The sequence below is a fragment of the Crinia signifera genome, chromosome 1, assembly GCF_055691185.1.
Source record: "Crinia signifera chromosome 1, ASM5569118v1, whole genome shotgun sequence".
Lineage (NCBI taxonomy): Eukaryota > Metazoa > Chordata > Amphibia > Anura > Myobatrachidae > Crinia > Crinia signifera.
Genome location: NC_139217.1, coordinates 400,807,596 through 400,921,301, shown reverse-complemented (window position 1 = coordinate 400,921,301; position 113,706 = coordinate 400,807,596). Strand labels below are relative to the sequence as shown.

The 113,706-nt window shown below is 43.2% G+C and overlaps 1 protein-coding gene and 1 long non-coding RNA gene across 2 annotated transcripts; one reads left to right on the top strand and one right to left on the bottom strand.

The window, feature by feature from the left end:
* Nucleotides 1-1,841: 1,841 nt before the first annotated feature.
* On the bottom strand, nt 1,842-70,924 carry LOC146015709 (uncharacterized). The gene is made up of 4 exons (XR_014448626.1): nt 70,740-70,924; nt 60,872-60,942; nt 11,235-11,340; nt 1,842-2,069 (listed from the first exon to the last, which is right to left on the bottom strand). It is a non-coding gene; the product is annotated as an uncharacterized LOC146015709 (long non-coding RNA).
* On the top strand, nt 70,889-110,554 carry WDR36 (WD repeat domain 36). Its single transcript, XM_083151675.1, has 23 exons — nt 70,889-71,199; nt 75,754-75,781; nt 78,001-78,101; nt 78,184-78,301; nt 78,534-78,666; nt 79,559-79,613; nt 80,444-80,576; nt 96,013-96,188; nt 96,603-96,723; nt 96,824-96,889; nt 97,147-97,230; nt 98,508-98,662; nt 100,046-100,160; nt 100,386-100,551; nt 102,375-102,483; nt 102,593-102,672; nt 103,918-104,025; nt 105,062-105,162; nt 106,533-106,675; nt 107,904-108,020; nt 108,634-108,715; nt 109,441-109,628; nt 110,211-110,554. The coding sequence occupies exons 1-23, from the start codon at nt 71,041-71,043 to the stop codon at nt 110,358-110,360; spliced, it is 2,688 nt and encodes an 895-aa protein (XP_083007801.1). The 5' UTR covers nt 70,889-71,040; the 3' UTR covers nt 110,361-110,554.
* The last annotated feature ends 3,152 nt before the right edge of the window (nt 110,555-113,706 follow it).

The window sequence follows — 113,706 nt, the reverse complement described above, 5'->3', positions numbered from 1 at the left end:
CAGGCTCTGGTGTGATGCATACAAGACCACATATCACCAGTGGTGTAGCGTCAAAATGTTGGCTCCCCCTCTCCCCCCTGTCTTACCTGTCCGCGTTCGTGGCCGGGAGTCGGGACAGCAGATCTACTTTGCACTCCTAGCCTTCTCCGGTCTCCGAGTCCTTATGACAAATTGTCCCTTAAAAAATGGCCGCCCCCTTACAGCAGACCGTTTTGAAGGATGCTAGAGGAGGCCGCTGCATTTTTTGAGGGACATTTTGTCATAAGGAGCTAGGAGGAGGCTAGGAGCGCCGGCATGCAGACAAAGTAGGTCCCGGCTCCTGGCCAAGAACGCGGCATAGCTCCCGCAGACCCCGGCACCCACATTACTCAGCGCCTCCCCGCCACCGCGGGGTTTGCCGTACGGTGGCTACGCCACTGCATATCACATCAGACCTGTTGTAATTCATCTGCAAATTGGGTTCTTTTCCTGTGCTAGATTGCTGCAATCACAGGAAAAGAGCCCAAATTGCAGATAAATTGCATAGTATTTGGGGGCCTTTCAGCATATGTACACTGCTGTGAGTTATCTGAGCCTCAAGTCGAATCCGATTTCCCTTGAAATCAATCAGATTTTGTACTTGATGTGCTATTTTTACATGTGATTTATCGCATGAAATTTATCTGATGGGCTGTACTACGGGGGCTGGCAAATAGAGCATGTGATATATCACAGGTGTTAAAAACAGCCATAACGTGCACCTGACGCCTGCGATTCTGATTAATATTATGCACAGCAGGTCCAATCTCCAACTCCGACCTGATGCGCACGGGACCGCACATCGGATTCAATGGGATGTCAAACACATGCAATTTTGCCACTTTTCATCTGAATTCTCAGACTGATCTGTCGGAATCGGGTGAAAAGTGGTCAAATTGCATTAGTGTATGGCCAGCTCTAATCTAATCATCCTCCTAATGTCAGGGGAAAGGAATAAATAATAATATCCCTATGCCCTGTTTTAGTTCAAAGTACTATGGGGTATTTTTACTAAGCCTTGGGGAATGATAAAATGAACAAGCATAAAGTACCAACCAATCAGCACCAAACGGCCATGTTAAAGGATGTGTTTAAAAATGACAGTTATGAGCTGTCTGTTGCTACTTTATCTCAGTCTACTTTATCTCTCTCCAGCACTTGGTATACAGACCCTGTACATTTTTGCACACATCATAACTGTCAGGATAAATGGTGTTCAGTATAATGAATCTGTATTGCTTATCAAGCCATTTATGATTGCAGATTTTGCAAAAAAATAGTGATGTTATCATTATGAAACGATGGCAGCTAGCAATACTGCATGCTATTTACTAACATGTAATTGTGCCAGAATTCAGTGATATTCTGTATACTGTATGGGTGTTTGTGTATCTGATCCCTGACTAGAGTCTGGGACATCCAGGCATTGGAGAAGATGAAAGCGGATTTATAAGCGAGCACACTGTGATAGTGCGTCTCTCCCCACAATCATTACGCATCACCATCACATTTCGGGATGCACCTTTTCCAGAATACACAATAAATAGTCATATTTAATTTATTTTAATGAAAGTTTCGACTACAGCAGGCATGTCCAAATGATGGCCCTCCAGCTGTTATGAAACTACAAGTCCCATCATGGCTTGCCACAGTTTTGCTATTAGGGAATGCGAAAACGATGGCAAGGCATGCTGGGATATGTAGTGTCCCAACAGCTGGAGGGACACAGTTTGGACATGCCTGTCCGTAGTCATTTAATATCAATATAACTTAGATTGATGACACACTCGCATTACTCATACAGTTTTACACTGGAACACTGTAGGCGTCAAAGCCTTGTATATATACATCTAACATTGGTAATGGCAGATCCAGTCTAGAGGACTTTTAGCCATGGGTGAGAATGGCTCTTATGCTGGCTTACAGGTGAAATGATGAACAGACATCACCATGACAGATAACTGACTTGCCTCTTTGTGCAGCTTCTTTCAGATTCTTCCTCATCCTGGTTCTAGAGCTTGGAGTAGCACGGATGGCACCACACATCATACCTGAAAGACCAAGAAATAGAATTAGAAATGTTACATATGACTATTTAAATGTAATTGACAATGATCTAAATCATGTAAGTATGCAGCAATAGTGTCCTAAAACCATGTCAGTATCATAGCTTTAATTATGAAAAGCACTCACATAGGCGGATAATAAATAATAATAATTTACATTTTGCATGTAGTACTACATAAAGGCTACATGGGCTGTTATATATATATATATATATATATATATATATACACATATTGGGGTTAATATATATATTTTATTTTTTTTGTTATGTTATACATTGGTAACAGTGTTGATTGTTTAGAGTAAAACATCACTATCTTGTGCTCATTATGCAACACATGTGTAAAACATTTCTTTTATCATATGAAAGTAATTAATGCATTTCTTTTTTGTAAAGTTTGTGAACAAATCCTGTGTCAAATATAAGGATATCTACTTTAGTATCACCGTTGGCAATGTGGTATGTAAAACAGATTTATTGCAATCTATTTAAAAATCATCTGTGTTTAATTCTAACTCTATATTTATAAACTTTATTTTGCAACATATGCTTAGTAATGTAATGATGTATGGAACAATCAGCTTATGCTGCTTTCACACTGCCAAACCTGCTCTGACCCGTTTTATTTAAACTTTTCTTTAACCGGGTCAGAGCAAGTTTAACCCCATTCACACTGCATGTTGTAAACGGTATATTACTGGTTAATTACCATTTTTGTACCTTTCACATTGAACCCATTGTGAAAGGTACACGGTAATTAACCAGTAATATACCATGCAGTACGCAGAGCAGGTTCAGGGGGGTGACCCGGGGGGCGGCAGCCACAGGTGTTGGTAAAGCAGCAGGCCCCCCCCCCCCCCCACACACACACACACACAGCCAGCACCTAGCAACATTTCCTCCCTCCCCTGGTACCTGGCAGCGAGGTAAGCTGCGGGCGTGCACGGGTCACTAGGAGGGAGCGGATCTGCTCATTACATATGTGCATATGAATAAGCCTCGCATTACATATGTGCATATGAATGAGCTGCTCAGTACATATGCACATATGAATGAGACGCTCATTACATATGCACATATGTAATGAGCGGGTTCCATTCATTAAATATTCACTGCACTGATAACCAGCTCAGTGCTTACTGCTGCCTGAGTGCTATATACCGATTCAGAGCCGTTCACACTGCATAAAAAACGGCTCTAAACCATGTAGGACTCTGCTTTTTACCAGGGACGTGCGGTGACGTTTGTGGTTGGTGAGGCACTGGCTTGGTGGAGCCAGCGCCGACAGGCTCTGTGGGGAGCTCTGGGTCCAGGTTGCTTCTGCGCTGACAGGCAGGTGCGGTAGCTGCCCCCTGCATAAGCAGCAGTGGCCATAAAGAACAGCTCCTGCCTGTCAGCGCTGAAAGAAGCAACCTGTACCCAGCCACCATGGCGCCTGCCCACATACATTTTTCAATAAAAAAAAAATGCGGCCAAATGTAATACCTTATTAAGGGGCAGACTTGTCTGTGTATGTGTTGTGACAGTGTTGTGTATCTGTGTATTTGTGTAAAGTGACAGAGGTGTGTACTGTTTCTGTATGATTGTGTAAAATAAGTGTGATTTTAAATTAAGTATATTGGCCCAATACTCTTTAAAAAATCCTGAGGCTAGTACGTTGGGCAAATATACTTCATTTAAAAACACTTATTTTACACAAACACACAGAAACAGTACACACCTCCACCTCTGTCACTTTACACAAACACACACCTCTGTCACTTTACACAAATAAAAAGATACACACCTCTGTCACAACACAAAAACACACAAACACCTGTGCCACTTAAAAAAAAAACAGCCCCCAGACACACATTACCACAAATAATCGCAGCATCAGCACCTTGACACAGCGGGATCAGGGGCGTAACTAGACCTTTCTGGGCCCCATAGCAAAATCTAGAAAGGGCCCCCCTCCCCCCCCTGCTATTGTCACTACAATGCAAAAGAGAGGGAGGGGTATGAGCGGGAGTTAGTGTCAGAGAGGGAGGGAGAAAGAAAGAGGGGCACAAGAGAGTGTTAAGGTGCGTACACACAGGGGCGATTTTGTGCAAAATCGCAGGAAATATGGTCGCTGAGCGACCATATTGCCCGCAATGGGAGTGTGCACCGGCGATATATCGCCGGGTGCGCGCTCCCGTTTTTGCCCCTGTGGTGATCGCTGGTCGCAGGAACATGCTCCTGCGACCAGCTGATTACCCCCGGCAGTTTCTTTTTCATCAGCGACCATCTCTGGTCGCTGATGTAAAGTAGAAACTGAGCAATATATTGCTCAGCCATATCATGCTCAGCCATATATGGCTGAGCAATATATCTCCCCCGTGTGTACACAGCATTAGGGAGAGAAAGAGGAAAATACAGATTGAAAGTGAGGGTGTCAAGGGGATATAGTGTGTACCAGGGAGATAGAGGTAGACAATCAGTGTCAGAGGGTGCGAGCAGGAGAGGTGCTACTGGCTACATTACATGATGGGGTGGCAACTCACTGCTTATGGCCACCATTCACCCCCTACTGAAGTCTTCCTCTCTAACCCTAAGTCCTGTGGGGGTTTTTTCACCCACTGCTGACTGCAGCCCTTTCTCTTGAATTGAGGTGCAGTGCCAGGACAGACACACACTGCGCTATAAAATGTACAAACACCCAGTGTCAGACACACAGCATGCACCCACTGTTAGGCGCACACACACACACACACACACACACACACTGTCACACACAGAATGCATCCACTGTCACATACACAGCCCTATCTCTTGAATTGAGGTGCAGTGCCAGGACAGACACACACTGCGCTATAAAATGTACAAACACCCAGTGTCAGACACACAGCATGCACCCACTGTTAGGCGCACACACACACACACACACACACACACACACTGTCACACACACACACACTGTCACACACAGAATGCATCCACTGTCACATACACACACATCGCACACTGCGGGTCCAGGTGTCGGACATCTACTGCTACACCCCATTCCCAGTCTAACCTGCTGCAGCTGTCAAGCGCGGGGCGGAGGGGGTCTCCGAGTGCGGCTCCTGCGTGAGGAAGGGTGAGTAGCGCGGCCGGGTCCCAGTGCTGCTGCTGTGCTTGAATGTGAAGAGCGGGCGGAAGTGTCATGCCCAGCCACATTTCTAGCGCGGCTTCCGTCTGAGACCGGGTCAGAGGTCTGTCTTTGCAGTGCACAGGAGCCCGTCTCTGGGACCCCGTGCTGCGGCAATTAAAAAATGTGTTTAAAAAAAAAAAAAAAACGAACAGTCACTTCACCAATAGCAGTGCCACGGTGACGGTCAGGGACGTGCTTTCTGCCTATATGAAAGCACGCCCTTGTCACTGTGACAGCACCAATGTGCCCAATCACTTCTGCCTCAGTGACAGGGGTGTGCTTTCATATAGGCAGAAAGCACGTCCCTGTCACTGAGGCACTGCCACAGGTGCCGTATCTACAGCTTTTTTTAATGGGCTTTTACAGCCCGGAGCTCAGCCCTGCCCACTGCCCGCCCCTGTGTCTGCTGCTTTAGTATAGACAGCGGGAGGCATCGCTCTTGATGCCTCCTTAGCTAATTAAAAAAAAGAAAGAGTAAAAATGATTATAATAATACAAAGCATATACTTATGACACATAATATGTGTCATAAGTATTTTCTTTGACTTGTATTATTATATTAATCATTAATGACAGGGGAGGCTCTGCCTCCCCTGCCTCCCCTGACTGCACGTCCCTGCTTTTTACCCGTTTGCAAGTACTGGCTATTTGTAACCGGTAAATGCAGACTGGCGCTTTCACACTGCAGCTCTAAAATGTTTAAAAGGCTAAAAAAACAGCAATATACCGATTAAGAGCTGCAGTGTGAAAGGGGTATTATATTATGTTGTTTTAGTTTTATCTTTTGATGTATGTAAATGTGTTGATGCACATTTTCTATTGCTATGTAAAAGTGTTTTTTAACATACATTACCTTTTGGGAATTGTTGCTTAAGTGCTACTTTTGTTTTATTACTATTATGCTACTTGATGATTCTAAATGATTGTCTCTATTTTCTTTACCTTCCTATAGACTGTAAACAATACCGCACTTGGTTTTAGTGGAATTGGACTTACACAGTATGATGTAAGTCCCATTTGAAGTTCCCTTTTTTTACCCCATATCTGTCTGTGGCCAAGCAGAACATTTCTGTTTCTTAAGGGGGTCATTTTTCAAAGCATGGAGAGAGCTAAAGTGGGTAGATATAAAGCACTGCCTTGTCTGCTTCTGATTGTCACTTTACAGAATGTGTTTGACAAAAATTACAATAAGAAACTGATTAGTGCTTTATCTCTCTCCAGTTTATCTCTCTCCATGCTTTGATACCCCCCCCTCTCTTAATGTGGAAAAACTTGTTGAGATGAACAGCTCTAGATGCAACACAGACATATATATATATATATATATATATATATATATATATATATATATATATATATATATATATATATATATATATATAGCATTTATTGGTTATTTTGGAATTGTGCAATCTTCCAGATTTAAAATATGAGATCTAGACTCACAACATTGCCAGCGGGGCATAACCAGCTGCGGAAATGGCTGCTGTGTGTATACAGTACGGCTGACCACCCAGCAGCACAATGCAGGGATGCTCTCCTTTCTAAGCCTCTGTGTCTGCAGGTGTGTAATAATACACCCTGCCAATAGGATCACACATTGCAATGCAATCCTTGGCGGCAACATCCTGCGATCTGTGATAAATGAGCCCCATAATCTTCATGCGCTCCCTGAAATCTTACCTCTTTAGGCAAGCTTGTCAAATTCCAGAACCACCCAGATAACCTCTGTAAGCTGCCCTACCCAATAACACCCCTGCTATAAAGTCCACACATCACGACATATGTTCTGTTATATCAATGCCCATTTCCCTTGTGAGCAGGACCTGTTTTGTTCCAAAATGTGAATTGCAATGCAGAAGATAGTTAGGCTGTGTACACATATAAAGATGTATCTGTCCGATCTATCTGGTGGGAACAAAAATCTGGAAATGTATTGGAGCAAAAAAGAAAACTATCAAAAATGTGCTCCCAAAGACTGGAAAACAGGCAATGGTCAGTCAGACAAATCTGATTTAACAAATGTATCCAATCAATAGTTTTGACTGTTTTCCAGCATTTGAGAGCAAATTTTTGATAGTCATTTGCTCCCATACATTTCCAGGTTTTTGTTCTCACCAGATTGGACAGATAAATCTTTAGGTGTATACCCAGCCTAGATAGATAAATGAATCCGATCAATCGATCAAAACATTTACTCAATATGTTCCTGTAACAACTAGAATGTATGAAATATATACTGCACAAAATTCTCAGCTAACAATGAGCCCCTTCTGTCTTCATAGCCATCACACCTTGTGTCCAGCATCTATTCTCATGTAATGACCATGCCAGAAGAGACACCAGGAAGCCAGAAAACAAAAGAGACATTAGAGAGAGAGTGCAACAATACACTACAGGTGAGTTTTCATTTTGAACATTTGTACATCATTTGCATGCAATTCAGTGGTGGTAGATACACTTACGCAATGGAATTGAATTGTAATGCACTAATGTATGATTATGTAGCGTGTTATACCACTTTAAAGCAGTTGTTACACATTACAACAGTGATAAGCATTCTGATACACTTAGAGGGTGTATGAGCTACCCTCTAATCCGGGATGGGGAACCTTCAGCCCTCCAGCTGTTGTTGAACTACACATCCCAGCATGCCCTGCAACAGTTTTAGCATGGCGAAATAGCAAAACTGTTGCAGGGCATGCTGGGATGTGTAGTTCAACAACAGCTGGAGGGCCGAAGGTTCCCCGTCCCTGCTCTAATCTATAAAAAGGCTGCACTTTACCCTTAATCATAGTAATAAGCAGGGACAGCTCCTATCTGTTTAGTTTGGGAGGTCTGCAATGTGTACATGGACACAAAACCAAACCACCATTTTGGGACTCAGGGCCAATGCAAGGTTTTCCAGCACCCTAGGCAACGCTTCAGCTTACTGCTCCCACCACAACCCACACACCAATACTGACTTTCCAGGATGTGAAAGTGTGGAGGTGGCATCTTAGAAGTTCAACACCTGTCATTTGTATTAAGTTCTATACGGATACCTCTCTGAGTCACCCATAATGTTGTGATAGACTCAGGGGTGCCCTCCAGATTCTGGTGAATTAGCAGAAGAGTGACTTCCTGTTACAGGCTGTAGCCACAGCTTGTCTTGTGTTTGTTGCTGTTTATACCTGAAATTCAGGTTTTCTTATGTATTCTTTGTTTTGAAAAACCTGGATATTGGACCCCTCATCAAGACGGGTGTATTGTTACGAGCCACCTCTGGCAGATCAGTGTAACTACAGCCTGATTCCTTTATGCGTTCTGTGTGCCATTTCAGCTGCTTCAAAATTAGCCCATTACCGCTATATGTCAGCCTGCAGTGTCTGTCAGGTGTTTAGCTGCACTCACCTGTCACATAATTATACCATCAGCACTCTGCCTGTGTGTCTGGCTGTCCACCTGCGGTGATTAGGAGGCTTGTTCTTTTTGGTGGTTCTCATTGGGAGTTGCTCTTTATATTTTCCAGCCTGTCCTAAACATTATGCTGGTAAAATGCAGTCTATCCTGACAAAGTCTGATGACTTTTGTTTCCCTGTCTGTATAGAACTGTTTTTAACAGTTTTTGTTTTCCTGTCCTTATAGAACTGATCCTGTATTTGCTCAATTAAGAGCTTCAATTTGTGTACGGTCTGCTACTGGATATGCTTGATCAGCCCAGACTCTTTTTTTTTCATTTAGTTATTTGTGTAGCTATTAGTGGCTACTTCTGTCTGTTTGCCCGGTCCTGTTATTGTCCCGTCTGTGTCATTTTAGCATCTGTTCTGCTTTTCTGGATTCCATAGTAAGTCTGTTTGTCTGCCAATGTGTTACTGGTACTAATCCACATTTGCGGTTATTCCTGCATTCTGAGTGTGTGTCTGTCTGTATATTTGTACCAGCTTAGCTCCACAGTCCGGTACAGCAGTCTGCCTGCCAGTAAACAGTAATGTCCCTCAGTACTGTATGCAGATACTCATATGCTATTAACGGCCGTGTACACTACACCTTGGCCATTGTGGTCCACTACCCTGTACATATACGCTACATCTACTGTACAGTGATGCTTGTGTCCACCATCCGTCACAGTGGCCCGTGCCAGGCACAACTGGTAGTGTGCTTAAGTGTACTGTTTGTCTTGTGTATCTGGTCCTTCCTCCTGTGTCCCTGCCTGACTCCAGTCCTGCTTTCCCTGCCTTGCCCAGCCTCCGATAGCAGCCTTGTCCTTGTTTAGGCATGGGGGGTATCCAAGTACTGGGGGGGACCTAATTCTCCTGGTTAAGGCAGCTGCTATAGGTGAAGTCTTCGGCTGCAGGAGGCTAAAAAAACCGATGGGCAAAGTGCAACAGTGTCACCAATAATACCTTGGTGGCAATCCTAACCCTTCACATAGACCAGCAGTCTGTGTATCGGTCTATGAATTTGTGTGCTCTTCCCTTTGGCAAAATCTATACGTTTGCTAGTACCACAGTATAATGCTGGCAGGGTTACTGTTAATAGGTCAATAGGTGTAATAGGTCGAGCATTAGACTTGTGCAAAAGGTCACCATGGTCAAAATGTAAAAGGTGGACAGTGCTTAAGTTCAGAAGGTTCAAAAGTCGACAGGTTCATATGGTTGACATGGCAATAGTCAACATACATATGAAACACAAAAGGTTTTTTTTTTTCCAAAATTTACCATCCATCATTTTCCATGTTGACCTACTGACCGTGTTGATTTTTTGACCTACTTCATGTTGACACACAATCACACGTGAAGACATTCAAGAAACTATTTTTCAAGAACCAATCCCTGTCATAAGCAGCAATTAAGTACTCAAGACTTTCAGAATGTAGATTAATACAGGTGGACCTCGGTACCCTCTGTTTCTAACCCTCGTCCTTGTTGTAGATTACATTATATAACAGTCTCCTTTTTTTTTTCTTTTAGAATGGACCACAAGTGATAAAACATGGGCATAATAGGGTATGCATCTATAAATTTATTATATTTTAAATGTAAATATATTCTGTTCTCTGTGTTTTAAGAATTGTTTGGTGATCCAATTTTTTTTTCTCAGAAATGGCTATTAAGACTGGAGATAAAATTAGGATAGATTCTGATACTTACAGGGTATATGAGCTATCCTGTAACCAATAAAAAGGCTGCACATTGCACTTTATCATAGTATAAGCAGGGAAAGTTCCTACAGTGTCTGTTTAGCTTGGGAGTCTGCAATTGTGCACATGTAAACCAAAACCAAACCACCATCTAGGGACTGAACACCCAGCCACACCTCTGGAAGCTGTGCAAGGCTGGTGAATTAGCAGAGGAGTGTCTTCCCATAGACTACTATTCTGTGTATCTGTCTATGAGGGAAATTTACGAAGATGGGAAGTCTTCTTCTCATGGGATGTTGCTTTGGGAAAGCAATCAGAATCTACTTATTTATTTAGCACTTTCTAGAAGATGATAATAGATAGTATCTGATTGTTTGTCCATAGCAACATCCCATCTTATATAGAACTCCCATCTTAGTAAATTTCGCCTATGTATTTGTGTGCTTTTCCCTTTGGCAAAATCTACGCAAGTTTACTGGTATCACAGTATAACATCTTGATGATGGACTACTATCTAAATGTACTATCTAATGTAATTATATCTCACCAGTAGTTTGTGTTGTTATTATTTCTAGACCGGATGCTATTGTCATTACTGGTGTTAAAGCAGGACACCATGTTACCAATGTTAATGCATTTGAACATTGTTCTGTAACACCTAAATGTCTGGCATGATCCCCTTGAGTTCACTATTATGACAATGATTGTTATGGCGAGTGCAGCGGTAGCAAATCCAGGCACCTTGCTTGAAGTGTTGCAAGTAAAGCGAGCCGATAAGGAAACACCATCCATTAGTTTGGTTTACATATGTTTGACTACACAAAATGCCACAAAAAACTTGTGTTGACCATTCCCATGTCAACCTTTTGTACCTGTTGAACTTTTGTGGTGTCTACCATTTTTCATCTCAACCTGTTGACGATATAAGGTTGAGCTATTTTTAGCCGCCCCAATGATCTACACCTGTTCTGCATTGAGCTGGAAAAGACATATTCAAAAAAACAATTCTTCATGAACCAATCACTGTCATAAGCAGCCATCCGCTATTACTTACACAAGGTTTTCATATTTAACAATGCATTAATGGAGATGGACCTCTGTACCACTGTCTCTAACCCTTATACTTATTACTTTTTCTTTTAGAATGGATCACAAGTGATACAACATAGTCATAAAAAGGTATGCATCTATACATGTCTTATATTTTAGGTGTAAATATATGTTCTCAATATTTTCAAAATTGTTAATCAATCAGATTTTCTTTCTCAGAAATATCTATTTAGTCTTTTTTTCTATGGTCTTGGTCTCAATAAAAAGGTTGAACTTAGCCAGGGGCTTGTGTAACATAAACTAACAAAGAGGGTGAGCTTCTATGTATGTACAGTATGTATGTACTGTATGTCAGAAATTATCAGTTTATAGCTAATATACTATGGGCCACATCCCCTCTTCTGTTCTTTAGAAAGTTTAAAACAGGCATGTCCAACGTTGGCCCTCCAGATGTTGTGAAACTACACATCCCAGCATGCTTTGCAATAATTTTAGCATGCTCTAATAGCAAAACTGTGGCAAAGCATGCTGGGATGTGTAGTTTCAAAACATCTGGAGGGCCAATGTTGGACATGCCTGGTTTAAAATGTCTCACCCTAAATGTGTTCTCCTGGTAGTAGTCACTTTAATAAAAAGTCTTTTAGTAGAATGAAATATAGAAATAAAGAAAAGAAAATCAAAAGTAGGGCCATTAAGTACTAAAGAAAATGATTAAAAAAGGGAAGCCATCATTGGGATGCTGGCAGAAAAAATACAGCCACTAGAATCTCGTCCGGCAGCAACAACGGCGCCAGAATCCCAACATCAGTGGAGATGCTTATGCCAGAATCCTGACAGCCGGCTTTCCTATCAAGTATTCAGGGTGTTGTAGTGCTAAGCAGGGGGTGGGGGTTGGCGGTGGCAGGTTAGGTTTAGGAACTAGGGTGGACATAGGGTTAGGTAGTTGGAGGAGGGAAGATTTGGGTTAGACTGTGGGGTCAAAGGAGGGTTAGGCTGCAGGTAGGGAGGGACAGTATTAGGGGGGTTGTGGGAGAGGAAAAGTATCCTTACCCAGCCCCTGTCGGGACACTGTTAAGTGGAATGCAGATGTTGGTCTATTGACCACCAATATCTAATCCACTGGTCACGCGGATTCCCTATAAACATGCCTAAAAAATGCAGCCCATTTTCTAGAACTATTCATGTAAGCAAAGGTTTTATTTTCATTTACATCTTAGATTTACTTTTGCTGCAATAAAATATAACCTATAAATGTATGTTTCTTTTCTTTTTTTTACAGAACAAGAAACATACTAAAGAACTGTGTATGCAAATATTTGCTCTTAAAGAGCTATGGAGAATTTTTGTAGCGCATCCTAAAAAGCATAACAACCATTGTGCTTAGAATCTGAAGACATACAGAATTAAATACACTTTGTATTTTTGCCTTTATGTTAAAATATTGTACTAGAAATTCTAGATATTTAAACCTGGTTTAAGCAGAAAGTAGCTTCATAATGGTTAGTACTTTTTATCATTTATTTGTATCTATGATCTAGTGTAAGCTTTGGAAGTTACTGCCAGAGGCAGCAGCAAAGTAGATTTATTTTTATAAAGATTTTTATTTGGTATTCCAAATTTACACAATTGTATTGACTACATTGGTTAAGATTATATTACTATATATTGTATGTGCATACAGATAGAATCTATCAAATGCATTACTCTCTCTGCTGCTGGAGCAAATGTTGATTGTACTGTAGATTGCCTGTTCAGTCTTCTGGTTTAGAATGTACATCTGGTAATGTATGGGTGCAAATGACCATTTACTCCCAAAAGCTGGAATATGGGCAAAAATGGAATTAAACAATTTGCCTGAACATCCATTTTTGTCTGTTTTCCATTGTTTGTGGTGGCAGAAATTCTCAATTGTCATTTGCTCTCATACGCTACCAGGTTTTCATTCCAACAAGCAAGATTGGACAGATAATCTTATCATGTGTATCCAGATTTAGCTATTGTTTGGTAAATTTGGAATCACAAATTGCACTATTTTGCTATTATTCTTTCATCAGTTGACCAGTACAGCCATGATGGCTTCCATTTATTTGAACCATGCAAACCAGTGCAAAGTTAAACACTAAAATTATAATGTATATACAAATGTATTACCAAATTCTTTATAAACTCTAGGACAGGACTGGCCAAACCTTTCATTCATTGATAACCAACACATTCTACAGATCCATAGGTGGCCTCGAAAACCTGAACTGTTGGTACATCTTGAGGTCCGGTTTGGCCAACCCTGCTCTAGACCATTCTGTAGTCCTTAAATTTGGTGTTCTGTCTCCAGACTGTGCTGACAGCTATACATATTCCTAATTCATGTACTGTATTGTTATATTACTAATTATTTCAGAAGCATATCTGAATATGTTCTCAGGAAACAAGGTTCTCAGTATTGACTCTTTTATAGTAATTGAAATCTCTTATTTTATAAGTTTATAACATTGCTACAATGCTTTACTTCTGTATGACAATAGCCCGACTCACAGATCTATGTGCGTGTGCACTGAACATTTGATTTCCTTATTACTAATAACTGCCAATTTATGCTGCCAAAACTATGGCGCAATCTTGTTGGGCTAGGTAGTTTCAGTTTGTAAACTGTACATATTATGAGCTAGATCTTATTTATCCACTAAGTTTTAGGGCAGCAATTCTAAAAACACAACACTACATAGAATAAAACTATATTTTAGTCCCAGTGGTTTATTAATGTTTCTTATTTGCACTGTTGAAGTCTCACCATGAATGGAGACGGAAGATTTTGTTTTGTATTACCAGTGACTCGAGAAATTAGTAATGATAGCCCACTGCAGTAATGTATTTACTATTCAGTTCACTATTTTAAAGTGAACTTCATTGCCAATGTGGGGTATTACAGTATGTCTTTGTTGCGAAGCTTTTGTCTGCATATTAGATGCCCATGTGATGACTACTGTTTTTTACTACCGTGTTTTATAACTAGAGTACTGTATGTACAGTGTACTGAAACATTGGGATCTACCCAAAGATCTGATTGCAGTACAAATTTGTTCTCAAAAAGGGCAAAACCATGTGTACTGCAGGTGGGGCAGATGTAACATGCATAGAGAGAGTTAGATTTGTGTGAGTTATTTTGTTTCTGTGCAGGGTAAATACTGGCTGCATTATTTTTACACTGCAATTTAGATTTCAGTTTCAACACACCCCAACCAAATTTAAATCTCTGCACATGTTACATCTGCCCCACCTGTAGTGCACATGGTTTTGCCCATTTTGAGAACAAATTTGTACTGCAATCAGATCTGAATAAGGGCCCAAGTCTCATTCCTATTGTTTGTTTTAATTTTTTTATGTCAATAGAGATGTATGTAATTGTGTGTACACACGGCAGATATGCCGTGCTATGCGAGTCCCGATGCGATCAGATCGTATCGGGACTCGCATAGCACGGCATGCTGCAGAGGCACAATTTTGACTATATAATGCAGATCTGCACTATATAGTCTTGCCTGCCCTAACTATTTGGCTGCCGATTTGCGCTCACACGGAAGCATGCATTGGGCTCGCAAGCCCTAAAAAAACCACACAATCAGCATACGATTTTTTTTAACACCAAATTTAACAACATTGTTTTAAAAGTTCACATTCCACTTCACCATGAAAAGATGGCGACACACGGCGAAAATCACTTAGAAAGCAATTCGCCATCTTCTCATTGAATACACTCAAGGCGAATCACATTGAAAAACCACAGCGAGTTGCGAAGAGTATCAGACAGTGAATTGTCCATCATTCACTGTTCACCGTCTGCGAAAAGTGCACGTTGAATTCACTTTGACACAAAAAATCACCTCCCAAAGTGAAAATAGCACAATTGGCCTAATTGAATACTGCCCAAAGCCTCATTCCCATGCCACTAGCATTAAATGCCGGTTGTATACAACTTTGTTACATGCACATGGACAGTATGAATAGAGAGTGTTTAACACCATTACAAGGGGAGCTACATGTGTATTAGCCAAGTGAACCTGGAACCTTTAATCAGGCCCTGTTTGCTCAGTAAAGGATGGTATTACCCAGTCTGTATACCCGAAGATGTATTTAACTTTATTATGTTAAAACAAATGGAATGACTATTAATTAAAATTTTAGATGCCCAGTTGGGGTTGCTGAGAACATTTGATGTTATTTAAAATGTGCATTTTACAGCCATAAAGATTGCATCGAAAATAAATGTCATGTGATTTTTGAGGACACTGTTAAAATCATGCACTATAAGCTATACATATGTACAATGTTTAAATTGAAATACTTTCCATTTTACTGTATTTTCCTGTTTTTATAATAAAATCATTTTACATTTCTAGACCTGGTTGATCTTTGTTTATTTAATATTGATGATAATACATTCTTTGAAAAAAAACATCACAACGCAGCCTGTTTGTGGGGTATAGAGTGACTCTAGTAAACTAAGACGTGGCACTTGGATGAAAAAAACCAATCAATGGTACTTGTTTCCTAGCACGGCGCCTACGATTTAAATCTTATGCCATCGTTTTGATCGCATGCGATGTGATCAAAACGATTTTTTAATTGTACAGGCACCCTGATGGGTGATTACTATGTTATATGCACCCCCATTGTTAACACCACCCCCACCATGAACGCCAACCCGAAGTGTGGCGAGCGCAGCGAGCCCGCGTCCTCCGACCTTTTCATACCCCCACTATCCACGTCCGCGTGGAGTTGATTTTATATAGTGTGGCGAGCACAGCGAGCATGAGTTCACATGTATTCCGCGTCCCCGCACGGGGCTCGCTGCGCTCGCCACACTATTTATAATCAACTCCACGCCGACGTGGATAGTGGGGGTATGAAAAGGTCGGAGGACGCGTACCGCTGCGCTCACCACGCTTCGGGTTGGCGTTGATAGTGGGGGTGCATTTACATTGTACAGGCACCCTGATGGGTGATTACTATTACAAATCGCATCGCATGCCATTGTAATGGCATGCGATGCGACGCGATATTAAAATTGTACAGTTCGCCTCTCAGAACCCGAAAATCGGGTCCCATCGCATACCTTAATTAGTGGTATGCAATCGCATAAGATGGGTGTCGTGCTACGAAACAAGTACCCAATCAATTTATTAACACAATTAGAATGCTCATAAGAATAAAAATATAAACATAAGATCAAATAAAACAATTGTGACTCAGACCATAAAAGAACAATAAATGTTGTAATCAGTATACGGTTCCTAGTATGCCACCAATAATAATTCAATGAACGTCAAAGAGAAAAGCAAATGAAATTTGTATAATATATGCCCACAGTGGGTCAATAGTTACCCAATACTGCTAGAGGTTTAGGATCCAGTAGGATAGCATTGCAGCATCGTCATCCTCAGTATGTGCAGTACAGTGTCTACCTGGTCACAATTGTAATCCTGGGGTAAATGACAAGCTGTGGTGTTCACCATATAGCTTGTGGGCTGATGAAAATAAGCAGCAATGTGAAACCAGATGATGGAAGGCTGGCTGGTCCGGGTAGATTGCAATCACTGATAATTGTAATAAAGGTCTGGTCCTGTGGCCTCTGATGCATTTCGCTGTTTAGGGGTACAGCTTTATCAAAGGTGTTGGTAAGACTGTCCACGATGGGGTTTATAGACCAATATGCAGATGATAAAATCTCAGCACCTGTGCATGGTGATCATACAATTTACAAATACACACATACATCAAAAAGCAGAAAAATAAAGCTAATTTATGGTTCACAAATATCTATGTATTTCTGAAAAACGAGGTTCAGAAAGGTCTTATTTTTAGCTTAAAAGAAAAATACTAATCCCATAGGAACCAATCAGATTGGAGGTGCAGGGCTATGAGTTGACAAATTCCCTATACATAGTTTAGGATTCCATGGAAACGGGCTAGTGGCCAATCAGTGTGAATAAAACTCTGATCACGTGATAGTCACATGGTCCTATGCGGGCCTTGTAGTTTGTGCCTCGATGTTAAACACCAAAGCATGTAGCTGGCGTGCGGGCCACACCTCGCTCTGGTACTTAGCCAAGATCCGTCATTGCTCCGGGGACCAGACTGTCGCTCTCTGGTGCACGTCTGATGTCATCTTGTAGCGCACATCGGAGCAATAGTTTGTATGTGTGGTCTCCCGGGTAAAGAAACCCACGTCACTGCAACCAAAGCCCATATAAACATATAAGGGGACATGTTACACTTTTCTAGGGGAACTGCAGATATATGAAAATATCAGTGGGGTTTAATAAGGTAGATATTATTAATGGAAACATAGTTTATAAACAACCTTAACATAGTGAGCATAAAGTTAATTAAGACAATAATTACAGCTACCAATAAGAAAGAGGCATAGGAACCTAAACGGCTATACAACTAACTATCTAATAACGGGGCACAGATTTAATGTAAATTTAGATAAAAAAAAAAAAAGAAAATAATAAAAAATAATAGTGCCTGCTAACGCTACTAAGGTAGCAACTTTTTCCTTTAGAGTGACTCTGTTTATTAATTCACATTTTAAACTAGAGTGTGAGTGGGTAAAGCGTTCTTCCAACCCGCAGGCTTGGGGCTGTTAGATGCATTAGCCAAATATAATACAAGGGCTATATGGAGATTCAAAGTTCTGCTGACAATGACATATTCCCACATCTATTATGTGAACAATGGGGATTATTCAGATTTAATCATTGTAGTACGAATTTGCAATCCTAAAGATTGTCAGCTGACTGCGCATGCGTATGGGTTGTAGCGCAAGACCAAGTAGCAACAAAAAACAGCTATGGATATATTTGCAATCTCCTGCAGTTTGACTGCCAGGAAGTCGTGGTTTAGGGGAGTACCAGAAAAAATGTAGGCAAGCCCAATCATTTTCATGGAGGGTCTGACGTCAGCTCCATCCTCGACCAGTCTCCGTCGCTGTCGCACAGTTGTCGAAGGGTCAGTTACGCACTCTTGCACAGACTGGAAAAAAAATAATTTGATTCTGAATGATTTTTCCAGTCTGTGCAAGTGTACGTAACTGACACCCCCACCCCCACAAACGTAACCAGCACTGGGCTCTTTGAGCTGGTCCTGGATCCAGAAATATGCGGAGGAAAAATAACTGAGGTTCCTCTGTATTTTCAAAACCAGCACTGGGCTCTTGGACCAGTATTGGTTCCAAAAATGCAAGGGACAAAAGAGGTTCACTGAATTTTTAAACCAGCACCGGGCCCCACCAGTCAGCAGTGTAATGCCACAGCTGGCGAACACTTTTAATGTAACATCCTACGGCCATGGCAGTATCTCTTTGACTGGTCAGCCATAGACAGGGTCCCTGGGGGAGTGGGGACCCCCAATAAAGGCACCCCCAGGCCATCCAAGGCAATGGCTGAAGGCCAGGGCTATCCCCGGCACCCCATGGCAGTGAATGCCAAGTTGATAGCTTTTGGTGTTAAAAAAGAAAACTGGATTCTGCTGTCTCCCCTGCATGCAGGCACTTGGAAATTACAAGTACCTGCATTCAGGGCCATCTGGGACTTGTAGTTCCACAGCAGAAACAATAGTAAAATAAAAACAAATACACACAGTAGAAAGTATCATTTTACTTACATACATAAATAAATAAATGGTTCGATCGGGTCTGAAAAATCGGTCGCATCGCATGATTCGACCCGATTTTTACATTGGATCCAATGTTAAATGGTCCCTGAGACCCGATTTTACATTGGAACCAATGTTAAATGCCCCCCAGACCCGATTTTTCATTGTATACCCACCCTGATGGTTAATTATTAGGTCAAATGCCCCCCCATTGTTAACGCCACCCCACGATCAACATCAACCCGTGGAGTTGATTTTATTTAGTTTGGCGAGCGCAGAGAGCCACCGAGCCCGAAGCGCGGTGAGCGGACGCGGAATACGAGCCCCACGATGTCAGAGCGTGGGGAAGGTTGGAAGGTCATGTGCACAAAGCGCGGCATGTGACAGGGGAGGCTGGAGCCAGAGGAGCTCCTGAATATACTGTCTGACTCGAGTCCTGCCCTGTAAGTGCAATTTTTTTCTGCCCTGCTTGTCTTAATACTAAATTGTTCTCCATATATATGTATATATGTGCCTTCATCATTGGATTATCAATATATAGATATATATCTATAGATATATTGATATATATATATCTCAAATTATATATATATATATATATATATATCTATATCTATAGATATATATATATATCTATAGATATATATCTATATATTGATAATCCAATGAAAAAAAACACACTAGCAATTATGCAGAAATGACTGTATTAGCACCTAGCACTTGCAGGGTCTCCCCCGTCCTCAGGGCGATACAGCATAAATACTGTATACACTCAAAAAGACATTCAATTTCCCATATAAATACCCCCACTGTAGTCTCCGCTGGGCACCTGGGTCCATCCTACTAAAAGTGCTTGGCACCATACTTCCCGTATGGCGCACAGTAGGAAGTCAGGGCACACTCGCATTCATTCCACTGCTCCCCCTCTGCGTTCCACTGGCTGGCAGTACCCAGCTCATGACAGGCGGATCCATGGCACAAAGCTGTAACAGAAGAGGCGATTTTAGACCCCAGTGAATGAGTGCCGTGGATCCGCTTTTATGATGTAGCTTGGTACTGCCGGCATGTGGAACGTGGAGGGTGATCAGTGGAACACAGGTGAGTGTGTCCTTACTTCCTATTGGAAGTACGGTGCAAAGCACTTCCGGTAGGTCGGACCCGGGAGCCCGGCGGGGATGGAGAGATGGGACTACAGTGGGGGTATTTATAGGGGTAAGTGAATATCTTTTTGTGTGTATATTTATGCTGTATCGCCCTGAGGACAAGGGAGACCCTGAAAGGCGCTAGGCGCTAATACAGTAATTTCTGCATAATTCCTTGTGTGCCTCCTTCATTGGATTATCTGTACAGACTTCTGGAGTACACCAGTTCCACTACCTTGGAAAGGTGGAGTGCCGACATAATAGTGGACTCACTCAGGACAAAATATGCGCTGACACTTGGAGACTAGGTTATACGTCTCCAAGTGTCAGCGCATATTTTGTCCTGAGTGCCGCACCTCCTACAGCGTCTGCAAATTGTTTTAGTGAGGGCACCGGAATCGCTGTTAATTTCGTTGGGAGTGCCGTACCACCCACACACTATATATATATAGGCATGGGCAGGTGTGGTGCGGCACTCTCGGCATAATAAGACACACTTAGTCAGCTTGTGGTCAACGTTTCAATTTTATGAAAAAAATTGTCATCAGGATACAGTGAGCAAACAACAGTGAGTTTAAATAGGTACAAAACAAGGTGTGTCGGATGAGGGGGGTGTGGAGACACGCCCTCAAAGGTAAGAGCTGACATCATACAGAATGGCGTCGGCAAACAGTGACGAGCTGGTTACTGTGGAAACAAGTATACACAATAAAGATGCGTGCAATAACAAACATTAGGAAACAGTTACATAATTCAATACAATAAAATAACAGATAATGGCATGAGGGTAACAATTGGACAGTAATAGAAAGTTAAGGTCAGAGCAAGTATACATTCAGCGAAAGATAGAAAAAGCAATTTGCTCATTTAACCCCCGGGGAGCAATAACACCAAGACGGTGTATCCAGCGGGCTTCACACTGAAGCAATCTTAGGGCGCGATCACCGCCCCTAATAGATACAGGTATACAAATCGATCATGCGATATCGAAGGCTGGCTAATGGATGTTTAAATTCAGCTTTTACCTGAGCTGAGTGCATGCCTAATGGAACACCTATGCATGGCCATGCGTTCCTTAAACATACGTGTAGTTTTACCAATGTATTGTAAACTACATGGACAAATGATTTGATATACAACGTATGTAGAAGTACAAGTAAAATGATGCTGGATTTTAAATTGATGACCAGTGTGTGGATGACAAAATGTGTCACCGGTTAATAAAAATTGACATGTGACACATGTACATTTAAAACATCCTTTTCTGATAGGTGTTAACCAGTTACGGTCAGGGGTCACAGGTTGGAATATCACATTGGTCTTCACTAATTTGTCACGCAAATTACTACCCCTGGAGAAACAGGGCATAATGCGCTTGTTAGCGAATGGTAGTGACTTATCATTTTGTAAAATAGGCCACGATAACTCTAGTGATGGCAGGAGAGTTGACATAAAATTTGTTGACCCAGGGAATGACGGCATTGGTAGTGTCGACTTTACTTTTGGGGGTAAGTAATGATATACGATCTAGGTTCATCACCTTCTGTTTACACACTTGTAAATGCTTTAGATCATAACCCCTCTTGCATAGTCTGACTATCAAATCGTCAATTTGATCAGAACATGTCGCTAAGGGCCTTATTTTGGTTCATTCTTTCTGACAAAATCCTTCTTAGATGGACAAAACCATGTGCACTGCAGGGGGGGCAGATGTAACATGTGCAGAGAGAATTAGATTTGGGTGAGTAATTTTGTTTCTGTGCAGGGAAAATACTGACTGCTTTATTTTTACACTGCAATATAGATCTCACTTTGAAGTAAAACCCCACCCAAATCTAATTCTCTCTGCACAAGTTACATCTGCCCCACCCGCAGTGCACATGGTTTTGCCCATCTAAGAAGGATTTTGTCAGAAAGAATGAACCAAAATAAGGCCCTAAGTCACTATTGATCCGTCTAAACCTAATCATCTGGGAGTACGGTAGTCCTCTAACCAGTGACTTAGGGTGACAGCTCTGCGGTTGCAGGAAGGTGTTTCGGTCAGTCTCCTTCATATAAACGCTGGTAACTATTTTGTTGCCGTTTTTGGCCACATTTACATCAAGAAAGTGCACCCGTTCGGTGTCAATTTCATAGGTGAACTTAATCGTGCTGTCAGATTTATTGTGGTTGTCAATAGTGTTGGTCAGAGACAGACGGTCACCCCCCCATATCAAAAACAGGTCGTCGATAAAGCGCTTAAAGAAAATAATGTCATTAGCTACAGCAGGATCTGAAAAGAAAACATCGATCTCAACAATAAACATAAAAATATTGGCATACGCCGGTGCCACCGATGAACCCATAGAGCAGCCTTGTATTCGCAAATAATAGACATTGTTATAGATGAAGAAATTATTGCGCAGAATCAACTCCAATAAAGAAATAATAAAGTCAATTTTATCACTTGAAAAATCACTATGATGCACTAGAAAACGTCTTGTGGCAGTTAACCCCTGGTCGTGGGGGATCATGGTGTACAAATTGACTACGTCAATAGTTGCCAGTAGACTGTGAGCTGGTAACGATGAGAAATTATGCAATTGATTTAACAGCGTCATAGTGTCAAGTAAAAAGGTGGGTTGTACCTGGACTAAGGGTTGGAGTAGGCTGTCCAATAAGGTTGCGGTAGGCTGTAGCAGGGATCCTTCTGCCGACACGATTGGGCGACCCGGTGGGGGATTGATCCCCTTATGGATCTTCGGTAACGTGTAGAAGATCGGTGTAGTAGGAAAAGCTGGTGTCAGGATTTCTTTAATGGCTGTAGTGATGACATTTGAGTCGACGCCTCTTTGTAGGTTAACATCTTCTTGACCTCATTGGTGGGATTACGAGGCAACTTGCGATATGTGGAAGTGTCAGATAGATGACGCATTACTTCAATGTGATAGTCCTGAATGTCCTGTAGGACAATGGCCCCACCTTTGTCCGCCGGGCGGATAATAAGGTTGGAATTATTACACAGACTACTCAAGGCAATCCTTTCATCTTTTGTCAAATTCGGGTGGGTTCTTTCCGCCTGTGCGATCACTTCAGGAATTTCCTGATCAATGATACGAGCAAAAGTTTTGATGCTAGCATTGGTAGAAATAGGCTCGAAACTGGATTTAGCACTAAACTTCTTGATAGCTGGTGGCACCTGCACTGGAGGACTAGAATTAGATGTATTGTTGGCAAAGTATTCTTTGAGTTTGAGATTTCGAATTAGATGATGTTTCTCGACTTGCCACTGGAAATCTTGGAAGGGAACTGATGGAATGAAGGAGAGACCGTGGTTCAATAGCTTGGTTTCACTGCGAGACAGTTCATGGGATGATAAATTGAATATTAATTGTTCTTGTTGGCAGGTGGGTGCCCTCTTTTGCCTTTTGTTTTGGTGGCCTCTTCTAGTGCGCCTCCTTTTGCGGCGGTGGAGATCGGAGCTTTGATATGACGGGTGGTCACCCCTAAAGGGATGACTTCAGCACGAGTCGGCTCAATGTCACTGTTGGAACTACCATGTTCCTGAGAGGAGTCTGTGTCAAAGCGATTGGAGCCCTTCTTTTTATTAAAGGGTTTATTCCTCCTGAAAAATGGACGCTTGGGGTTATCACCAGAATTACCCGCCAGCCATCGATAGACGGTGTGGCGGTCGTAGTCACCTTGCACTTTGACCAGTTTTTCTTTTTTATATTGGATGAGGTGTCTCTTATAGACAGCAATCTGGTTTTTCAAGCGATCCAACCAGTCAATCTCGGTGTCGGCAGTAAGGGTGTTGATATGGATTTTTTCAAATGCTGTAATTTTGTCCCGGATAATAGCGAGCTCCTTAGATGACTGTTCGATAACAAGGACCATCAGGTCATAGGAGCATTTATTAAGGGTGCCAACCCACTTTTTGCAAAATTGTGCGTCATATCGCCCAATCGTTGGGCAGTTCCTGACGCGGAAACCGCGTGGTATCATTTCCAGTTTATAATAATCACTAAGTGATAAAGCATGGAGATGAAAGTCAGTCTCTTTCTTCTTGAGACGCAACAAGTCTCTATAGATGATGTCAGCAGACACGGCTTCAACTTCATCATCAATCCCTTTTGCACAGATAATGGCGTTGATTTCAATATCAGAGAACACATGGGTATCGCTCAGGGGGAATTGGAATTGACCAATAGTGTTATCCTCAGCCATAATCGGTAGTGGGTGCAGGTGCTTGATAATCCCAAAGGTGAAGATAAAATGTAGTTCGTACTCAAACCAGGTTACCGAAGATCCATAAGGGGATCAATCCCCCACCGGGTCGCCCAATCGTGTCGGCAGAAGGATCCCTGCTACAGCCTGCCGCAACCTTATTGGACAGCCTACTCTAACCCTTAGTCCAGGTACAACCCACCTTTTTACTTGACACTATGACACTGTTAAATCAATTGCATAATTTCTCATCGGTACCAGCTCACAGTCTACTGGCAACTATTGATGTAGTCAATTTGTACACCATGATCCCCCACGACCAGGGGTTAACTGCCACAAGACGTTTTCTAGTGCATCATAGTGATTTTTCAAGTGATAAAATTGACTTTATTATTTCTTTATTGGAGTTGATTCTGCGCAATAATTTCTTCATCTATAACAATGACTATTATTTGCGAATACAAGGCTGCTCTATGGGTTCATCGGTGGCACCGGCGTATGCCAATATTTTTATGTTTATTGTTGAGATCGATGTTTCTTTTCAGATCCTGCTGTAGCTAATGACATTATTTTCTTTAAGCGCTTTATCGACAACCTGTTTTTGATATAGGGGGGTGACCGTCTGTCTCTGACCAATACTATTGACAACCACAATAAATCTGACAGCACGATTAAGTTCACCTATGAAATTGACACCGAACGGGTGCACTTTCTTAATGTAAATGTGGCCAAAAACGGCAACAAAATAGTTACCAGCGTTTATATGAAGGAGACTGACCGAAACACCTTCCTGCAACCGCAGAGCTGTCACCCTAAGTCACTGGTTAGAGGACTACCGTACTCCCAAATGATTAGGTTTAGACGGATCAATAGTGACTTAGCGACATGTTCTGATCAAATTGACGATTTGATAGTCAGACTATGCAAGAGGGGTTATGATCTAAAGCATTTACAAGTGTGTAAACAGAGGGTGATGAACCTAGATCGTATATCATTACTTACCCCCAAAAGTAAAGTCGACACTACCAATGCCGTCATTCCCTGGGTCAACAAATTTAATGTCAACTCTCCTGCCATCACTAGAGTTATCAAGGCCCAGTGGCCTATTGTACAAAATGATAAGTCACTACCATTCGCTAACAAGCGCATTATGCCCTGTTTCTCCAGGGGTAGTAATTTGCGTGACAAATTAGTGAAGACCAATGTGATATTCCAACCTGTGACCCCTGACCGTAACTGGTTAACACCTATCAGAAAAGGATGTTTTAGATGTACATGTGTCACATGTCAATTTTTATTAACCGGTGACACATTTTGTCATCCACACACTGGTCATCAATTTAAAATCCAGCATCATTTTACTTGTACTTCTACATACGTTGTATATCAAATCATTTGTCCATGTAGTTTACAATACATTGGTAAAACTACACGTATGTTTAAGGAACGCATGGCCATGCATAGGTGTTCCATTAGGCAAGCACTCAGTTTAGGTAAAAGCGAACAGGCCATGGCACGGCACTTCGCTGAATTTAAACATCCATTAGCCAGCCTTCGATATCGCATGATCAATTGTATACCTGTATCTATTAGGGGCGGTGATCGCGCCCTAAGATTGCTTCAGTGTGAAGCCCGCTGGATACACCGTCTTGGTGTAATTGCTCCCCGGGGGTTAAATGAGCAAATTGCTTTTTCTATCTTTCGCTGAATGTATACTTGCTCTGACCTTAACTTTCTATTACTGTCCAATTGTTATCCTCATGCCATTATCTGTTATTTTATTGTATTGAATTATGTAACTGTTTACTAATGTTTGTTATTGCACGCATCTTTATTGTGTATACTTGTTTCCACAGTAACCAGCTCGTCACTGTTTGCCGATGCCATTCTGTATGACGTCAGCTCTTACCTTTGAGGGCGTGTCTCCACACCCCCCTCATCCGACACACCTTGTTTTGTACCTATTTAAACTCACTGTTGTTTGCTCACTGTATCCTGATGACAATTTTTTTCATAAAATTGAAACGTTGACCACAAGCTGACTAAGTGTGTCTTATTATGCCGAGAATGCCGCACCACACCTGCCCATACTTCTACCTGTGAGGGCACCGGCTCAAGCTACAAGCACGTTTCTGGGAGTGCCGATATAGTAAGGGGTTCTCAAAACGGCACTCTGTAGCAAATGGTAACGTTCTTGGTGCAGGGTCCAATGTATTAGATAAAGAAAGCACTTACCCAACCTTGCAGCAGGAAAAGAGACAGACCAGCACTCAGTAAATAGGTGAAAAAAACGTGTATTGAAGTTGTTTTTGCAGCATAGTAACAATAGGTTATAACAACATCACAGCTGACCCGACAGCTGTTTCAAACTGGATCACACGTCCAGTTCTCATCAGGGGTGCTGACAGTTAGAAAGGCAGCTATATTTATAGTACAGATAAAGGCGCCAAGTACGCCCATAGAACTCGTGCTGGCGCTGTCACTCAGCACCACGGGGTTTGCTGTAGCGTCCCGTTGCTAGGAGATCAGGAGGGGGCGTCATGCTGCTCAGCGCGTCACTGGGGAATCCCAGTCACGGCTGTGTCTATCTGTCAGTGCGGCTAGATGTATTAACATCGGCAGATGGTAGCGCTAGCGCTATTGCCGTATATCTAGAGATGGTAAGTGAGGGTGAAGTGACCATGTTAATGAAAGGATGGGGGTGGGAACACATCCAAGGTTTTAACTGAAACGGAGCTAAGTCAGTGAAACAGGATGATGGAGCCGTCACATTACCTCCGCGCGTTGCGGTGTCAGTGTGTACTTTAAATGCTGGCACTGTGGAGTATGGCCAAGATGCTGCCAAATGCTAAAGAAGCTATGTCTTGTGTATTACATGCATATGTATATCATTATAACGCAATCGGAGGAAAAACATCAGGACACACGATGGTGTCAACTTTTGGGTGTGTCGACAATCAGCAGTAGCGTCATGGAGGTGGTTTAGAAAAGCAAGTTGCTAAAGCAAGTTAATAAACATCTTGACACACGGCAGTGTCAGCATATGCTCATGTCGACCATTTTAGGCATGAGGTAGATATAGTCATTAGACCAGTCCAATTTTGGCATATAGCGATTTCAGTGCACAAAATCACCATGGTGGCTGTAAAACGATGCGAATCAAACGGCTATTAAATAGCATGACACACGGCGGTGTCAGCACAAGGTTATGTCGACCAATTCTAGCACGACATACATATAGTAATTAAATCAGCCCAAAGTGCATATCACAGCGTTAGCCCACACAGGGTAGTACAAAGACAACGTCCAGCTTTTAAGCCCACGGCGGGGCACATGTATATCATAGAGTCCAGCTCACAGACCCACGGCGGGGTTATTGTAATGTGTCTGTTGTGTATTTAAAAGAAAAGAATCACAAGCCATGGCCTCAGAGAAGGCTGTCCGACCTGTTCCCATTTCAGTTCGTGTGCATTATTTTAATGGTATGTGTTCGAGCGCTAGTCAAAAGAAAAAGGGGTTGGATATGTATCTCAAGAATGTCCATAAATGAGTACACTCAGGCACTGTTCGTGAGGTGTCTGCTAAATGAAGCAGCCCATTTTAAAGTCCTCATTTAGGCCATGAGGGGTGAGGGTATTCAAACGATAGATCCATTTGAGTTCACGCTGTAGCAGGAATTTGTCTCTGTCCCCACCTCGCCTAAGTGGCGGTATATGGTCAATGAGGTGACATTTGAGTTGTCCGATATTGTGTCCTTTTTCAAGGTAATGTCTTGCCACTGGGAGTTGTTTGAGGTCCACGGTTGCATTGGTAGTTGATGAGCTTTTCTTAATGGATGACCTGTGTTGTCCAAGTCTCTCTTTAATCATTCTGGTCGTCTTGCCGATATATATCAACTTGCAGGGACATATTAACGCATAAACTACATATCTGCTGTTGCAGTCTAGTCTGTGGTGTAGTTTGTATATCTGTCCAGTTGCTGGGTTTGTGAATTCATTCCCGGTGACCAGAAAGTTGCAATTGGTGCAACCTGAGCATTTGTATACTCCATGTTTACGGGATAGCCAGGTCGTGGCATTCTGGGTGTTGGGAAATACATCTGTAACCACCAGGAGGTCCTTAAGGTTCTGTCCCCTCCGGTAAGCAAATCTGGGGGGCGTTTTAATACACAAGACATAGCTTCTTTAGCATTTGGCAGCATCTTGGCCATACTCCACAGTGCCAGCATTTAAAGTACACACTGACACCGCAACGCGCGGAGGTAATGTGACGGCTCCATCATCCTGTTTCACTGACTTAGCTCCGTTTCAGTTAAAACCTTGGATGTGTTCCCACCCCCATCCTTTCATTAACATGGTCACTTCACCCTCACTTACCATCTCTAGATATACGGCAATAGCGCTAGCGCTACCATCTGCCGATGTTAATACATCTAGCCGCACTGACAGATAGACACAGCCGTGACTGGGATTCCCCAGTGACGCGCTGAGCAGCATGACGCCCCCTCCTGATCTCCTAGCAACGGGACGCTACAGCAAACCCCGTGGTGCTGAGTGACAGCGCCAGCACGAGTTCTATGGGCGTACTTGGAGCCTTTATCTGTACTATAAATATAGCTGCCTTTCTAACTGTCAGCACCCCTGATGAGAACTGGACGTGTGATCCAGTTTGAAACAGCTGTCGGGTCAGCTGTGATGTTGTTATAACCTATTGTTACTATGCTGTAAAAACAACTTCAATACACGTTTTTTTCACCTATTTACTGAGTGCTGGTCTGTCTCTTTTCCTGCTGCAAGGTTGGGTAAGTGCTTTCTTTATATATATATATATATATATATATATATATATATATATATATATATATATATATCTCCAGTATATGATATAAAGCAAAGGCCTTTTGTATAGTTTTGTATAGTAAGAAGAATCTGTATGTATATATGCTGCATATACAAATATAAAATATTTTCATCCAAAGACAGCAGCAATAAGGGACATTTTTAAAGAAGTCTGACCGAGTGCGGCCATCTTTGGAGGAATATATATATATATATATATATTCTCTAAAGCACCTTGATAAAGGAGCCTTGTGGATTTGAAACTGTTGGTGGACAAAACTGCCTGCTGTGTCTTCATTCTGAGTGCCGCCGCATCCCCTTAAGCCAGTGTAGCCAACCACGGTCCTCGAGAGCTACCAACAGTGCACATTTTCCAGACAACCTAGCTGCTGCAAAGGTGCACTCATTACTAGCTGAAACATTTTAAAAGATCCACAGGTGGAGCTAATTACTTCACTTGTGATTCTGTGAGGAGAGCTGGAAAACATTAACTGTTGGTAGCTCTCGAGGACTGGAGTTGGCTACCCCAGCCTTAAGCTATATATATGTGTGTGTGTGTATATATATATATATATAGATATATATATATATATATCAGCTGCTGGGAGGCATGAGTGGGTTCTTCTCATGTGCTAAACACGCCCTTAACATGCCGTGGTCACAACCCCCCCTATGGGGGCCCCTGGAAGTTGATGTACCGGGGCCCAGGATTTCTCTTGGCAGCCCTGCCCCTCACCACGCTTCGGGCTCGTATTCCGCGTCCCCGCGTATTCCACATGTATTCCACGTCCCCTCACCACGCTTCGGGCTCGTATTCCGCGTCCCCTCGCGGGGCACGCTGCGCTCGCCACGCTTTGGGTTTGCCACACTATGGGCATTATTCTGCTCGGAGCGGCCAAACGTGCGTACGTTCGCCATTACCGCACGCTAGCCGTACGCGGCCGTTAGGGTTAAGTCCACCCACAAATCAGCCGCTTACGTACGGGCAGAAATAACGTAGAAGGGGAGTGCCGTACAAATGAGCGTACGGCAACGTACGCGGCCGGCCCAGCCCTTACACTCCGACAACTGGCGTACAACTGAGCGTACGGCGCCGTCTACGGCCGTCTTTCCTCCGTCTCCCCACCGACTTCTTGCGGAGATCTGAGCGTACGCCAGTTTGCACGGACGGGTCCCTATTGTTTTCAATGGAAAACTCAGCTTATGTCACCGCTCGTGAGAGTGAGCGTACGTCCGTGTACGCTGACATACCCTTCACATATATGGACCTGCAAATCTTGCCTTTCAACTCTAATTATGAAAATTAATTAATTGATTGAATTAATTAATGTGCAAAATAGTGGTCATGGGCTTCAAACATTGCTGAAACATCCTTTGTAGGTGTTAGATGTGGTTTATGTTATTGTATCCTAAATACAAAACCTATGTTAGTATTAGAGTGAACACGTTGACACATGTCGACTTGTGTAGATTGAGTGTGCTACTGCGTAAAGTCTATGAAAGCACGTAGTGAATATGTCTGTTTAGCAAATACCTACCTTAGCGTATAAAAAGATTCTTACCTTAAATTAAACAAACCTTTAAATGTGGAGAAGTATAGAAACATAAGCTTCCAATGTGTTTGCGTGCTGCATGTGTGGCTTGCAGGCAGTGAAATCATGGTTTGGAGTTAATAGACTGCAGCATTGCTTATTACATTCAGGTGTATGTGTTTGAGTAGTAATCAGCGTTAATTAGCCAACTCAGGCGCACGCTGGCATGCGGTATCTGTAGGGGTGGTTTTAGCTGGCGGTTGGCGGCCGCCTGTTTGGTGTCCGAAACGAACGGTGCCTTAGTCGATCGTGCGGTAGTAGCACCGCTCATTTTTGGTGCACACCCCCGTGTACGCCCATATTTACGCCCATTTTCCCTCATTATTTCGGCCGCTCCCATCAACACGCCCCTATGCCGCCCCATTACCCGTACGCTCGCGTACAGGTTTTTTCGCACGTTGAGACACCGGCCGTAAGCGTTGTGGAGTGTTCGCGCCGGCGCATTAGCGTATCTGCACATGCGCAGATCGTAAAAAACCCCGGGACGTACGCGTACGGCCCGGACGCTCCAACCAGAATAAGGCCCTATATAACAAACTCCACGCCGACGTGGATAGTGGGGGTATGAAAAGGTCGGAGGACGCGTACCGCCGCCCCTCGCGGGCTCGCTGCGGTCCGGGCAACTCTCCCCAGCAGCAGTCACTCACCCGCCCGCCACCCGGCTCCAGGCGTTGATTAGCATGGCGGCTGCGGCGGCACATTGTGACTGTGCGCAGTCACATGATGCACAGCAGCATCATTTCACAATGCAGCCGCCACCGCCGAGACTCTGCAAAGGAAGCAGCCCCGCCCCCCAACCAGCGGCGTGACGTAATGACGTCACGCCGCGCGTGACAGAGGAGAGAGGAGCTGCCACACCCGGCCTTAAGGCACCAACACGAGGGAGAATAGCTGGTGGCCGTCGGGATCCGACGTCGGGTTAATGACTGTCGGGATCCCGACTGTCAGGATCGCGTCCGGCACCCGGCTAATGCTGCTTTCCCACTACCAAACCTGCTCCTGACACGGTTTTTTAAAACGTTTCTTTAACCTGGTCAGAGCAAATGTATTCCCATTCACACTGCATGTTGTAAACGGTATATTACTGGTTAATTACCGTTTTTGTACCTTTCACATTGCACCTGTTGTGAAAGGTACACGGTAATTAACCAGTAATATACCATGCTGTAGGCTGCACCTAGTAACACTCCCTCCCTCCCCTGGTACCTGGCAGCGAGGTAGGCAGCTGGCGTGCACGGGTCAATAGGAGGCAGCAGATCCTGCTCATTACATATGCGCATATGAATGAGCCGCTAATTACATATACGCATATGAATGAGTCACTCATTACATATGCGCATATGAATGTGCCACTCATTACATATGTGCATATGTAATGAGCTGACCGCTAGTTCCCATTTGCAGCAGGGACCCCGCCGATGAAAGCACACTCTCCTAATGGACCTGCTTCCACCGCCTGAGCACAGACTGCGCTGCCCGGATCCCCAGGATTGCTGCCAGGTACCAGGGGAGGGGGGGAGCGGGGGTACCAGGGGAGAGGGTACCAGCTGCAAGGTACCAGGGGAGGGGAGGGAGGACGGGGTACCAGCTGCAAGGTACCAGGGGATGGGGGGCAGGACAGGTACCAGGGGATGGGGGGGACCAGTGTGGGATACCGTTTAAGACCCTTTCCCACTGCCAAAAAAATGGGTCTTAAAACGGTGTAAAAAGCAGTGTACCGGTATTTGTTAAACGGGTAAAGCAACCTGGAGCATTCCCACTGCAGCTCTACCCGTTTAAAAGGGCTAAAAAAATGGCAAATTACCGTTTAAGAGCTGCAGTGAGAAAGGGGTATTAGACAGTAGAGCAATTTAAATGTGCTTGGAATAGGCATATTAATATCCTTCAGTAGGCCCTGAAAGGTTCCAGGTGTCCTAGGCTAATACACATGTAACTCCCCCTGTAATGGTGTATGTATGCTCAGGTTACTGCTACAGATGGAGCCACCTTCAGCCATCAGCAAGACAGGAGGAGCAGGGTGCTTCCCTGTCCATCTCCTCTTAAGGGAGACAGGCAGGGAGCGAGCAGCGTACGAGGGAGATCGGCTCCATCTGTATGTGCATACGTACACATGCTATTCTTATATTTGTGTTCGGATGTTTAACCATACACACATCCTCAATCACAATAGTTACTGCGATCAATTGTAATCTGGGTGATGCGAACACTGACATCGTGGACATAATGAGTGTGTGGAGACAGTACACACCACACGAAGCAAACAGTGGTGCAACTGTGGGCAGAGGCGTAGGGAGGGCGGAGCCACCGGAGCTCATGCTCCGGGCGCAGATTGGCCGAATGGCGCCGCCGGCCCGCCCCCCCTCCGCAAATGATGCCTGCACTAAAAGTGTAATGCCGGGCAGTGTGCGCAGCGCCGGCGGCTGCCCTGCCCGGCTCCTGCCCTGCTCGCCCGGTCCCTACCGCCAAGCGTCACGGGCGGTGGGGCCGGGGGCGGGCTGACAGTGACACTACAACCTATGTCCTCCTCTCTGTATGAATTGCTGCTGCTGCTCGGTTCCGGGTTCCGGCTTCCGGGCAGCGCAGCGTTGCTGCACACTAGACTCCTCCAACTCCGAGTCACCTGTCTCCGTCTGACTCCCTCCCTCCTCCCAGGCTACAGCAGCGTCATCAGCCATCCCAAGCGCTGGCTGTAGCCTGGAAGAGGAGAAGAAGGTGCTGCTGCCGCCCGCCCGTGCCTCAAACATCCCATTATTCAAGGTAACTCTTTTTTTGGTGCATTCGTGGGGGTGGGGTTGGTTGTTTGTAGGGGCAGGGGGGGGGGGGGGGACGGTGGGAGAGTGAATCTCTCTGGCTTCTGCTGCTGCCCTGGCCTGTTGTGCTGTATATATCTTTAATTGTATATTTATTTATTTATTTACAGCTGTCAGCATGTTATATAGCGCAGCAGATTCAGTTACAGTGTCTTATATAGCGCAGCAGATTCCGTTACAGTGTCTTATATAGCGCAGCAGATTCCGTTACAGTGTCTTATATAGTGCAGCACATTCTGTTACAGTGTCTTATATAGCGCAGCAGATTCAGTTACAGCGTCTTATATAGCGCAGCAGATTCCGTTACAGCGTCTTATATAGCGCAGCAGATTCCATTACAGCGTCTTATATAGCGCAGCATATTCCGTTACAGCGTCTTATATTGCGCAGCAGATTCAGTTACAGCGTCTTATATAGCGCAGCAGATTCAGTTACAGTGTCTTATGTAGCGCAGCAGATTCCGTTACAGCGTCTTATATTGCGCAGCAGATTCAGTTACAGCGTCTTATATAGCGCAGCAGATTCAGTTACAGTGTCTTATATAGCGCAGCAGATTCCGTTACAGCGTCTTATATAGCGCAGCAGATTCTGTTACAGCGTCTTATATAGCGCAGCAGATTCCGTTACAGTGTCTTATATAGCGCAGCAGATTCCGTTACAGTGTCTTATATAGCGCAGCAGATTCCGTTACAGCACCTTATATAGCGCAGCAGATTCCGTTACAGTGTCTTATATAGCGCAGCAGATTCTGTTACAGCGTCTTATATAGCGCAGCAGATTCCGTTACAGTGTCTTATATAGCGCAGCAGATTCCGTTACAGTGTCTTATATAGCGCAGCAGATTCCATTACAGTGTCTTATATAGCGCAGCAGATTCTGTTACAACGTCTTATATAGCGCAGCAGATTCCGTTACAGTGTCTTATATAGCGCAGCAGATTCTGTTACAGCGTCTTATATAGCGCAGCAGATTCTGTTACAGTGTCTTATATAGCGCAGCAGATTCTGTTACAGCGTCTTATATAGCGCAGCAGATTCCGTTACAGTGTCTTATATAGCGCAGCAGATTCTGTTACAGCGTCTTATATAGCGCAGCAGATTCCGTTACAGTGTCTTATATAGCGCAGCAGATTCCGTTACAGTGTCTTATATAGCGCAGCAGATTCCGTTACAGCGTCTTATATAGCGCAGCAGATTCCGTTGCAGTGTCTTATATAGCGCAGCAGATTCCGTTACAGCGTCTTATATAGCGCAGCAGATTCTGTTACAGCGTCTTATATAGCGCAGCAGATTCCGTTACAGTGTCTTATATAGCGCAGCAGATTCCGTTACAGCGTCTTATATTGCGCAGCAGATTCAGTTACAGCGTCTTATATAGCGCAGCATATTCCGTTACAGTGTCTTATATAGCGCAGCAGATTCCGTTACAGCACCTTATATAGCGCAGCAGATTCCGTTACAGTGTCTTATATAGCGCAGCAGATTCTGTTACAGCGTCTTATATAGCGCAGCAGATTCCGTTACAGTGTCTTATATAGCGCAGCAGATTCCGTTACAGTGTCTTATATAGCGCAGCAGATTCCGTTACAGTGTCTTATATAGCGCAGCATATTCCGTTACAGCGTCTTATATAGCGCAGCAGATTCCGTTACAGTGTCTTATATAGCGCAGCAGATTCCGTTACAGTGTCTTATATAGCGCAGCAGATTCCGTTACAGTGTCTTATATAGCGCAGCAGATTCCGTTACAGTGTATTATATAGCGCAGCACATTCCGTTACAGCGTCTTATATAGCGCAGCAGATTCCGTTACAGCGTCTTATATAGCGCAGCAGATTCCGTTACAGTGTCTTATATAGCGCAGCAGATTCCGTTACAGTGTCTCATATAGCGCAGCAGATTACGTTACTGTGTTTTTTTAATTTTTTTCTTTTCAAATGTGACATGCCAACACATGTTAGCCACGCCCCCAATTCATTAACGGGGGGGGGGGGGGGGGGCGCGAAATATGCCATTGCTCCGGGCACCATGGCGCCTAGCTACACCGCTGACTGTGGGTGGGACAATTAATTTGTAAGTATGGACACTGAAAGGGGTAAAAATGGTAGACACAAGTAGTGTCACTCATAAAAAACATTTGGTGGTAATACTGATTCCTAATATACAAATGAAACTGTAACATGTATTTTAATGCCGGGGACTGCAGCGCCAGACCCCGTTCTCACTGCTAAGGCGAATTCCCAGGTGAAGCAGTTCTACCCGGTAATTTGAAAAAAAAACAGAGAAAATGAACGGTGCGCTATCAACAGCAGCTGGCACTGGGTTGTCAAGCCCAATATGTTAGAAATACAAAAGAATGGTGATGTGCCAGCGCTGGCTGAACAATTATGAAGACCAGACGGTTTCTCAAAAATATTAACAATTTCTTTTATACATATAAAAACAATCATAAAAAACACATTAACTAAAATAATACTAATGAGCACAAAGATATTTTTGCAATTGAATTGCGGAGCTCCACATGTGTGGCTTTCTTGTGAAATGATGTTAGGGTAATATTACCATCTGATGTTGTCTGGTATAGGGGCTGTAGTAGGCACCAGAGGGGGAGTGATGATGAAGTCCCAGAATGTAGTTCCCTTGTTGGGATGGGGTAGTTCTCCCTATTAGGCGTCTTCTCCTTTAAGGCACATCACCATTCTTTTGTATTTCTACCTGGTAATTTGCCTTTTAACATGTTTTTTTTTGCAGTGTGTGTCAACCCGTGTCTGCATACCCGGATCTCAAACACGGGTAAAAAGCAGGGTTGGAGACCTGGGAATTTTGACACAGGTTGACCCGCTCACACAAAAAAAAAACCTGTGTTAAAAAGGCAAATAACTGGGTCGACATGCTAGACTCAGGAATTTGCCTAGCAGTGAGAACGGGGTATTAGTTGTAGCCACGTGAGACCCAGGAGTCACTTAGTTTTGTGAGGGATTTTCCTTCCCAACACTCGCAATCTATGCGTAGGTTTGTGAAAACACCACCCTGCCCTTTTTTGTATACTCCCCTTGGATATGCCCCGTTTTACGCCCATTTTTATAGTGTTCTGTTTTGTCGGAATCTGCCTTCAATGTTGTCAGAAACTGCAGCATTGAATAGGTGGTGCCACAACAGAAATAGCTGGTAAGATTGAATACCCACCTTTGGCTTTAGGCTGCCCAGCTGGCGCTTTACCACAATATACATAAAGTAATGGCTCTATCAGTAAGTTACCTATCTGGCAGTCATTTTAAGAACTTTACCCCCCATAGTACATCGGGACAGATAACAAGCATCAAATAAATTAGGCCTTAAATTTATTCCTCATCTATCACCTACAAGGCACTGCCCCCAGTCCTGGTGCCCTAGGCTGCAACCAAATCTATTGGTTAATTAGGCACTGTCCTTTAGTGACGTCATCCGACCCCTGCTCAGAGCAAGCAGTCTTTGATGTGATATAATCAAAATATAACTGGATGTTCAGGTGATGGAAGTCATTGTTAATGACCCGCAGGAGCATGCATTATTAACTAAACAGAATGTTCACAATAGACTATATGCACTATATATCATTAACAATATTGTTTTCGTTCATATCGTTAATGATAAATCATATAGTGTGTACATACCTTAAGGTTCAAAAAGGGTTGCGATTGCCTAAATGATAAAAAAAAGGGAGGCTAGATGGGCCAAGTGGTTCTTATCTGCCATCAAAATCTATGTTTCTATATAAGATGCCTAACCAGTCTGGTACAAAGCATATAGAAAACTTTAAGGTGTGTATGGACAACGATGTAGGAGAAAATCACTTGGCTGAAAATCACTCAGTGCATACACACTGAGCGTTTTTTGCCCATTTTCCCAGCGTTGGACGACTTTCCCTTGCAGGACACTAGGGAAAGCCGTCCACTCATCAAGTAATACCAGCAGATGAACGGCCATGCCAGCGATGATGCAGAACTGCACATCAGCGCTCAGCACCCATCGCTGCCCCGTGCACACTGGGCGGCTTTCTAACCAAAAGCCGCTCAAACAAGTAAACTGAGTGGCTTTCAGCTGAAAGTCGCCCAGTGTGTATGGGCCTTAACAGTTTCATCATGTAGTGAATGGAAGTGTTACATTGGCCCTTATTCTGATCGGTGCGGATATATCCGCGTGCGTTCGGTCCGCCGATGTTTTGTGTCTGCGCATGTGCAGAGGCGTCTCTGCGCATGTGCGAGCGGGGCGTACGGCCAAATTCCGCATGATATGTGAACACTCCGAACAGGGGGTGGAGAGGGGCGTGAAGGGCTATTTGGGCTCATTACCATATGCATACGCCCCGCGTTTCATGGGAGTTCCCATGAAAACGCTGGGCGTACGTATGGTAATGCGGCCTTGACGCACGTGTAGGGGGCGGACATATGACATTGCCGGATGTCAGCTGCCCGCCCAGATCCCTGCTTTTGCACGGAAAAATGTCCGTGTGGTCTGAGGTTGCGGGTGCTGGTGGAGCACTCGGTCCTGCATTCGATGGTCTGCGACCATCGAATGATGGGGGAGGTTCCCTTAGATGGAGGAGGCGTATTCCGTGAAAAATACACGTGCGGTCCGTTCGGACAGCTTCTTACCGCATACGGACGGAGTTGGCGATCCGTATGGAAGGCGGGGTTTCGCACGCACGGTCCTGGCCGCATAATCGGCTCCGGCCGCACCGATCAGAATAAGGGCCATAGTTAAGTTTAATTTAAAAAAACTAAATTATATTTAAAAAATGCTGACGTTACTTTTTACTGAAGCCTATAATTAAATGTTTTTGGATATGGAAATTGGTGGTATTTTTATTAATCATAATTTGACGTACTATGAACCCTTTGATTTTAATTTAGCATTTTTATTATTATTATTATTATTATGTATATTCTTTAATGCCCTGTTTAACTAAATGTGTTTTGCTTCTTTGTAAGAATACAAATTTTGGGGATGAGGGGTATTGTTTTATGTTATCCAAATTGTGCGCATCCCTTGAGTACTTTATGTTATCCTAACTCTGAGCATCCCTTGAGTATATGTACTTGTTGTGAAGCACACAGGTGTCAATAAAATATATTTTGAGTATATATTTTGAACACAAAGGGCGAAATGTAATAGGGTGCGATTTTTTAGACTAAAAAAAAATCGCACCAAATCGCACCTTTAAAAATCGCATTTTTTGCCGCGAATTCGCATATGTAATGAGATGCGAATTAGCGGGAAAAAAATGCGATTTGCCGCGATTTGCCGAGATTTTTAGTCATGAAAATGTGCGCATTTTCAGTCATGAAAATGTGCGCATTTTTATAAATGCGATTTTGTGCAAAAAAAAAAAAAGTAAAAAAAAAATTGGCGTGGGGTCCCCCCTCCTAAGCATAACCAGCCCCGGGCTCATTGAGCCGGACCTGGTTCCAAAAATACGGGGGGACAAAAAGCATAGGGGTCCCCCGTATTTCTGAAACCAGCCCCGGACTCTTGGACCGGTCCTGGTTCCAAAAATACGGGGGACAAAAAATCTGGGGGTCCCCCGTATTTTGAAACCAGCACCGGGCTCCAACAGCCCGCGGTGTCATGCCACAGCCGGGGGACACTTTTTATACAAGGTCCCCCGGCCAAAACATGAGCACCGTGGCTGGTCAGCCTTGGACGGGGTACCTGGAGGAGTGGGGACCCCCCCAATAAAGGGGTCCCCCCCCCCCAGGCTTCACCCGTCCAGGGCTGAAGCCCGGGGCTGTCACCGGCGTCCGTGGCCAGTGGACGCCGGCCTGATAGGGTTAAATCCATCATACATATCATTACATTGCTTTTTACCGGCGAACTACAAGTGCCAGCAGACCTCCCCCGCATGCTGGGACTTGGAGAACCACAAGTCCCAGCATGCAGGGCATTAATGGGCCCGCTGGGACTTGTAGTCCACCTGTAAAAAGAATGTTTATAAAAAACACACACACAGAGAAGTACAAGTTTATTACACACACACACCTCAATTTTACACCAGCATACTTACCATTCCTGGATCCACTTTTACACATTTTTATTAACAGAACCATGCACAGATCTCAATGATCTGTGCATGGTTCTGTCAAATTCGCCTGTCAGAACCTGGTCTATTTTTTTTGCGATTTTTGGTAACATTGACCAAAAATCGCACCCTATTACATTTGCGAGTTGTATACTTTATAATGGGAAAACATCTGGATGCGAATTGAAATGTGACTAAAAATCGCACTTCTAAAAGTGCGATTTCGCGGTAAAAAGTGCGTTTTTTTACCGCGATTTTCAACCTATTAAATGTGCGATTTTCGGAAAATGTGCGATTTCGGCCGTTTTTGACCAAAAATCGCACATGTCTAAAAAATCACACCCTATTACATTTCGCCCCAGTAGCCCATAAATAAAGATTTTTAGGATACATGGCTGTCTAGTCTCCTCAACCAGAAAAAAATGTAATAATCACAGGTGCAAAGAGTTAAGCTTTGTGGTTCTGCAAATAAAGTTTGCATAATGTCCACAGACACAATCAAAGGGACAGATATTTATAACTTGTAAACACAGCTTTAGTACAGTAGTTCTGTTTTTTTTTTATGAAAGAAAAGTTGTATGTTACTGTACATTGCATTTTTTTTTATACACTGGATGTTATTTGCTCACTAAAGTGTAAATTCTAAAAAGGGGCAAATAAAAAAAAAATTAATGTTAGCCTGTAGGAGTTGCAAGTTTAAAATGTGCAGATATAAGCTGGGTACACACTGAGCAACATACCAACCAGTCTGGGCGATTGGATCGCTCAGTGAGTATGCATTATATGCGCTCACCCACAGTGTGCTGCACATCCAACCTAGTGAGATTCCTATCGACATCATGCATGTTATTGGGGTTCCACACGGCTGACAGACAATGTCTAGTCAGTCAATAGATAGAAACCAAAAGTTAGACATGCATTAGTCAGACAACAGAAATCTTGGGGCCCGGTACACTGATCTATATACGGGCCCCCCAACCCACTGCACCTTGCGACACACAGGATGCATTTAGCATGCCACGAATCGGATCCCTCCAGCAACGATATTGATGCCGACTACCAACAGAAGACTGGTGCCGTAATGCTAACATCCATTATCCCAGCTGTGGGTATCCCTAGCGTAGGTATATGAGCAGTGCTAGCGTGGGGGGTTAGGAGAGTTAAGATGGCCATACACTGCTGTGATTTTGCATGATTCCGACGCATTGGGCCGATAAATTGTGTAAATTGCATGGGTTTGATCCGCAGTCCTGTACGCATCAGATCAAAGCCCCTAGCTCATAAGTGCTGCATGTAGGATATGTGGGATCGGACAGCCTCTGGCAGCACTTGCTGGAATTGCTTGCGAAATATCGCATGTGATCCTGGCGCCCAGGAAGGTCTTTGGCGGATCAAGGGGATGATGCGTGACTTTAGGGTTAGGCTGGGGGGAAAGGGGGTTAGGGAGGGACAAGGTTAGTATGCTTACCTGAACCCTGTCAAAATTCCGTCCTACGGGAAGCCAGAGTCAGTATTCTGACTGCCGGCATTCAGACCACCGGTCATTTGTATGTATCCCCACCCAACGCGCGCTGCCCCCTTTATATTATACCAGGCAGTAAAGCCCACAATATATATTTATGTAAACAATAATGGCCACTGTTCACATAATACAAATTGTAATAAATACAGCAGCTCAAGCAGAGACCCCTGCCATTTATTCTGTAGGATGGATACGCTCTGCCCTTGTGTCTGAGGCATCCGAACATTGCGCTACCCTGATGTTTTATATAGAAACAGCGCAGTGCAACTTATTTGGCATGTAATAGTGCTGGGTGAAAGGGGGATTTTACCGGGTGACTGCCTGAGAAATAAAGTGTAGGGTTAGTGCAAGCACGGTGCCCCTGCAGATAACTGGGGTTTGCAAGGGACCCAAACCCACATACAGTACTGTACAAGATGACAGATGCCCCTCTCCCCCTTATATCCTCCACACTGGTCATTACACCCATAATAATAACTTGCCATGCTGGATGCTGCAGCTGGAAACACTCTGCATTCCCTCTGTCTGCAGGGTCACAGGAGTCACGCTAGGAGTAAGGGACCATCTGCAAATGGCTTGCCACCATACAAGTGTAATCACTATCAGCAGTGTTAGATTACACTTATAAAGTGGCAACAAGTTTTTTGACTGCCCTTCCTCCCTGGTGCTGAACACTCCGTTTTAAGGGGGAAAAAAACATGTCAGAAATGACAGGGGATCACAGGCTACTGCCTGGGCCCCTTTGACCCTTGGCGCCCATCACAGGTGACCCCCCCCCACCCCCTGTCGCCGGGCCTGGCTATACCACACCCATGTTAAAGAAGGATAGAAAGGTGACCGGATAAGGATAGAGAGGTGTCTTAGATCTGTGAGCGCTTGCAAAATCATTCGATGGTCGACGACCATCGAATGATTTATCCCTGCACGGATATTTGGCGCGCGAGTGGAAGCTGGCCTTCATGCAGGCGGGCGGCGCTTAGATGATTTGCAAAGGTGAGAATTCATTGTAGTGCAGCAACATGAGAGCATACAGTATGAGAGCACCTACTGTTAGCGTTAATCCCCGTACACACTATGCTATAAAATGCAGACAATATCATTAACAATATTATCATGCATATCGTTCAGTGTGTGCGAACAACAATGATGCACACTCCCACGAGTTGTTATCGAACCCCTTTCTCATCTGTACATGCAGTCAAATTATGCCTATGTCATTTAGGACTACGTGCATATCGGTCATTGTGCACGAACGATAAAGATACATCACTATATATATATAAAAAGCTAAATCCTCCTCCCCTTTTTGAAGTGAAGTACCACCAGTGACCACTAGATGCCACTCAATGGGCCAAATTACCCTTAACAGAAAGTGAAACCAAAATGATGTTTCAAACTTCCTGGATATATAGGCCCTTATTCTGGTTGGTGCGGCCAGAGCCGCACACGGTGCTCTGGCCGCACAAACCAATCCCCGCCCACGAGACGGATCGCCACGGCCGTCCGTACACGGACGGCTGGCGATCCGCATAAAAATGGTGGAGGCGTACGCCTCCACCATGGTGGGAGCTGCCCCCTGCATTCGATGGTCGTCGACCATCGAAGGCAGGTCCGCACGCCCCAGCAGCTCCCGCAAGCTGAGACCACACGGACAATCGTCCGTGTGCTAGCTTGTATGGGGGCTGAGAGCTGACATCCGGCGACGTCAGCTTTCCGCCCCCATGAGTTGCGTCATACCCTCATTACCATGCATACGCCCCGCGTTTGCATGGGAACGCCCATGAAACGCGGGGCGTACACATAGGGAAATGAGGGTATGAAGCCCCTCACGCCCCTATACGCCCCCTTTGCGGCGGACGAAATACGTCTGCGGCGAAGGGGGCTGCACATGCGCAGATTGACCTCTGCGCATGTGCAGAATAAAAACATCGGCGGTACGGCCGCACGCGGGCCGTACTGTCCGAATTAGAATAAGGGCCAAAGAGAGGGAGCTGTGAAGACAGAAATTGGAGGTAGGAACAGGGACTAAGCTAGACTAGGCTTTTAACTAGTGAAACACACCATGGAAATCAAAATGTAATGGTTTTTCAGAAGCTTTTGATCCACATTCGATTCGATGGGCGCTCCCGTTTTCTCTATATTGAAAAGAAAATTAGACTGTGCAGGTAAGGAAATATAGAATTCAAGCCAGTAAATCGAAAGTGTACCGGTGCCTTGAATGCAAATCGAAATCGATATTGAATGCAAAAGTGCAGATCAAATGTGAAATTGAATAGAAAGCAAAGGCCAAATCGAAAGGGGGTTGAATAGGGGAATCATAGGAAATCGAATCGAAAGGACATCGATGCATGTGTACATACCTTGACATTAAACATTTCTATCAATTACAGTTTCTTGCAAATTTATTGTATAAACTGATACATCTGTTACATAATCATCATGATCATTGTATATATTATTTCTAGAAGGTGATTTTTGATGAAAATTCCTTTTTCTCCCTTCATACTTAACCAAAACCGATAAATGAGGTACCATTTTGAAGAATAAGTTATTCTCTTCTGATGAATTGTTATTTTACAATTGCACATTGTATTGTTTGCTTACAAATCAAAGTTAAAAATTGACTTTGGCGGAGTAAATACAGTATAAAGTAGTGAAAAATACTGAACAGCATTGCAGACCATCAACCGCACGAAAATAACTGCGTGGATGATATAAGTACAGTATGATATATATACACAATACCAGACACCCGTATACATAGTATCGGTCTTGATACATCGGTAGGTTTATGATCTGGTTTTGAAATATAAGATTCTACACTGTGGCCCTTATTCAGATCTGATTGGAGTACAAATTTGTTCTTAAAATGGGAAAAACCATGTGCACTGCACGTTGGGCAGATATAACATGTGCAGAGAGAGTTAGATTTGTGTGAGTTATTTTGTCACTGTGCAGGATAAATACTGGCTGCATTATCTTTACACTGCAATTTAGATTTCAATTTCAACACACCCCACTCAAATGTAACTCTCTCTGCACATGTTACATCTGCCCCACCTGCAGTGCACATGGTTCTGTACTGCGATCAGATCTAAATAAGGGCCTGTATGAATAGTACTGACATAATACTAGCCGGTAAAACTTTTATGAATAATCACATGTGCACACCAAAATATTGAAATACAGAGATCATGTTATAAATACTCTCCAAACACTGCAGGGAGATAACACGGTGAATAGTATCATAAGACATTCCTATTCATATGTATGTATAAATGGATACCAATCCAATGATGTGTTAAGATCTATATTTAAAGGCATTTATAATCCAGAAATATAGAAGCACCAAAGGGTTAAGGTATGTTAAAGTGATAAAATCAGCTGAATGATTCAATTACGCTTGAATAGCTAAACTGTCTCTAATCTATGAATAAGAAAGAAAGGTTGTATTGGCTTATTACTATTGAGCTAATTATGCTCAGACATTGAGCCAAACAGCGATGAATATTTGGATCTACTATGCAGTTGTAATTGTTACATATGCACCGACAACAAAAAGAGAAACTGTCTGATGATGCCTGGGAACAGTGCCAACTAACAGATGCTATAAAACACAGATACAATATACTATACTCCATGCTAGAGAAGTGTGCTACCAAATATTCACCCAAGAATATTAGAAAAATCAAGGAGGAGGTGGCACTTATACCACAAGACCAGGTACTTGTGTATTAGCAGGGAGCCCAATTAGCATACGTACGCTAGCGTAGGGAAATCGCATTGCATCGCATGGGCCGTTTTAGTGCCGTGCGATGCGATTTTCCTATGTAATTTATTGACTGCTCTCTTTTGCCCGGAGGATCGCATCGCATCGCACCTCCCGCAAAATCGCATGCGATTTTATAGGGTGCGATGCCATTACATTAGCTATACACTTGTATGACATGCAATGAGGTTTTAGGCACCCCCCCACTATCCACGCCACCCCGCAGCAGTGCACGGACACCCGACAGCCTGCAAGCCGCCGGGACCTTCCCGGCGGCAGGGACGCATGTGATCCGTTGTGATGGATCGCAGGCGTCCCTGCTTCCCGCCCGCCTCGCCACCAGGAGGAACGGGTGGTCAGACGGCCTGCCGGTCCGACCACCTGGTCGGGTCCGATGCGCATGGGACCGCGCATCGGACCCGATGGCATGTCAGGGAGGGACGATTTGGTCCGATTTAACGGGCCGATTGGTCGCAATCGTACCAAATCGCCTCAGTGTATTAAGATCGGGGAATGAAAGAGCCCGGAAATACATAATATCCGGATACCATTGGTAATGTAGTTTCTTTGGTCTGGCCACGGAGAATGCCGCGATACCGGAAGTGAAGTTACTGGAAGTCACTGACACCTGAGGATTCTGGGGGACGTAGTCCAGCTGCGTCCGCCCCTCTGTGGACATAGGGGAAGTGACGACGCCGGAAGTTACCGGCACCTGAGGAATCTGGGTGACGTAGTTTGGCTACGTCTGCTCCATCATTAAGGAATTAGGGTATAAAAATGGAGCAGGGACACCGGTAACTTAACATCACCTTTTGGACCTTGATAAAGAATCTAGACCAGGATTTGAAACGCGTCGGCCAGGGGGACCCCGAGAACGGCAGTGGTATCCAGAAAAGGCTATCTTTGGCCCTGCAGTTTCCCTTATGCCCGGGATATGAACTTGTGCGCATATATAACTGTTCATCAGTTCCAACACAGCCGGTACTTGCTTACTTTCAGCTGTTTTTAGGATCCCCATTATATGTTTCTATTGTTGTGTTGTGAATTGGATATGCATTTGTAATCTGTCACTCTTTTATGGATGTAATAAATGGTATTTCACTATGATACATATTTACTTTTTGCATGTATAATCTGAATGAATCTGCATTGGAGCCAATAAGAGACCTCCTGATTCCCACAGCGCTGATCAAGCTGAGTGCATAATGGGCCCCATACATCAGCAATTAATTGTGACAATCCTCAGATCTGGAGATGATTGTCACAATTAATCTTTAATGTGTGGGCTCCCCCTTTTGGCAATCCCAATCAACAATTAAAAGGGATCGCCAATTGATTGCTGAATCAGATTTTTAAACATGTTTAATAATCTATTATTATCTGCGGTTGTTTTTTATATGTGTGGGCATTCCCGTTTCGTCGTCTTCTTCTATTTACATTATGAAAAGAAGTAACATCTAAAATGACAATCGATTGAGGTGATGTATGGGCACTTTCCAGATATGAAGATGCAATCTTTAGATGGGAAAAATCTGCCGATCACTGAAATAAATCTGTAATGTGTGGGCAAGTCAAATAGATTGTAGAAATCATTTATCTGGCCAAAAAAATCACTGGATCTGGAAAACCATTAATTGTGATTGCTGATGTATGGGGCCCATAACTTTCTGTATCTATTGTTGTGGTGAAGGGCTGGGAAATCTTTCCTATTATTGCACTTCAGATTAGCAGCTGGAATTGTGCACAGTTTTTGGGATACTTTGCTGTTTTACATGTCTTTAAGAGCTGCCTCCTCTATCGTGTGAACAGAATTCAGTTTGCTTGACCCAGGATACCCGTTCACACTGCACAGCAACCAAAGTCTGACTCGAAATTAACCCTTCTTTTAACCCAGGCCAGAATGCTGCTGAGGAAGATGTGGGGTTTCCATATTGAAACGCATTGAGTCAGTACAACTTATTGTAACCACCACCCAGTTCAGGAGTAGTGATAACAGCATACCATCTAAAGTAGCTCAAGACAAACTGTCCATTAATGCCATCCACCTGTGCGAGGACATCTTGCTAATTCACAGACATTGTCTGATGGACTCTGACCTACACTGGATAACTAACCCATTGCTGGGAAATTGTCCTGAACTCTATACCACTCATTCTGATTATTTGCTCTCACCAATGCATGATAAATGAGACTGGAATTAACTGTGCAATAGCACAATACTAAAAACACAGAAGTTGGTTCTCTATAGATGAGTTTATGGGGAAAGGGGACGTGGGACGATCAGTCGCACAGGATTTATCAAAGCACTGTTATTAAAATTACCCTCAGTATGTTTGTACATAGGTTGGTTAACCGTAAATAGGGAGGGTGTGCTACCACTGGACACAGGTTTGACAATTTTAGAAAGAAGAAAAATTATGTCTCTGTGTGGTGCACAGATTATCAAGGAAGTAAAATGTAACTTTTATTAGATATGTTTTAAAAGATTGTTGCGAAATATAGACAGACAGTGATACATAAAGGCACAAACAGTGTTAGTTTAAAAAGGATAAAAATCCTCACTCAGTGTGATCCAACTCAATATCCTCCTTAGGATTGGTTAGATTCTTTGTATTAGCAATACTTGTTTATTGTTCATATCTCATCATTAATTTCACAGTAAGAATTTTTGTGCGTTGAGTCGCCTAACAATAAATGTTGGTGTGGGAGCATGAACTAATCTCCTGGTGACAGTAATCAAGGCTTATATTCCCCTGTAATGTTAGTGTTACTGATCAAAATGCCTCAATTAGCAGTATTGCTAATACAAAGAATCTAACCAATCCTAAGGAGGATATTGAGTTGGATCACACTGAGTGAGGATTTTTATCCTTTTTAAACTAACACTGTTTGTGCCTTTATGTATCACTGTCTGTCTATATTTCGCAACAATCTTTTAAAACATATCTAATAAAAGTTACATTTTACTTCCTTGATAATCTGTGCACCACACAGAGACATAATTTTTCTTCTTTCTAAAATGGTTCTCTATAGAGACCACTGTATACACCAATTGGGAGATGTATATTTGTTTTATTAATATGTCTTATTGAAAACACATGTGTTTGAATGTATTTTATGAGGATTTATACCTTGTTATTTAACAGACAATATATTGGGGTGTATTCAATGCTTTCTGCGAGCCTTGACCGCGAGCAGTGCTGCCTGCTCACTGTCACAACTCGCAGAGTCAGTATTCAACTGACCCCCTGCACACGCCGCTTCCCCCCTTGCTAGGTTTTTGGAGCCAGGGGGAAACAGCGTCTGCGGCCGCTAAAAGGCTTGTGGTTAAATGCAGCAGGCTCCCAGCATTAGCCGCGAGACTCGCTGTTTGGGGAATCCTCGCTGTCCTCTGACAATGAGGATTTCCCCACCGCGTTGAATAGGGTGAGTGGCCGGCACTGGGGTTAAACCACGAGGATCACTTGTTTTCAGCTATCCCTGCCGTTTAACCTCCGCATTGAATACACCCCATTGTGATGTTGAAATCATTCAGTGAGGCTTACCGCTGTTCACATTTTTCTACTGTATATGCTTATATTTGTTCAGAGGCCTAGACACACCTCTCATGTACAGCAGTTTGCTCATTTTCTTTCTGGCACATGCACCAAAAAGTCTAGCTGCAGCTCTGGTTGTTCTGCCCTGGCTATATAATGACTCAACAATACTTATTATGTTGACTTATTTAATAATGGGGAAGGCCTCATTTATCATTATGCAAAATAAAATGTAATCAATAATAAAAACAAATAAAGCAGAGGAACCTAATAGTAGACAGAGACGAGGGAATACCCACAATAACTATTCACTCAAATTAAGAGCCTGTGTGAAAGGTTTTCCCTGAGTAGCTTTCAAACCATCAGACCCTGCCCCCAAGATGGGAAAATAGGCAAATTAGGTGAGAGACTACCCCTATCACCACATATCCACCACATTTCCAGACTTGGGAAAGTAGAACTTTTCCCTTGTGATGTTTGACACTAAACTCAATGGAATAGATGTCTTTAACATATGTGTGTGTGTGTGTGTTATTACTGTTCAGATCTGTAACATGCGGTGATTATGCTTTAAGATCATTTAATCGTTCAGACAGTCATTCCATTTGTCGCATTCAGTGGAAAATATGTGTAGGGTATGCGGTCGATAGGTTGACAGTCAATATGTCTGGGGGACTTGCAGGGGTGCCCTGGTTGGGTAGTCCATGACCAATTCAAGTTATTTATGGCCAATATATTAGTCAAATTGTGGACACAGAGAAGTGAATCCTGTCCATTACCACATAACTGACATGAATAAGGTCTACATGAGTTTTTCATGTTTTTTTCAGAATAAAAGGCAGTTTTTCATACTTATCTATCTATGTGGACACAGAGGGAGAATCTAATAGTGTGCCAAGTGTATCGATGCAAAGTGCCCAAAGCATGTCGACATAGACACCAAAATACCATGGAAAACTCATGTTGACCTTTTTCATGTCAACCTTTTTCATGTTGACCTATTGCTTGTGTCAACATTTTGACCATGTCGACCCTTTACAAGCATTGACATTTTGCTTGTTGACCCATAGTGGTCGACCTATTAACTGTCGACCCTATGAACCATACCCGTACGGTCAGCCTCAGGAGAACAGACTCAAATTATAAGGTGTTTTGAATCCCTACAGGTTAACAATTATAACAATATTGTTTTATTTTTTTCAAGTTCTTTTTAGATTATAAAAGTGAACAGCTTAAAAACAAGTATAAGTTTATTAATTGTTTGCTCTAATCTTGCCTGTGGGAACACATTCATATTTTGTACACTTGCACTCCCCTAAGTTTGGAAATGTGAAAAAAAGAGGGGCTGCTGCAGAGTGCTTAGGTTTTTCTTTCCTCCTCCTTGGAGGGAGATGAACCCACTGGAATGACGTCTTTCTCTCTGTATTGGATACCTGGTTGATGTTTCATAACCACTTTCCCCTCTCACCACAACCTATCCGTGCGAGCGCAGCGAGCCCCGCGAGGGGACGCTGATACCTGTGAAGCCCGCGAGGGGACGCAGGGATCTGTGAAGGTATCAGATCTGGCATACAACTGGTCAGATCTGGCATACAATTTGCAGAAGTTCTATCCCAAAGACCATAAGGACAACTTGCAAATCTGCTCTGCAGAGAAACCACAGCTAGCCAATCAAGAAGTGCCTACTGAATGTGTGGAGTGAGCTGTGACTCCCGCATGGATAGGGAGTTTGTTGGTCAAATATGCCTGCTTAATAGTTAAACTGAGTCACTTGGCCAAGGCCTGTACCTTTAAGGAGGATAGATAAAGATCTAGCTCCTGGCCCACCTGGATAAAGGCTAGTAAGCGGGACAAGCAAAATACCCATGGTTTAAATCCTCTGGCTGAGCACCAGGCAAAGAAAGTCCCCAGACTTGATGGTAACTCCCGGCCAAGGAAGACTTCTGGGCTCTGAGCAATGTTCGAATTACGCTGCTGGAGAAACTAATTTATCTCAGGACGAATCTCTCATTAGCCAGATGGTCCAGATCCAGATGAAGCCATGGACCCTGAGACAGAAGCTCTGGTCTCCGAGGTAGGCATTTTGGTGTGTCGATGGAGAGGCTGTAATGTTCTATGTACCACCCTCTCCGTGGCCAAGCTGGGCCATCAGATTCATAGTTCCTCCGCCCTGCTTGAATTTGCTGCAGAATCATCTGGTTTTTGGGGGAAGGCGTATACCAAAAGAAACAACCATGTAGCCATCAATGCATCCACTAGAAAGGCCTCAGAATAACTCAGGAAAGAATGTCTTTGCAACTAAGGAACTCCATCTCCCAGTTGAGAATTCTTGGACTGAAGACAGCCACCAAGGTGGGCAGCTGTTGCTCCGCCCAATGGAATATCCGTGTTACTTTTGACATCGCCCCCAGCTGCGGGTGCCTCCCTGCCGGTTTACATATGCGACCTCAGGAGCATTACCCATCTGAATCTTGTCCGGATGACCACTGATGAGGTGCTGAGAGGCCCCCAGAGCTCAGATTGCTCTGCATTCTAATATATTGATGGGAAGCTAGCTCTCCTTAACTGTCCATCAGCCCTGGAAAGATTGAGGGTCACGGATTGCTCCCCACCTGCAGAGACTGGCATTGTGGTGATTAAAATAAGTCCAGTCCTAGGTCAAGCTGGATTGCAGAAGCCACCGCGTGAGGGACTGATGGACCTCCCGGGAGAGGATAATGGGGCCTACCTTGATGTGTGAGTTGAATTCATTCCAATGGCTGACAACCTGGAGCTGAAACCTACAAGATTGAAATTGTGCAGATTCCACCCTATCAAACGTGGCCACCTTCGGTCCCGGCATCTTTATACATGCATGAATGGAGATCTTGCAATGGCACAGAAAGGCTCTAATCTTGAATTGCAAGGACCGTATCTTGTCCTGTGGAAGAAAGACACATTGCAAGTAGGAGTCTAATAGCGCCCTCAAGTATAAAACATTTCCTTAGAAGTTATCAGTGATGATTTTTTCTAATTTGTTTTCCAGTTGTGTGACTGTAACAGAGTCATCCTTACCTACAGATGATCCTTTAACACAGCCAGGGATGTGGCTAATAGGTGGAGGTCACCCAGGTAGGGCAAAATCTAGATTCCTCAGCGAGGCACCTGAGCTGCCATGACTGCCATCACTTTAGAGAGGATGCACAGGACTGTTGATAGCCTAAAAGGCAAAGCCGAAAAAGTGTTCCTCCTGGAAAGCAAACTGTAGGAAAATGAGATCCATCCAGACAGAAGTGTAAGTATGCATCCTGGATATCTGATGATGCAATGAAGTCCTTGGCTCCAAGGTCAGGATAATGGAGTGGAAAGGCTCCATAGGAAACTTGAGCACCTGCAGAAATTTGTTAAGCTTCTTAAGGTTTGGAATTGGACAAAAATAACGGTTTGGCTTGTTGACGGAAAGAGGGTGGTATTAAAAACCCCGACCTCTCTTTGAAGGGACTGGGATGATGACATTGGAGGTTATAAGAGAGCGCACTACTTGCTCAAGAGCCTGTGCTGTTAATGAGCAAGGGAACCTCTGTGGAGGATGCTTTCAGAATGTCAGTGCATATCCCTTGGAAACTACACCCCTGACCCATGCATCAGATGTGATCTGCAACCATCTTGGAGCAAAAGATGGTATCTGGCCTCCCACTATGGGGTCCCCCCAGACGGAGGCTCAACCTGTCACAAAGTGGGTTGCTTGGGAGCTGGACCTCAGGTAGCACAGGGATGGTTGGTCCGGGTTTGAAACCTTAAGGTGTGGTCTTGTTCTGGGGAGGCGCACTGGAAGAATAGCTGTCTTAGATGCAGTCAGTGTTAAGACTATCTTGTCCAGATCTGGACCAAACAGTATAGCTCCTAAAAAGGAGAGTGCCTCATTAGCCTTCTATTGGGTGTCACTTTCACAATCCGCATCAGCACTGGTGTGATTGATTAATATGTAAGAAAATAGCCCTGAGACTAAAATTAAATTGTACAGACATCTTTTGTAATGTGTGATAAGTCACTCAAACATGTATTTCAGTACTGGTTCTACAAGAAAACAGTATTAAGGATGGGATCTGGTTAGCATACCAGTGGTTGAGATGGCAGCAGTTGGCATACTGATGCCAGAATCCCTACACTGGTCAAAAGACCGTCACAGAGATCCTGACATTGCTTACAATGCAGGCGCTGTAATCCTGACTCGTGGTATCTCGACCATAAGTATGGTCCCCTGGGAGGGCTGGAGTTACAGTAGGTACTAAGAAGGGAGGGTTAGGCTCTGCGAGGGGAGGGTAAGGGTTAGGCTAAGGGGGGTGATGGTAGGAAGGTAGAAGGTTAGGGCTTTAGCATACATACTTTACACGAAAGGTTTAAGAAATCTGACCATCGGATGTCGCTGCCGGGATCCAGATCTCATCTCTTAAGGATAGCAGGACATATAGTAAGTCAGTGAAACGTGTCACAATGCAATAATAATAATAATAATTTTGTTTATATAGCGCTCTTTCTCTAATAATAATGGGCAATTAACAGATATAATAAACATAATGAAATACAGAAAAGATATTCATAAAATACAGAGCGCACAGAGACACTAAAGGAATGTTAAGGCAATGCTTCAGTAAACAGGAAAACTTTGAGTCTATTGAAGGATTCTAGAGAGAGGGGCCTCTCGATTTGTGAGCGGCATAGAGTTCCATAGCGAGTTCATTAAAAGCTAGATCCCAAGATGAATTCTGGGAGAATGTAGATACTGCTAAAAGTCCTTCATCAACAGATCCCTGCAATCGAATGCGGTAATAAAGAATCAGAAGCTGCTTCTGATTGGGCCCTGATTATATAGTGATTTGCAATGTCAGTAAGCCAATCTTGAAATAGATTTGCCATCTTGCAGGCAGTCAGTGGATGGAGTAGAGCAGTGGCGTAACTATGGTGTGGCAGACCCCGTGGCGACTTGGAGGAGTCAGCACTGACGGGGTCTGCAGGACATCCAGCGGAATGAATACAGTCCAAGGACTCAGGAGCCCCAGGCATGCTGTGCACAAGGTGCTCAGCGGTTCTCACAGTACAGTGACAGTCTCCGAGTCTATTTGCTCGGCTGGCTTCCGGGAATTCCCTGCAGCTCCTAGTACGTGTAGCTACAGTGCCTCTGTCCTTCCGGTGGCAGTAGGGCCATTTGAAATGCGGCACTGGCTCGTGAGCCCTATCAGAACTTGTTGCCCTGCAGCTGCTCTGATTAGCTGCCGGGCCGCAAGCTCTGATTGGCTAAGGAATCAGCGCTGCATTTGAAATGGCTGGGATCGGAACTGCAGCTGCCGGAGACCGTGGACGCACCTGGGGGGCCCCCCATGTCGGCTGTCATTCATAAAGGCTGCTGGCTGTCATTCAGTCAGTCACCCTGCCAGCCAGCCCACCAGCCAGGAGAGATGACTCCTGGAGCCACGGCACTGCTGCTAGGCGGGTAGTGAAGAATTAAGGGGATTGGCCAGAAAGGCTGGCCGGACTGCTACAGTAGAGAAAAAACAGGTAACTAGGGTAGGGCTGGGCTTTGGGTGTGTGAGGCAGGATGCAGGGCTGTGGTATGGGTGTATGAGAGAGGGTGAAGAGCTGGGGTATGTGTGTGAGAGGGTGCAGGCTGGGGTATGGGTGTGTGAGGCTTGGTGCACCGCATGTTACCCCTGGTAACTGCATGTAACGAGCAAGTGGGGAAGAATGGGGTGCACCAAAGCCTTTTTTTGGCTTGGGGGAGCAAAATTTCAAGTTACGCCACTGGAGTAGAGAATGGGTATTATGTGCATCACAATATTGTGATGCATTTGATACTGTACAAATGTAAATAAGGAGGGATTTACAACATTAAAAATGTAAATACTTATAAATACAGTAGGTATATATCGTCACTTACAACTTGAGGATAGTAAAAACAGAAAATATAACTTTAAAATTATAATTAACATATACGCATTTGTACAAAATGATATCATTTGTATTTTCTTCTATGAATTCCTAAGTGAGCTATTATAAATGTATTCAATAATTGTTGAATCATAGTCATGACTATTACATACAGATGGGGATTCCCTTTTAGATTTCAGTGATAGCAACATAAACTGGTTCTAATACATTCATTGGATTTTCATTAACATTTCCACATTGTTATAGTTGGGTTACATTGACTCACTGCCAGGTAACTGCTGTATTTGTGTTACTGTAGTTCAGGAGTACAAACATGGTTTGCATATAAAGCATGAAGGAAATTTATAGTCTCGGATAATATGATCACATAAAAATACCAGTGCGCTACTCGGTGCTCAAAATGTAATGAAATTCATAGAGAACGAATTGTGAAATATCGGTACTAATTAAAAATAAAATAATTTGTTTGAAATCTTTAGAACATTATAAATGTGAACTTCAGTTTAGAACATGTGTTCTCATTTTAATATATTGCCATCTAATATATACATTAATTGTCTTCATGATCATTTGAAAGCCTCTAATGCCCCCTACACACATGCCAATATTAAGGCATTTTCTAAGCGACTTTGCTAAGTTTGACAAAATCATATAGAAAATGCCCTACACCGTTGTGTGTGTGTGTGTGTAGGGGCAATTGCGACAGCAATGCATGTCCCCGCGCATCGCTGGTTGAGATCAGTGGCTACCAAGGGTGCAGGGGGTGCAGCTGCTATGGGGCCCCAGTTGTTTCTAGGGCCCGCAGCTCCCCCTGCCCCTAGTGTCACAGTGTATACAGAAAATGCCACACATCACAGCCCACCATCAGCCACTGTAGCCCAGAGCATCCACCCCTTCCCCCAGATGCCGGAGCTCTCAGCTATCAGTCTCCTCTCCCCCCTGCCCAGCAGACCCAGCACCAGGCTTACTCCCTCCTCCAGCAGCCGTACCATGATGGGTAGCAGTGCTAGGCCTGCCTCCTGCTCCCAAACAGGGAGGGATTAGGCCGCCGCCAGCCACAGCACCCACAGCAGCCCCGCGGATGCCGCTACAGCGCTCAGCTGTCAATGTTCTCTCCCCTTGCCCAGCAGACCCAGCACCTCGTACGGTCCTCCAGCGGCCGCACCATAGGGGAAGCAGCGCTATGCCTGCCGCCTGCTTCCGCACAGGGATGCATTTCCAGCCATCCTGAAATGTAGTGGTTTATCCATGTCCAACCTGGATTCCCTTGCTGATGTCCTCCCCTTCACCCTGTGCCTGAGTCCGCAGGTTCCACTCACTGACACTCTGTAGGCTGAAGCATATCCCACAGATTGGTTAATGCCAAGGGAGCCCTGTACCCAACTACCCCCAGTGTGTGACCTCTTATGTGCGCGAGTGTGAAACTTTTACCCCCCTAGGTACTTGTGAGTTATCCGGACGCCCGATTTCTAAATCGGGTCGGATCGGGCACATCGCATCGCATGCGACCATCGGATGCGATGCGATGCGATGCGATGCGATGACCCGATTTTTCCATAGGAATCAATGTTAAAATGGTCCATTTTAACATGGAATTCAATGGGAAAAAGGGGTCCTTTTCATACCCCTACTATCCAAGTGGGCATGGAGTTGGATATAAACCTGTGGCGAGCGTAGCGAGCCACCGAGCCCGAAGCGTGGCGAGCGTAGCGAGCCCCGCGAGGGGACACGGAATACCCTTCGCTCGCCACGCTTCGGGCTCGGTGGCTCGCTACGCTCGCCACAGGTTTATATCCAACTCCATGCCCACTTGGATAGTAGGGGTATGAAAAGGACCCCTTTTTCCATAGGAATCATTTTAACATTGATTCCTATGGAAAAATCGGGTCATCGCATCCGATGGTCGCATGCGATGCGATGCGATGCGATATCGCATCGCATCGCATCTGATTGTATGCCTTAACTTAAGGCATACAATCAAAAAATCGGGCGTCCAGATAACTCACAAGTACCCCCCCCTACCCTCTGTGTGTGACCCGCTCATCCCTGTGTGTGTGACATCTTCTCCTCTCTATCCCCAGTGTGTGACCCCCTATACCCCATTCATCTGTGTATGTGACCCCCTGCTGCCCCCCTACCTTTGTGTGTGTGGGTGTGAAATCTTGTCCCCCCTACATCCTTCCTCTGTGTGTGACCACCTCAACCTCGTGTGTGTGTGTGTGTGTGTGTGTGTGTGTGTGTGTGTGTGTGTGTGTGTGTGTGAGACACCCACGTCTATCAGTTTGAGGAACAATGTGGACAAAGGGAGCAGATAATCTATGCGTGACATAGTGCCATGGGCTACCGATAAGCAGGTATATTCACAGTCGGTAGGCTGAAGCACCCGCCAACAGTCTATCAGTTGGAGCTGGTACGAAAAATATTTCATACCTATAGCCTGTTTTGATATGCGACCTGCTGTGGTAGAAGACCTGTCCATAGATGGTATTGCTACCATGTTGAAGTCGCCCCCCACCAGTTGGGAATCTGCAAATGGATGCAGTATATTAATTAACCTATGAATTATTTTTTTTAGATGAAACGTTAGGGGCACATACGTTACAAACATAGAAAGACTCTCGAAGCACACAAAAGAGATATCAGCGAGCACAAAACGTTCTGTCAGGTCTGCATAAAGTTGGGAACATTTAGCATCTAGAGCTGACCTCACTAGTATTGCCACACCCCACACCTTAGAGGAGAATGACGCAAATGCTGCAACCTTGTATCCCATCACGCCCAACACTATCAATGAGATGTGTTTCTTGTAGCATGGCTGTCAGCTTTCTGTTGTTTGAGGTATAGCAATAACTTTTTCCGTTTGATAGGGGAATTACCCCCTCCTCCTCCCCACATCCCATGAGCAAATTTCAGTTGAGACATTGCATCCATTAAAATGGTAAACTAAGAAAGACATCCCTGAAAGTTCTGCTGCAGATATACCCTCCCCCCCTCCCAGCATAACCTTTCAGTGCGGCAGGGAAGACACAGTGTTTAAATGATGCAAAATGCTATAAAGAAGAAAACAGTGATGAATACTTTTCTGAACCCAATGGTTCAGCCACATTGGGGAGACACAGGAGGAGAGCCCCTCCTCAGGTATGCCCGGGCATCTCCAGCAGTGGAAAAGTCTTTGAAAGCGTCTCCCTCAAATATGCGCAAACGGGCCAGGGAAAGTAGTGCAATCTTCAGGTTATCAGCAATCAGCTGGGAGCAAACCCCCGAAAACTCCTTTCTGGCTCTGGTTACTTCTGCTCAGTAGTCCTGAAACAAGTGCAGTTTATGCCCTTCCCACTGAATTCATTTCTGTTTGCGGGAGGCCGTCCATAGAACCTCCTTATGGAGGTAGTTGAAGCATCGGAATATCGTGACTCTGGGCCTTATATTCACCCCCTCCTTTTCAGGCCCCAGCCTATAGGCCCTTTTAATCACAATGTCAGTGCAGTCCGCCTCCACCCCAAGATGTAGTTAGCCAGCGGAGAGGCCGGAGCAGATGCTGGTGTGGGCAGCGTGATGTCCCGCTGTGCCTGGCTGTGTTGCACCTCAGTCTGTCTCCCAGTGGAGCACATGGAAGAGGAAACATCGCCATATTGGATTTCAGCTGTGGCGTCTGGGCGGAGGAATGGTGGTTCTGGCACTTTGGCTTGGGAGAGAAATATCTATCCATGCAGCGTCCCCGGCTGCCTGTGACTCCTGCTACGCGGGGCAGTGCTCTTGGACCGCAGTGCGGTGGTCTAGGGTTGCCGCCGACTCACCACCGGCGGAGCTCCAGAAGCCTGCGGCTGCTTCACATGAGGCCGGAACCGGAAATCGCGTCTCAGTTGTTTAAAAACTGGACATAGCATAAAGACACAGATGTGACTGCAGCAAAAGACACCGCCATGGCCGTGCATTCATCCATGTCTGAATCTATCTGTTCCTCTGATACTGCTGCGGATTCCAGTATTTGGCTTGGTCTGTTAAATATCTACTGGGCTCTTCCCTGGTACATACTTTTACTGTTCCAGTTCTGACTAATGGCTTCTTCTCTCCAGCATTGGTTCCAGGTGCCACCCTGTCAGAGTAGGTGGCACCACCGCGATCTCCTGTGCAGTGAAGCTCAGATCCCATTGTGGAGATCCCAGACAAAGACAAACGGCGCATTAGATTCCATGCCTCTGTCCGGGGTAGCTCCAAAACTAGTTTGCAGAAATCATCCATCATTGAGATTGTGACAGATATTAATTATAAACAAATGTAGATCTATCAAAAAAAGTTTGATTGAGTTGGAACACAAATATAACCGTATCACGATTGCTTCCCTAGAGGACTTCTTCCTGTACATTAGTATATGTAATATCTATTAACTAACTATTAGATCTTTATACAATATTAACATCACACATTTAATCCCATCTCACCTACTCATTCTCTTATCACATTAGATTGTTTGAGGAGCTAAAATCACCCAAAATTATGAACAAATATCTTTTTACTGTCCTTTTAATATTTATTTTTATTTGATTTGCAAGATTCAATTCCATCCATCACGTCTTAATAGAAATGCTCCAACATCAGGTGTTGATGATCACTCAATGCCACAAAGTAGCAAGTAGTATTGATCTAGATTAAATGGGAAGGTTGGTACCACACGTGCCCTCACCCGTTTTCATATTTAAAAAATATTAATTAGCATATTCATTAAAATATTCACCTGAACGGGTCTTCTTCATCCAATAGTCAGTAGCTCAGTGCCTGCACTCTTTGCACCATTGAGCGCACCAACATGCATTGTCAGGTGTGAAAGGTTTGTCTTGTTCTCATTGAATTTGTACATAAATTATGTAACTACAGTAGTTGCTTGTTTCTGTAGTGGCACATCTGTTTTGCCTTGTACCTCGAATTAAGCCCTTCAGTAGTGAGTTAAAACACACCTCCAAGGGATTGACTTTATATAAATGCAAGGGGACTGCAAGAGGGGGACCACTGGCTCAGAGGGAGATGTTGCTATCACCAAAAATGCCCCGGGATCACCAGGACTGATTCTTGTCCGCTTGCGGTGCTCTGGAAGCAGCATAAACCATTACCCAGTTAAACCTTCCCTGGCCAATAGAAGTTTGAGGGGTAGGTCTCACATTAATTGTTTATGTTGCGTCGCCATGCTAATCGCATGGCTGGTGTTGCCCGAGGACTACAGACACAACCCGTAAATCTTCTGGGGTGGTCAGTGATGTCAGTGACGCTGGCCCTGGAAGATTTCTGGGTGTGCCACCAAAGGGGTTAAAGATGCAGTTTTGCTATTCTAGCAATAAAGCAACTGCTGATGAATCAGGCCCATAGTGTATGCTGCGTTAATGTGTACCCAGCATAGGGGACCCATTTAAATAAGATCACATATACAATGCAATCTGGGTGGAATCTTACCTATCAGCAGAATATATGTTCCACCAAAGGGGTTCTGGGTGTGCCACCAATGGTTGTATACCACAAGGTTATATATGAAAGAGACATCAATATCTAGATAAAAATGACATTAAGCCGCGAGCCGCACAGTTTTGGTGGACGCACACACTGTTTCCACTTTGCTGTAATAACCCAGCGAGATGGAAACTGCGGGTGCAGGGGGGTCAGTTGAATACTGACCCACGAGCTGTGACAGGGAGCAATCAGCACTGCTTGCTGTCACAGCTTGCAAAAGAGCATTGAATACCACCCTTGGAATTATAAGTTATTTTTTACCTAACATAAAATATGCTCCTTTGTGGAAGCTCTTGCTTTAAATGTGAAACCGGTTACACATACACACACAGATGTCTGATTTCAGATTCGGATCTCTAGCTCCAAGGATGGGGCGTTTACAAATGCATGTTGATAGTACATTTACAATTAGATAGGGGTAAATGCATCATATCCATGGCCATATGACATATACATGACCACAATTTCAATGGTTAAAACTAATTTCTAATTTAAAATCTCCTTTGGCTACGTAACCAAACTGCTACACATTTCCCCTTTGTATATGTGTAATAACCGGCAGGCAATGTTCCCTCTAATTTTACGCAGGCTGTGTGCGGCAAAAGATTTTTGCTGTGCAACTTTTGAAGGAAATTTTAATTTTTGGGCGTCACTTATATATAACTGGAAAATGACGTTCAGCATTTGTGTTAACTTTACTTCAAAATGATATTAAACATTTAAACATTGAAAACACAGCAAACAATGTAGTTAATGGGTGAAACACACATTAATTGAGTCCACAACTGCAAAAAGGGACCACTGCTGCTTTGTGTGCTCTGTTGTAATGTCTGTGCGCATGCTCGGCGAGTTGTGTGCATGCGCACACGCGCACAGCTTAGAGGGAACACTGCCGGCAGGTGACATTTCATTACCTTTTCTTCTGATTTCACCAGAGATGTAGAGAGGTTTTCTTCAGGCACAGAGAGTTATAGCTGGCATTTTTCTTAAAAAAAAAAAAAATTAACAATTTTACTTTATTGAAAAATACTATTTTATGAAAAAGAGTTCGATCCAATACATTAATTACATGTAAAGCTTCTAAACAATAGGAGTAAGTTCAAAATAATTACATTTAGAAGAATGACATGCTTCCAACTGAATTCATTTTATTTACTGGATAACTATTCATAGAATAATGTTTCTGTCATTCCACACCAATATATATTATTATTAATATTCATGCCCTCACAGCGGAGAAACAGGGGGTTGCCTCGTCGGAGCATTGCGAGTGCAGGCCATGCCACCTAGGTCACGCCCCCAAAATTCAGCGTCCCCCCTCGTACCTCCTCAATGTTTTGGAGGTATGTGGATTGCATGTTAAGCTGGTAGTGGCAGCTTAGCATATGTGATCCATTGCAATGCAAATGCAGGAGAAGGTGCATACCACTTCCTGTCTGCATTTGTTAAAACTGCATTACTGTTCTAGAGGAACATCGTTACCGGGTGCATTGTGCAGCAGACCTTGGCCTAATCATGTCCATGAAACAGGGGAAAACTTTGGAAAACTGCTTTATTGCCCAGGGAAAACAAAGGGTAGCGGCATTTGCTTATACATCAACGATAGATGGTGCACCAATGTCACGATCCTAAGCAAATCATGCAGCCCTCACCTGGAGATGCTATGTATCAAGAAAACCCTTCTATTCCACCCCCCTCCCCCGGGAATTTGCCTAGATTGTCCTAGTGGGAGTGTACATCCCCCCCTTGCATGCGCAGAGGAAGCCCTGCACCACCTGGCCACCGGCATATCTGACATGGAGCAAAAACACCTGGACTCTATGTTCATAGTGTTGGGTGACTTCAACAGAACTAACCTAAGCCAGGAGCTACCCAAGGTCAAACAACAAGTTACGTACCACAACCAGGGAAGGGCGTACCCTTGACCACGGGATGCAGTGTAAATCCCGGCGGTCGGGATCCCGGTGTTCAGAATCCCGACGCTGGAATCCCGATCGCCGAAATCCCGACACTTTCTCCCTCCGGGGGTGTCCACGACACCCCCGGAGGGAGAATAAATTAGTGTGTAGCGAGGAACCGGGCCCGCTGCGTGGCGAGCGCAGAGAGCCCGCAAGGGGGGGCGATCCACGTCTCCCCCTTGTCGGGATTTCGGTGATCGGGATTCCAGCATCGGGATTCTGAATGCCGGGATCCCGACCGCCGGGATTTAATACTGAATCCTTGACCACAGCTACACCACCCTTAAGTCTGCCTTCCGGTCAATCCCCCATGCTGCACTAGGACTATCTGACCACTGACTCGTCCACCTACTCCCTACCTATATGCAAAAGCTGAGAATGGCTAAGTCTGTCATCAAGACAGTTAAGAAATTGACTAATAAGGCTAAGCTGAAACTCCAGTCCTGCCTCGACTGCACGGACTGGAGGGTCTTTGAAGCATCAGTAACTGACCTGAATGACCTGACTGAAACCGTCACATCCTACATAAGCTACTGTGAGAACATGTGTATACCCACCAAGACCTACCAGTTCAACAACAACAAGCCTTGGTTCAACGCCCAGCTCAGACAACTTAGCTGAGCCAAAGAGGAAGCCTACAGCAGTGGTGACAGAGCACAATACAACCGAGCCAGGAACTCCCTAACAAAAGAAATCAGGCTAGCAAAAAAGAGGCTCTCTGACAAGCTGCCAAATGACCTGTCCACTAATAACCCCGTATCTGTGTGGAAAGGAATGCAATCTATAACCAGCTACAAGAAAACACCCAAACCCACCGCCATGTACCAAGACCTAGCTGATGAGATAAACAACTTCTATTGCAGGTTTGAAAAAGTAGTCCCCTGTGAACCAAACCATACCCTCTATGCTGCTCCAAATGTCGACAGCCAACTCCAGTCACTCCAGGTCACGCAAGTAGAGGTGGAGAAGTTGTTCAAGAGGGTCAAACCAAGGAAAGCACCAGGTCCTGACGGGGTGTCACCATCTGCCCTGAGATTCAACTTGCCCCCATATTCACCAGGATCTTCAACAAATCACTGGAGCTACGCAAGGTTTCCTCCTGCTTAAAAAGCTTGACTATTGTTCCAGTCCCTAAGAAATCCACTATTACAAATCTGATCGACTTTTGGCCAATGGCTCTGTGATCATGAAAACGTTTGAGCGCCTGGTACTCAACCACCTGAAAGCTGTGACTGGCTTGACCCTCCAATTCGCCTACCGATCAAATTGATGCATTGAGAGTGCAGTCAACCTGGGCCTGCACTACATTCTGCAGCACCTGGAAATGCCTGGTACGCAAGGGTCCTGTTTGTCAACTTCAGCTCGACTTCCAACACAATCATCCCAAACATCCTCCACCCCAAACTGCTCCGCCTAGGAGTCCCTGAAGCTACCTGTTCTTGGATTGTGGACTTTCTGACTGATAGAAAACAAGTTGTGAAAGCAGGGAAATTCACCTCCGAAGAGCGATCCATCAGCACAGGAGCCCGCCAGGTCTGTGTACTCTCACCCCTGCTCTTCTCCCTTTAAACCAACAACTGCCCCTCAGAGGCGCAATCAGTAAAGATAATTAAATTCGCCAATGACACTAACTCATCAAGGATGAGACGAAACGGCCTACAGACAAGAAGTGGAAAAATTGGACTCTAGAGCTCAACCCACTCAAAACCATTGAGATGGTAGTGGACTTTAGGAAGAAGTCTGTTGGTGTTCCTCTGCTAACAATTGCTGACAGTGTGGTGTCGGTAGTGGACTCCTTCAAGTTCCTAGGAACCACAATCTCCAGGGACCTCAAATGGGGGCCGAACATTGATACTATTGTTGGAAAAGCGCAGCAGAGGCTGTTCTTCCTTAGGCAACTGAGGAAGTTCAACATCCCACAGAAGTTTCTGCTCATCTTCTACTCCACGATTGTGTAGTCTGTACTGTGCGCCTCGATACTGGACTAGTATGTCTCCGCCAGCGAGAGAGACAAATACAGACTCCAAAATGTAGTCAGAACTGCGGAGAAGCTCATCGGGACGGACCTTCCCTATGTCCAGGACCTGTACCTGTCCAGAGCAAAAAAGTGGGCAACGAGGATAGTCAAGAACCAGCTACATCTTGGCCATGGCTGGTTTAACCTGCTGCCTTCAGGCAGATGCTACAGGGCCATTCCCACCAGGTCCACCAAAAGCCTAAAAAGTTTCTTTCCTGAAGCGGTTCACCTGGTGACACGTGAACTCGTGAACATCTCACGGTGTAGTCACGCCATAACCCTTTGCACATAATCTAACACTGTATCCCCTCGGAATAACTTTCTGTATGACTGTACATGTTCCCCCACCTGTTTTTATTGTTTATTGGGTACTTGTGTACTAGCACGGTGCCCACGATATTTGGTCGCACGACATATAATCGCATCGCATCGCATACACCCGATGCACTGCAATGCGATTTAAAATTGTATAAGCACCCTATACGATGTTTCATTGTATAAGCACCCTAATGGGGGCTTACAATGTTAAATGCACCCCCACGCCACCCCCACTATGAACGTGAACCCGAAGCGTGGCGCCACCCCCACTATCCACGTCGGCATGGAGTTGATTTTATAGAGTGTGTAGAGCGCAGCGAGCCCCGCGAGGGGACGCGTATTACTTTACATGTATTCCACGTCCCCTCACCACGCTTCGGGCACAGTGGCTCGCCGCACTATATAAAATCATCTCCACGCCTACGTGGATAGTGGGGGTATGAAAAGGTCGTAGGATGCATACCGCCTCCCCTTGCGGGCTCGCTGCGCTCGCCACGTTTCGGGTTGGCGTTGATAGTGAGGTTGCCGTTGGGGGTGCTTTTAACATAGTAAGCACCCAACACGTTTAATTAAATTATAGGGGCCACTTTTAACATGGGAACACCCTTTAGGGCGCTTATACAATTTTAAATCGCATACCATTGTATACAATTCGATGCTATACAATTTAAAATTGTAGAACATCGCATCGCATGCCTTATGGTCTGCGATGTGATGGGCGCCGTGCTAGTACACAAGTACCGTTTATTGTTTATACTGTATACGGTTTACTTTTTACCCACCTGGCTGCTGCACAGCAAACCAAAAACAAATTCCTAGTATATGCAAGTATACCTGGCCAATAAAGTGGATTCTGATAAGTGATCCCTGTTGAATTAGTGTCAAAGTATGTGTATGCATGTTTTGCACACATTCAGAACACGTAAATTCATATTTTACACAGAAAAAAACCTACTATGAATCACTGGTTTTCTTTTGAATTTTTTTTTGTTAGTGAGAGTGAAAATTAAACCTCCTTTATGTCTCTGCCAAAAACCTTTGCATAAAATTTGCATTCGACTCAACAACATGGTAACTAAGCACCAGGGTTCTAACAGAGAGACCGTTTTTTCCCCCATAAAACAAGGAACAAATGTTCAAAATCGCCTACAGTAGGTCCCTGATGTCTTACACACTGAGAAATTAGTTTGCATTATGGAAATCTTCCTTTTATACTGAAAATGTGTTAAACTTATCTAAAAAGAGATCCATCAGTATCAGGTGAAATCGGGCCAGATTGAACTAGTGTATAGCCACCTTTAATGTTCTACTTATTGCTGCATTATGTTTACTATTATCCTGCATTTACAGATCTATGCACCTCACCAACCACACTGGGATTATTCTAATTGTGAAACATAAACCCCTATTTTCCTAGGTAATTGTTGTAGATTGCTTAGGGGTTCTACCACTAACAATTATTCAGAAGCAAAAAGAAACATTTTTTTATATGGTTCACACATTCTTTATTATTACTATTTAAAACTAATTGTATTATATACATTATAAATACATTTAGTTAAAATCAGTTAAATAAAAAGCATAGATATCAAACAATAGTGCAAACAGAGTAAAAAAAAGTGATTTAAATGCGACACGGTTAAGATCCCGGCAGTCACAATACCAATGCTAGAAGACTGGTGCAGGAATCTTGACATCAATGGAAATGCCGTAACCAGAATCCCAACTGCCGGCTTCCCGATCACAAGTACTGTATGTGGGGTGTGAGGGTAAGGGGGGCTCAAAGGAAACGATTCAGATAAAGTTGATTGAGATGGTATCAGGATCCCAGCGATTGGGATACAGGGGGTCAGAAGACAGAGTGGCAGCCCAATAGTAAGGATCCAGACACCTTTTAGGTAATTATGCTAACCTTCCACCTCTTCCTGCAGCATAATCCTTACCACCCCCCGCCCCCCAACCTATCTGCAACCCTTCCTCTAGTGCCTAAAGCTAACTCCCTTTTCCACAGCCTAACCCTCCCCAACGTACTTAAACGATTCAGGTGCGAACAGTTGGGATTGCAGCCAGGGCTGTGGAGTCGGAGTTGGAGTCGGAGTCGAGGAGTCGGAGGCAATTTCGAGTACCTGGAGTCGGGGTCAGAGTCGGCAAACAATGCACCGACTCCGAAAATTATAATTAATGACTTCTCTACTGTAAGAATAAAGACCAATGCATGCAGTGCCTCACGTAACCGCAAAACGAACACGTTAAGTGACCGTGAAAAAGCATGCTTTTCATGTGCTTCACTATATGGCACGCAACGCACAATTCGGAGCACCAATACTTATAAATGTATTCTCCCTTGTAGTTTACAACTTATTTCCAACGTTCAATAAGGTTTTCATTATCTCGTTGGTAAAAATCACCTGGTGTAGACTCGAAAAATTCATTCAACCAAGCTTTCCCACCATACGCACAACATCTTTTTGCGCAGATGAAGATCTGGTTTCATGCGCAGGGTCGTTTGTTTACCTTGGCTAAGCCATTCCTTACGCTGGTTCATATTGATGTACAGGCACCATTTTTCGTCGCCAGTAACGATTCGGTAAAGAAATCGTTCCTTGTGTCCATGAATTGAACAGTGACGAGCAAGCAAACCAGCGGAGATTGTGGCTCGTTGATTTTTGTTGTCGTCACAAACCATGCAGAACTCATGCTCCACACTTCTGAACCTTTCCTATTGTTTTTGTTCCCAAAACAACCAAATAATGTGGTTTTTATCTTTGAACTGGTAAAGTTCCTGTTCCTGATGTTTATGCCTACTGCTACTATCCAGCCATTTAATTAATTAATCATTTTTTTAATAAAAAACGTTGTTTTCATTGTGTTTGTCCTTTGCTTAAACCAGGCATGTCCAACGTTGGCCCTCCAGATGTTGTGAAACTACACATCCGAGCATGCTTTGCCACAGTTTTGCTATTAGAGAATGCTAAAACTATTGCAAAGCATGCTGGGATGTGTAGTTTCAAAACATCTGGAGGGCCAACGTTGGACATGCCTGGCTTAAACTGTTCAATACAGTAGACTCTTGGCTTCCCAGCCTCTAGTTTCTGTAGTAATAATATGTATGTTGCCTTTCTTTCCTTCAAGGAATGTATCAAATACATTTGCATATTAATACAGAGGAGTCGGAGTCGAGGAGTCGGCATCAGAAGTACGAGGAGTCGGAGTCGGAACATTTATCTACCGACTCCACAGCCCTGATTGCAGCTCAGGGACTTTGAGCGATGTCAGGATCCCGGCACCAGTCTTTTCCATGACTCCTGGTATGCTAACTGGATTCCAGTTAATGTGGGGTCAGATAAAAACCAGAAAGATACAATAATGTTAGGCCCCTGATTAGGGCAAAACTGCATGCCCACCTCTCTTCCTAAACTGCCACCCCCAGACTCTCCGGGTGGACCAAACTGAGGTAGAATGTATGTTCAACCCCAGGAAAGCTTGAGGCCCAGATGGAGTGCCTCCATTTGCCCTTAAGACCTGTGCAACACAGCTCGCCCCTATCTTAATTAGAAATGTGTAAGGTCCCCTCCTGCTTCACAACATCTGGAGGGCCACAGTTTGAAGAAGCATGTTCTACAGCAACTGGACGGTCCAGGCACCTATGCAAGGATACTATTTGTTGACTTCAGCTCAGCATTCAACACAATCGCCCCCCCACATCCTGGAGCCAAAACTCTGATATCACTAGGAGTCCCAGAACCTACATGCTCCTGGATCACTGACTTCCTGACTGAAAGGAAACAGGCAGTGAAAGCGGGCACATTCCTCTTCAAACACACGCACAATCAGCACCGGTGCCCCTCAAGGATGTGTCCTCTGACAGTTTGATTTCACAGAAGTGTGATTGACTTGGGAGTTACATTGCGCTGTTTAAGTGTTCCCTTTATTATTTTGAGCAGTGTGTGTGTATATATATATATATATATATATATATATATATATATATATATATATATATATATATATATATATAGAGAGAGAGAGAGAGAGAGAGAGAGAGAGAGAGAGAGAGATAGATAGATAGATAGATAGAGAGAGAGAGAGAGAGAGAGAGAGAACACAGAACTGGTAGCCAGCAACATCAGGTTTTAGAAATATCAAAAAGATTTTATAAAGTGCAAAGTGACAAAAACAGTGGGCCTTATTTTGGTTCATTCTTTCTGACAAAATCCTTCTTAGATGAAAAAAACCATGTGCACTGCAGGGGGGGCAGATGTAACATGTGCAGAGAGAATTAGATTTGGGTGAGTTATTTTGTTTCTGTGCAGGGAAAATACTGACTGCTTTATTTTTACACTGCAATATAGATCTCACTTTAAAGTAAAACCCCACCCAAATCTAATTCTCTCTGCACAAGTAACACCTGCCCCACCTGCAGTGCACATGGTTTTGCCCATCTAAGAAGGATTTTGTCAGAAAGAATGAACCAAAATAAGGCCCATTAAGAGGAGTCCAGCAATGGCATAATATACTTAGCGGTCAAGCAAGAACAAGTAGAATAAAGCCGGTCCTCCTCCACCAAAGGTCATCGCACGACAGCTGTTTCGGTGCCAAACAGCACCTTATTCATGTATATGTATAATACAAAGGAGTGAGCCTTTTAGATACAAGCAGCTACTCTATATGGATCCCCCCTGTTAGCGGGAGACGGAAGAAGAAAATAGAGAGCGCTAATGACACCACCACCTTGTTAGGTCATACATCAATGTTTGAATAAAGAATGTGACACCTTCAACTTATATCTTTTTGCATTTTATTAAAAAAAATTAAAATCTTGACACCCATGTCTGTTTGTTCAGCTCAAAGTGGTGGTAGAGATCACAACACAGCATCCAAACCTACGCGTTTCGTCTACACAGACTTCATCGGGGGTTACACTGTATACAAAACAGTTAATACAAGGATATATAATTGTAATTTAAATAGGTCCAATCAAAAAGGTTTTAGGGCATTCAACCTCCAAAATATGTTATGCCGGAGTTTTTAGAAATAAGATTTTATTCTCCTCCGCGTTCACCACTATTCAGCCTAAATGAACCCCCCGATGCCTCCCCACCCCAAGATCAATGCCTTGGCTCTGCTCCCTCCACCTCGTGTGACTGCTGAATGTCACTAAAGCGGGGCCCCAGGAAATTGGTGTACTTAGTCTGTTTTGTTATGTATTGCTCACAACCATGCTGCTTCTACTGGTCGCTCTGCGTAGCGACATGTTATGGGATATTTTCCAACTTGTACCCCTCTGATGTTTGCCATCCTTACCCCCCTCCCCCCCCCCCTTTTTGATTGTCCCCTCTTTCCTTTTGCACCCCATATAACCTTTCTGTACCAATAAAAATTTATTGATGGAAAAAAAAAGAAATAAGATTTTATGTATTTCAGCAATGAACCTAAAATAGATTCGGTGCCTGGAGTGACATCTAACACTGGAGCTCCCCAAACAGCAAGTCCTTGCACAATGTAATGTGAGGGACATTAGTGTGGGGCCCAATGTGGTGTGAGATTACTGTAAACTCTGGTTCCATGCCTGCTGAATGAATCCAATTCAGTCTGTAGCCCCCTCACCCGAGCATGACATGTCCGCTGCCCAGGAAGAAGAGTGTGAGTGCAGCTCCCTCGCACATGTCGTAGGGCAAGTAACCGTAAGATTATTTCTTTATATTAAAATTATTTTCCATCCTAATGTTTCAATTGGTTGTACTTGTGTTTCTTTAGTATGCGACGTAGAACTGAGCCCATATTATGCAGTGGTTCGGGTTTTCATGACTCATATTTTTATTCATTAGCATTATGCATTTATAATGTATATAATAAATGTTATGATTGACGTATTAAAGAAAGGGTACTTCCTTATCTTTGAGTCCACAGCTTACGCCAGTTACGTTAGCATACCTCCCAACTTTCAGTCCTCCGGAGGAGGGACACCGATAAGCATGCGCAGACACGTTGAAAATTTCGGGTGCTTGGCCTAACAAAAGGAGGCGAGGCCTATACCTGAGGCTCCTCGCGAGTATAGGCCACGCACCCATTTTCGCCACTGTGGCATATGCACTGCGTCTATTCAGGGTGACAGGGTGCCCCCTTCCTCGAAGCGGGAGGGAAGCGGGAACGTCCCAAAAAAGGGACTTTCCCACGATAAGCGGGACAGTTGGGAGGTGTGCGTTAACAACTTTCAGAATAGCACCATTGTTCGCTCGCCACGCTTAGGGCTTGGTGTCTCGCTCTGCTCGCCACAACTTTACTAAAAGTAATAGATGGTGGCGTGGACACAGGAGGGTGGCATGGACCCAGGGTGGTATGGGTTACGCTACATAAGTTCCATAGCGTAAACTGTGGCCGAAAAGATTAGGAAGTACAAAAAAAAAAAAATTGTGCACCGAGCACAATTTCTCTTTTTCTCTTCTAAATCAAATATCCATTATTTTCCTTCAGAGAGTGATTACTGACCATAGTGTTCGAATTATTTTTGCATCTGCCGCTCACCCACAGCATATACATACAGTACACGATGGCATGCAGACACACTACGAGCTCGCCTAAGCCGAGGCTGGCTGCTGGCCCGCTTTAGCAAAAAATAGGCTACTGCAGGCGGAACAGAAGTGTCAGGGCCGACGTGTGAGGGGGAAGGGTAACAGCGCGGCACCCTCAGCCTGCACCCGGAAGCCGCGTGTGTTTTGAAGCTTCCAGCCTGTACCCACGTGTCTCTCACGGTGCTGCCGGGCAGCATCACACACAGGCACAGCCGGGCATGGCGGCGGAGCAGGGAAGCCGGGGCAGCGTTCTATTCACCGGGTACCGGTCGCTGGGCCTGTACAGTAACCACATACCCCACGTAGTGCGGTATCACAAGAAGCACAAGGAATTTTACCTGGTCACAGCCGTGGGAAAGAGTTTCCTCACTTACAATGTGAGTACAGCAGGCCTGTGCACGGCATGATTGCAATACACACTAGCTACGATTCTTTACATACTGTATAGTATATGAGCATGCCATACCTCCCAACATGACTCTCTCCAGTAGGGACAGAATGCTCTGTTCCTGGACTTCCCTCTTCATTTATGACTGCCATTACCTGTGCTGAGACAGCTTTCTGATCAATTAACCTGTTCTAAACAGGCGATGGCAATTATAAATTAAGAGGAAAGTTCAGGAACAGCATTTTGTCCCTCCTGGAGAGGGTCATGTTGGGAGGTATGGCATGCGTTATGCACTGCTGCTGATTGTGGAGTGCTGCATAAGCTAATGAGGCTGGTTGCTTGTAACGGAGCTGTACTAAGCCTAAGTGGAAAAACTGGAGAGAGAGATAAACTATTATGCAACTGGCTAGCAACTAATGTTTTAAATGCAGCCTGAGGCATGGCAGTTGGGAACTGATTGGCTGGTGCATTATCTCTCTCTAAGGGCCAGATGTACTAAGCTTGAAAAGTGATAAACCACCCGCCAATCAAGTCCTACCTGCAATGTCACAGGCTGTGTTTGAAAAAGCTCAAAAGGTGCCCAGTGTGTACGGGCCAGCGGCCACCGCCCATCTACTGATATTCAAAGTAGATGAGCAGAGGGCGGGTGGGCAACTTTCCATAGTGTTCTGCTATGGAAAGTCGTCCCAGAAAAATAGCTTGAAAGGGCGAAAATCCCTTAGTGTGTATGCACTGACCGATTTTGTGCCCAACAAGATTTCCCCATCATCGCTGTCCATACATGCTGAGCAGAATTGCCAGTGTGTATGGACCTTAAGACTTAAGCAATGTACACACTACCGATATCCGTAGTGCTGCAGAATAAATTATTTTCACTTAAAACACTGAATGATTCTGTTCAGTGATGTCACGGCTTTATATGCAGTTGACTGTATGCTCAAATGAAATGGGGGATTGTTAATGATGTGTGGGAGTGTGCAACCTTAACTATATAGTGTAAAGACACTGAATGCTGTGCAGGATAATATTGTTTATGCTATGCAGGATAATATCGTTAACATCACATACAGTGATTGCGAAAACCCTCCAAAATTATGGGTCCCTGGGACCCCTTACTTTCAAAAATCGGGGTGCTACTTGACCTTTTCTGTGTCCCAACGGAATAAAGCCTCCTCTCCCCTTCCCCAGCATGGCACATACAGAAGCCTCCACCTCTCCTCCATATGGCATATACCCTGAGCCAAGGGCCAGTCTGAGCCTATTTTTTTTTGGTAAGCAAACATAGATTTGGGCACCCCAAAACTGTGGCTGTTGGGGGGGGGGGGGGGGGGAGGGGTAATCAATTGGCAATTTGCCCACTCACATAAAGCAAGATACACATATACTAGAAAAAGGACACCTGTGCTGCACCAATCAGGCCCTGTCCATTGTTTCTAGAACAAAATTAAAAGTAATGGCAGGAGGGATAGGGTTAGTGAAATCCCAGCAGAGTGTATGCGCTCCTCTCCTACAGGCAGCTCTGCCTGTTAAGAGCTAATTGGTGAGATGCAGCCTCTCTGCCAGCCGTGCAGTGAGGGGAGAAGGGTACAAGTGGGCCATTAACAGCCAGCACTCAGAGCCTGGAGGAGGTGACAGTGACACACAAGAGAGCAGCACCGCGATGTAGGAGAGGAGGAGGGAAGTCTGTAGCCCGAGTCCTGCTAGCAATAAATCCCCTTACATGACACAGCCAAGCAGCCTGCTAAATGGACCACGCACCCCTCTTACCTTTACTTCCTGCCCGGCTCTGCTCCGTCCTCACTGTCACACCTCCCTAGTTCTGGCCCCCAATGCTGGTTTCAGTTCCTCGTGCTCTGTCCTCACACCAGCCGCAGCGCTGTTCCCCTGCTGAGCAGCTGCTTCTTGTGTTGGTTCCAGCCGTCTGCTGTTGAGGCACAGTGCAGGAGCCAGCTTACGCGGCTTCCATGCAATGTTGCCTTTGACTATGCGGTGACAGGGACCCTTTCATTTTCACGCCCAGCAGATGTATGACGCTGTGTCTTCTCCACGGTTGCATCACAACTGAGGGGGCAACAGATCCCTCCGCCCTGGTCACACATATTAACACAGCGTGCACGACGAAATGGCTGGGTCCCAGGGGACCCAGCCATTCATAAAAAATGAGTCCCTGATGCTCCAAAGTGGGTAAAATACTCGCTATATCGAGTATTTGCGAACCCTGACATAGTGTGTACCCAGCTTAAGTACATCAGTTACATCATTGTTCATATTGACACTTTGGTTTCCATCAGCAATAAGGATTATGTGACAGTCACCTTAAATCGAATTTGGTGCCAGAATTATTTCAGAGTTTATACACATATATAAATAAAAGTTTGATGCACAGAAGGTGTGTTATTTTGGTTTAACAAGAATGTCACATTAATACTGTCTTGTTGGGGATTGTTCTACAAAAGTCCTGCCCAAAATTCTGTCTGTGGCTTCACATTGAATTCCATTCTTTAAATCATTAAGCTGTCATGTTACACCCATCCCCAAAATATACAAAGGAACTGATTTATTAACACACATAATGTACATAGTATCTGTACCAGTGGAGCCTATAATCTATATTCTCTATCACACACTTTTTTTTCTTTTGTCAGAAGCTGATCTACACATGTAGTTTTTTTGAAGAAACTAGACCACTCAGATAAAACCCACAGAAAGAATAAATAAAACTCCACACAGACAGGCCCATGTATAAAAGTTTAACTTGTGAGTTCAGTACTGTGAGGAAGTAATGTAAACCTCTTCACCATCCATTCTGTCCTACAGTCAATGGCAGGTATTCAATGCCGGTGCGAGGGGGTTAAACTGTGAGGATCACAGAAAACCAGTGATCCTCGCAGTTTAACCCCCGCGCCGGCCGCTCGCACTATGCAACGTTCCGGGGGAATCCTCGCTGTCACAGAACTGCGAGGATTCCCCTAAACTGCGAGAGCCGAGGCTAGTGCAGCAAACTCGCTGTAATTAGCCTCGATTCTCGCAGTTTTTGGAGGCACATTCGCAAATTCCCCCTCGCTCAAAAAACGGAGCGAGGGGGAATTTGCGAATGAGGGGGGTCAGTTGAATACTGACAGGGTGAGCGGTGACTGCGAGCAAAAAGTCCTGCTCGCAGTCACCGCTCGCCCACGGCATTGAATATATGCCAATATTGCTGCATATCTTGAGGTTTGCACGCTTGTCTCCTGCTGCTGCAAGCATGGTGACAGGTAGCTGGCTGCTCTGCATTCTCTCTTGTAAACTGGGCATACATGAGGCAAAGATGGGTGATTATATGGTCATAAGACAGTTAGGAGCCAGCTTGGTTTCTTGAGACCCACCGATAATTGTGCTGCTACAGACCCTAAACTTGTCTGGCATGGCAAATTTCATTCTTATGCCTGCTGGGGTAATGTGAGCACCCTGAAACATTTTAAAATGCAGGCCACTTTAAAATTATTATATACTGCAACATACAAAGAATTACAAATCTATGACATGGCTAATTTTTAATTTTAGGTGTTTTTTTTTTCCTTTTCTCATTTTGATATACCGATATGACCTAATACATCTTTTTTGCAATCGCACCAAACAGCCCCTCTAGTTACTCCAGGTCATGTGAGAATCTTCTATTGATGTGCGTGTTTTTGCCAAAAATGCATCTTGGTTGCAATGCGACTAGGGTGCACAAACATTTATTCTGACACTTGTACAGCTGTAATATTTTTTGTTTGTCTGAGTCTCTGACTGTGCACTACAGTTTAGCAGCTGCAACGATTTGCTAATACAAATGTTGTTCTCCTCCCTGTACAGACATGATACATAATATGCAATTATGGTATCAAATTAATCAGCACAATCTCTTCATGTGTCCTAGTGGCATTGCCTACTGACTAGGATTTCTTGCAATGTTTAGAGGTTGGTATAAGTATGCTAGGAGGTGGCACTTGAATACTTGTTACAGCACAGCGCACATAGTTAATTGAATCTGCACCTACTATGTGGTGGCTGTGGCATGATCTTAAGGTGGGTACTCGCATCATACAATATATTGGCAAATGTTACGATCCGCATCAGATCGCAATGACCATGTATAAGGCGGTATTCAATGCCGTGGCAAGGGGGTTTTCTACCCGCATTTTGTGGCGAGCCCGCCATTTTAATGGCCACACTCACCATTTTACACACCGAAGGGAACCAGCGAGGTGGAAATGGCGAGTGAAGGGGAGGGATTACTCTGATGGCGAGCTATTGGCACTGCTCTCCTTAATAGATTGCCGTCAGGGGCATTGAATAGCCCTCATAGTGTGTCTCCCCAAATCCACCTATGTCAGATGGAACGACAGATGACACTGTTGTGTTACGTTAAGCATGTAACCGTATAAACTGTATATATTTTTTGATGTGCTGTTCTAATGTTCTGTTCCAGGTTTGTGCAGCTGCAAAATATTTTGACTAGAAGAATAACGTCTATATTTATTTAATTACATTTTGTTTTGCTTTTTACTGTATTTTTAAGGTGAACAAGCTTGGTCAAGTAGCTGTCAGTAAGTATATTTTCTCATTATTTTCTGATTTACTAAAAAAACATATCAAATTGCTTTATTTTCCACTTAGCAACCAAATTTTAAGTATGCAAAAGTTTGGGCAAATTCGGGGAAACTGCATGTTTCACTGAATTGCCATTATGACTTCAACGGTCTATGCCTGGCAAATTATAACAGGCCAAATGTAATCGTGTGACAATTACAGGAAGTGAGAGTTTTGGGGAGTGTTTCCAATTTTTTATAAAGCAACAATCAATTGCATGGCAAAATCAACTTTGTCTTGCAGTGTAAATGATTGCTGCTTTAAAATTTTTTGATAACTCCCAAAGGCTCTCACTTTCTGAAACACTCACCCTATTACATTTGGCCATATGTGTTTCTGTACGTTTTATTTATTGATTCATTTGATTGTTCTGTGGACAGACCTGGGGCATACGGTTGAAGAGTTTTGTTCAGTTTGTTCTCTGCTGAAGTTGTTAGTCTTTACACTTACAAATGGTAAGGAGTACTTTTAGTATACAACCATAGATGTCACCGTATCCTTGCCTGGGCTTTTTTACTTGGGCATATTATACATGTGGATGTTTTGTTCAGTTGCATTGGTTATGGAATGTAAGAGAAGCCTCTACATATCATTTATTTCAAACTGATATTTCAGATTTATTTTTACTATAAGCATTTTCTCATACATAAGTGAAATCCATTATGTAGGTTTAGGTGCAGATGCAATTAGGAGCGAGTAAACCACCTACAATTTGCTGATTACTACCTTCTGTCTGAGGAGATATTAGCAGAATTGGCTTATGCAGGGTACACACCAGGACGACAAGTGTCCGATCCCATCAATCTAGCTCCAATTCTGACCGATTGGATGTAGATTGTATGTTGATTGGGCCCTTTTCTGTCCTGTTCCGATCGGATGCGCGGCCCCGCAGGTCGGTCGGTCGTTATTCAGATCCTACCTGCAGCAGGTAGGATCTGAAAACGACCATACACCCGGGTGCGGGTCGTGATCAGATAGGAACCTGCTCGCGATGCACATCGTGAGTGGGTCGTGCACTCCGCGTGAGCGGGTCGGACGAGAAACTGACGACCCACTCACAATGTGCATTGTGAGCGGATCGTCCTGGTGTGTACAGGGAATAACTGTAACTGACCCTCTGCAGCTTGTGTGCAATTGAATCTGGTCTCACACTGTGCATTATCTGACGAATATATCAGAATGGTACTATTGTGAAATAATACTCGTATGCAAATCGCATGCGATATTACATACGATTAGATCTGCGATGCGATTTAGCACACCCCCACTATCCACGTCAGCCCGAAGGGTTGCAACAAAAACATGGTAATGGATATGAACAAATGACAGTTCACCATTTGCTTGGAAATGCTGGAACACTGACAAACTGTCATTCAGCTATTACCAGATTTTTGTTCCAACCAACCAGATCTGAAGATAAATCTGTAGGTGTATGGCCACCTTAACATCATGTATACTGGGCTAGACATAGTTTTATGTTATCCTTCATATCGGCAAACACAGAAAATTTCCTCAGCTACTGCTTTCTGTGTTCCCTGTAATATTTCAAACCCAGTCACACCTTCAGTGATGTGACATTACACCCCACACACAAATACTTTGCAATTAGGCTATACCCCCCTACGTGATTCTATTGTGAGAGAATTACAAACCTTTGCTACAAGAGAGATGACCTTAGGGATGACATATGGGGCCTACGCAGTGAGAACACTGGCCCTGACCGATTAATATCCAGTATGCTGGATATTAATCGGCAGTTAATAGCAACGCTCGGGGTCACGCGTCGATATGTCCCCTACATGCAGAGCATTTTCTTAACAATCTAGTGAAATCGCTTAGAAAATGCCTGTATATTGCTATGTGTGTAGGCCCCACTAGTCATTCTTGGCATATAAAACCATGGAAACGTACTAGATGATAAGCTCTGCAGTCAGACTTAAAAGCACTGTTAAAGAAACCAGGTAATGTGTTATGAGGTATTTTTTTTTTTTTTTTTACGTTGTTGCTTTTATAGTTGCATTATACAAAAACAAAGGGATATATATATATATATATATATATATATATATATATATATATATATATATATATATATATATATATATAGTGCTTACATGGCTATATGCTCATATTTCCCTATCTGGGACTTAACATAAATATCTTTGGTTCTCATCAGGCAATGCTCTTCCAGAGAGTATTAATTGTCTTGCTGCCGACCGTATGCTGGTGTTTGCAGCTCATGGAAATATCCTTAAAGCATTTGCAAGAAATAAAGAGGTTTGTGCAGTTTATTTAGGACCATGTATTCATATTGTGCCAGCAGAGGGTATTTTCTCAAGCATTCGCTGTGCTTTTTCAGGTAATTCAGACATACAGAGGTCATGAGGCTGAAATTCATCTGGTGTTGCCATTTGGGGATCACGTTATATCTGTGGATGCCAATAATATAGTCATTGTTTGGGATGTCCAATCAGAAGGTAAGATTAAAACGATTTGCTGATATATGCAGTCCAATGCGCAGTCATTTGTGAGATACCAGTTTTCTTTATAGTTTATTTTTCTTGTACTATTAACTCTGCTGAGATTAGTTTTGGTAAACCTTGTCCTATTGCAGAAAAGCTCTGTAAATAGGATTAATCGGTTCTCAGTCTGACCATGTCAGATTTAGATTAGATAATATTGAGCTTCTGTCTTTTTTTGTTCCTACAGAGGAATATTTGCAGTTGACCTTTGACAAAATGAATTTTACCATCTCTGCATTAATGCATCCAAGCACCTACCTGAATAAGCTCCTCTTGGGAAGCCAGCAAGGGTCTCTTCAGTTGTGGAATGTCAAATCCAAGTAAGTGAAGCACATAGCACTATTATGGTGGTACTCAATTAACCCAGAAGCTGATTGCTGTTAGTATTGAATATCCCACTTGTAGATGGACTAAACCTGTAAAGTTTGTGAAATGCCCCAGAAAATCTGGTCAAGTGTGTGTGGGTGGGGGGGGGCGACTTTCTGGGCGTGAGTCCCAATTTGTCCACATAGGGGAAAAAGGTTATTCAAAAGCCTTTGCCTAATTTTAACAGCAATTAATCACAGGGTGAACACTGTGACTAATTGAAAACACACATCTGTCAGTCATGTAGTAAATTTGTCTGACATTGGGGTTCAGAGTTACAAAGTTGCAGAGAAGTTGAAAATTGATCTTCATAGTTGAACAAACTCAGAATCCCGGCCTGTTTTTGCCCAGCTTGCCTGCAACTCGACAGGCAGAATTCAAGGTTCCGCCTGAAGAGTGGAGAAAACAGCCGTGGATTGGACAATGGATGGCCGTTTCCAACAAAACAGATTCAACTGGTTTAAAAAGTCAGATTTGTTTTGTCGAAATCCGCCTTCAATGCTGTATGAAACAGCAGCAGTCAATAAGTGTCGGGCGCTATCTCCCCTGTTGGAAGTGGCACCTGAGATTGAATACCACCACCCCATAACCACCCCCCCCCCCCCCCCCCCCAAAAAAAATTAGATTTGTTTTGGTGTAATCTACCACAGCGAAGCTGTTTCAGTTTTGGATTTTCAAGAGCATAGTGTTTTGTATTACATTTGATTATTAAATGAATTGCACCTGATGGACACACAAATCCTTTTTAGCATGGTCAGTTTGATCCGTTGACAAAAGTTGGTTTGCAGCAATCACAAAGGTTTAGGTTATTATTTTAAAATAACTGATGTCTGTTTTTTATTTTAGCAAACTTTTATTTACATTCCCTGGATGGGACTCGGGTGTGACTGTTCTTCAGCAGGTGTGTGGGATACTTAAACAACTTACTCTTTGAAGAGTTTATTATGTATTGCTTATGTATATCTTGCTATGCAGGGGGATAAAATAGAAGCTCACAGGCTTTATTCTGGCTCTCCAATCTAAATTGGTTAAAGTACACATTTGTTCTGTACAAATTCACATTTGCACATAATATGCAGACGTTCATCTTTGAACAAGGTTTGTATTCATTACCGAATCCATGCCAGATGAGTCACTGCACTTGTAATGTAATTACGTTACTAGCTGAAGTGTCACTAGTAGTTTTAGTGGAATGCAGGTCTCACTGTTTGTGTTATGCAATGTAGGCCCCGCCGTTACTATAGACACACAGTTACTGCAGATACTATAAATACATTTAAAATAAGGTTGGATAAACATTTATTGGTTAAAAACATCCACGGGTATGAATAAGTAACATAATATGTCTTTAAAATATCAGAACATACTATACAACAAGGGATAAGCTACTATAAACATAGGTTGAACTAGATAGACACAATTCTTTATTCAGCCTCACCTACTATGTAACTATGTTATGCATTATATAAACAAGTGTCTAAAGTACAAGGATGATGGAAAATGATTAATGTAAAGGGTATTTTTATGTGAGTCCTATTACAGGCAAAACCTTACTATAGTTCATCTGATACATAGACCCACACATAGTAATTAGTGCATGCCTTCAATCTACTGACTTTGTACAGACTTGTTCATTTAATGCTTCACTCTTTACTAATACACATGTAAAATAAAAATGTATCCTAGCACAGTAAGGAATGTAATTCCATTTGTGTTTCCCTATGATTTCAGGCTCCAGCAGTGGACGTTGTGGCAGTTGGTTTGACTTCTGGCAAAATTGTTCTACATAACATTAAATTTGATGAAACATTAATGACCTTTCAACAAGACTGGGGCCCTATCACAGCAATATCCTTCCGCACTGGTGAGTCAGGTTGTTTCTACCTCCTCATTCCGTAATTACAGAGGTTCCCAAACTCAGTCCTCAAGGCACCATAATAGCCCAGGCCATGTTTGGGCACAGGTGACTCAACTAGTAGCTCAATCAATTTGGTTTAACCAGCTGTGCTCAGCCATGAATATCCTGAAAACCTGGACTGTTGACTTGAGGACTGCATAACAGTCACTCAGTAGGTTGTTCTTCTATAACTAGTAAGCCTTCTTGAAGCAAAAGCTTTGCAAGCTAGTACATACTGTATTTGTGCATGTGTGAGAAATATGTAGTTTCACTCTCTCCCAGCAGATGGCAGTGTTTCGGAGACTCACGGACACTAGACATATATAAATATATATAGATAATGGTTTCCCCTCCCCACGTAAATGAACCTAAAACTAACCTTAGTAATCTATGAGGACAGATTAGCCCAATTAGGAATGTATATGCTGGAAAAGAGAGGGAAGACATGCTTAACATGTACAAATATTTCAGGGAACAATATAATGATCTGTCAGACTTTTTACAGACCCTATTTACTTTGAGGTCGGAGACTAGGACATGTGGGCATGCGCTAAGGCTGGATGAGAGAAGATTTCATACCCTCCGAGGGAAAGGCTTTTTTTTTTAAATCAAGTAATTTTTATTGAATTTTATCCATACAGATAAAGTAAAAATAAATGAAACTGAGGGAAAGGCTTTTTAACGGTCAGGGCAGCAAAAGTATGGAACTCCATTCCAGAAGAGGTGGTGGCGGCAGGACAGGCAATTAAGGTTGGATAAGCATTTATTGGATAAAAACATCCAGTGGTACAAACAATAAACATTATTTAGTCCAAAGTAGAATTGAAGTAAAATATTCAACTGGGGATTTGACATGTAGACAACATCCTCTAGCTGGTCTTGTAAAAGGTTGAACTTGATGGCCGTAAAGTCTTCTTTCAACCTAAAATAAAAATGTTACTAATCTGCACAAATACTTTTGAAGCACTCGCTACTTGAAGTGCATTATGGTACATCTAATGGTGTGTACACACGGCAGGATATGCAGTGAGATGCGAGTCCCGATACGATCAGATCGTATCGGGACATGCATCGCACGGCATGCATGCAGAGGGACAATTTAGACTATATAGTGCAGATCTGCACTATATATAGTCTTGGTTGCCCTCTCTATTTCACTGCCGATTTGTGCTCACACGGGAGCACGCATTGGCAGCGCATCAGGCACGCAAGCCCTAAAAAAGCATGCTATATGGCTTCCGATGTTCACTATATCGGCAACATCGCAAGCCATATCGCCCCGTGTGTACACACTATCACACTCATCTTATCTGTTGTAATATGTATGTGCATTAATGGCAAATGTATCAAAAAATGGAGGAATTGACTTTGTAAAGAATTTAAAAAGAAAGTTTTTTTCTGTATGAGACTCTTCTTGAATGTACAGTATTTCCATGCAGTTTTCAGATGGGTAATAACCTATTTTAGCACCTGAGGGCAGGGACTGATGTGAATGGACAAATATGCATGTACACCTCACTGCTAATAAATAATGGTGTTGAATGCAAGTTAACTTTACTTGGACCCTTATTGTATGCAGGTAGGAAAATGCAGATAGTTGCTTATATACAGAGTTGTATGTATCTGTGTGCACTGCCGTATCCGTACTCTTGATTCACTGCCTTTATCTTTGCTCAGTGCCCATTTGTTTCTGCCCTATGCTTGGCACAAGAGATCTGTTTTAAAAACAGAAGTGTCAGAGCACAAAACTGCTTATACACTGCAATTATGTAGCATGGCAGCTGTGAACTTTTGCCTATGCGTGAATGCCACAGAATTACTTTGCTTCAGCCGCAAATAAAGGGGCAACGGTACTTATGTAGTATCTGGGCGTCCGATTTAGAAATCAGATTGCATCGCATCGTATCGCATCGCATGCGACCAAATCGTATGCGATGCGATGGTCAAGATTTTTCCATAGGATTCAATGTTAAAATGGTCTGAGTCCATTTTAACATAGAATTCAATGGGAAAAAGGGGTCCTTTTCCTTTCCCCACTATCCAAGTGGGCATGGAGTTGGATATAAACCTGTGGCGAGCGTAGCGAGCCACCGAGCCCGAAGCGTGGCGAGCGTAGCGAGCCCCGCGAGGGGACACAGAATACTTTTTAAGAAATATGCGTCCCCTCGCGGGGCTCGCTTCGCTCGCCACGCTTCGGGCTCGCTGCGCTCGCCACGCTATATAAAATCAACTCTATGCCCACTTGGATAGTGGGGAAATGAACAGGACCTTCTTAACATTGAATCCTATGCAAAATCGCATCGCATCGCATCTGATTGTATGCCTTAAGGTAAGGCATACAATCACAAAATCGACAGCCCAGATACTACATAAGTACCGGGGCAACTTGTATGTCATTCAGCATTGCTCATTCTTGTGTGTGCTTGGCTCAGGAACATGTGAAAACATGCAAGATCCAATTGCAAAACATGCTCGCATTCAATTATTCACCACCAGCCCCTTTATTTTTTAAATGATTGATTTTGCTATTTATTTTTTACTTTCTTTTTTTTTTTTTTTAACACCATCTTTATTGAAATTTTATAAATTTAAACAAGACATTTTTACACAGACAATACATATAACACATTTAAGAGCATACACAAAGCAGTATTAAACGATATACATCTATAATTCATATTGAGCCATCCAGTTTCTTGTACTAAAACAGATTCCTATCTATACAGAGTTTATCTGGCAGTTACTAGCTACATTTCCATGGCTATCAACACTAATAAAAAATATGGTTAATCCATACTGAACTTTCATATTATTACACATTTTCGGTTCTATTTAATTAAATGGACTACACATCTGGAATAAATCTATACCTAGTATAATCTAATCTAGCATTATATATCAATGCCCCTGGTACCAATAGTAGGAAGAAAAAATAAAATAACTAAATGTTTAAATAAATAAGCTAAATATTATAATATAGTGCAGTCATTATAATATATTCAAAGACATAAGTGTTCAGTGCAATATTTAAACCGCAATATACGTCAATCCTATACATATGAATACTATTACGTAACTATGTCAACTATTTGTGCGCATTTTTAACAGTGTATAGTGTCCTTAATTTTAGTGATCAACTGGACTATGTTTATACTTATTGTGTCCACTATTTTAGTAACTATTCTATACTGTTTACATCCATTATACAACGGCAAAAAAGAAAATCCTATTTTAAAGTTTAACACAAAAAGGGAAAAAAACAAACAAAAAAAAACGAACCACTTTGATTATTAATAGTGCTAATAGTGCATTAAAGAAAAAAATCTAATTATTTACAGACTAAATAATATAGTGCAAATATTATAATATGTCCAAGGATATAGGTATTCAATTCAGTGGTTAGACAGCAAAGTACGACATCCCAATAAGTATCCATACCATTACCAACTATTTATGCACACCTTTAATAGTGTCTCTATATTTACTGACCAGCCAGAGTATAGTTATACTTATTATAACCGCTATTTTGATGACTATTCTATACGGTTTACATCAATATGCAATACTAAGGAAATCCTATTTTATAAATTGACAGAGAAAAAAAATTACTTTATTATTAATGTGTCAGTTATGTGCAAAATAGTGCTTCGTGACAAATAGTGCATCCATTATTATATCAACAAGAACCACACAAGATTAGCAGAATAGATAGGTAAATAGCCAACTAATAACCACTCAAACAGAGGCATTTGTGACCTGATGATATTTAGAATTGTACCATTTGCCCCAAATATCAAAAAATTTATTAATTGAGTTTCTAGAGAGGTGCATATGCTTCTCATGTTCCATAGTTAAGTTAACCTGAATAATCCATTCCTGTAGCCTTGGACCCTTTTTTGCCATCCACGAACGAGCGATTATCACCTTTGCTATAGCGCAGAGGTTAATCAGCAACCGTTTGAGTTCCGACTGAATACCATTCGGCCAAATCCCCAGAATGACAGCCCCTGGTAGAAAGTATCGATCAGAAAGCCCCATAGCCCTTAAAGTTATCCTAACTCCATTCCAGAACTTTTGGACACTAGTGCATTCCCAAAGAAGATGCCAAAAGTCGCAGCCCACCATACAACACTTTGGACACCGATTACAGCTACCCCGTGAAAACTTACATAGTTTGTCCGGGGTTATGTATGTTCTATATAAGATATTTAGTTGTATCTGCTGGATTCTAAGAGAATTTGTTGCAAGGCATGGGGCGATCAGAGCTAAATTCCAATTCTCTGCATTGACCTCAGGAATATTACCACTCCACCTGTGGATCAAACCAGTCATATCCGCACAATGAGTACTTGACATAAGAAATTTATAACATTTGGATAAACTTTTACAGTTATCTAATGAATTAATAAACTTTTTTAAAGGTGACTCAACCAAGGTGATCATCTTTATTCTATTCTGTTGCATAAAAGCACTTCTGATCTGCAAGTATCTATAAAACATGAACTTAGGAAGCGCAAATTCCGATTGTAACTGAGAAAAAGATTTCAATTCGCTATTATTAGTTATCTGCCCAATTGCATGTATCCCATAATACCCCCATATCCTACTACCCTGGTTTAGGGATAGATTAGTAAACTGGCTCATTGAGAATATGTGTGTGTCAGGGTCAATATCATCAAATTCCATTTTTTTGTTCACCCATTGCCATATATATCTAAGTTGTTTGACTACTGGGGGAATATTACTCTGGGTTGCCTTTTTCAGAATGGCCTGTAGGGGTGAATGTCCAGGGGATAAGTTGTTAATATATCCCACCAGTTCAGGATTGTATAGGTCCCCTTTAACCCAGGCCATCAAGTGAGCGAGCTGAGCTGCAAAGTAGTACATTTTAAAATTAGGCATCGCCATCCCCCCTTTAATACGCTCGCCCATCAAGTAGGACATTTTGATTCTTGAATTTTTATTTCTCCAAACAAAAGAGGAGATCACGCGATTAATATTCCGAAATACTTCGTCTTTAATGAGGATAGGCGAGTGCATAAAGATATAGAGAAACTTGGGCAAAATCACCATTTTAACCAAATTGACCCGACCAATAACTGTAAGTGGGAGTCTCATCCAATTTTTACATCTAATTCTAGTCTCTGCGATAATGGGGTCTAGATTTTGCGTGATATAATTATTGGGAATACTCGAAACGACTATCCCCAAATAGGTAAATTTATCGACCAACGGGATACCCAAGTCGTAATGCACAGAACAATCGTCTACGTTCTTGGTTACTAACAATTGCGACTTCCCGTAATTTATTGTCAGGCCCGAGAAGCATCCAAACTCTTGAATAGTTTCAATTACTACCGGTAGCTGATTAGTATAGTCGGCCATACCGACCAATAAGTCATCTGCGTACAAAGAGATAATATTGCTGTTCAGCCCTCTCCTCTGATCATAAGCACCCAGCAGTTCTCGTAGTTTGCATGCAATTGGTTCTATGGCTACTGCGAACAGTAAGGGCGAAAGGGGACATCCCTGACGGGTGCCCCTTGATATGGAGAATGGTTCTGAAATCTGACCATTAACTGATATTCTAGCTCGTGGAGACTGATATAGTAAGAAGACCCAACTAATAAACCTCGGACCTAGGCCAAATGCTAGCATAACGTGTCTAAGATATAACCATTCCAGCGAATCAAACGCTTTGTTTGCATCGAAAGATGCAATTGCAACACGATTACCTTTAAAGTCTGCCATTTGTAAATACATAAATAATCTGCGCAAATTAATGGCTGTAGATTTTGATTTCATAAATCCGGTTTGATCCGGGTGGATGATCTTATTAATCACTGCGCCTAGTCTATTAGTAAGAATCTTTGCAAAAATTTTTGCGTCGGTTGTAATCAGAGATATTGGTCGATATGAGTCTATCGATGCTGGATCCTTACCATTTTTGGGGATCACCGTGATAATAGCCTCTTTCATTGAATCAGATAGGCTACCTTCCTGGTCCATTCTCTGAAAGAAGGATAGCAACTTAGGGGCCAGAGTCCGTACAAACTTCTTATAGAATTCACCAGGGAATCCATCGATCCCTGGGGCTTTTCCCGTCGACAGGGACTTTATTGCAGATTCAACCTCTTCTATAGAGAAGGGGGAATCCAGCAAATTTCTGTCTTCAGCTACAAGGGAGGGGAGATTAATATTGTTAAGATATTTTTCTATATCGCTACTCCCATAAATAAGTTTGGTATTATAAACTTCTTTAAAATGTCTACTAAACGCTTCGGTAATATCTGAGGCAGATGTAAGTATTTCCCCTGTATCTAAACTAATTTTGGTAACCACACACGAAGGTTTTTCTAGTTTAGAGAGGTAGGCGGTATATTTCCCAGGTTTGTCAATATTGAGATAGAACTGATGGGAGTCCCTCAGTATCTTAAAGTTTATCATGGTTTGTAAATGCGCAACCCAATCGCGCTGTGCCTCGAGCCACTCAGTCCTTGCTGTTTCGGTAGGTTCAAGCCTAAACTTCTGTTCTCTATTCCGCATTTGATATTCTAACACTATGGCAGCTTCACGGCTTTTCCTTTTAGCCTGCGCTATTTTTTTCATACATTCCCCCCGCAGGTATGCTTTCGAGGTGTCCCAAACTATTGAGGGGCTAGCCGAATCCACATTAGTGCCAAAAAACCCATCCACCATTGAACTGATTTCACTTTCATCTTTAAACTGGGAGAGCCATACAGGGTGGAGTCTCCAGAATCTATTTCTCCCACCAGACCCAGTCTCGATTTGCATCATCATTGGTGAGTGATCTGAGATTCCCCGAGCCAAGTATTCAATTTTAGAGATACTAGTGATCATATTTCTAGAGACAAAAATATTGTCTATTCTTGAGAATGTGTTATGCCGGGGGGAGTAAAATGAGTACTCTCTCCCATTGGGGTGTCTCTCGCGCCATGCATCCCACCAGTCAAATTCCGAGACAAACTCGGCCAATTTTGTTTTATTTTTCACTCCACTCCCAGTACTATACCACCTGTCCATACTTATGTTCATTACCGCGTTGAAATCGCCCAAACAGATTAGCTTACTGTCGGGCCTTGCAGCTGCAAAGTCTACTGCTAATCGCAGGACCTCAAATGAAAAAGGGGGGGGGATATATACGGCAAGGATACAATATCTATCGGATTCAACCCAACCATCCAGGAACGCGTAGCGACCCCTAGAGTCAATTTCAGATGCTATAAGCCCAAAAACAGTATTTTTCTTAATTAAAATAGAAACACCGCGAGCAGATGAAGAAAACCGCGAATGAAAGGCACTCCCAATCCAGGGTCGCCTCAATGACGCAGTTCTCTCACCAGCCAAGTGTGTTTCTTGAAGGCAGATGATATCTGCGGCGGCAGTCCTACACTGTTTGAGAACCAAAGAGCGCTTAATTTTCTCATTCAGCCCTCGCACATTCCAAGTCATGAATCCCACCATAATTTATTATATTCTATTTCTGATAAGCAAATATAAGGAACTGTTGTATCTTGATGATTAAACCATATTTTGCCAGTGTTGCCAGTGTGGCTACCACATCTTACTAGACTTCTCAAAGAACCAATTTGACAATATTGTAATATCAAAGTGCTTGTGGCATGCTCAACATATACACAATTAGACAAACAAGACTCAAAAACCCTAATACCACATATAACATAAACCCCACCCCCCACCCTCCACCCTGTATCACCTACCCATCTAGGCATACCTAAATACCCACCCATCCAATTCCCCCACCTCAGCTACTTCTCGCCAGTTGCTAGGGGCAAGTAACTATCGGGCACACAAATATAGGCGTGTCCAGCTCTCCGGCGTCCCATAAAATAACTATTGTAAATGTGATCCCACCTCCAATATCAACACCTCATGTATTACTTAATAGAACCTTTGCTATAACTGCGATCTAGATATTCAACAGAGTCACGGTAGCGCTATTTCGAGCCTCATTGTCCCATTTAATTATCAGCAAGTTGTTTTCGGCCTGGGTGCGCTCTATCGAGCCAAGTCGCTGCCTCTCCTGGGGAAAAAAAAACCTTTGACTCGTCGTTCTCGATAACCCGTAGTTTTGAAGGGTATAACATAGAATACTTAATATTCAATTCTCTAAGTCTGGCCTTTACGTCTTTAAATCTGGCTCTGTCTTTCTGAACTTCATATGGGAGATCTGGAAAGGCAGCAATTTTTTTTCCATTGTATGTTAAATCCCCCATGCTTCTTGCAAGTTGAAGAATATTGTCCCGGTCCTTTGAAAGAAGAATTTTTGCTATTAAAGTACGGGGGGGGCTCCCTGGTATTGGGGTTTTAGATGGTATTCTGTGTGCCCTTTCCACTGTGAATAGGGGGGAGAGAGCATCCTTTCCCAAACTTTGCCGCAGCCAGTCCTCGACGAACTTTTCTGGAGAGCTCCCCTCTACCCTTTCATCCAAACCAACAAATCGTATATTATTTCTCCTTGCTCGACCTTCCATATCTAATACTTTGCTCCGAGTCTCTAGCAACTTGTCAGATAGGATTTTTAACTGTGATTGCATGGAGCCTATATTGTCCTCAGCCTCAGAGATACGGGTCTCAGCCTCTGTGACTCTTGCCCGTATTTTTTGGGCATCGTCACGCAGTAGCATAATGTCAGATTGCACTTTGTTAATTTGTTCTGAGAGACGACTTTCACATGTATTAACCGCCTCCAAAACTTGTTGCAAAGTAACCTCTTTCTGTTGAGAGCTACCTCCGCCTTTAATGGGTGTACTCTGAGGGGTTGTTTCCCGGGAACCATTTGAACCCGCTGCCTGGGAACGGGCATATTTTTCCAATCTAGCAGCAGCAGAGTTTTGAGTTGTTTTACCCATTTTCCTACTACTTATATTGTGGCCTGGGCCACTAATCACTGTATAGAAGCTGTGAATTCAATCGGAAAAAAAAAAAAAGGGGTTTGCAGAGCTCGTTATCGGGAATTTAATTTATTGGCTGGCTCTTCACCACACACACCCTTACTGCAAATTATATTGTGCAGCACAAGCCAATTAACTATTATTTGCTTCTAGCCCACACATAAAGCAGTGCCTTCACAGTTCCAACTTATACACAGAGCATACAGCTTTTTAACGTGGGGGTACAATCCTTTGGACTAAATGTCACTCCACAGTTGCTTTATATTAGGTGTGTGTGGACTTACCGACCGCTGTAGCCAGGTCACCAGCAGATGCTTCCTTTTCCAGCCGAAATGTCCAACCTGGACCCTCAGCCAACAGATATATCCTCACACGTATGGTAGCGCGGCGTTGATATTGTCCTGGTACTGCAGTATAACCTGTAACCAGCGGGGCTTCCTCTGTATCCTTTCCCCGTCAGAAGGAGCTAGTGGTGAGGGGCTTCACTTTATCTAATCCGGCTGGGCTCCGCTCTGCCAGCCGGCGAGTAGAGGCTGGGATATTCACTGTGCCCCGGCGTGCTCAAGCACAAACACCGCCGCAGCTCCGGACCCAGAAGCCGCAACTCGCACTGTCGCGCTCTGCCACGTCACACGAGAGCAGACAGACCCCTTCACACAAGCCGGCGTGTACTGTAGCCTTTAGCGCTGCCTTTAGCGCTCTGTCCGCACCTGGTCCAGACGCCGCTCTGAAGTGCAAGCTAGCCGCCCGGAAAGTCAGTCAAGTGGGATTCACATAGAGAAAGAACCGGCTGGACAAATGGAGCGCCGGAGAGCGATCAACCTCCCTCACTCACACGCCGTCGTTATTTTTTACTTTCAATAGTTTTTTTTTTATTAAGAGTTTTATTCCGATATCCACGGAAGGGGATGGGGTACAGAAAAGATAAATGGGGAAGGGTGTGGGAACAAGGGAAGGGGAGAGTCCAGTTACATAGTGTCATAGTAGTAATTATACATCGAGATAATATTCTTTACCACTTCAGTGGTACTCACGGTAAATTTCCGGGCTGTGTAGATAAGCTGACCCTGGCAGACCCGGAAGATCTCCGTGCTGTATTTTTCACTGAACTCCTAACTGAGTGCATTGTCAGGAGACTTCATAAATGAGCTTATTGTGCCATCTTGTGGCTTTTAACAGTATTGCTCAGTGTGCACCATTACTACAGCTGAAATAATAGAGCACTGTAGCTAAATTGTATCATTACCACAGCCTGCAGTGTGAGCAATACAAAGTATCCAGCTGAATTATGGCCAGAAGAAAAGCAAATAAAATGTGTGCAGAGTTTGTCCCGGAAGAAAATAAAGGAGATGGGAATGTAAGCTGTGTGGGAACATCTCATTACATCCAGAAGGCTGCTTTGAAAATTTTCATAACAAAAGAAAGTATTAGAATTTGTTTATGTGATTTTGCTTATATAGCCTGCCTTCATGGCAAAATATTCTGAAAACTACTTATTGTATTGTTAAATAAATTATTGTAAGGGGAATTTTCATGATAGACTCATCATTTAAAAACCCACCCTGGGAGAGGTGACATGGTAATAAAACCCCACCACTGAAGGGGTTAAATAACAATAAGGAAATAAGGGGTTTATTCTAGTTCATTCTTTCTGACAAAATCCTTCTTAGATGGACAAAACCATGTGCACTGCAGGGGGGCAGATGTAACATGTGCAGATAGAATTAGATTTGGGTGAGTTATTTTGTTTCTGTGCAGGGAAAATACTGACTGCTTTATTTTACACTGCAATATAGATCTCACTTTGAAGAAAAACCCCACCCAAATCTAATTCTCTCTGCACAAGTTACATCTGCCCCACCCGCAGTGCACATGCTTTTGTCCATCTAAGAAGGATTTTGTCAGAAAGAATGAACTAGAATAACCCCCTAGGAGCGATAATTCACAAACTCACAGTATCAATCAGGCTCCAGTTAGAAGGTTAGCTCCCTCACTTGAGGTGGAGTAGTCATGCCAGCTAGACCATTTGGTTAGGGGAGAGTTAGCCCTAAGAGAATATGGTAGTCCTATAGTTTCCATCTGAAAAGCTTTCTTAATCTTCCTAATGATTTTGGTAAGGGGGGGTGGGGGGGGGGAGGGATTTTTCCAGTTTTGTGCTATTGCAGCTCTGGTGGCTATCAGAATATGACCTAGTACGTAGTGGCTAGTGTTGGGTAAATTATTTGGGTATATATGGAGCAGAGCCAGTTCAGGGGATAGTGGGATCGAGTGATGTAAAACTTTCGCTGCTAAGGCGAAGACGTTTTTCCAGAGCTGAAGGATCTTAGGGAAGGACCAAAACACATGAAAATTATCTCCTATCTGGCCACAATTCTTCCAACATTGATTGGATATTGTAGGCCAAATCTTGTGCAGTTTAACCGGTGTGAAATAAAGGCAGTGTAATAATTTAAAATGCATTCCCATGTGATTAGTACATTTGGACATGGTATGTGATGAGGTGAAGATTGATTCCCATTGTTTCTGGGTGAATGAGCAATTCAGATCGGATTTCCATTTCAATTGTGAGGATGTTTTACTAACCATTGGATCTGCTTACTATAGTGTACCAGAATTTAATAAAGCCTTTGCAATTTCCAGAGGATATTTTGGCCAAAATATTAGGGGGGGGGGGGGGGGGGGGGAGTCTCGGCCCGGAGGACCGTATGGAGCTATTTATCCAATGCACTACACAAGTGTATGAAAAGAGTTCATGAGAGGAGTGGAGTTTAAATTGAGATTGTAGTGAAGTAAAAGCGGTGATTGATGTGCCATCTACCATTTCAGTAATATAATCAATGCCTAGGGATTGCCAGGAGGCCAAATTTAAATCTGGGATTATATGCGAGAGAGCTTTTAGGGAGAGTTTACGAGTAGGCAGAGTAAGTAACTTAGTTGAGAGAGTACAAGCTCATCCCATGCTTTCAGTGAGTCGGAGATGGTTCGAGGTGTGTTGCGTGATAGGGGTCTCTGTTGGGTTTTGATCCACAGTAGCTCTGTTAAGGGGACATATGGGCATAGTCGTCTCTCTAAGTCCACCCATTGTTTCGTACCTTGAGGCAGGGACCAATCACTTATTTGGGCAGCTAGGCAAGCAAGTTGGTATTTTTTTCAAATTTGGAACATCTAGACCACCAAATTTCCGCAGTTTAGTAATCCGTGTATAAGCTATTCTTGGGGGCTTCTTTTTCCATATATATTTTAGTATTATGGAGTGTATCCGGCTGATAACTTTCTGGCGGATCAGATATGGTATTGAGCGAAACAAATACACTCGTTTTGGGAGACATTTTGAAGGCGGCTATTCTCCCTAGCCATAATATTTCCAAGTCCACCCATCTCTTTGTCAGCGATTCTGTTTATTAAATGGCAATATTGACACACATATATAAAACTGCAACACTCACTCGGACTTCATTCAAAAAACCTATACCAGACAGGCACTCAACCCTATATGCACACAGAAAAAGTATGCTGAAGCTCGTTTAAAGTTTTGGACAATCCTGTGACACACCATGTGCACTGCAGTTGGAGCTGATGTTAAATTTGCCGGGAGTTAAGCCCTATACACACTGGGCGCCTTTGAGCTGAAAGATGCTCAAAACAGCAAGTTTGAGCAGCTTTTAGCTCAAAGCCGCCCATTGTGTATGCCCCAGCGATGACTCCCGCATCATTGCTGGGAAAGCCGCTCCTCTGCTGGTAATGCCAGCAGATGAGCGGCGTTGAGGACGGGTTTGTATAGCTCTGCGCTATGCAAAGCCGTCCGCCGGGCAGGGGGAAAGCTGCTCAGTGTGTATGCACTGAGCGGCTTTCCCCCCACCGATGAATGCGATCATCGCTGTCCATACATGCTGGGCATAGTCGCCCAGTGTGTATGGACCTTTAGATTTGGTTGAGTTATTCTTTTTTTTCTGTGCAGGGTAAATACTGGCTGCTTTATTTTTTACACTGCAATTAAGATTTACATTTCAACACACCCCACCCAAATCTAACACTCTGAACATTCTGAATCAGGCCCCATGTTTTTAGAGGAAATGGCATGGCACAGCACCCCAAAAACGCCATACCAACAATCCAGTTTGGAGGTGAGAACATCATGGCGTGTGGCCGTTTTTCAGCATATGGTCCTGGCATACTTCATATGCTTAAAGGAAGGATAAATGGAAAAATGTAATAAGACATTCTTGATGAAAATCTGCTGCTATCTACCAGGATTCTGAAGATCAAGGGTTTCTGAATTATTTTCATAAAAATAAAATAAATCTGCTAGAATGGCCCTGCCAATCACCTGCCTTGAATCCAAGTGAAAGTCTATGGAAAGAACTAAAGATCAGAGTTCCTAGAAGAGGCCCACGGAACCCCTCAACATTTGAATACTTGTTCTGCATACAGGAGGGCGCCTTGAAGCTGCTTATACCAAAAAGGATTCTGTATAAATTATTCCATTTCTGTACGCAGGTTTTTCTCTGTGTCATTTCACATATTTACTCATAATTTATTAAAATCTATGGTTTGCATGTGTTCTATCTGACATTTGGTGAAAAGGCTATTACAATAGCCCCACTACAAATATATATTTAATGAGAAAAATGTTGATGTTTGCAATTCTTTATTTTACCCACTGTGTGTGTATTATGGGCCTTATTCTGGTTGACTCGGTCTGGTGTGAATTTGCACCAAGCAAGATGTTTTTCTTAGTAAGCATGCGTACTGTCTGCAATGCACATGTGCAGGTTTGTTTAACCGTACATGCACGCGACCTTGCGAGCGGAAATACACTTGCGAACAAACTCAAGCAAAGTAGGTTTCATGTGGGCGTTTGTATGGGCGTGGCCACAAAAGTAGGCAAAACTGGGCGGATACTGGGGCGTATACATGGGTGGTGCCTACAAGCGCTGGATGTTGGCTTTGCAGCATTGTGCGAGCGCTTGGACTGTTCAAGCTCAAAATCATTTGCACCACAAAAACAAGTGAAACGCCTCGCAGGACAACAGCTTACCAGCCCAACATTCACAACCCCAATCCACACGCACAATTGGTAAAACACAACCAGCTGCACATATCACCCACCCATGCACCATACAAGTGTCTCTCATTAACCAATTACCTAACCACATCCACTCAATACAGTCACACGGTAAGCACACTTTGGCATTTTAAACATTCCACATTCCAGTATAAGCAGCACATTTATTTTAATGTGACTCATGTCATACTGTACACGCACTTAGGAGTTTGGCACATTAACATGCACAACCTTTGTAGGACACATATATGTACATTAACTTGTGCAAGTGAAACTTTGTAAACCCATTAATCGGCCATTGAATAAAAGATACTTGCTACTTCGGGGTATTCAATTCGTAAATTTGATCCAATAAACACAATGAAATGAGGGAAATTACTAAATGGGTTGCGAGCGTATTCTTGGAGTTGAGAAGGAAATTACTCGCACAGCCTGTTCATTCGCGTGCACCGTGGTTGACAGGCGTGCAGTTTGAGGTCACTCCCCATAGCCGGTTGTTGTGAATGAACGTGTTCATATGTGTCATCGGCGTGCCTTCTCTGCCTGTGTGCATCCTGTTTGGTCGGCTGTGTGCAAGTGTGCATACGTACGAATCAACCAGAATAATCTCCTGTGTGTGTGTGTGTGTGTGTGTGTGTGTGTACATACACATACATTCTCACTTTTTTTTTTTTTTTAGCGCTTATTAGAGTTTTTAATGTATCTGTGTCGTTAGATTGTGATTAGTGTTATTAGTTGTGCATATTCACATTTTAGAGATGCTTGGATTTGATGTGATTTTTGTATTGGTTTGCATTCTGATTTGAGCTGGTTATCCAGATACATTTAGTGCACTGCACATAGGGGGTTATTCTAGTCCATTCTTTCTGACAAAATCCTTCTTAGATGGACAAAACCATGTGCACTGCGGGTGGGGCAGATGTAACTTGTGCAGAGAGAATTAGATTTGGGTGGGGTTTTTCTTCAAAGTGAGATCTATATTGAAGTGTAAAATCATGCAGTCAGTATTTTCCCTGCACAGAAACAAAATAACTCACCCAAATCTAATTCTCTCTGCACAAGTTACATCTGCCCCCCTGCAATGCACATGGTTTTGTCCATCTAAGAAGGATTTTGTCAGAAAAAATGAAATAGAATAAACCCCATAGTGAATGTGCCTAACCTAAAGGCTGACCATGAGAATACACTTGCCAGTAAATGGGTAATACACACCAATATGTAGAGCTGCCATAACACAAGTGGTCACTGAAATTCTGATGTTTAAAAGGCTGAATGTAGGAGCTGTAGCAAAAATTTTAGTTTTTTTGTTGTTTCCCCCCCCCCCCCCTTTTTTTTGTTTTGTTTTAATGCGCAATATTTTTACCTGTATCTATTTAGTTCTTACTTTATTTCTGACTTCTAGATGGACACCCAATAATGGCTGCCGGCAGCCCCATTGGTCACATAGGATTGTGGGATTTGGAAGAAAAGAAACTGATGAGTCAGATGAGGGAGGCTCATTCCACTGCTATTGCTGGCCTGACTTTTGTACATACAGAACCTCTTCTGATCACCAATGGTGCTGATAATGCTATACGGGTAATGCATGCTTGTTTACAAAAAAAAAAAAAAAAACCTTTGTCCCATCCATACTGTAGAACATATGTGTCAAGGAGGTTGGTTCACCCAGTTCTATTATATTTGTTTCCTTTAAGTGTTGCATTTTAGCTAGTCACCTGTTCTCTGTAATGCAGGTTGTATGACAGCAGGAACTACTGAGATAGATTAAAGGGGCTCTTCTTTCTGTAATTATGATCAGTCTTCCCAGAAGTTTGGGGAAAATGCTGCAATATTTTTTTTTGTCTAATATTTTGTGATTCATTTAAATGACTATCTGCTTCAGTCTCTACAACTCCAGTCTATTGGTATCAGTTTGTGGGATGTTTGAAGTGTAAAGCACAAATTTGTAAGTGTGATGCATAACTTATCATGCTACTGTCTCATTCCTATCAGGTATGGATCTTTGATGGCCCTGGAGGTCAAGGTCGTTTGCTGAGATTCCGTATGGGTCACAGTGCTCCACCCACTTTTATTCGACACCATGGACAGGATGGTCAGCAGATTCTCAGTGCAGGTAAGCTTTGCCACTTTGTTGCTACGAGTTTCTTGGTGTTGTATTTTTCTTTTACAATAACCCTGCTGGTTTGTCTTTTCCCTTGTCATCCGATCTACAGGACAAGATGGGACCATGCATTCATTTTCCACCGTTCATGATCGATACAGTAAAAGTCTTGGCCGTGGTAAGTCAGCAATGGCACTTAGATCACATTCTGAATAGAAACCTTAAAATGCTTTCTGTATGAAATAAATGATCAGACTTTATAGTTTTTTGTGCCCCATTACACTCCACTTTTGGTATTTTCTGTACAGTACATGTATGTGAAGTGTTTCATCAATATTATGAATTCATTCCTTTTATAATTTAAACATATATTATGAGGCATTTACGTTGTGTTAGTAGTACTTTTAATATTTCATTACTTTTTGTTTGCAATAGGTTCTATAGATAAAGCCAAAGCAAAAAAGGGGGCCCTCCGCTGCATGTCCCTAAGACTACCTCCCGTTGTATCATTTGCCTCTGGTAGGTAATCTGACAAACCTTTCATTGGCAGGACACTGACATTTATAGTTGAATGCTAGGAAATTGTGTGGAGTTCTCTAGGAATGTTCTCTTGTATTCTAACGTGTTTTATATTTCATATAGTCCTGAATTTGCTGTGCATTGTGCTATGCAATTGTGGATGATTTTATTGGTAAATAATCATTCTGAAGAAAGTTAGGTTTAACAACATGCTGTATATAAAAGGCTATCCAATTCCCAGTGGTAATTTACCTTGGATAATAATATCCCCTGGGGCTATTCAGTTAGCTCCAGTAATCCGTCGTGAGACACTGCTTATCGTGGATTTTGTTTCACCTGCCTCGGGCTAGCGAAACACCGTCCACGGTAGTAGAAAACAAACAGGTTTCACTTATCCCGTGTTTTCGTGCAAGAATGCAGTCTTTTGGGGGAAACTTCATAGGATTGACTGAAAAAACAATATTGGCAAAAAAAAACCTGATAATTATTTTTCTAGTAAGGTACCCTTTTTTTTTTTTTTTTTTTCTATTATTTTTTTTATAGTTGGCTTACACAGCCCAGCAGTGCACAGTATTGCTATGGGGGGGAAATTTCCTGCAAACATGTCTCTCATTTTTTATTCTTTTTAATAAAAACTTTGAAGCAGGAAGAATTTTTAGGGTGAACGTTAAAAGGGCTTTCGTACAAGTGGACAAGCATTTTTTCTTAAGTTACGGATACACACTAGACTATTCGCTCCATGAGTGATATCGTTAACTTGGATGCCTGTTCCATACATGCGGTCATTGACGATATAGTGAATTTGAGCTGCATGTACAAATGAGGAAGGACATTGTTACTGACCTGCTGGGGCATGCATTATTAACAATATTACAAGTGATATCGCTCACAAGTGATATTGTTTGTGATGTCGCATAGTGTGTATGGGGCTTTAGGTTTTGTGTGGAAAATCTGGTGAGTCGTGGCATCTATGTTAATGAAACAACCAAGCATAATTTATCATTTTGACTCTCTGTACAGTGCAAGTTCTTGTTATTTAAGGTGCCCCCCCCCCCCCCCCCCCCCCATGTCTTGATGTGCTGATTCAGTTATAAAGCTTTTTATCAAACGTCTTTGTCCACTAAACCTAAACGTGTTGTGTGGTTTTTCGAGGTGTTTTAAGTAAATCTGCAAATACAACAAAATGGATGAAAATAATAAAGAATATTTAGGCTAAAACTATACTGAGACAGAGACTGTACAAAGATTGATTGACAAATTGCTGTGTTGCATTTCAGAGGCAGCTCGGCAAAGAGACTGGGATGGGATCATTGCATGTCACCAACGCTGGTTAACATGTACTACCTGGAATTATGTTAGATCTACTATAGGAGCTCACAAACTTAGACCTCTGGATTTCAAGCACCACAAAACCCATGACACGTATGCAACGGTAAGTATGGGGCTTTTCTTAATACCAGTGTACTCGTCATAGTTGCCCAGTAGTTAGACTCCCTTATAAACAACAATACATTAGCAGTAAGATGGCATGCACTCCAGTGTTCTTACCATGGGCTGTCCTTCACCCCTTCATGACGGAAGTGGCTTTAGAAAGATGCCAATTACTGAGGCTGGTGCTTGATTCAGGTGGTCTAATAGTCTAACAGCTGTAAAGAGATAGATGGCTATTAGCCACTTCACAGCTGTACTACTACACTTCCCAGCTTGCCCTGCCACCGTCTTCTGATTTGTCCATGCTAAAACTGTTAAAGAGCATGTCGGGATGTGTAGTTCAACAGCAGCGGGAGGGCCAAGCATTGCCCACCCCTACTCAGCCCGGTTTTCCATGTGTATGTGATCCGTTTTGTACTTGATGATGATTCATTCTTAGGCTTTCTTTTAGGCTTGGGCCACACATTGAGTTTTAACAGAACACAGTCGAACAGGACCGGTTTGTCAGGATACACCTTTTTTGGGTTCACACATTGCGTTTCGACTGCATTCTGCTAAAACGTAATGCTACACACCTGTCACACAGGGCATGGTAGCAGGGATTGTGGTACAACCGCACAATTCGGCCAGATGTATCAAGCTTGAAAAAGTAATAAATTAAAGAGTGGCAAACAACCAGCCAATCAGCTCCTATCTGTCATTTTTTCAAACCCAGCCTGTGACAAGGCAGGTAGGAGCTGATTGGCTGTCTGTTTATCACTCTCCAAGTTATCACTTTTTGAAGCTTGATACATCTGGCGCTGTGTGCACACATACATTTGTAATTGCCATTCTGTTGTCCTGCTGAACTACAGCATACTACTGTTACATCTGGTGACTCCGATTCAGCAGGATTTGTGTAGACAGCCACATAGAAATACATGGGCAGGCTCCTTCCTGCCAAATGGGACCTGTTAAACAGCAATGTGTGGCCCCAGCCTTGTAGACCGATCCATGAAATGGATGTCCCTTTCCATGTTTATAGCTAGATTAACTATGGTACTGTGTAAAGTATTTCTTAATGTCAGATGAACACAAGTTATATGGTTCATAAGCCCTCCAATGGATCGGTTCTCCAACCTGTCCTAGACTAGTCTACATTCGTGTACTCTGTACTCCTAAATCCCCGAACATATACTGCTGAGGAGCATGGGGTAATGAAACTCACCAGCCTAAAATCGAAGGCTACAAAACACTTACTGTAATTGCAAGATCATACTGGTGGAAGGGTCTTTCTGAGGTTAGAGTAATTAGCCGTAAGGTTTCTTTGTTTACATTTCATCCTCAGCTCACAGAACAGGTGTAATGCTTCTCACATAATGTCATCTTTTGTTTTACTTGGCAGGCAGTAGAAATTACAAGCTGTGGGAATTTTGCTTTAATTGGCCTGTCAAATGGTAATGTGGAGCTGTTCAACATGCAGTCTGGATTGCACAGAGGTCAATATGGGAAAGATAAAGGCAAGTATGGACATTTGTTTAAAAAGAGCCTGTAACATTTGTAATAATGGAAAATAGTGTCTAGTTTAAAAAAAACTATAAAAAAAACTGGGTTCTACAGTGATCACCCTCATTTGTATAATGCAAAATAGCACACCCTTCCTTTGTGATGTGAGACGAGGTTCTGAAAACATGCAAAAAATACTTTTTATATAATAGGTGCAATTTGTTTTCTCTTGTCTTCAGCCCATGATGGCTCTATAAGAGGCGTAGTCGTTGATGGTTTAAACCAGATGACCGTTACAGCTGGCAGTGACCGATTGATCAAGTTTTGGAAGTTTAAGTCAAAAGAGTTAATTCAAATTACAAGCATTGATGTTTCACCATCTGCTATTTTACTCCATAGGGAAAGGTAAGGCATATTATACCGTGTCTTCTAGCAATGCACACCAAATTTGTACTTCTCCTGTCATGACCACCTATTGATTGACATATTACATTTAGTCATTCTATTTTGTTAGGCATCACTGTTTATTTACAGAAGAGATGGATTACAGTATATCTGGTGATCATGTGCCCACTCTACTCAGTTTGCTGAATGGAGTGTAATATGGTATGCTCTTTGACTGCTGTAGCTCATCCACTTCAGTGTTCGTATTGTATGGAGTTGCCACTTTTCTAAAGCCATGTACACACAGCAGCGATATGGTCTGAAATCGCTGGCAATATGGTGGCTGGCGACCATATTACCAGTGATGGGAGTGGGCACGCTCCCGTTTTCAGCCCGTCATAATCGCTGGTCGCAGGAGCTTGCTCCTGCACCAGCTGATTACCTCTGCGGCTCCGCCGGCAGAGGTTCCTTTCCATCGGCGACATCTCTGGTCGCCGATGAAAAGGAGACATTGAGCGATATATCGCCCCGTGTGTACGCACCGTGACACTTGTTTGGTACAAGTTTACAGGAAACTAGCCGTGGCTGTTCTATAACCTCAACAGCAAAAAAAAAAATTTGCCCAATGAACTAACGTGCATTGTACATGTTTATTGCTTTGTATAAAAAATCTCAGAGGGTCAGCAGATGGTATACAGAAATCGCCCTTTCCGGCACCTACAATTTTTTTATTATTCTTACTAACTATTGGGGCATACACAAGGGGTGGTTAAAGCCCTGTTCAGATTGCTTAGAATTGAAACACGGATCGCTCTGTGTGTATGGCCTCCAGTGATGTGCGGTCCAGCTTGTCGCTACTTCCTGACTAGGGCATCAGAGACGGTGTAATGGTTAGCATTACTGCCTCACATCACTGAGGTCGTGAGTTCAATACCCACCATGACCCTAACTGTGCAGAGTTTGTATTTTCTCCCCGTGATTGCGTGGGTTTACTCCAGGTACTCCGGTTTCCTTCCACATTCCAAAAATATACTGGTAGGTTATTTGGCTCCTAACAAAAATTAACCCTAAAATGTCTGTGTGCGTGTACATGTGGTAGGGATTATATATTGTAAGCTCCACTGGGGCAGGGACTGATGCGAATGGTCAAATATTATCTGTAAAGTTCTGCTGAATATGTGTGCGCTATATAAGTAACCGTTAATAAATAATAATAGATATATATATACTTTATTCAGTATATATCTGGTCATCGCCAATGTTCTTTTTCCAGAGAACACTGGCCATGACAAATCACTCGGCACACATCACTGGTGCATTGCTGTGTGCTGAGCGATCTGTGCATCGCAAAGCGCAGAAACTCAGTCGCCCCGTGTGTATGGGGCATTAGATTACGCCACTCAAATTTCTTCACCTGTCTGTGTTGTTTTATGCATTGAGGGCCTAATGCAGATGTGGTTGGAGGGTGCCCAGATGTGGTAATGCAGCAGGTATAAATCTAACTGAATAGGAATTAACTGTGTGGAACTATTTAATCAGTGACAAATGGTATGAATTGTGTAGGTGCAAAGGATGTGTGTTTGGGGAGCAGGGTGTCATTCCTTTTTGCAGCCCTTAAAAAAGGAAGTGAATCACCCCTTACATAATGTATCAATTATACAAGTAAATGTTTGTAGGTCATAAAGCATCCCGTAGGCAATGATGTAAGTGCCATGATTTCATGTATTTACATGAAATCGGAGTAGAATTTATTAACCAGAATGTACACTGTATAAAAAAAAATCAAACTATCACTTATATTTAAACATGTTGTATTCCACAATTCATATATTGTGTATTGGCAGTGGCATGTTGGCAGTAGCACTTGATGACTTCAGCACCAATGTTTTTGACATTGAAACTCGGAAACTTGTGAGACGGTTCCCAGGGCACAATGGAAAGATAAATGACATGGTGAGAGCATTTGCATACCTTACCCTTTATTACCTCTATAGAAAAAACTGCCTGGATCGCCTACTTTTTAATCCTAATTGTATTTTGTTACATTTTCCTTTTTTAAAAGACGTTCAGCCCCGATGGACGATGGCTGTTGACTGCTTCTATGGATTGTACTGTTAAAGTATGGGATTTACCATCTGGATGGTAAGACTGCTGTAAAGTAACACGTCACACAAATGATTTGGGGTATAAGAACAAGCACAAAAATGTAAAAAGTTTGTGATTTTCGCAGCTCCTCAGGTCGACTGGTTTCACCTCTATAGGAGGTGCCTACATTCATCTGGATGGTAATAGTGTACCAACATCTTTATGGCAACAGTATATTCTGATGGAAGTGGCCTCTTTCAGCGGACTAATGCCCCCTGCTAACACTGCACGGATTAAATGAGACACCTAATAAGTTCAAAGAGCTGCCCTTGTTTCCAGATCTCTTCAATTTAGCAACTGTGGTATATTTCTAAAGCGTCTTGCAATTTACAGGAGTTCATTAATTTAAACATAGAATTTGACAGCAGATAAGAACAATTTGGCCCATCTAGTCTTCCCCCTTTTTAACCCTATTTTTATATCAAACCCTATTTGATCCTTATTTCTTTGTAAGGATATGCTTATGCCTATCCCCCATGCATGTTTAAATTGCTCTACTGTCCTAGCGTCTACCACCGCTATACCTCTTGTACACTACTCTTTTTGTGAAGTAATTTTTCCTGAAGTTTGCTGATTACATAGCACAGGTAACCTTCAGATGTCTTGTAGAGTCTGTGCCTCGGTGGGTCAGAGCTATTCTGGAGGCACAGGGAGGAGCAATAGCATATTGGGCAGATGGTGGTAATTTTTTGGTTGAAAATGCATCTTCTTCGCAATGCATAGCTGCACCAGAGTCTGTATATTGAGAAATAACAAAGCATGACCTTAAAAAAAGCTGCAGCTGCAACAACGTAGTGCTTTGTATATAGATTCCGTGGTTGTTTCACACAATGAGGGGTATTCAATATGGGGTCAAGGCTGTCGAGCTGGTTCCACAGCCGTGACCCTGTCTTGTTCTCGGTCAGCTTAACCGAGAAATTGCAGGCGGGATTCAATGTCCCACCTGCCGCGGGATGAGAAGGGGGCGGGACGGGAGATGCTCGCCGTTGATTGAATATCCCCCAATGTCTCATGAAATTGGTCAGCACAGTCTCCTGCACAAGTCACAGCACATTTCACCTTAAATGCATTTTTAGCAAAAAGGATGTTCAGTGCTAGCAGAGTCTTAGGGATTTAAGGAGTCAAGAGGCGCTGTTTGGTGCCACTGCAACAAAGATGTATGCGCAATGCAGCCAGATGTTTAGGTGTAATGTATATGTGTTTGGTAAACTTTCCCATGTGTTTTCTTTTGTGCCTCCCCAGCCTCATAGATTGCTTTCTGTTTGATTCTGCTGTTGGGAGCCTCACTATGTCCCCTACCGGAGATTTCCTGGCCACTGCTCATGTGGATGACCTTAGTATATACTTATGGTATGTTATTTTTACTCTCTCTGACTATTAATCATCCATAGTGTAAGCTGTAGCAAACTGGCACATGCCGAGAGTTTGATGGGCAGAGCTTATCTTGCCCAGGGATATGCCTTATTTTTAAAGTGACTGCTACCAACCTTAAATGTCTCCACACATCCATGTAGTGCAACCAATGTAATGTAGGTAGTCTTCTGTGCTATAGGCCTAATTCAGATCTGATCGCAGGACAAATTTATTCTAAAAATGGGCGAAATCACGTGCAACATTTATTTTGATGCTGAGGAAATAATAATTTATTTACATAGCTCTTTCTCCCGTTGAATATAAATTATTGTTTTTGGGTGGCTGGAGCCTTCTAATGTTTCTCCTTCTTTACTTGCCCATGACAAAAATGTGACTACTCTTGTCATGAGATATGAAAAATACTTTGTAACATTAAAGTTTTAAAAGTTCTTGGACTTCTACAGACTGGCTCCAAAATTATAATTTTTTTGAGTTTCTTTCTCAGTTAGTTGCATTCCTATAAAAAGCCCATATTTATTATGTCTAGGATTGTAGCATACCATAGGTGCTAGCATTTGTGTTTGTCACTTTCCCTTTTAGATTGTTGCCATTAAAACTGTGATACATTTCCCTTTACCTTTTGGCAGAACTGGTTTCCCTACACATGAGCACCTTTATAATGTGCACAATTAAGACCAATGCCTGAGGCTACGGAGATCAGAGACGGCATCTGTTTCCAGTCTGTGTACATTCACCAGTCTTTTAAATAGCATAGATTTTTTTTTTTTAAGTAGTGAATGTGCAGTAATCTCTCTTATATTGCTATGTGCACGGCACTGATATACTCTAATTTGAAATCTAAAATGATGATGTAATTGTGACCAGAAAAAATAAATAAAACACAGGCCTGTATATTATGCAACAGTACTGTCTAATATTTTGGGTATTTACTCTTCGGTAACATTAAATACTAATCTTATTAAACATGTTGGAATATGCTCATTTATTAGCCCTTTTTATATATTACCTACAGGTCAAATAAATCTCTCTTTTCACTGATTTCTTTACGCCCACTTCCATCAAACTATGAGCCTACTGTGGTAATGCTACCTGGTGCAACTGAGGAGACTGATGGTAAGAATAACCTAATATTCATAGTGTATACCACCTATTTGTTTATTTCAGAAGCATCAAAGTATGCAAGCTTCTAATCTCTAGTGTGTATATAATGGTGGCAATGGGGTTTCTTTTATTAAGAGTTTTAACAAGGTCCAGGAGGGAAACTCCTGAAGTATTAGAACATGAGGACATGCACTGAAACTGGAGGGTTGTAGGTTCAGGGTAAATCTGAGGAAAAAGTACTTCACAGAATTGGTAGTGGACCAGTGGCATATCCTCCAATCAAAGGCGGTAGAGGCTAAAGGTCCATACCCTCTGGGTGTTTTTTACCCAGCTGACCGATGATGGGTCAAATTGCTGGGCTGAAAAACTTTCAGTGTGTACACACTGAACGATTTTTGCCCGTTTTAGCGATTTTGTTTCACGGGGTGGATACTTTTCCCATAGCAGGACGCTGTGGAAAGCCATCCACCCCATCGCTCATCTGCTGGTTGAGTGGTGGGCCTGCAATAATGCAGGAGCGCACATCAGCGCTCATCGCTAGCCCGGACCCACTGGGCGGCTTTTGAGCTGAAAGCTCAAAAAACAAAATTTTAACTGCTGCTTTCAGCTCAGTCGCCCAGTGTGTATGGGCCTTAAGACAGTAGAACAATTTAAACATGCATGGAATAGACATTAGGACAGTGATGGTTAACCTTGACACTCCAGATGTTGTTGAACTACACATCCCAGCATGCCCTGCTACAGTTTTGCTATTTGCCCATGCTTCAACTGATGCAGGGCATGCTGGGAGTTCAAAAACATCTGGAGTGTCAAGGTTAGCCATCACTGCATTAGGATATTTTTACAAAAAAATAAAAATGAAATAGGGTTTAAAAAAAGGAAAAATAGATGGTTCTTATTTGCTGTCAAATTGTTTGTCACATACGAACAAAAAAAAATAGATGTAAATGGACCCCTAAGTGTAAGAGCTTGTGTACTGGAAAAAGTGACTGAGAAAGTATAGGAAGTAGTTTAAAATACTGTGCCCTTATGCCTCCCATGCCAGCGATAAAATGTGCGTTTTGAACTAGATTGCATCACATCTAGTTCAAAACGCAAGCAATGGGCTAAAGCACTCTCCGTTTTGTACTAGATGCGATGCATTCTAGTTAAAAATAAAAAAAAAGTACGGGCAGCACATGTGCTGTGCGATGGGATGTGTGTGGGCGCGCGCGCGCATTGCACCTGTCCGTCGCACCGTGTATGGGCGGCGTTAGAACCTTTTCTTTACAAATATAGTTGTCTGACCAAGTTGTTAATTTAAATAAACATTTAAAATCAGCAGAATAAGCGTGGCCACATCAGTGTATTTTTTACCTTATCTTATCTTTCCTGTGATATAGCCGATGTAGAAGAAATAAGAGAAGACCCCAGTGAGGACATGATGGAATATGAGTCACCAGCCCAACTGGAAGAGCAGTTAGTGACCTTATCTCTCTTACCCGAATCAAGGTGGAAGAACCTCTTGAACCTTGATGTCATTAAGGTATGGTGTTCTTTTTTCAACTCAAAAATACTGAATGATTTGAAAGAATAAAAATAGCCCAGAACCGCCGCACTAGGGCAAGCCCAGCACCAAAGTAAGCTGCTGGCCTGCCCCCAGCCTTGGCGAACTCCCTACCCCCGTCCAGCAGATGAATGGATGCTGCACAAAGGCAGCCATTCACCTTCTCCCTGGCTCCCCTGCTGTCTGTACAGTACAGCAGCGGAGGCTGTGTGCGCCCCTGCCCAACCTCCATACTGACCGCAGGATGCTGTGGTCCGTAGTTGGGCTTCCCCATGGCAGGCCGGCATACCCATTTACACTGGTACCTCCCCGTGTTTCACCCTGTATTCACGGGGACCCAAATTTTTTTTCAGCTACCCCTTTTACACCAACACTTCCCAGGATCCACGATGCAAAATCCCGGGTTTAAAAGGGGTATTATTAGGATGAATGAATATATAGATAGATATATAGAGAGACTGATCTAAATCTGAGGTAATAAACACTTAAATGCATTTAAGTAAAAAGAAAGAAAAGTGAGTTAAATGGAGTGTATCCAGAAATTAGAGGACAGTGACATCTAGAGGAGAGTTTCAGCAATATCACCAGCAACAAGTCAGCTGGATATAATTTTGAAACTAAATTACTCTGTTTGGCTACAGGTCAGTGAGAACTTGTAACCAAGTTTTATAAAGCTGCTGCTAGTAATACCCCTACATATCGCAAATGGCAAGTTGCACCCTGGATTTGGACACGGGTCCATCCCGGGAGCGACCCGACATTTAAGATGCAAGGTGCCATCTTTGGGGGTGGAGGAGGAGGCTGCGCTTGGAGCTGAGGCTTCCTCCTCCCTATAGTGTGAACCGGGACCTGGGTTGCTCGACCCAGGTTACCCTTTCACACTGCACAGCAACCTGGGTCCGGCCCAGGATTAACCCTTCTTTTAACCCGGGTCGGAATGCCGGATTGCTGAAACCAGGTATTTTAAGAAGGCCCTGTCACACGGCTTACTTGTGCGATATGAAATAGGTAGAAGTGAAATGAAACATGTAGTGTTTACCCTGCATTAGTACATGTAGTATCAAACCCATTAACTCCAACTTAAGTCATGCATCAGTTAACTGGAAGTAGAAAGAAGCCCTTATCATATATACATGTGTCTGTCTATCTAGATATATCGATAGATCTTCTATATCCATATAATAACATTTACTTCTATACTTTTCAGAGAAGAAACAAACCTAAAGAGCCTCCAAAACTACCAAAGGCTGCTCCATTTTTTATCCCGACTTTGCCTGGGCTTGTGCCACGTTTAAATTCGAAAGCACAGGATGATGAACCTCAAGTAAGTCATTCACTTTACTTCTGTACGTATTAAAAAATAATCCAGCATATTAAATAATGCTGTACAATCCTGTCATTATTCTTATGTTTTTGTGGGTATAAGATTACCTTATTTAACCCCTTTCAGAGGTTACTCTGAGCAGCCGGTTACTGAGCAGCTGCAGGTCAAGCACACTTGTGACTTAGCGCCCCCAGTTCTGACCCCTAGGGGACAGTCCTATATATATTCTTTCAGAGGTGTGCCTGTTGCCGGGGCAGGCCCTCCTGTAAATTTTCCGGGCATGCAACTGGTAAGTATCACCAACAACCACAATCTGGTATCATCACCAGGGGTGGGGGGTTGGTTTGGGGCCCCTGAGCTTCCCTGAGTGTTAGCAATTGGTGCCAGCAGCCTGAGGGGAGCAGGTGCTGCTGCAGAGGAGCAGTGGCGGCCCCTTTAGTCTTGAGAATTTCTGACTTAATCTAGGAGAGACTTCAGTCCCTTCCTTATAAGTTATTATATGAGAAAAATAATAGTTTCTATTATATATATATATATATATATATATATATTATATGTTTGTACATAACAGTGAATTGATTATATATTTTTTTTATTATTATTATTCTTTTAGTCTAAAATTGTGAATCTTGGAGTTCTTGAACAGAAATCTGCGTTTTGTGTCCTCCTGGAAGAAGCACTTGATCATAAGAACTGTAAGTCAACCAACATTTAAATTGACCACTTCTTTTCCTCTGTGTTTATAATGGATTATGCAGCTAAACCTGTACGTACTAGCTATCATTTTTATTGGTGCCCAATAACCACAAAATGAACTTGACAAATAAGTGCAGGAGTAACCACCTTCTCTTTCCGTTCGTAATTAACATTTATCAGGGAGGATTTAATTGTTAGTGCACAGCAGATGGCACCCATTGTAGCGAATTCAATTGTAGTTCTATTCGGGTGTGATTAGATGCCATCGCTAACATTTCAGCTCGCACCCCTAGGGCATGACCTAAGCGAAAAGAGTGACCCGTTTGAGACCTGTCACGTCATGCTCATTAGGGTAGTCCGATTTTTCTGCTTTACGCGGCTATACCCAACCACTTTACATGGGAGATTGGGCAGAGATGATAATTGAATTTCTCCTGTTGAAGTTTTCTTTTGATTTATTTAGCTGCATTCGATATCAAGCCCTTGACCCCAAAGTCTTCAAACTGTGTGTTATTTTAGTCATTTTGAGTAACATACTCAGGATATGTAGTTGATAGTTGGATTGAACTGAAAAGTGCATAAAATGACAGATGAAATACACATAATAAAATAGACACAGATATAAAAGTCAATCTATATTTAACAAAGTCTTTAATATGGAAGCAGTAGTGTAGTGTAGATTGATTGGAGTAAAGTACTAATAAGGCACATTAATGCTTTGCAGATGATATTCCTCTAAAAACAATAAAGGAGATGGGGCCGTCCAGCGTAGATACCGAGTTACGGAACCTGGCTCCTGAAGGGGGCGGTTCTGTAGATGTGATGCAGAGTTTCTTAAAAATGATTGGGAGAATGTTGGAAACAAAACGTGATTTTGAGCTCGCCCAAGCCTACCTTGCTTTGTTCCTAAAGGTAAGCATGTTTATCGATGCCAATATGTAATTGTTTTGGAAATACATATGCTACCGTATTTACCCTTCTAGGAATGTGTGCATGTATGTCAGAGATTATAACCCCTTTGTAGCTCTTGGCACACTGATTATATTTAACTCTTTAAGTGCCAACATTGCTGTGAGATCCTCAAAATATCTGCTAAAAATGCCAGCCTCGCTCACAGCTTTTTTTTTTTGTGGTGCAATATTTTTTATTATTATTATTATTATTATTATTATTATTATTATTATCATCATCATTGTTTATTTATATGGTGCCACAAGGGGTTAGCAGCTAAATTGACGCTGCAGCAGCACAGAGAGCATGACTGACATGTTACTGGACTGTTACCGTTTTGTTATGAGCACCAATCACTTCGGCATGATGAGAAGGTTTAGAAGCAAGTGTTTGGGGAGAAAAAAGGCATATTTTTACATTTGGCCCCGGTTTTTGTTAATATAAAATGACTTGGGTCAATCGTTGTCCAGTGAGGGTTGTATGTGTAGACTGTTGTGTTATGTTGGTATTTCACTCTTGTTAAATTATCTGCATTATTTTCAGATCCATCTGAGGTTTATCTCATCACAGGCAACGCTACTGGAGGAGATTTCCAGGTTATCAACCCTTCAGGAGCAGACCTGGCTGCACATGCAGACCCTGTTTAACCAGAGCTTGTGCGTGTTAAACTACATGAAAAGTGCTTTACTTTGAAACCATTATCTCTCACTATCCTATGTACACGCATTTTAGACCATAACAGTCGTTTGAGGAAGCCAAAGACTTGAATGAATGGTTACCAACTATATGCTGGTGTTCCAATGGTAATTCCCTAAATATGTTGTGACTAATCATAAATATGGCTAATGCATATTGTATCAGGAATTTATAAACTACAGTTGTGTATATATTAGTGTATTGGTTTTAATATGTCCATTATCAATTGTTGTGAGATGAGTTGATCAGTTTTTTATAAGAAATGTGCCTTGTTATTGCACCAGACCAGTAAAACCAATATCTCCTATATGAAAAATCCTCTAGCTATAGAATGTATTTTTATATTTATACAATTATCAATTCGGTGTCACGTCATTCTACAATTTAGAATTTACATCACACATTTCTTATACCAGTGCAACCCACAGTGTAATACACTGTACACAAGCTTTGTGCCAGAGAGCCTTGTGCGGCATATACAGCTCAGGAGCTGCGCCAATAATAAATTTACCATTCTACAAACATGGATCTTTGAGCATCACCGGCTCCTTTATTTATTTCCGAACATGCATAGCAAGCTAGGTTTTGTGCTGTAAATAATACACCTGTGGTGGCAGATGTGGGAACTGCACAGATATGAAGAAGCCTTGGGTATTTAAAGTTATTGCATCTAATCCTACTACAATTGTATCTTATCCGTATCTTGCTGAATAGGAGTAACATACTTGCACAATCTTTTTCTCTGGTATTGTAAAGGGACCTCCGTACGGGGAGACATTGCTGTGAGATGCTAGATGTGCGCTGAGCAATCTGTCAGGGCCAGTGTTCTCTGGGGAGATCACTAGCCCTGACCGGCGATCAAACTAGATTTATCCAGCATGAGTGATATTAATCGCAGGTGCACTTAGACAGTGCCCGGATAGCACTTAGACAGTGCCCTGAAATCACCCTGTGTATAGGCCCCATGGGTGTGCAGGTTCCACAATTCTAGCTAAAAACAGCTTACATGAATGTATCATGTTGGCAATTTTATGGGAAATAACTGATGAGATCCACATCTGAGCCTCTAGAGCGCTTCTCGGACCACCTGGGGGAAAGAATCCAGGCTAGTAGTAGTAGTAGTACGTTTATTTATAAGGCGCCGCAAAGTGTCCGCAGCACCGTACATAGCAAACAAAAAAACAAATTACAAGGTAACGTACAGGGTGTGTTGAAAGATACAGTATAAATAGGGGTATAGCTGGTAGAACTAAAATCAGCATCAGTTCAGAAGTAGGTGTCAAAATTGTCAAGGAGACTGAAGATGAAGTAGAGGAAGGGAAGAACAGGACAGGAGCACAGGTGAGGTAATGAGGTAGGGTGAGTACGTGAGGAAGGAGGGCCCTGCTCATAAGAGTTAACATACTAAAAATAGGTGGGTGGACGAACGAAATACAATAGGATAAGTAGGAACGGAGGGGAACGGAGGCAGGATAGGAGGATCAAAAGAGGTTAGGAGGAGGGATAGGCTAGTCGAAAAAAGTGGGTTTTGAGGGAGCGCTTGAAGGAGGTAAGGGAATCAGATAGCCTGATGGGTGGCGGGAGGTTGTTCCAGTGCAGGGGGGCAGCGCGAGAGAAATCTTGGACACGGGAGTGGGAGGAGGTGATTAGGTGAGAGGTCAGTCGGCGGTCAGCGATGGAGCGAAGAGGACGGGAGGGAGTGTGGATAGAGATCAGTGAAGAGAGGTAGGGAGCTGTGGAGGAGGAGAGAGCCTTGTAGGTGGTGGTGAGGAGTTTAAAGAGAACTCGGAAAGGAATGGGGAGCCAGTGAAGAGATAAACAGAGGGGGGGAGGCGGAGGTAGAGCGGCGGGAGAGGAAGATGAGCCTAGCAGCAGCGTTAAGAATGGATTGGAGAGGTGCGAGGCGGGTGAGAGGTAGCCCAGAGAGAAGGATGTTGCAGTAGTCAAGGCGGGAGATTACAAGAGAGTGAATGAGAATTTTGGTCGCTTCAGTGGAGAGGAATGGTCTGATGCGTGAGATGTTGCGTAGGTGAAAGCGGCAAGACTGTGAGAGAGCACGAATGTGGGGGGTGAAAGAGAGGGAGGAGTCAATGATGACACCGAGGCAGCGCGTTTGGTCGGTGGAGGTGATCTCGGTTTCACCAATGCTGATGGAGATAGTGGGAGAAGAGGGGATGTTCGGGGGATGGAAGATTAGAAGTTCAGTTTTAGCCATGTTTAGTTTCAGGAAGCGTTGGGTCATCCAGGCTGAGATGGCCGTGAGGCATTCGGAGACCTTGGACAGGAGTGATGGGGATAAGTCGGGGGAGGAGAGATAGATTAGGGTATCATCAGCATAAAGGTGGTAATGAAAACCATAGGAGCTGATGAGGGTGCCCAGAGAGGTGGTGTAGAGGGAGAAGAGGAGAGGGCCAAGGACTGACCCTTGGGGAACACCGACTGGCTGGGGGGTAGTAGGAGAGGAGGAGCTCGGAGTGGAGACGGAGAAGGAGCGATCGGAGAGGTATGAGGTGAACCAGGAGAAGACCGTGCCAGTGATGCCAAAGGAGCGCAGGGTCTTGAGCAGGAGAGGGTGGTCAACAGTGTCAAAGGCAGCCGACAGATCAAGCTGGATGAGGATAGAGAAGAGGCCTTTGGATTTAGCCGATAGTAGATCGTTAGTGACTTTGGTCAGGGCAGTTTAAGTGGAATGTAAAGGGCGGAACCCGGATTGGAGGGGGTCTAGAATGGAGTTAGCAGTAAGGTGGCTTAGGAGACGATTATAGGTCAGACGTTCTAGGAGTTTGGAGGCAAAAGGGAGGAGGGAGATGGGCCTGTAGTTGGATGGAGAGTTGGGGTCCAGATTTGTTTTTTTGAGAATTGGGGAGACAAGAGCGTGTTTGAAGGAGGAAGGGAAGATCCCAGAGGATAGGGAAAGATTAAAGAGGTGAGCCAGGTGAGAGCAGACTGATGGACTGAGACGACGGATAATATTGGAGGGGATTGGATCGAGCGGGCAGGTGGAGGGAGAAGCGGATTGGAGGATAGAGTGGACTTCAGCAGCAGTGGTGGGGTAAAATGAGGACAGGGGTTGGAAGGAGGGGAGTGGAGATGTAGGAGGGAGAGGGTGAGGTCATGGCAGCAGTGATGGCAGTCCTGAGAGAGGAGATTTTGGTTGAAAAGTAGGTAGCAAAATCAGCGGCTACAATGGAGGACGGAAGAGCTGGAGGAGGGGGGGAGAGCAAGGAGTTGAAGGTGGCGAAGAGCCTGCGGGGATTGGATGATTGGGAAAGGATGAGGGACTTAAAGTAGGATTCCTTGGCCAGAGCAAGGGCAGAGCTGAAGGAGGAAAGAATGAATTTGA

Excerpts from the sequence above, each read along its gene's own strand:
- WDR36 (XM_083151675.1), top strand. The coding sequence starts at position 71,041 with ATGGCGGCGGAGCAGGGAAGCCGGGGCAGCGTTCTATTCACCGGGTAC. Across the intron at positions 78,302-78,533 it reads TTGGGATGTCCAATCAGAAG|AGGAATATTTGCAGTTGACC; the intron begins GTAAGATTAAAA and ends TTGTTCCTACAG. Across the intron at positions 108,021-108,633 it reads CACAGGATGATGAACCTCAA|TCTAAAATTGTGAATCTTGG; the intron begins GTAAGTCATTCA and ends TTATTCTTTTAG.